The 144,179-nt window shown below is 38.4% G+C and overlaps 6 protein-coding genes across 6 annotated transcripts; 4 read left to right on the plus strand and 2 right to left on the minus strand.

Moving 5' to 3' along the window:
- Window positions 1-8,932: 8,932 nt before the first annotated feature.
- On the minus strand, window positions 8,933-9,871 carry LOC307101495 (olfactory receptor 6C70-like; the record flags this gene model as incomplete). Its single annotated transcript, XM_079774488.1, has 1 exon — window positions 8,933-9,871. One exon carries the CDS (start codon window positions 9,869-9,871, stop codon window positions 8,933-8,935), a length of 939 nt encoding a protein of 312 aa, XP_079630614.1.
- Window positions 9,872-31,025: 21,154 nt separating this feature from the next.
- LOC307101482 (olfactory receptor 6C6-like) lies at window positions 31,026-31,982 on the minus strand (the record flags this gene model as incomplete). Its single annotated transcript, XM_079774472.1, has 1 exon — window positions 31,026-31,982. The coding sequence occupies one exon, from the start codon at window positions 31,980-31,982 to the stop codon at window positions 31,026-31,028; it is 957 nt and encodes a 318-aa protein (XP_079630598.1).
- A 19,681-nt stretch (window positions 31,983-51,663) lies between these two features.
- Window positions 51,664-52,647, plus strand: LOC307101053 (olfactory receptor 6C2-like; the record flags this gene model as incomplete). Its single annotated transcript, XM_079773779.1, has 1 exon — window positions 51,664-52,647. The coding sequence occupies one exon, from the start codon at window positions 51,664-51,666 to the stop codon at window positions 52,645-52,647; it is 984 nt and encodes a 327-aa protein (XP_079629905.1).
- A 13,803-nt stretch (window positions 52,648-66,450) lies between these two features.
- Window positions 66,451-110,885, plus strand: LOC307101054 (olfactory receptor 6C2-like; the record flags this gene model as incomplete). Its single annotated transcript, XM_079773780.1, has 2 exons — window positions 66,451-66,617; window positions 110,072-110,885. The coding sequence occupies 2 exons, from the start codon at window positions 66,451-66,453 to the stop codon at window positions 110,883-110,885; spliced, it is 981 nt and encodes a 326-aa protein (XP_079629906.1).
- Window positions 90,735-91,718, plus strand: LOC307101978 (olfactory receptor 6C2-like; the record flags this gene model as incomplete). Its single annotated transcript, XM_079775471.1, has 1 exon — window positions 90,735-91,718. The coding sequence occupies one exon, from the start codon at window positions 90,735-90,737 to the stop codon at window positions 91,716-91,718; it is 984 nt and encodes a 327-aa protein (XP_079631597.1).
- A 26,371-nt stretch (window positions 110,886-137,256) lies between the features above and the next one.
- On the plus strand, window positions 137,257-138,240 carry LOC307101055 (olfactory receptor 6C2-like; the record flags this gene model as incomplete). The annotated part of the gene is made up of 1 exon (XM_079773781.1): window positions 137,257-138,240. The coding sequence occupies one exon, from the start codon at window positions 137,257-137,259 to the stop codon at window positions 138,238-138,240; it is 984 nt and encodes a 327-aa protein (XP_079629907.1).
- Between the last annotated feature and the right edge of the window lie 5,939 nt (window positions 138,241-144,179).

Genomic DNA, 144,179 nt, shown 5'->3' on the forward strand with positions numbered 1-144,179 from the left:
GAAATCATGTGGGAAGCTTTATCAAATAAAAGTTAACAACTGTATTCTATTTATATACATATATTTTAAATGTTATAAAGGTTTCAACCTCTAAGCTTGGCAGGACAATGGTGCTGAATAGTTAAGCAGAACCGGATTATTCAGCAATGGAATTTTAAGATAAGAATCCTCAGACATCCTGCTCTTTAGCTAGGCTGGAGGGTGGGGCTGCATTTGTACTTCATAGGTCAAATGTATAAGTACACTTACTTCACTTTTTCAATAAAGATGCCTACTTTAATTACTTAATAAATTAGCTTTCTACAACATAACCAAGGTCTCATATAAACTCATTTATATGAGAAGCCAATATTTTATGAGCAAATTGGTTCTAACAAAGTCCAAAGTAAAATTTGAATTCATATGCAAATGAGCACTAGCCAAAAAGAATGCTGTTTAAAAATAAATTTTAAGCTTAATAAAAAGGAGAAAATTTAAAATCTCTTCCACTACTATTTACAAAGTAAACTAAAAGTTATTATTCAAGAATTATATCTCACCATTAATAAGACATCATAAGTAAAAAGAGAGTTACTTTTACTTGATATATATGCATTGCAGTAATGGCCAGCATACCCCTCACCTATTGGTATTTCTAAAAAGCAACCAAATTTGTTGCTCTGTTTGAAAGAAAGAAAAAGGCTCATTAAGAAAACAAAAAGGGGGGGAATAGTGGATGAATCTCCTATAAATAAATTACATCAAGCCTTGATTACTTTAAAATTTTTCACTTTAAATTTTTTTACTTGTATTGCTGATGGCAAGACACCCAATGATTTATACTGGAGGCAGAATAAGCCAAAGAAAAATGGTCTGGTTAAATGGAAAGATCCCGAGTCTGGTATATGGAAGGGTTCATTTATTAACCTTTGGTCAAGGATATGCTTGTGTATTTCCAGAAAACTCCTCCAAGCCCATGTGGAAACTGCAACAATGGATCTGAAAGAGGAACTGCTCACTCTGTACCTGTGGCTGCAGACGATCGACTACTCCAACCACAGATAGCAGTAGCCCCAATCAACTCACTGACAAGACAGAGGAGAAACAGTCCAGAGATGGGGGGTGGTAAAGACACCTTGCCATGCTAGCAGTCATCAGCTGTGCATTGGCACAGGTTGCCCTGGACAAAGTCAAAGAAGGTCGGACCTGCATTGCCATTGCCCACCGTTTGTCCACCATCCAGGACTCGAATATCATTGCTGTCATATCACAGGGGACAGTGATTGGGAAGTGACTCAAAGATCTGATGGCCCAGAAAGGAGCCTACTGCAAACTAGCTCCTTAGATGCCTGGCAGCAATTTAAAATGACAGGAAAGAACTCAATCCTTTTCATTGAATCTAAAAGTCTTAAAAGGACTTACACCCTACAAATGGCATACACCTTTCTAAATTTATTAAGAAAACAAAAAGGGGGAAATGCTGGAGGCTAAGACCAACAAGTAGTTAGCATAATTATGCAAGAAGTCTGCTGGAAGGCTAATGGACTTTGATATTCAGCAAGGGCTGAAAATCAGCATTATATTACCCTGCTGCTGGCTGAATGGCTGAAGGCAATCCCTTAACCTGATAATCCTTTTATTGTTTACCAAACCTTACTATTGATATGCCTGTTTGCTTTGCTAAAGGGCAAAAAAAAAGTGTATTCTAGTAATAAAAAGCTGATGGGCCCGGATATTCAGGGAGCAGCTCCGTTATAGAGTAAAGTCTCCACCTGGCTCCCCAGGCCTTCTAAATTTATATTTCTTGTCTAGTATATCCATTTGTGCATCAGCCCCTTCTCCAGACCTTGAACCCTAGCTGCAAATGGATACAGTGTTCACAGTGTTCAATAGCTTTCAGTCATTTGTAAGTAAACTACTCACAAATGAAGAACTGACTTGGTAATTTTAGTATAGTCCATAGTCCATCATGACTGCATTTATAAGGCAAACATACTAATCATATTATATTTTGAGAATGGTTGATTAAGTGCAATCGTGTTTATGTAACATTTTTTAAAATTTAAACTTAAATGTTCCTAAAATATTAAAAGTACTCCATATGCCCTTTATCTAGAGTCATAATTGCTTATATTTTATGTGATTTATTATATCATTATCTTTTCCTCTCTCTCATACATATGTACATATATATACTTTATATACTATACTAGAGGCCCGGTGCATGAAAACTCATGCACTGGAGGGGGCGGTCCCTCAGCCCAGCCTGCCCCCTCTTACAGTCTGGCAGCCTTCAGGGCCAGGAGGTGACCTGGTGATCAAGGGAAGGCGATAACCCATCACATCTCTGCTGCTGCCACTGCCAGGAGCGCAAGCCTTGGCCAGCCCTTGTTACCTGCGCCTCAAGCACCCCTGGGTGGCTAGGCAGCTGCCATCTGAGACTTGCCTGTACCAAGGGCTGGCCCTGGGCTGCTGGGCAGCCGCTATCTGAGGCTTGCCTATGCCTCAGGCCAGCCCTGGGTGGCTGGGGGGCTGAGGGGACTGGGAGACTCCAGAGGCAGGTGCGCAGAGCAGCCGGGCCTGTCTAGGGGCAGGCCCAGCCTTGCTGTGTGCCTGCCGCCCTGGCGGGGCTGAGGGGACTGGGCGCTGCCATCTTGTGCCTGTGGGTGCTGCCATCTTTAAGGAAGGTGCAGTCAATCAGCATAGACCCTCCTTATTGGCTGTGGGCGCTACCATCTTTGTGATGGCATGAGTTCAATTAACATATTCCCTCTTTATTGGATAGGAATAGTGGCCCGGTGCATGAAATTCATGCACGGGGTGGGTGTCCCTCAGCCCAGCCTGCACCCTCTCCAATCTGGAACCCCTTGGGGGATGTCCAACTGCCCGTTTAGGCCTGATTCCACGGATTGGGCCTAAACGGGCAGTCGGATATCCTTCTTGCTGGCTCCTAACTACTCACCTGACTGCCTGCCTGATTGCCCCTAACCACTTTGCCTGCCGACTTGCTTGCCCCCAACTGCCCCCTCCCATCAGCCTACTCGCCCCCAGCTGCCCCCCTGCTGGCCTGCTCACCCCCAACTGCCCCCCCATTCTGATCACCCCCAACTGACCCCCACTGATGGCCTGCTCCCCCCCAAATGGCCCCCCTGCTGGCCTGCTCACCCCCAACTTCTCCCCCCCCCCCCCCCCTGCTGTCCTGATCACCCATAACTGCATACCATCCTGGCCTGATCACCCATAACTTCCCTCCCCTCTTGGCCCCTAACCATCTCTACCTCGACCCTGCCACCATGGCTTTGCCCAGAAGAATGTCCGGAAGGTCTCCTGGAAGGTCTCCCAGTATAATTAGCATATTACCCTTTTATTAGTATAGATAGAGGCCTGGTGCATGGGTGGGGGCTGGCTGGTTTGCCCTGAAGGGTTTCCCGGATCAGGTGGGGGTTCCCTTGGGGGGCAGGGTGGCCTGGGCGAGGGTCCTATGGTGTTTTGCAGGCCTGCCTTGTCCCCATTGAATGGGGATCCCCAGTGGGGATGGTACCAGCCTGGTGAGGAGCTGGGGCTGTTTGCAGGCCAGCCATGCTCCCATGAGTGAGGGACTGAGGGCTGTTTTCAGGCTGGCCACACCCCCTTCAGGGTGGGGGTCCCCGTTGGGGTGCCTGGCCAGCCTGGGTGAGGGGCTTATGACTGTTTGCAGGTTGGCCACACCCCCCAGCGGGGACCCTCACCCCAATGGTGGCATGGCAAGCCTGGGTAAGGGGCTGAGGGCCATTTGTAGGCCCCTCCCTTGGCAGCCAGCCCAGGCGACCCAAGCCTCCCACTCACTCTGGCCTGCTCCATGGCCACTCCCCACTGGCCCCTCCTTTGGCAGCTGGCCCAGGCGGGTGGGAAGCCTGGCTTCCTCTGTCTCTGGGAGTGACCCAAGCCTCCCATCTGCTCCGGCTAGCTCCATGGCCGCCGCCATCTTTGTCCCACTAGTTTGCATATTCCCTCCTGATTGGCTGTGAGCATTGCAGAGTGGCAGTCAATTACCATATTTCTCTCTTATTAGTATAGCTATACTACATGTATATACTTTTTATACTTTTTATAGTACAGAGTATATACTGTATGTGTATACTTTTTATACTATAAATATACATATATATTTTTTCTAAACCATTTAATAGTAAGCTATATATTGTATCTCTTTATGCCCACCTACTTCACTACCTTAAGGTATATTTTTTCTGAGATCATTGAATTGCAAAAACCAGAATATGATGGTCAAAATCATAAACTCTGGTATGGATATATTTTCTAATCCATAGCCATATTAAAATTTGATAACTTTTCCCAGTAATGTCCTTTGTATCTTTTTATTTTCTTCAGGTCCAGCACAATCTAGCATTTAGTTCTCATTTCTGTTTAGTTCATTTATCTAGAACAGTTTCTCAGCCTATCTTTCATGTTATTGTTTTGAAATTTTTGAAAAGGACATGTTATTTGAGCTCATAAGATTTTTTTTTTCAAGGTTAGTATGAGGTTTTGATTTTTTTGCAAGAATAAAAATAGAAGTGATGTTAGATCCTTGTTAGTCCATATTATCAAGAGCTATATAATGTTGGTTTTTCTACTGGTGATGGTAAACTGGCCATTTGGTTAAGGTGGTCTCTTCCAGATCCTTCTACACGACAAAGTTACTATTTTCTTCATGTAATAATATGTAATTTATTAAGAGATATTTTAAGACTAGGTAAATATCCTGTTTCTCATGAAACTTTCATCCACTAGTTTCAGCATCCATTGATAATTAGCTAACTTAAACATTACTTCTATATCGAATAGTTAGTTATATCTATTCAATATAGATAAAAGCCTAAGCCATTGGCCGACGACCCCACCAGCCAGTAGCTATGATGCACAATGACCACCAGGGCAGATGCTCAATGCACAAGCATGGAAACATGGAACAGCCTGATGAATCTCAGAGGGAAAGGGGGAGGAGGGAGGGCAGGAAGAGATTAACCAAAGATCTTATATGCATACTAGAGGAATGGTGTACAGATTCATGCACTGTTGGAGTCCCTTGGCCTGGCCTGAGAGGATCAGGCTGAAACTGGCTCTCTGACATCCCCTGAGGGATCCTGGATTGTGTGAGGGTGCAGACCAGTCTGAGGGACCCCACTGGTGCATGGGCCTCTAGTTTTACTATAAAGACAATATTTTTCCAGTGTATATTATTTATTTATTGTAAAGCAGAATTGACTAAAAGATTCTTAGTTTACTTAATAAGTTATAATCCATTAATATTAACATTTATGTTGATATAAAAATTATTCAAATATGGTTAAGTCAGCACCTCATTTACTTAGCTTCTGAACTTTGTTTATATGTACTTTTAAGTTTTTGAGTACTTCCTTATAACAAAATAATTTAAGCTCTCTTACTTTTCTTGATCTAGCCCTGAGTAAGACAGCCATTTCTCCAAGAATCTCATATTTCTTTCAGTTAATAATGATATTTAAAAACCAAGATGTGGGTACTAGTTATATTGGTGGGTTGTTGCTTGTAAGCCCTCTCAGAAGACAGTGTGCATATATACTGTATATAGACATTTATGTATTTATTTATATATATATGATGTGTTCATATTGATACCTCTAATTATAATACAACAATATAGAGTGTACTTTTTAAAACTTTCTGTCTGTGCTTGTGATTTCTTACTCTTAGGATGAGAAACTTCAGTGTCATTTTCTTCAATGCCAACTTGCATAAGCCTTGGGTATAACAAAGCATTTACAGAATTGATAATCCATACCACTATAAGAAGCAAATATCTAAAATTCAATTTTTTAACAGTTCTTTCTTAAGTAAAATTTATATCCACTGAATTTCACAAATATTAATTATCCATTTTGGTGAATTTTGACAAATATAAGCTATATTTCTATTAATTAGAAAGATCAATTGATTGTATGTTTCTACTCTGAGATGTGAATTACTTTTGGTATAATTTCTATAGGGAAAAAATTGTCTATTGAAAGCACCTATATGTCAGAGACCACTATTAAAAACTACTTCAATGCTTTATTGCATAAAGCAACCATTTACTATGCTGACAGATTCTGTCGTCAGGAATTTATACAGAGAGTATAGCAGATCTCATTTCTCTTTCCTGATGTCTGAGGGCTCACATCAAAAACTTGGAGGACTGAAAAGTGGAGTCATCTTAAAACACCTCCCTCACATGTCTTACAGCTGAATCTGGTTGTTAGTTTGAGGCCTCAGTTTTTGGTTTTTTAATATGCACTTCTCTATGTGTTCTCTTCTTAGAGGCAGTTTGGGGTTTTTCCACAGCATGGTGGTTGGATTTCAAGGATAACTGTCTCAAAATAAAGAGATCTAGACAGGAAATGTATTCGTTTTATGACCTTGCCTTGGAATCACATGGCATCAGCTCTACTAGCTGGCATCACTAGCTTCTGCCCAAATTCAAGAGAAACAATTTACTCTATCTCTTCTTGGAAGGAGGGTCAAATTCATATAGTAAGAGAATGTTGGATGGAAGATATTGTTGTGTTACTGTCATTTAAGAAAATCTTATCTGCCACAGAGGTGAACGTGGAATACAGAACACAACACATTGCTTTATTTCTTATCTAATGAGGCTGTACAGATAACAAAAACTTATGGGGAGTTTATGCAGCATACCACTCTATGTATTTATATCCTGCAGTTATTCTAGGCATATTGGCAGCAACAATCATTATCTTTATGTTTGAGAAATAGTCTTTTTAACTGCATATATCTTTATAAAGATCCTTTTCATATTATGTTATTGTGAAAATAGAAGTCCACTGATAATCTAGTAATAAACTTTAGTTGACCCATTCATGTTTTCCCATTGTCATGAAAATTAATAAATATTTTCAAAAATATTGACTAGAGAAATGTGTGATAACTGTAAACATAGACAAGAACAAATAGCACTGGCACACATAGAAGATAATCTTGTGCTAATAGCTTAATCACCACTATGGCGTAAACCAACTGTTATAATGGCATCTACATTAGGACAATTATAAAAGAATTGTGGCATCTTAGTGTACCAAGAGCTGACACTTAAAGAAGAAAAATATAATTTCCTACTCAAGTTTTGGAGGAAATAAGACAGCTTTGTCATTTTTTTCTTTTTATTAAATTTTTGGGATGACATTAGTTAATCAAATTATACAGGTTTCCAGTGTACAATTCCATAGCACACCATCTGTATATTGCATTGTGCACACTACCCAAAGTCAAATCTTCCATTACTATATATTGGATCTCCTTTACCTTTACTACCTCCCCACTCACTTCCCTCTGATAACCACCATATTGTTGTCTGTGTCTATGACTTTTTGTTTGTTTTTCCAGTTTTTTCATTTGTTGCTTTAAGTTTTATATCCCACATATGGATGAAATGTGGGATATAAAACTTACTAAAAAAACTTCTAGACGTTTGTAACTAATTTCAATTGGTTTGAGTTACTTGACTTTTTCTGTCTTACCTAATTATGCTTAACATAATATTCTCAAGGTCTATCCATGTTATTGCAAATGGCAGTATTTCATCTTTTTATGACTGAGTAGTATTCCATCGTGTATCCGTGATAGGGGCAGAAATAGAATATTGGGAACCAGCTATAATTGTAAGAAATATTAATCATGTTCTGTTAACTGTGATTGTTTTATTCTGATTAAAGAAGGCACATTCTAACCTGGTTGGCAGTTACCTGTAGGACCTGGGAGCTCACCTGAAAATGCAGCCCATCCTCCTCATCAGGGAGCTGCCTAGTCTCATGGGAAGGTTAACAACCTTGTTGCAGAAACCAGAGCTGCCAGCCCTTTGAAGACCCCCAGGCTTTTGAAAATTCCCAGCCTTTGGTTATCACTAGCCCTTTAAAGACTCATTGACTAAACCCTCATTTATGATTCAATCCTGTCTCTGCTAAATTGGCTCAAGTAGTACGAGGCAGCATGGACCCATTGATTGCCCAGTTACATATGTACCAAATCTTTTTTATCCAATCATCTATCAAAGGACATTTTGGTTATTTCCGTGTCTTGGCAACCATGAATAATGCTTCAATGAACAAAGGGGTGCATATGTCTTTGCAAATAAATGCAGTTTTATTTTTAAAGCAGTCATTTGAATTTTGAGAAACTGACATTTTATATCATTGAGAGCAGGAAACTTAACACAGAATGAAAAACTAATAATTATATAACAGGTCGTAAAATTCATCATCTATTCCTGCTTATTTAACATATTAATTGGCATGTTTAAGAGATTAAACTTGCTTATATGTTCTTGAAAAATTGTGTGAGAAATCAACCACTTGTCTATTAAATCATATTTTATTTTTATTGAAATTTTTAAATCTACCCAAATAATAACCTAGCTAAAATCACACAAATGAAATGTATGATTCATTTTAAAAGGAAATTATGCTTTATTACTATGTTGACAATTAATATTTCAAAAGATCACTTTATAAAATAATTCTTTAAATTATTATTTTAAAGTACAAAATCTCTTGAAGCATCTTAAGCATTTTTTATAATGACAAATTTTATTTTATCTAAACATTTTAAAGAACATGGTTTTTAAATAAAATATGGCATATTTATTTACAGCTCTTAGAGAACTTATAGTCCATAATAAAATCAAAATTCTTCATTCATTTTATTCTAACATACTTTTAAAGAAAATAAATTTTGCAATTCTATATTTCTAACATAGTAAGGTTTCACTTTGAAGAAAAGAACATTAAATGCAGAACGTATACAATAGAGAGAGTTTCTAAGCTTGAGTAAACTAAAATAATCTAAATTATTAGAGATTTATTCTTAAACTAGAAGAGGCAAAATTGGTTTTGTTCCATGTTCCTTTATGTTTTTATGTTAATTCTTTTAATAAATAATATTACTTGTCTAAAGCAGGAAGTACCTTTCTGAACATATCTCTGAAGGCTTGTTTAACTTGCTGGTTCCTCAGAGTATAAATGAATGGGTTCAACAGAGGAGAAACTGAAGTATGGAGCACAGCTACTCCTTTGCTTAAAGTGGTTCTTTCATTTGCTGATGGCCTTATGTAGATGAATATACAACTACCATAAGTGATGGTTATAACAATCATGTGAGAAGAGCAGGTAGAAAAGGCTTTCTTCTTTTGGTGAGCTGAAGGGAATTTTAAGATTGTCTTGATGATGTAAGAGTAAGAAAGGATTACTAGTAACAATGTGACAATAAGGGTCAACACAGCTAAGAAAAAAGTAATCAGTTCCACTACATGTGTGTCTGAGCAAGAAAGTTGCAGGACAGGAGAAATGTCACAAATGAAATCATCAATTATATTTGAAGCACAGAAATCCAAATTAAGAATCAAAATCAATAAAAGGAAACTGACCAGGAATCCAGTTGCCCAAGAACTGAGTATAAGCTGATGACAAACTCTGCTGCTCATGATGGATGTATAATGCAAAGGTTTGCAGATGGCAACATAGCGGTCATAGGACATAGCCGCCAAAAGGAAAAATTCAGTAGCACCCAAGAATATATAAAAAAACAACTGAGATATACAACCATTATAGGAAATGGTCTTTTTTCTGGTTACAATGGTGATTAGGAATCTGGGGATGCAAGCACTTGTGAATGAAATTTCCAGAAAAGAGAAATTTCGGAGGAAGAAATACATTGAGGTCATGAGATGGGAATCCAGTAGACACAGGGCAATGATGGTTAAGTTTCCTATCATGCTCAACATATAATTCAGAAATAGAAAGAAAAAAATTACTATCTGTAACTGGGAATTATCTGTCAGTCCCAGAAGGATAAACTCTATCTGTGTTGTATGATTCTCCATTTCTCTTCTGAGATTTCAAATTCTAGAAATAAAAAGATACAAAAATAAGAAACTACATGAGTAGCTTTATAACCAGGGAATCCTACCTAATAATCCTACCTAATAATAGAGTAATATGCAAATTGACTATACCTTCGCTATGCCCATGATTGGCCAGGAGACGCGGGGGGTTGGGACTCGGGGTGGCCGGGGTGGCCAATTGGGCCGGCGGGATGCTGAGCTCCCGTCGCCAGTGGCAGCGCGAGCTCAGCGTCTGCGCCATGGCTGTGCTGCGGCACAGAAGGGGCCTCTGGGGCAGCGAGCCCACATCCCGCCACCAACCATCAAAAGCGGGGAGCTGGGTGTCCGCTCCGGCACCAGTGGAAGGACACCCAGCTCCCCCGCGATGGAAAGCGAAAGCGGGGGAGCTGGGTGTCTGTCCACTCTGGCACCAGGCCAAAAGCCTCCGCCGGAGGCTTTTGAAAGGCCTGGTGCACCAGCAAACACCCAGCTTCCCCGTGATCGAAAGCGGGGAGCTGTGTGTCTGCTCCGGCACCAGTGGACCCCCTGCCATCAAAAGTGGGGAGCAGGCTGCCAGCAGTGTCCGCGGAGCATGCTATGCTTTGCGGGGCAGTGGATATGGCCTGGATGGCAGGTTAGGCCTAGGGGACCCTACACGTGCATGATTGAATCATGCACTGGGCCTCTTGTAATATATAAAAGGATCCATATTCACAAACAGACTCATTTATAAGGTAATGCTCTGTGATTTTGAAGATATGATCCAGAACTATGCAATAGATACTATTTTAAAAATCACCATTGAAGTCAACTCAGTTTTTGAAATTGACCAGCAAAATCCAAAACAGTTGTGTGAGTTTTATCCTTACTAAAAAAACTTCTAGACGTTTGTAACTAATTTCAAATATTTCCATTTGAGAAATGTTAGATAAAATATTGGTTTGAGTTTCAAAAGTAATCCATTCATTTTTAATTATTAACTCCATCAAAATAAAATTATACCAGTATATAATGAATTAAGATCCATAGTTAAATTCTAAAAAGTTTTGATTTCATGTTTTTTAATATATTTTATTGATTTTTTTTACAGAGAGGAAGGGAGAGGGATGAGAGTGAGAAACATCGATGAGAGAGAAACATCGATCAGCTGCCTCCTGCACACTTCCTACCGGGGATGTGCCCGCAACCAAGGTACAAGCCCTTGACCAGAATCAAACCTGGGACCTTTCAGTCCACAGGCCGACGCTCTATCCACTGAGCCAAACCGGTTAGGGCTTGATTTTATATTTAAGTGACATTTGCTTAGAGCCCCATTGTAACCTCTTGCAACTTCTCTATGAACTATAGATGAATACATAAGAAATTACCCCCCAAAAATGACATAAGACAAAATAAATACTAGCTGGATGTAAGAAAAATTAAAACAATATAAGGCAGATATGGCCACATTTACAAAAAAATAATAATCTATTCAGGATTTCAAAATTTTGCACATGTAACTTACACCATAAAAATAAAAGAGAAAATACAGAAAATGCATTGCATTTCTTCACAATCTCCACACACTTAGAGTATCTAGAATCTAAACCTACTTTCCAGGTGCAGCTCTGTGACAGTGAAAAATCAGTTTTCCTGTCACATTGCCTGTGTCCTCTTGTCCCCAGCAATCACTCATATAATTAATCAGAGGCTATTAATCCAAGGAAGTATTGGCCAAAGGAAAGTGTGTGGTGATTTGAATGGGACTATTTTATGTTTTCAATTAGAGGTTGTTAGAATCTAGGATGGCAAATAATGAAAACAGAGTGAGTAATGGAGCTGAAGCATAGCAATGTTGGGAGTCTGTTAGGAATTAGAAACAATTTAAAACTGTGCTAATTCATACAAAACCCAGCTTTGTATCTGAGAAACAAAAACATTAATGGCTAATGAGACAAAGAAACATTCACTATTAAAGTTAAAAGTTTGGATATGCTTTTTATTGTTAAAAATGAAATTTTAAAGTTAAGTACACACACACAAAATAAAACATAAGAAACAGTGTAAGTGAGATTTATTCTGGGGATGCAACCAATAAACATGATATATCACAGACACAAAATGAAGGACAAAAATCATTTGATCATATCAATAGATGCATAAAACATATTCTACAAAATACAGCACCCATTTTTTGTAAAAACTCTCAGCAAGGTAGGAGTCAGGGGAACATACCTCAATGAAATAAAGGCCATATATGAAAAACCTAAAGCCAACATCATTCTCAATGGGCAAAAACTTAAGTTTTTCACTTAAGATCAAGAACAAGACAAGATTGTCTGCTTTCACCACTCTTGTTCAGCATTGTACTAGAAGTCCAAGCCACAGTGATCAGAAAAGAAGCAAAAAATAAAAGGCATCCAAATTGAAAAGAAAAAGTAAAACTGTCATAATATTGTACATAGAAAATACTAAATACTCCATCAAAAAACTATGAGATTTGATAAATGAGTCTAGCAAAGTAGCAGGATATAAAATCAACACCTAGAAATCTATGGTATTTTTATGCACCGATAATGAATGCTCAGAAGAAGAAACAAAAAGTACAACACATTACCCATTGCACAACAAACAAAAATAAGAAACCTAGGAATAAACTTAATCAAGAAAGTAAAAGACCTGTACTTGGAAAACTAAAGGACACTGAAAAAAATAGAAGAATATGCAAACAAGTGGAAGAATATATGTGTTCATGGATTGGAAGGATTAACATCATTAAAATGTCCATACTATCCAAAGGAATCTATAGATTCAATGTAATCCTCATTAAAATACCACCAGTATATTTTAGAGATCTAGAACAGATATTTCAAAAATTTATATGGAACCAAAAAAGACACTAAATAGCTTCAGCAATCTTGAGAAAGAACAAAGTTGGAGGGATCACAATACCAGATATCAAACTATACTACAAAGCCATTGTAATCAAAATAGCCTGATAATGGCAAAAGAACAGGCATGTAGATCAATGGAACAGAACAGATAACCCAGAAATAACCCACACCATGTTCTATTAATATTTGACAAAGGAGACACGAACATACAATGGAGGGCAGACAGTCTCTTCAATAAATGGTGTTGGGAAAATTCAACAGGTGCAAGCAAATAAAAGGAAGGAAGGAAGGAAGGAAGGAAGGAAGGAAGGAAGGAAGGAAGGAAGGAAGGAAGGAAGGAAGGAAGGAAGGAAGGGGAAAGGGAAGGAAGGAATAGGAAAGGGAAGGAAAGAAAAAAGAAAAGAAAAGAAAAGAAAAGAAAAGAAATTAGACTACAACTTACACCATACACAAGAATAAAATCAAAGTGGATAAAATATGTAAATGTAAGTCAGGAAACCATAAAAACCCTAGAAAAAACATAGGCAATAAAATCTCAGACATCCCACATACCAGAATTTTTGTGGAAACATCTCCTAGGGCAAGAGAAACAATGGAAAAAATAAACAAATGGGACTACATCAAACTAAAAAGCTTCTGCACAGCAAAAGAAACCATTCTCAAAATGCAAAGGAAACTCACTTTATGGAAGAACATATTCATTAATGATACATCTGATAAGGGGTTAGTTTCCAAAATATATATAATTTCCAAAAACATAGTAATTTCCAACTCAAAAAAAGGAAGACATCCCAATTAAAAATGGGCAAAGTACCAAATGAATATGCATTTCTCTAAAAAAGAACATACAGATGACCAGTAGACATATGAAAATGTGCTCAATGTCACTAGTAATCAGAGAGAACCAAATTAAAATGACAATGAGGCATCCTCTCACACCTGCCAGAATGACCACTATCAATAAATCAAAAAACAAGTTCTGACCAGGATGTGGGGAAAAGAGGATCCTATTACACTGTGGGTGGGAATGCAGACTGGTGCTGGCAGCCACTGTGGAAAACAGTATAGAATTTCCTCAAAAAATTAAAAATGAAACTGCTGTTTCACTCAGGGATACCACTTTTGGGAATATATCTTAAGAATCTTGAAACACCAATCAGAAAGGACTATGTGGGTGGACATTAATAATTAACTAAATTCTAGCACCCCTATGTTCATAGCAGCACAATTTACATTAGCTAAGATTTGAAAACAGCCCAAGTGCCCATCAGTAGATGAGTGGATAAAAAAGATGTGGTGCATTAACACAATGGAATACTATCTATAATAATCTATAATAATAAAAGTGTAATATACTAAATAGACCAGATAGCCAAACAACCTTCTGGACATCATTCCAGATGTCCTTCCGGATGAAGCCATGGTGGTGGGGGCCAATGCAGAGGTGATTAGGGGTGATGAGGCAGGCAGGCGAGCCATTAGGGACAATCAGGCAAGAAGGTAGAGTGGTTAGGGGTGATCAGGCAGGCAGGCAAGCAGTTAGAAGCCACCAGTCCCAGCTTTGAGAGGGTGCAGGCTGGGCTAAGGGACACCCCACCTCATGTGCACAAATTTGGTGCACTGGGCCTCTAGTCTATATATACTGGTATAAAAGCCTAATATGCAAAGTGTGCCCTCGGGAGTTTGACTGACCAGGAGTTCAATCACTCGCTATGATGTGCGCTGACCACCAGGGGGTAGAGTGGAATGAAGGAAGGCCCTGGCCCGCAGTCAGCAGCCTGGGAAGGAAGGCCTCAGACAGCAGCCGGCAGCTGCTAAGTACCCTACCCGTGCATGAATTTTGTGCACTGGGTCTCTAGTAAAGCTATAAAAAAGAAGGATGACTTACCCTTTGAGATAGCATACAGGGATCTAAAAGTATTACACTAATCGAAATAATCCAGTCAGAGAATGACAAGTTTCACATGATCTCACTCTTGTGGAATCTAATGAACCAAATAAACTGATGAAAAGATACATACAGAGATATATAACCATGGAACAGACTGAGGAATCCAGAGGAAAGGGGGTCAAGTTGTGTGTGTGTTTGTGGGGGGGGGGGGGGTGATATGAAGAGATTAACCAAAGAATTTATATGCATATATGCATAGCCCATGGACAGAATCAATAGTGTAGTGAAGGACTCAGGTGGGGCGGAAGCACAGGGGGGGAAATGGGAGACAGCTGTAATACATCAATAAAAATAAATATATAAAAATAGAAACAGTGCTAAATGACTAAGTTAAGAGTTTTAGAATCAAAAAGAGATATTTTTGCATATTTTACTTTATCACTTATTACTAGTTATATGGTCTTGAGAAAATTAATTTCCTTGTTTTAAAATTTCACCTACAAAAAATAGATAAAATAGTTTTGACCTAAATTATAAAGATTAAATGAGATGTGCATAGAATACATTAATGATTACTAACTGCTTAATAATCAGTGAAGAGATCAGTACACATAAAAACCATAAATGTGTAGTAATATTTTAGAAGATGTCACTTCATACTTTAACATCCTTAATGAAAGCAATACTAATGTTTCTGAGAATAAAAGTACTATGGAGGTGGGCATTAATAATTAGCTAAATTCTAGCAGATTTTTTTTTTTTTTTTACTGGAATCAGACCTACACAAGGGTGCTGACAAAACCTATTGTTCAATAAAATTCTAAACTCTCTAACCAATTAAACAAGATTAGAAAGAGAAATTATAAATTATAAAATTCAGGTAAGCACTTGATTGGTAAATAAAGTACACTTATTTTCTATTGAACTGATTGGGGCCTTAAAATATCCAATTAATAAATTGAAACTATTATAGCAATAATATAGTTAGTTCAGTAATGTGAACAGACTAAATAAATTTCTAAGGAGGAATAAATGTTTAGAATATAATGGAAAATTTATCTTTCTCAAAAAGCAATTCAACATCCATCTTAGACTTAAGCTATATGTCATGACATACATTCAGAGTAAAAAATAGAAAACAGTCTAAAGTTAAAAATAAGCAATTCTTCAAATAATGTTATTCATTCAGATAATTACATTTTAAAATAAGGACATTGGTGAATATGTACTTTTATTAACTATTCTAGAAATATTTTAGATGTAAAATTACAAAAACATTTATACAAATTGACCCCATTTTATAATGTCTAATATGATACATCCAGATATGATTTCTGCAAATACATAAAAATAGTAATAATACTTTCAGTGGGATATTAAATCATAGTGCATTTGTATTTTTCATAAAAATTCATTTATTATTAATAACATCTTACCAAAAGACATTATCCAATAAAATATGTGTTTTTTTACTTCTCTAATTTATAAAAACTGTTAATGAATTCAGAACACTGATTGCCAAATAATTTATAGCCATACTTTCAACTAAAATAAATCCAGTGACACATTTAATTTTCTTCTAAAACTGAGGAAAATCTTTCTTGCCAATTTGCAAAAAAAAAAAACAAAACAAAACAAAACAAAAAACTATTTCCAAATAAACTTAGAACATAAGCACTGATAGAGGTAAAAAATAAACATCATATAGCATAAAATGTTTTCATTTAAATAAAAAATATTTAAATTACATTCCTTCTTACCAATTAAATTTTGCCAATCAATACCTTTGCCTGTTTTGAAGTTTTTCTTCCTTTTATTATTAAGAACATATTATTTTTCCTTCTACATGATTTAGCCCATCACTTCAAACATGAATTCACAAACCCACATTATTTAGATTAACCATTTTATTTTTCTTCTCTTATTTTAATTTTCCAGTGTATTACCTCTGGGCTGTGGATGGAAATGGTAGACCTTAGAGAATCATAGAATCAAAAGCTCTCTTCCTGGATCTCATCTTCTTTTGGCCCTGCTCATTTTTAATATGTCCTTGCTCTAACTTCCACTCTTTCTGCTAAACACATTGAGCATTCCTGAAGATGCAATGTTGGTATCAAAGTAATTTCAAACCACAAAGCAGATATTTGTTCTGCAACCAGTGCAGATTTGGCAATCGATAATTATCAGTGATAAGTTGTCATTGCTCAGATAGTTGATTAAAATTTGCACATCCCGGCCTGGCCAGGTAGCTAGCTCTCTCTCTCTCTCTCTCTCTCTCTCTCTCTCTCTCTCTCTTTCTCTCTCTCTTTCTCACCCTACCCCTCAACACACACCTGTTTTTCTCTGTCTCTGAAATCAATAAAAAATATTTTTTAATTTTAATTAGTACTTCCAAAAAATGTATATTTTCTATTTTTAAAAATGTAGCAAAATATGAAGGCAATTCTCCAGGAAAAAGTATCCTCCAACCTTATCATTTTCTATTGACTTCTAGAGTCGTTCAGGCTTTTTTGATATAGAGAGCAATAAAACAATCACCATTCTCTCCACCATCCTACAGTGCATTGTCTGGTTTAAACACTGATGTATTAGAAATGCAGGTGCAAGAGCATAAATCAAAAACACATGTTCTTGAATTGTGATTTATAAAATAGCACATAAAAATAATTAATGTTTTATTCAAAAAGGAATAATAAAGTATCATCTTCAAATCACTGGTATTTATTTTTATGTAACTTACATGGTATTTGTAATTATTCTTAAATTTTTGAAAGAAAAGTAGCAGCACTATTTTACTTACTGTTTGCAGTATATGTTGGTTATCTTTTTCTTTTTCTCTAGATTATGTGAGCAAGGATCAACTATAGTGAAAGGCAAACATACATATTGGAAAATAATATTTAACTTTGTAGGTAGGAAAATTAATGTAAAATAATTTCTCAAGTTAATTCAAATCACAGACCTAAAGTGTGACTATTTTAATAATGCAATTATTCTTCACTATCATATATATCTGAACATTTGGAAATATCTATGCCTTGAATAATAAAAATTTCTGATAAAATCCTCTTTTTTGATACCCAAATAATTTATAAGATGTGTGTCCAACTAATCCCACTTTGCAAACATTCATAAAAATTGTCGTAGCTGAGATGATTAGCTTGAAACTTGGGAAATATTTGCTGGTTTCAAATTATTTAAAAGGAGTGAATGCTGCTCTATACTAGTAAGAAATCTAAGGGGATAGTGTCTCTAAGGAGAAATAGGAAAGGTGAAAAAATACTCAGTAGAGCCTATACCAGTTGGCCTCTGTTTTTATCATTAATTGTTAAAAGCTTATTGTTTTAAGAATGATGACATAAAATACCATTAGGGTTGTGACATTTAAAAATATTCATTTTAAGACAATCATGTAGCTACTTCAAACTAGCAGACTATTTTGAAACATAAGAAATACATATGCACCAAGATACCAACATAATTAATTCCTTTTGAGGATTTTGCGGAGGGGGGGGGGGTCCCCAATATGTAAATCTCTCACTAAGAGACCAGCATGTGAGTACTAATACAAATACTACTTCTACCTATTTTTTAAAAGAAACTGTATTCAATATTAAGGAAAAATAGAACTCTGCATACTACTATGACTTAAGAAAGAATATTTTCTTCAGCAATTTGAGAATATGCACCTAAGCTCAACAACCATCTTGAAATATTAATAATTATATAACACCTATCATGTATTGAATATTTACTATGCATGAAGTAGTATGCTAATTGTTGTACATACATTATTCAATTTATCATCCTACTAGGCAAAACACACAATTATGAACCCTTTTGCTATTGAAAAAACTGAGAATTGGGAAAGTTACTTCACTTGCTCACACTCATGATAAAATATATAAATTATGAAGATAAAATTGCAATCAGATCTTTAAGAAGTGTAGTTTGTTAATCATTATATTGTACATTCATTTAAGTAAATAGGTGGTTAGATGACAGGTTAATGATTGATATATAGACAGATAGATAAATAGGATAAGATAATGGCAATAGATAGGTACAAATAGATTTTCAGCAATTTTCAACCTTTTTCATCTCATGGCACACATAAACTAATTACTAAAATTCTGTGGTACACCAAGAGGTATAATTTTTACCTGTCAGACAAAAAAACTTCACATAGTGTGTGCATCATTCATAGTACTGATGGAATCATTCTGGTTTGATTTTGTGTAAATTTTAATATTGGGCAAATTGATAAATATATTAATAATGAGAACTAGGAATCTCATTGTAGAAATAAATGGAGGAATCAAATATGAATGGGAGAAGAATTCAGTGTTAGATTAGAATTAGAGGCAGCAATGTAAACTAACTTTTATTTTATTTTAAGAGCTACCATTTATTATGCCAATACTATGTTAAATTAATTTTTTTCTGATTTTTATTTAATGTATTGGAGTGACATCTATAATAATAAAAGCATAATATACTAATTAGACCGAACACCCGAACTACCTTCCAGACGTCATTCCAGATGTCCTCTGGATGAAGCTGCAGTGGCGGGGGCCAAGGCAGGGACAGTTAGGGGCAATCAGGCAGGCAGGCAGAGTGGTTAGTGGCGATCAGGCAGGCAGGTGAGTGGTTAGGGGCAATCAGACAGGCAGGTGAGCAGTTAGGGGTGATCAGGCAGGCAGGTGAGTGGTTAGGGGTGATCAGGCAGGCAGGCAGGCAAGCAGTTAGGAGCCAGCAGTCCTGGATTGTGAGAGGGTGCAGGCCAGGCTGAGGGGACTCCCCTCCCTGCACAAATTTCATACACCGGGCCTCTAGTTGGTTAATAAAATTATATAGGTTTCAGGTGTACAGTTTTATAAATGCACCTTGGCCCCCGCCACTGCAGCTTCATCCAGAGGACATCTGGAATGATGTCTGGAAGGTCGTTCGGGTGTCCAGTTTAATTAGTATATTATGCTTTTATTATTATAGACTAGAGGCCCAGTGCATGATTGAATCATGCATGTTTAGGGTCCCCTACACGCTTTCGCTTTCGATCACGGGGGAGCTGGGTGCCTGTCTGATGGTGCACCAGGCCTTTCGGAAGCCTCCGGCTCGGCGGAGGCTTCCGAAAGGCCTGGTGCCGGATCAGACAGGCACCCAGCTCCCACGCTTTGATGGCCCGCGGCGGGAGGTGAGCTTGCTGCCCCAGAGGCCCCTTCTGTTCTGCAGCACAGCCATGGTGCAGACGCTGAGCTCGTGCTGCCACTGGCGACGTGAGCTCAGCGTCCTGCCGGCCCAATCGGCTACCCCAGCCACCCCGAGTCCCGCCCCCTGCGCCTCTCTCTGGCCCAATTGTGGGCGTAGTGGAGTGATGGTAATTTACATATTACCATTTTATTAGGTAGGATGTCACTCCAATACATTAAATAAAAATCAGAAAAAAAATAATTTAACATAGTATTGGCATAATAAATGGTAGCTCTTAAAATAAAATAAAAATTAGTTTACATTTATAAAACTGTACATTTATAAAACTGCATCTACGTCTGTGGGCCATCTATGTTTTTCTCCCATCTCATCTTCCTGTTTATTCCCAGTTCCCACCTTTAGGTGTTTTAATGCATGGATCTCTTAGGCATGACTCTGTATTGAGCAGGAATTTCTTTGTTGAATTATAGTTGGTTAACTTGTTGAAATTTCAGGGGGAGAGGCCAAGGGGTTGTCTCATATTGCCATTCCTCTGATATCACTCTGTTTTCTTTTTTGTGCATTTATTGCTTTCAATAATATAATCCACATATAAGTAAAATCAGATGGTTCTTGTGTTGGAAGCTATCCATTGTCTTCACTATCAGAGAAGTGTAAACAAGGAGCCTGGAATGCTGGTGAACCTTGAGCCCTGGCAAGGGCCAGAGCTATGCACTGACTGTTTAGTCGAGACAATGGTAGCTCAAGCAATTTCCTGACCAAATAGTCTCAGAGTAAATCTTTGCTAATATTTACTGACCTTTAAGATAGTCTGTTTGTTACTGGAATTGCCTGACTAAGGGCTTTATGTGTATCCAAAATTGAATAAAAGGTTGGCAAGGCCTGGGTACCAGTGAAGTCCTTTCTCTTGCATTGGACTTTCCACCTGGCCCCCATTATTTCCAAATTATTATTTCTTGCCTTGTCTCTGTCATTTGTGAGTGGCCCTTCTCCAGATTTCAACCCTGAACCACGCGGGACATGGCTCACACATTCTTGGCCTTTTCTGTCTGACTTATTTGGCTTAGCATAATATTCTCAATATCCATCCATCTTGTTACAAATGGCAACATGGATATCACATCTTCAATATCCAGTCATCTATCAAAGGACACTTTGGTTGTTTCCAGGTCTTGGCCACCTTGAATATACATTTGCTTTTTTTAAAAAAAAGAACAAAGGTTGACAATCTAGAGATTAGATTTCAGCTTTTGTCCTTGAACACAGTACACTTAGTTTATTATAGTAGCTAGCCAGATAATTCCTACTTCTGGAGACACTATTTGTTTCTGTATTTATGGGGTGTTTTTTCTCGATTGTTTCATGTCTGATTTTTTTTTTTTTTTTTGCTGGACACTGTGTTTGAAGTTATTCTTACAGAAAAAAAGCTGGAGACTATAATATGATTTTATCTATTCCAGAGATAATTTTTTTTCTCTTTTCTTTTTCCACTGGAGCAGAGAACATTGACAGCCTTTTATTTGCCTGAAACCCTTTCTGCACTTTATTTTCTTAATGCCCTTCTCACCTGGTGATTGTCCCTCCTACCTCACTATGTGCTCTGTCTACATATTTTCTGCTGATCCCTCCTTATTTTTCTGACTTCTGTATGTTGAATTGGCCCAAGGTTCAGTCTCTGGGTCTGTTTTCTTTCTATGCCTATTATCAAGGTGCTCTTATTTGGTCTCATGTTTGAAAACTCCATCTATATTGGAACCTAACCACCTCTCACCATTTCCATTGCCACTTTTCTGGTAAAAACCACATTTATGCATTATTTATTTATTTGTTTGAAATTTTACTATTTTAGTATGCAAAGATGTTGAGATTGAACTCAAATTATGAGAAACTAGTGTTGATATACTGTATTATTTTTAATTTTCAACTTTAGTTAACATATTGATAAACGTTAGCATTTTGTATAACAGTGCAAATTATCACCACAGGCTTTTCTGCTCAGATTTTATCTTTCTCAACCTTAAAAAGAATCAGACTACAGTATGTGGTAGATTTGAAGAGAGGGTGGTGGAAAGACAATACAAGATGCCAATAGTCAATGAGTAATATTTTGGGGGGAAATAAGGGTCATGGGAGAAAAGAAAAACAAAATGAAACTATCAGAGAAACATGATATGTGTGTGACGGGGGGTGGGGGGGTGGAGGGGTGGGAAGGGCGGTTAGGTAAGAGTAAATTTAAGAAAGAGATTGTATGAAGTGTGGCAGTGCATTATGCATTAATATTTTCAATGTTTTACTCAAGACATTTAATTAAACTTAATTTTAGCTCTTTCTTCTGGCTTTGAGACTTTCTGTATTAGACTTTGGTATCAGTATGAAACTAGACCACATCCAATTTCACTATAGTCCAGTTACATCTAAATGAAATATAAGTAGGTATTTTCCTTTTTCATAATTTAAAATGATGCTTTCATTTACTTTAATATTCTACCTGTTGTGAACATTTAAAATGCTATCATTTTATCTGACATAAGTTGGACATCAAGACCTTCTCTAATGATATGAAATGGTGGGTTGGAAGGTACATAGGAGTTTTTCTTTTTTTTTTTTACTGTAAATAATTTTTATTTTTTAATTACAGTTAACCTTTTGCACTCGGATGTCGAGTGTGACTCAACACAGTTAGCATCGAGATTAAAATTACTCTTTGAATGTATCAATAATTTGAAAAATAAAAAAATCCAAATAAATAAGTTTGAATGAAAAGAAACTCCAGTTTTTATTGTACTGCTGCGCTTTGTAAAATCTAGGGTATTTAAAAAATTAAATCCCGAGTAGAATAAAGGAATCGAGAAAAAAGCAAGCGAGTGCAAAGGGTTAATATACAATATCATATTAGTTTCAGGTCTACAACCCAATGATTAGACATTACATAACTTATTAAGTGATCACCCTGATAAATCTAGTAGCCAACAGTTATTACAATATTATTGACTACTAGTATATTCCCCATGCTATACTTTACATCTTTGTGACTATTCTATAACTACCAATTGGTACTCCTAACTACCAATTGATACATAGGAGTTTTGATATCCCTTCTTGATAGAATAATGATTTAGAATTTCTAATAAATTACTTGCATCTATTATTAATGTTTTTAGAAATTCCAAGTCTAGGGCCATGTAATTTCTACTTGTTAGCTCTATACTTTATTTGCTCCCCTTCTCATTGAACAACAACAAAACCCCACATTACAATTATTTAATTACTAGAGGCTTGGGTCACAAAATTCGTGCATGGGGTGTGTGTCCCTCAGCCCAGCTTTACCCTCTCCAATCTGGGACCCCTCAAGGGGCATCCCTCTCAAAATCCAGGACTGCTGGCTCCCAACCACTTGCCTGCCTGCCTGCCTGCCTGATTGCCCCTAACCGCTTCTGCCTGCCAATTGGATCACCCCCTAACCACTCTGCTGCCAGCCTGATCGACACCTAACTGCTCCCCTGCCAGCCAAATTTCCCCTAACTGCCCTCCCCTGCCAGCCTGGTCACCCCTAACTGCCCTCCCCTGCAGGCATGGTCCCCCCCCCAACTGCTCTCCCCTGAAGGCCTGGTCCCTCCCAACTGCCCTCCCCAGCAGGCATGGGTCCCCGCCAACTGTCCTCCACTGCAGGCCTGGTCCCCCCCAATTCCCCCCTTCTGCCGGCCCAGTCACCCATAACTGCCCTCCCTGCTGGCCTGATCGCCTACAACTGCCCTCCCCTGCATGCCTGGTCACCCCCAACTGCCCTCCCCTGCTGACCTGGTCACCCCTAACTGCTCTCTCTGCTGGCCCGATCACCCACAACTGCCCTCCCCTGCAGGCCTGGTCTCCCCAACTGCCCTCTTCTGCTGGCCTGGTCCCCCCCCCCCAACTGCCCTCCCTTGCATGCCTGGTGCCCCCAACTGTTTTCCCCTGCAGGACTTTTCCCTCCCAACTGTCCACACCTGCAGGCCTGGTCCCCCCACAACTGCCCTCCCTTGCAGGCCTGGTCCCCCCCAAGTGTCTTCCCCTGCAGGCCTGGTCCCTCCCAACTGCCCTCCCCTGCTGACCTGATCACCCACAACTGCCCTCCCCTGCCGGCCATCTTGTGGTGGCCATCTTGTGTCCACTGGGGGCAGCCATTTTTGACCACACAGGGGCAGCCATCTTGTGTGTTGGAGTGATGATCAATTTGCATATTACTCTTTTATTAGATAGGATATCTTGCTTGAATCATGACCCTGCACTCCCTTTTATTGTCTCACCATGCTTCCTTTACACCAATCTTTCTCCATGAAGTGATCAATTTAAACTTACAAAGAATATCTTTTGATTCTTTTTTGTTGTTGTTGGTAATCCTCACCAGAGGATATTTTCCCATTGATTTTTAGAGAGCAGAATAGGAGGGAGAGACAGGGAGATAGGAACATCAATGTGAGAGAGACATATCAATTGGTTGCCTCCTACACGCCTCCCGACCAGAGTCAGGGATTGAGCCTGCAACCGAGGTATGTGTCTTTGACCAGAATTGAATCCAGGACCCTTCAGTTTATGGGCCAGCACTCTATCTCTGAGCCAAGCCAGCTAGGACCATCTTTTTGTTCTTGACCCTAATAGGATAATCAAGTATTGAATATCAAGTATCCTTTCTCTTTTCCCTTGGTTCCCATCCAGAAATGATAAAAATAAGATGATATAAATGTGTAGTGAAACTGAGATGAGGATACACAAGGAAATTATGGTCTTTCTCTATTTTAGAAACTATTTAAAATCTGTGGGCTGATTATGGTTCCCTTTCTTTCTTTACAAATAAATAATTTTAAAATAAATTCTAAAAGAAAATTCAAAGATGAAACTGACAAAGAAATATAATGGTTTCCCAGCTGGTGTGGCTCAATGGTTGTGCAGAGATAGAAGGGGGCTAGGTCGAGACAGTAATATAAGGCTTGTAGTGCCACGGCCATGGAAGCCTTAAATAAACTTACCTTTATCTTTATCACCCTCTTCATCTACTTCATCATTGTCATCGTATTTCTAAAACATTCAAGTTTATGAATAAAACAGATTTAAATTTCTTGTTGACATATGAAATCACTATATCTGCTTATTTATTTTCTGACAATCTATTTTTGAAAAAGGAAAATATTCTTGTTTACAACAGTACTGTATTGTCTTAAATGATGTTCAATTTCTTTAACACTCAGTTTTTATACTCTACTAATAGCAAATTATAGTGTATTTTGTAATAATATATTAAACATATAGATGATAACTGACAAACACATTTTTATGATTCTGTATCAAGCATGGGATCAATATACAAATTAAAATTTTCCAGAGACTAGAGGATGGGAAAATGGGGAGATGTTGTTCAAAGGTACAAAATTCTAGTCATAGGATAAGTGAATAAGTATGGGGATCTAATATACAACATAATGACTATAGTTACAATATGGTCTTATATACTTAAAAGTGATGAAGAGAGTTGATCTTAAATGTTTTCACCACAGAAAATTTTTTAAATCTTTATTGTTGAGATTATTACAGATGTCCCTCTTTTTTCCTCCCATAGCTCCCCTCCACCTGGTTCCCACCCCACCCCAGGCCCTTGCCACCCTATTGTCTGTGTCCATAGGTAATGCATATGTGCATATAAGTTCTTGTCTAATCTCTTCCCACACCCCCCTCCTACCCCCTTCCCTACTACAGTAGAGTATCAACAGTCTGTTCTATTTCCATGCCCCTGATTCTATTATATTCACCAGTTTATTCTGTTCATCAGATTTTTTTATTCATTTGATTTTTAGATTCACTTGTTGATAGATATGTATTTTTTGTCACTTTGTTGCTCATATTTTTTATCTTTACCTTTTTCTTCTTCTTCCTCTTCTTAAAAAAATACTTCAGCATTTCATATAATACTGGTTGGGTGGTAATGAATTCCTTTAGCTTTTTCTTGTCTATGAAGCTCTTTATCTGACCTTCAATTCTAAATGATAGCTTTCCTGGGTAGAGTAATCTTGGTTGAAAGGATAGACCATTCATATTCATCACTTTGTATATTTCTTGCCACTCCCTTCTGGCCTGCATAGTTTCTGTTGAGAAATCAGCTGACAGTCATATGGGCACTCCCTTGTAGGTAACTAATTGTTTTTTTCTTGCTGCTTTTTAAGATTCTCTCTTTGTCTTTTGCCCTTGGCATTATAATTGTGATGGGTCTTGCTGTGGTCCTCTTTGGATTATTCTTGTTTGGGGATCTATGCGCTTCCTGGACTTGTAAGTCTATTTCTTTCACCAGGTAGGGGAAGTTTTCTGTCACTATTTCTTCAAATAGGTTTTCAATATCTTGCTCTCTCTCTCTTCTTCTGGCACTCCCATAATTCGGATGTTGGTATGCTTGAAGTTGTCCCAGAGGCTCCTTACACTATCTTCATGTTTTTGAATTCTTTTTTCTTTTTGCTCTTCTGGTTGGGTGTTTTTTGCTTCCTCATATTTCAAATCATTGACTTAATTCTCATGATTCTCTAGTCTACTGTTGAATTTGTATATATTATTCTTTATTTCAGTCAGTGTATGCTTAATTTCTGACTGGTCCTTTTCCATATTTTTGGCATTCTCACTAAGATCTTTGAAGGTCTCACTAAGTTCCTCGGCGGTTTCTAGAGTGACCTTATAATTGTGATTTTGAACTCTATATCCAGTAGTTTGCTTTATTCAATTTCTTTCATTTGTGACATGTTTCTTTGTCTCCACATTTTGGCTTGTTCCCTGTGTTTTCTTCTATGTGTTGGGTAGCTGCTAATTGAGTTGATAGAGGGGCCTTGTGTAGTAGGTGTACTATAGGGCCCCGTGGCTCGGCCTCCCCAATCACCTGAGGTGGACACTGTGGTGCACCCCTTTGTAGGCTGTGTTCACAGTCTTGTTGTAATTGAGCCTTGATTGCTGTTGGTGTCACTGTGGGGAATTGATCTCCAGGCCAATTGGCTGTGGGGACCAGCTGTGACTTCAGTGGGAGAGCTGCTGTGCAGGAGACACCCTTATGGATTAGGACTTGCTTCAGTGGGGCTTTGGTGCTCACTGAGTCTGCCGGTTGAGTGTGTCACTTATGGATATGTAAAGTTGTAATCTGGTATGGTCTCACACTGACCACTGGGTACACTGGCTCTTGGGTCTCCAGGGAGATGCAAAGTCAGCCACTGCCTGGGCCACCCAGCAGGAGCTACAGAGAGATATGCAGATTCCTCTCCTTTGTATCAGGTTTGGAAGTGTCCATGCAAGGCCCAGCTGTGAAGCAAGGCAGGCTGGTGCTTGAGCCAGCGTTGCAGCTTCTATTGATAGGTTTGGGGCTCCCTGACCCAGCTGCAGCTTTTTTGACAGGTTTTAGGCTGAGAAAGGATAGACCATTCATATACAAAAGCCGCTGCGCACAGCTTGGGTGGGGTTGTAAACTGGGTGGGGCGGGGTCTCAGGGAATCACCAGGGTGGAGCACACAGCAATGGCTGCCAGTCAGCCCTTCATGGGGGAGGTCCCAGCAGGAGAACAATGACTGCTGCAAGCACATCCATCTGGAAGAAAGCTGCCCCTGAGTTCCTGCCCTGATGCGAAACAGCTCAGTTTCTCCCCGTATGTATCTAGGTCCCCGAGAGCCTTGCTCGGCACTGAAGGTCAGAGCAAGCAGGAGCTTGTAAATTCAGTTCACTGTGCTGGCCTTTTAAGAGGAGCAGCTGGGTCTCCAGCAGCCTGTGTGTCACTCAGCCCCAATCTGCACTGGTTTTTACAGTCCATAGTTCTTATGGCTCGTAGGGACTTCTTTCCCCAGCTCTGGGACCATGGGCTGGGGCTCTGGTGTGGACCTGGGACTCCTTGCTCCTCCGGGTGGCCTCCGTAGAGGCAATCTCCCTCCTGATTTAAAAAGCGGCACACCCGGTTTTGGACCAACCCATTCCGTGCCTCTACACCTCCTACCAGTCTCATTGTGCTTTCTTCTTTACCTTTCTAGATGTAGTACTTCCACTCAGCCTCCTTTCCCGTGGTTCTGGATGATAGTTGTTCTTTATTTTAGTTGTAATTTTGACATGGTTGTGGGAGGCAGCAAGTACAGGCCTTTACCTATGCCGCCATCTTGGTTCTCTCCTCACCACAGAAATTTGTAATTATGTGTACTAGACTTGTGCTAGCCTCCTGGTAATATAATTACTTTAATCCTATATAATAAAAGGGTAATATGCAAACTGACTGAATGGCAGAACTACCAATCACTGTGATGCACACTGACCACCAGGGAGCAGACGTTCAACGGAGGAGCTGCCCCCTGGTGGTCAGTGCGCTCTCACAGGGGGAACGCTACTCAGCCAGAAGCCGGGCTCAGGGCTGGCTAGCACAGCGGCAGTGGAGGGACCCTCTCCCACCTCCATGGCAGCCCTAAGGATGTCCAACTGATGCCTTAGGCCCACTCCCAACGGGCCTATTTTGATATGGTTGTGGGAGGCAGCAAGTACAGGCATTTACCAATGGGGAGCGGGCCTAAGCCATCAGTTGGACATCCCCTGAGGGCTCCTGGACTGCAAGAAGGCACAGGCCGGGCTGAGGAACGCCCCCCCCCCCCCCCCGAGTGCACGAATTTCGTGCACCAGGCCTCTAGTAGTAATATGTTATTTTCTTACTTTTATATCTCTTTTTTCCTCATTCTTTCCTCCATATAAAGCCCATATACTGTGCCCTGTAGAAACATAGTTTTCAACAGGGTGCCAAAAGTGTCTGAAGTAATATGAATGTATTACATGGATTGAAGCATTCATAATGTAAAACCTTCAAGTACTATTGTATTTAATGGGATAAACTGAACAAGAGGTACAAAACAAATCTTATCTCTTTAACTTGCCCCTAACACTGACATCATTCTTTGGCACAGTCAGAGATAGAAGTAATGATTTGCAATTTCTAAGCCCATGTTTTTGGTTATTTTCAAAGTATCTGCATTGAATTGTCTGTTGCCAACTGATCACATATGACTTTCTTAGTTGTTCTCTGAGTGCGGGGGAAACAGGATACCATTTTCCAGCATCCTCTTCCCTGTGTGGTTCAAATGTAGTTTATCAATGAGAGGACTTTGTGCAAAATTTGTAAAATGGAAAAACAGCAGAGGCTGGCTTTTTACATTTATTTTTATTGTTGACACTATTATTGATGTCCTCATCTGCCCCCCTTTTGCCCACCTCCACCCAGCCCCTGTCACCTCATCCCTCTCACCATGACTACACTGTTGTCTGTGGGTTATGCATATATGTTCTTTGGCTAATCCTTTTATCTTCTTTCATCCATTCCTTCCATTCACTCCCCTTCTGATAGCTGTCAGGCTGTTTCATGTATCCATGCCTCAATTTCTATTGTGTTCATCAATTTATTTTGTTCATTAGGATTCCACATATAAATGAGATCATATGGTATTTTTCTTTATCTGATTTACATATTTCACTTAGCATAATAATCTCCAGAGCTGTTTTGTAGTCAGACTGGTGAGCAGACAGGAGATCCATAGTGGTTTTATAGCATGTGAGAACTACCTACCTTACTGCTGAGAATATTGATAGATGCTTTCTCAGAAATTACTGCCTTTCCCACCATCTTTCCTGAACCAGTCTCCAAAGGACTCCAACCTGAGATATATGCTATTAGTTTCCTCAATATTCTATCTGGTGTTCAAACATGATTTCCCTAGCTCTTCAAAAGCAAGTTGAGTTTTGAGGTCTGTTGCAATGGACACAAACAATAGTGTGCTGTAGGCCTGGGGAGGGGGTGGGAACAGAGAGGAAAGGGTCAGTTGGGAGAAAGGGAGGGACATCTGTAACACTTCCAACAACAACAAAAAAATTTAAATTTTTTTCAAAAAAAATCATAGGAGTTAATTTGGAACACAGATGGGGTTCTAAAATGAGCAACAACATGCCATGGTATTCCTCCACATGTATCCTTCTTCTTCTCCTCTAGAGGCATTCCCAATCGTCCAACTTCCTTAGAGAATGGAAAGTGAAGAGTAGAGTTACCAAGACATGGAGAAGCATTCCCTTTGATCTCTTTCTCTTTGGCAGACAGCTTATTTCAAAGGACATTGTGGGATGATAACATCGGTCAGCGATTGGCATTTCAGAATATGGTACATCCTGATTTTCACACTGGTCAGTCTCAGGGAGAGATTCCTCAGAGAATAAGGATGTCAAGGTGGAGGACTAGGGGTGAGAAAGCAAGCTATGACTCAAGGACACCAGAGATTTTACTAAATCACATCAGCAAAAAGGAATGAACTAAGGATGCATGCAATAGTATGGGTACACCTCAAAAACATTATGCTTCTTAAATTTGATTACACTGATAGATCCAAAATGGGTCAGGCATTCTTAATTTGAAAATAGTTTAAAATATATAGAAAGATCCCCAGCCCCATATGTAAATAAATTATACCTAAATTTCTTTCATGGGTTACTATCATTTGTAGGCCTAATACTGCAATGCAATACAAGTAATTTTAATCAAAGCCTGGAGTTCAATTATTTCTACACCAAACAATACCTAATAATGTTACAAATACCATATGCTCAATCACTGTAACTCTCCTTTTCACATTTTATATCTCTGATTATAGAACCCTTGGAATCTTTTATTTCCTTATTCAACTTTCAAGTTTCAGCATAAATAACTTTTTGAAAAGCTACCATGATCCTTAAAATTATTTAATTTCACTCTTTTTCATCACAATAGCAATTATTGCATGTTATAATTATCAGATTTTGAGTTTTATCTCACATTTTAGCTGAGAAAATACTTAAGATCACATGCAATGATTAGCAATTAGCACACACATGTTGAAATAATTAACCACATATATCTTGCAAGGTTTAGTTTTTGAAAGGATTCAGTACATGAAAGTATTTATGGGAAGAGATATTTCTAGTCAAAGATAGAATTTAATATTTTGAATTGGAGAAGGCAGTTTACCACTAAAGAGTAAAAAGATCTATTCAGAAAGAACAGAGAGAAGTACAGAGATCAGGAAGACTTAGTAAGCCTAATATGATATAAATCATTGAGGGGAAAAATGGCATAGCTATGAACGAATGAACTGAAAATTGTTTTCAATTTTCCCCATTCATGTTTGACAACATATTACTTACACCCCAATTTTGTCTCATTGTTTTCAAAATAACAAAACCTTTGAAGCATATCTTTGAGAGCTTCTTTCACCTGCTGGTTCCTTAGAGTGTAAATGAAGGGGTTTAGTAAGGGAGCAACAGAGGTATTGAGCAGAGCTACGCCTTTAGTTAAAGACACCCGTTCTCTTGCTGAAGGTTTCATATACATAAAGATGCAACTCCCATAAGTAATAGAGACAACAACCATGTGTGAGGAACAGGTGGAAAAGGCCTTTGTTCGCTGTTGAACAGAAGGGAATTTTAGAATGGTTTTGATGATGTACACGTAGGAGAGGACCACTAACAACAAAGTGATGACAAGTGTCACCACAGCTAAGACAAAGGCCAGCAGTTCTATGAAATGTGTGTCTGTACAAGAGATCTGCAATAAAGGAGAAGTGTCACAGAGGAAGTGATCAATAGTTTTGGAAGCACAGAAATCCAGCCTGAGTCCCAAGACCAAAGGGGGAAATATGATTAGGAATCCAGATATCCAAGAGCTGAGTACAAGCTGACAGCACACTTTGCTGTTCATAATGATGGGGTAATGCAGCGGTTTGCAGATGGCAACATAGCGGTCGTAGGACATGGCAGCCAGAAGGTAAAATTCTGTAACTCCTAATAAAATAAAAAAGAACAATTGAGTTACACAACCACTGTAGGAAATTGTTTTGTCTCCAGTCAGAATGCTTATTAAGAATCGCGGAATGCAGATGGTTGTGAATGAAATCTCTAAGAAGGAGAAATTTCGGAGGAAGAAATACATTGGAGACTTGAGACGGGGATCCAGCATGGTGAGGAGAATGATAATTAAGTTCCCTGTCAGGCTCAGGATGTAGTTGAAAAATAGAAACAGGAAAATCACAATTTGCAACAGAGGGTCATCTGTCAGTCCAAGCAAAATGAACTCTATTTCTGTTGACTTGTTCATTTCTTTTTTGTTTTCCTATCAAAGCTAGAAAAAACAATTAAAGCACAAGTGAGAAAATAGGTTTCTTTATTCTCAGCCATAGAATGTTTCACATTCAGAAACTTATCAATGTGTAAATATTTTCACAAATCTACTTTGAGTTCATCAAAATGAACATGTCCTCTAAAGTCAGTCATCTTTATAAAAATGCTGAGTATTTTCCTTTGACAAGATTGAAATAAGTCTTACTGTGGTTTATCAGTCATTCAAACTTTACCTCCACAATTTAACATTGATTTTATATCATCTTTCAAAGACTTAACCCTAATAGACTATTTAAATAGTTCAGATATTCTATTTTCTGAAATTAGCAAATATTTTGAGTAATTTTATTCATCACTAAGTTCATTTTATATGTCCTTTCCTTTATTTTTTTGTAGCATTTCCTTTACCTTTTTCAACTCCATCTGCTTGCCTATTCATACATTTTACCAGTGGCCTTTAGATTCAACACTTAGAAAATTCCCAGTTAAATCAGTAACAATTATTCAAATCTGGATGACTTAGGAAATAAACAAACAAAAAAACTGAAATAAGTCTTCCTATATTTTAATCTATTTTTACTTTATTCAATTATAGTGGTTTTATATAACCTTCTTTATGGTTGTGCAGATTACATTAAGAAGCTGTAGCTTTCTGTTTGCATATAAAATGATCTTAAGCACAGTCACAGTTCTCCTCACTGACTACTGTTATAACAATATTCCATAGTTACTAATTACAATTTGTTTTCTGTTGATTATATTATTTGTAATAGAGCATGACTCTTTGTCTTAGCCAATTTTCAGAATTGCCAGATGATATTCAAAAGTCTTTCTTCTTCCCCCATGTTTTAAAAATATAAACTATAATAGAAAAAATATCAAATGTTACATAAATACTTTTATTTCTTATCAACTAAGTTTATTCAAATATATTCCTCTACTTTTCTAGATAACCTGATATTATTTTATTCATACATATTCTTTTTATAGTTACTAAATCCCTAGAATCTTTGTGTTAAACATATCTGAATGCTTGCCACCAGTTTTAAGCTGTTTATTGTCTATGAATAATGTTAGTCCTTGCATTTCCACATAAATATTTCTATTTGATTGTTCCTTAAGTTTTTCCATTAATCACTTTTTTTCATTAAAATATAAATCTACATTTCTTATTCATTACCTGTGGAATTTTATGACATGGTAGGCTAACTATAACTAGTAAAGACATTATTTCATCATTTTCTAGTTTTAATAATCTTCTGAGTTTTGTTAAACACACCAATTGTGTTTAAATTTGAACTGGGTGTAAATGTTTTGTTAGATTTCCTTAAGAAGTGAAAAATAGCTCCTTCTAATTTATCTAATGCAGTTAAAGTTCATAGAGTTAGATAAAGAAAATGAATTAGTCATTTATCTATGAAAATACCTGTTATATTTATATATGTTCATAGCAAAACTTTATAGAAGTTTTTATTTCTCCATCAAAAAGAATGGATCAATAAGACAATTTAAAGACAAGTTCAGTTATCTTGTACTTCCAAAATATTTTCTTAATTTCTGATTTTTGAAAAAGACATGTTAAAATTAAAATTTGACTTACCTTGCACAGGGCATATTGGGATTTTCTTTTTTGTTATGGCATATAGTAGAATATATGAACTAATTAAATTAAGAGTGATGATAATCAGATAATCATTTCAAGACTTCATTCAATTATTAAAAGGATGTTTTACAAAAATCAATGTTTTTTTTTCAGAAGGATTCAAATAAAAAGTGAAATGTTTTTTATTTCTTTTTAAAAATATTTTCCATTTTTCACTTAAGTTCACACTCACAACATATCTCACTATTCAAATACTAAAGAACATTGATGTATCTCTACCATCCCTTCCAGTTTGGTTAAATTTTTACTAAGTTTTTCTTAGTCTTTAACTGGAAGTGTTATATCACAGGTGATTAAAATCTAAGAAGAAATATGTTTAAGTACAGAAATTTAACATATCCCATGATTCAAACTAAATTTTATCTTTTAGCTCAATAAGGACCCAAGGGACCCTATTGAAATCAGCAAACAATATTCCCCTAAAGACGTATTCAGAAAGTACAATTTATGTGCCAATAAAAAAAAATTCCACTCAGTTGTGTGTGTTTTTTTAATCTGGGAAATATGAAACAAAAATATGAATTGTTTCATAGTCTAAAGACAATATAGGAAAACCTTCTGGTCTTTAGTAAAAAACTTTCTTTCGCTGTTACTAAAATAATAATAGTAATAATAATAATAGGCCCATATCAGATTTTAATGTTGCAAATAAATTCAATTTAAATAAGAGTTTTAACTGTATATTACTAAAATATTTCTGAGGTTTCTCTTTTAATTTTAAGAGAGTGGAGTGTTTTTGTTATAGTTGTTGTTTAGAAATATGGGGAAAACAAACGTATGATGTCACATTACTTTTATGGCATGAGGACCTATTCAGGAGAATTCAAATATATGAAACTTTTTTTTAAATTTCTTTATTGATTAAGGTATTGAACTGTATTGATATAAAAGATTCTGCTCAAGTTAAGCAAAGTGGATTGGTTACATATATTAGACATGCAAATTATTATGAAACAAATTCCCTGATGATTTTGTCATGATCCAAATAAAAGTTGTCAAAAGGAAGTTTTAAAAGACTTGCTATTGGTATTTAAATATGAAGAAAATTTCTTTTTTTAAATATTTTTTAATTTTAAATTTTTAAAAATTTAAGTAGAGTTAATATACAATATTATATTAGCTATATTAGTTTTAGGTATACAATATAGTGATTTGATATGTCTATACTTTACAATGTGATTGCCCCACTAATTCTAGTTATCATCTGTCAGTGTGCAAACTTACATCAATTTTAAGAAAATTTCTTAAGAAAGCTTCAAGTCAACTATCAGAATTCACAGATTTGAATGGCAGCCCAAACATTGCTCTTATACAACAAACACAACATCAGATCAATGTCTATAGAAACTTATAGTTTTTCAACTGATTTGAATTCTTGTTTAAAAATCAGTTACTCCTAGAAGTAGGATCACTGGGTTAAATGGGAGTTCAGAAACACCAGTCAGAAAGAATATATGCACCCCTATGTTCCTAGGAGCACAATTACAATAGCTAAGATTTGGTAACATCCCATCAGCAGATGACTGCATAAAAAAAGTTGTAATACATTTACACAATGGAATGCTATGCAACAGCATGGAGGGACCTGGAGAGTACTGTGCTAAGCAAAATAAGCCAGTCAGAGAAAGAGAAGTATCACATAATCTCACTCATATGTTAAATCCAATGAACAAAATAAACTGATGAACAAAATAGATCCAGAGACTAAAAAGCATGAAACAGACTGATGAATCTCAGAGAAAAGGTGAAGGTAGGGGTGTTGGGAGAGCGATTAACCAAAGAAGCTGTAATACATATACACAATGGAATGCTATGCAGCTGTAAAAAAGAAAGAACTCTTACCATTTGCAACAGCTTGCCTGCCTGCCTGCCTGCCTGCCTGCCTGATCACACCCTAACTGCTTGCCTGCCTGCCTGCCTGCCTGCCTGCCTGATCACCCCTAACTGCTTGCCTGCCTGCCTGCCTGATTGCCCCTAACCACTCTGCTTGCCTGCCTGATCTCCCCAACCACTCACCTGCCTGCCTGATCACCCCTAACCACTATGCCTGCCTGCCTGATCGCCCCTAACCACTTTTCCTGCCTGCCTGATCACCCCTAACTGCCTCTGCCTGTCTACCTGATAACCCATAACTGCTTGCCTGCCTGCTTGATTGCCCCTAACCCCTCGGCCTGCCTGCCTGATTGCCCCTAACTGCTCTCCTGCCTGCCTGATAACCCCTAACTGCCCGCCTGCCTGCCTGCCTGATCACCCCTAACTGCCCGCCTGCCTTCCTGATTGCCCCTAACCAATCTATTTTCTGCCTGATCATCCCTAACTGCTTGCCTGCCTGCCTGATCACTCCTAACCACCTCTGCCTCGGCCCCTGCCACCAAGGCTTCATCCGGAAGAATGTCCGGAATGATGTCCAGAAGGTCGTTCGGCTGTCCAGTCTAATTAGCATATTATACTTTTATTATTATAGATGCATAATTCATGGACAGAGACAATAGTTTGGTAAAGGCCAGAGCGGGGAGGAATAGGGGTGAGGAGGGCCAGGTGGACAGGGTCAATGGGATAAAAATGGGGACATATTTAATACTTTCAACAATAAAGATAAATTTAAATATTGAATGGGGAAATATATTTTGGTATCTATACTAATAAAAGGGTAATATGCTAATTAGACCGGATGTCTTCTGAACATCCATATGGACATCCTTCCAGACAAAGCCATATTGGTGGAGGCCAAGGCATAGGTGGTTAGGGGCAATCAGGCCAGCAGGCACAGGCAGTTAGGGGTGATCAGGCCAGTTGGCAGAGGCAGTTAGGGGCAATCAGGCCAGCAGGGGAGGGCGGTTACGGGCCACCAGGCTGGCAGGGGAGGGTGGTTAGGGGTGACCAGGCTGGCAGGGGAGGGTGGTTAGGGGCAATCAGGCCAGCAGGCAGAGGTGGTTAGGGGCTATCAGGCAGGCAGGGGAGGGTGGTTAGGGGTGACCAGGCTGGCATGGGAGGGTGGTTAGGGGCGAGCAGGCTGGCAGAGAAGGGAGGTTAGGGGCGACCAGGCTGGCAGGGGAGGACGGTTAGGGGTGATCAGGCTGGCAGGAAGAGATATTAGGGGAGATCAGGTAGGCAGGCCGAGGCAGTTAGAGGCAATCAGGCAGGCAGGGGATCAGTTAGGAGCATCAGGCAGGCAGGCAGGTGAGCAGTTAGGAGCCAGCGGTCCTGGATTGCAAGAGGGATGTCCGACTGCCAGCTTAAGCCCGATCCCTAAACTTGCAGTTGGACATTCCCTGAGGGGTCCCGGATTGGAGAGGTTGCAGGCTGGGCTGAGGGACACCCCCGCCCCCTGTACACAAATTTCATGCACCAGGTCTCTAGTCCTATATAATAAAAGGGTAATATGCAAATAGACTGAATGGCAGAACAACCAATCAAAGCGTAGTATGCTAAGGCTGTTCAATTGCTCGCTATGACGTGCACTGACCACCAGGGGGCAGATGCTCTGACCAGTAGGTTAGCTTGCTGCCAGGGTCCAGCTGATCGGGACTGAGCGAGATGGGCCAGACATGCCCTGGAGCCCTCCCGATCATGCATCAATGGGGTCACTCAGCCTGGCCTGTGCCTTCTTGCAATCCAGGACCCCTCGGGGTATGTTGGAGAGCGAGTTTCAGCCCAATCCCACAGGCCACTCCCCTTGGGAGGGTGCCAGACGCAGGGCTCATGGCTGGCGAGCACTACTGTGGCAGCACGAGCCTCTCCCAATTGGGACTGATTGGGCACGAGCCCGTGTCAGGCACAGTGGGGCTGGGATGAGCGGGAGCAGCAGGTAGGAGCTGCAGGCAGCATTGGACTGCAGGTTTCAGCCTGATCCCTGCAGGCCACGCAGAGGGATTCCACCCATGCACGAATTTGTGCACCAGGCCTCTAGTCCTATATAATAAATAGGTAATATGCAAATTGACCACCACACCCTCACAAGATGGCTGCCTACGACCAGGCTGGCAGGGGGGTTAGTGAGGGACGACCAAACGACTGAACAAGCAGGCCACATGGGGTGACCAGGCCAGTGGGGGGACTGTGAGGGGCAACCAGGCCAGCAGAAGGGCAGTAAGTGGTGACCAGGCCAGTGGGGAGGGGGCAGTTAGGGGCAACCAGGCTGGCAGGGAGGCAGTAAGAGGTGACCAGGTCAGCGGAGGGGACAGTTAGGGGCGACCAGGCCGGCATGGGGGGTAGTTGGGGGCAATTAAGGTGGCTAGGGGGCATTGAAGGGCGACTAGGCTGGCAAGGGGGGGAAGTTGGGGGCAACCAGACCAGCGGGGGGGGGCAGTTAAGGGCGACCAGGACAGCAGGGGGGGCAGTTAGGGGCGATCAGGCCGGTACGCAGAGACAGTGAGAGGCGATCAGGCCGGAGGGGGGCGGGCAGTTAGGGGCAACCAGGCAGGCAGGTAGGTGAGCAATTAGGAGCCAGCGGTCCAGGATTGTGAGAGGGATGTCAGACAACCCCCAAGGGGTCCCAGATTGGAGAGGGTACAGGCTGGGCTGAGGGGAACCCTCCCATGCATGAATTTCGTGCACTGGGCCTCTAGTATTCATATAATAAAAAACTACTAGCTACATACAAAAAGGAATAAACTGTTAGAAAAAATAAAATAAAAAATTTCAAAAACATTATGCTGAGTGAAATATTTCAGACACAAAATAGTACATGCTGCATTCCATACATTTATAATTCTACAACAGGAAAAACAAATTTATAGTGACGGAAAGCAGGTCAGTAATTGAAGGAGATCAGAGAGAGAATGTTTTGAGGTAACAAAGATATTATACACCTAGTGGGGGGTTGATTACTGGGATGGATATTTTCAAACTTTCTCAAACTTTACTCTTAAAATGGATGCATTTTATTATGTATAAATTATATCCCAATAATTTTTATTTAAAAAGCAAAGAGAATAAGCAAAATAACTTCAGGTACTTCACATAATGGAATACATTCACAAACAATTAAAATTTTAGGTATAGATCCTAGCCAGGTAGCTCAGTTGGTTGGAGTGTCATTATGATATGCCAAAGTTGTGGTTCAATCCCCGGTTAGGGTACGTACAAGAATCAACCAATGAATGCATAAATAAGGGCAAAAACAAATTGATGCTTTCTCTCTCTCTCTCTCTCTCTCTCTCTCTCTCTCTCTCTCTCTCTCTCATAAATAAAGTGGGGTTTTTTTAATTTAGGTATGTTATCACCAGCAATGTCTGCATATGTAAACAAAAATCATGAATAAGATAGTCTTATCTGTACTATTGAAAATAAGCAGGAGCTGGCAACTTTAATGTACATTAAGAGTAATACAATACAAATAGCCCTAACCAGTTTGGCTTAGTGGATAGAGTGAAAGCCTGTGGACTGAAAGGTCCCGTGTTCGATTCCGGTCAAGGGCACATACTTGTGTTGCGGGCTCGATCCCCTGTAGGGAGCGTGCAGGAGGCTGCCAATCAATGATTCTCATCATTGACGTTTCTATCTCTCTCTCCCTCTCCCATCCTCTCTGAAATTAATAAAAATATTTTTTTACAAAAAGAGTAATACAAATAAATTGGCATATTTCTAAATTGAGATGTTGTACAATATTGAAAATAAAAAAAAAACTGCTGCTATATGTCATAAGTTTTGGGTGTCACAAAGAAAAATATTGTACAAAAGAAGATTGATACAAATACATAGTGTATTAATTTCTTCATATGAAGTTTAGACACAAGCCAGAGTCTTGTATCTACACTAATAAAAGAGAAAGATGCAAATTGACAGTACCTTCACGACGCCCACCAGCCAATCAAGAGTGAATATGCAAAATAACCCAACAAAGATGGTGGGTTAATTTGCATACTCAGGCACCTAGCAACTGGGGGCGGAGAAGGATGCTTGCGTCATCACCATGGCGACAACGCAGGTGTTCTGCACCACCCCAGCGGCTCAGGGCCTCTGGGCAGCGTGGGAAGGTGGGGCCGGAGCAGAAAGAGGCCGCTCTGTGCCTGAGCAGAAAGGCAGGCCCACAGCCAGGGAAAGGAAGTTTCATTCTAGCATGAATCTTTGTGCATCAGGCTTCTAGTATAATAATAAAAGCTAGAACAGTGGCTATTTTTGGTTGAATCTTGATTGACAGAGGTAAGTTGTCTTAATTGCTGGTAATATTCTATACCTTGTTCTGTGTAGTGGTTATATAGTTGTATATATTAGTAAAGGTTAATTAATCAGTAAAATTTAATTTGTGCCATATTGTAAATGTGTTATACAGCAATATATTATTAAAAGTGAAACAGAAATTTCCAAAACACAAAATTTAAGTGAATTCATCATCACTATACCTACAAAAGAAGAAATAATAAAGTGTTCTTTATAACTAAGAAAAATAATGACATGTATTCTTGTTTTTCAGCTACAGTTGGCATTTTATTTTAGTTTCAAATGTACAGCATAGTGGTTAGACATTTATATAATGTATGAATAGACCCTCCCGATAAGTCTAGTATCCACCTGGCACCATACATAGTTATTACAATATTATTGACTATTTTCCCTGTGCTGTACTTTCCATCCCCGTGACTACTTTGTAACTACCAATTGTACTTCTTATTCGACTTCCTTCACCTTTTTCACCCAACTCCCAACCCCTCTTCCCTCTGGCAACCATCAGTTCTCTGTATTTATGATTCTGTTTCTGTTTGTTTATTTTGTTCTTTATGTTCCATATATAAGTGAAGTATTGCTATTTGTGTTTCTCTGTCTGACTTATTTTACTTAAAATAATAGCCTATAAGTCCATCCAGGTTGTCACAAATGGTAAAATTTCATTTTTTTTATAGCTAAGCAAAATTCCATTATACATATACATTTTTTATCCGATTTTCTTGGTGGGCACTTAGGCTGTTTTCATGTAATGGCTCTTGTAAATAACAAATGCATATATCTTTCCAAATTAGTGTTTTGGATAAATACCCAGAAATGCCATTGCTGGGTCATAAAGTAGTTATATTTTTAATTTTTTAAGGAACATCCACACTGTTTTCCAAAGTGGCTGCACCAGTTTGCAAACCTACCAACAATGCACTAGAGTTCTCTTTTCACATTTTCATCAACACTTCTTTGTTGATTTATTGATGATAGTCATTCTGACAAATGTGAGGTAATATCTCATTGTGGTTTGTTTGCATTTCTCTGATGATTAGTGATGTTGAAGGAATTTTCATATGTCTATTGGCCATCTGTTTGTCCTCTTCAGAGAAACTTAATGACATATTCTTGCAGAAAAGCAAATAAGAGAATAAATTGGAAAGTTAAATATACATTTTCTCTATAAAATAGTAATAAAAATGCCTTATAGGTTTTAAAATAGAGATAATTTTAAAAACAATAAATATTTCTGAAAAAATAGTATTTCCTGAGATAACTGCTACAAAGATTGTGAGGTTTTAGTAAATTTCCCATATGCTATAAAAAAAAACAATAAAAAAGTGATATAATAAATTCATTGGTTTCAGTATTACCTCAGAATCTTTAAAAGTGGACAAATTAGACTCTCACATCTTTTAAGTCCTTCAAGGAAGTAATCCAATTTAAAAGATGTCAATTTAGGCTTTAGCTTTTGCAAAAAATCCAAATTCTATCTAAACATCAAGTACTTTCTACTTAAAAATAAAGGTGATGGATATGTTCATTACCTTGGTTGTAGTGATGGTTTTCACAGATGAATGTATAGGTATAAACTCATCAAATTGTATACATTAAATATGTGCATGGTTTAAAATGTCAGTTATAGAAGCTTTTTATTTTGATGTAGTCCCATTTGTTTATTTTCTAAAAGCTTCTGCAGAGCAAAATAAACCATCAACAAAATCACAAGAAAGCCCACTGCATGAGAGAACATATTTGCCAATGATACATCCGATAAGGGGTTAACTTCCAAAATTTACAGGGAACTCATACAACTAACAAAAGGAAGACAAACACCCCAATTAAAAAATGGGCAAAGGACTTAAATAGACAATTCTCCAAAATGGACATACAAAAGGCCAAGAGACATATGAAAAAATGCTCAAAGTCACTAATCATCCAAGAGATGTAAATCAAAATGATAATGAGATACCACCTCACACCTGTCAGAATGGCTATCATCAACAAATTAACAAACAACAAATGTTGGCAAGGGTGTGGAGAAAAAGGAACCCTCATACACTACTGGTGGGAATGAAGACTGGTGCAGCTTCTGTGGAAAACAGTTTGGCGTTTCCTCTAAAAATTAAAAATGGAACTCCCATTTGACCCAGTGATTCCACTTCTAGAAATATACCCCAAGAAATCAGAAATACCAATCAGAAAGAATATATGCACCCCTATGTTCTTAGCAGCACAATTTACAATAGCTACGATTTGGAAACAGCCTAAGTGCAGATCAGCAGATGAATGGATTAAAAAGCTGTGGTACATCTATATAATGGAATATTACGCATCTGTGAAAAAGAAAGAACTCTTGCCATTTGCAACAGCATGGATGGAACTAGAGAGCATTATGCTAAGTGAAGTAATCCAGTCAGAGAAAGATAAATATCACATGATCTCACTCATATGTGTAATCTAATGAACAACATAAACTAATGAACAAAAATAGGCCCAAATACATGGAGATATCAATCAGACTATCAAACCTCAGAGGGAATGCAGGGGAGGGTGGGGACAGGGGAGAGAACAACTAATGAACTCATGTGCATATGTGCATAACCCATGTACACAGATGGTAGGGTGGTGAGGAATTGGGGGAGAAAGAGGGTTGGCGAGGGCAATGGGGAAAAAAAGGACATATGTAATACTTTCAACAATAAAGATTTATTAAAAATAATAAAATAAAAGATTCAGATGTTATCAAAAAATAAATAAAATATCAGTTATATCTCAATAAGCTGTTTTTAAAAGAATGAACATCCTCTTCAGCACTTGTCATTTGTTGATTTGTTGATGATAGCCATTCTGACAGGTGTGAGATGGTACCTCATTGTCATTTTGATTTGCATCTCTCAGATGATTAGTTGCCACAACCTTTTGCAGCAAGGATTCAGGATCTGGAGAAGGGGCTGTACTTAAATGGATACACTAGACAAGAAATATAAATTTAGAAGGCATGGGAGGAACTAGGCGGAGACCTTACTCTCTAGTGAAGATGTCCCCCGAATCTCCAGACCCATAGCTTTTTATTAACTAGAATATACATTTGCTCTTTAGCAAAGCAAACATGCATATCAAAGTTAAGGTTTGGTAAACAGTAAAAGATTATCAGGTTAGGGGATTGCCTTGAACCACCATTGTCTCGACAGAACAATCGGTGAATAGCTTTTAGCCCTTGCTAAAGCCCAAAGTCCATCAGCCTTCTGTGTTCCCTACTGCACTTTCATGATAGTGTAGACAATGGATAGCTTCCAGCAATTAGTGACTTTGAGCATGTTTTTATGTCTCATCGCCTTCTGTATGTCTTCTTTCAAAAGGTGTCTATTTAGGTACTTTGCCCATTTTTTTTATTGGATTGTTTATCTTCTTTTTGTTAAGTTGTCTGAGTTCCCTATAAATTTTGGAGATTAAACCCTTATCAGACATAACATTGGCAAATATGTTCTCCCATGTAGTGGGATTTTTGTTGATTTGTTGATAGTTTCTTTCACTGTGCAGAAGCTCTTTATTTTTATGTAGTCCAATTGTTTATTCATTTGTTTATTTTCTCCTGAGTTTCCATTGCTCTAGGACCGTGGTCGGCAAACTGCGGCTCGCGAGCCACATGCGGCTCTTTGGCCCCTTGAGTGTGGCTCTTCCACAAAATACCACGGCCTGGGTTAGTCTATTTTGAAGAAGTGGCGTTAGAAGAAGTTTAAGTTTTAAAAATTTGGCTCTCAAAAGAAATTTCAATTGTTGTTCTGTTGATATTTGGCTCTGTTGACTAATGAGTTTGCCTATCACTGCCCTAGGAAATGTATTTGTAAATATATTGCTATGACAAATGTCTGATATTTTGCTACCTATGCCATCTTCTAGGATTTTTATGGTTTCCTATCATATGTTTAAGTCCTTTATACATTTTGAGTTTATTTTTGTGTATGGTGTAAGTTGGTGGTCTAGTTTCATTTTTTTGCATGTATCTATCCAATTTTTCCAACACCATTTATTGAAGAGACTGTCTTGACTCCATTATATGCTCTTGCCTCCTTTGTCAAATATTGAGCATAATGGCTTGGGTCAATCTCCGAGTTCTCTGTTCTGTTCCATTGGTCTATATGTCTATTCTTGTGCCAGTACCAGGCAGATAAAACTGGTATTTTAATCTCCATTTACTTGCCTACTTTTTGCTCTCTTGTTGACTCAAAGCTCAAGCAAGGAATAAGGGTGGGATTCCTTCAGATCCCACAATGCCAATAGTGGCACAGAGAGACCCAAACAGGGTGTGTATATCATGCGGAATTATACATTGGAAGCTAAATGTGGCAATACACTTCAAAATTCTAATATGTAAGTGGGCTTTGCATCAGAAATTGCTCTTCTGATCATTTAAATGGAAAAAAATCAATGATGTTTATAAAAAACTAGCATATTCCCTCTTCATTATATAGGATGACATTTTTAATATATAAGTTTTAATAGTGAAACACTGGAAGCTTTATTTGATAATGGCTTACACATAAAGAGTACAATACAGAAAATTATGATACAAACATATATTTTTACCATGGGAAAGTAGTATGTACATTTGTTGGATTAGAACAGTGTTTATACTACTTTCAAGGTTTGTTTGTTCGTTTTTTTCATAGAAAAGGCAGACAAAGCAATTTTGTTGTCCTTTGATAATACTTTGTTATCTTTTCATCAGACAATTATTGTTCTGCACTTGGAATGTGTCTCTTAAAATTGTTGCATCTTATTGTCTCTAAGGACACTATTCCCACTGCTCCTTCTAGGTATTTTGCCAAAATTCAGTGCATATTAAAATCATTAGTCATGTTTGACCTTGGTCACGAAGGGCCCTTTACTTAACCACACAGACGGCCCCTGTACATCTGTAAGAGTCTGTAAAAATCTTTCCCAGAGAAATCAGAAATCATCTTTCAAAATCTTCTTAAAAAACAACCTTATATTTTTCAGACATTTAAAATAAAGGACTTTTTATTTCAGCTTTCAGATATAAGAAATTGTTCCCTAGGTTTAAAGTGAAATAGAATCTTTAGTGAGAGTCTTTTGGCACTTTCTACTAGAAAACAATTATCCGTGAATGTGTATGTCTTTATGAGAGGAGCATTTGGGCACATTAACTGACCCCACTTATACTTTCAGTTTCACCTTCGGGACAACCAGGATTACACAGTCAACTGAAGCCATGATTACCTTCCATAAAAGTAAGTATGTTCTTGTTTGGCAATTCAGTTTCTTTCTTCATTCAAAATTTTAGTTCCTTAGTCTCTGGAAAATATAAGACTAAATCTATTTACAAATCAGAGATGGCAATACTAGGTGTCTCTGAAAAATAAAATAGTTATTTCTAATGTTAGTTTGTATTATAAAAAAGAAATCTGAATGGATTATACTCATGTGAAATATTTATTACATGTGTCACTAGAGAGGGGTCAGTACCTATTCACTCTTTTTATCCTTAATATCTATAGCACTACCTATCATATCATAGGTTTTCAATAAATACGTTCTGAAGGCATTCATGAGTATTCATAGCAAGAGGCTCTATGTATATATAACTATATCTTCCATTATTATCAGAAATGTTATTATTAGTGATCAATGAGCTCATTATAATTGCAAATATTCTTTTAAATATACTAAGTAGAAAATTCACCTGAATGAAAGTCGTCTACCAGAACATTCACTTAAATTTTGGTATCACATGAGGTAAGTATTGATGATTGGAAAGGGAGGAGAGTTTAGAAATGTGGAACAATGCCCTGAGTTAAAATGCCACAGTGAAGGATTGAGAGCTTAAGAATTTTCTCAGTTTGGTTCAAAAGGTCAATTCCTATATGACCCTATCTAAAAGGTACCTGATTAACAGCTAATTATTTCTCCCCCTCAGCCTCGATTAGTGCTCCTTTTCTGCAGAGATGCCTGCATATCATAGGTAATTCTGTCTTCAGCACTCTAATGCTGTTATTTGTTACTGCCTTGATAGTAACAAATAACAGCATTCTATTCACCTGACCTCTATTCACCAGACCTTAGGAAAACACCACTGTGGCTTCTTGTGGGGCAGAAATTGCTAGAAATAAGTGAAGCCTTTAATATGCCAAACTAATTAAATTTTTCATGGGAAGTTCTTTTCTTACTTGGAATGTAGAGAAAACAAAAGACTTGGAGTCTTTATGTACAAAAGGAAATAGCTGCCCATGTGATTAAGTGTCAATGGGGGTTGAGAAAGAAATGTGAAGTACCTATTGCCTCATGTCCAAAATTGCAGTCTCTAAGCTCTGCCCTTAGTGTTTCTCCACAGAACAATGAAAAGGTAATCAGAGGCACCAAAATTCATAAGCTTTATAAAGAATGCAGGAAATGCCTTGGTCAGTGTTGCTCAGTGGTTAGAGCGTCAGCCCACACACTGGAGGGTTTTGGATTTGAATCCTGGTGAAGGGCATGTACCTAGATTGCGGGTTCACCCAGGGCCACAGATGTGGCACATGCCAGAGGCAAACAATTGATGTGTCCCTCTCTCGTTAATGTCTCTCTCACTCCCACTCTGTCCAAAAATCAATGGAAAAAAATATGATCTGGTGAGAATTAACAACAACAAAAAAGAATGCAGAAAAAAACACAATAGCTGTAGTGGTTACTGATTAGTGCCCTCACACAGTATCATATATACTAGAGCAGGTTATAGAGAAAAAAGGGGAGGAGGCGAAAGAAGGAGAGAAAGTAGAGGTAATGGCGTTTACTTATCATCTAACCAGGCACTTTGCGTGGACTATCACAATCAACAATCACAATAATTTCATGAACTACATATTATGGAGGAAACTGAACCCAAAAAGAAAAAGAGAAATGAGAACTTCCCAGTCATATTCCAGGGACTGTGTAAGAAAGACAGGAAGTATATTTTCTCTTACTAGGCACCAGTCCACATGAAAACAGTAGTCAGTCATACCTACATAACACTAAAGGCAGTCTTTAAAAATCAGTTCATTTTTACCAATCAGCTTAAGTAAAAACTAAAACAAATATTTAAAGTCATTTTAAAGACCTGCTAAATCATTTTAAAGAAAATACCTTTAAAACAACTTTTAAAGAAAATAAGGCAAATATGATAGTCCTTTATTTCCACAAACTTTTAAGGAACATCTACTATGCCCCGTGGAGGTATGCTTGCTGCTTGGAACACAATAATGTCAAAATAAAATTTGTTTATACAGTTTGACAATTTAGTCATAAGAGCAATAATAAAAAATAATCATAGGCTACAATGGGACTAGTAAAGGAAAAGCTACCTCTATCTTAAAAAGTTACAGATAGATTCCTGGTGGAATTAGTACCTAAACCAAAATTTAAAAGAAGGCTAGGAAGGTTAGAGACTACCATTGGAGAGATCATTAAAGACAAAAAGAGCAGCATCTGAGAATCTCCACAGGTAATTTTAAGCATCGCCTTTAATGGAAACCGCTAGTAGATAAATTTAGGGAAGCAAATTGAATCAGGAGAGATGACACCAGCAGCCTGACTCCATAGGCCCGTGGTCGGCAAACTGCAGCTCGCGAACCACATGCGGCTCTTTGGCCCCTTGAGTGTGGCTCTTCCACAAAATACCACGGCCTGGGCAAGTCTATTTTGAAGAAATGGCGTTAGAAGAAGTTTAAGTTTAAAAAATTTGGCTCTCAAAAGAAATTTCAATCATTGTACTGTTGATATTTGGCTCTGTTGACTAATGAGTTTGCCGACCACTGCCATCGGTCATGCTCTTGATCACTATGGTATCCTATCTCTCACTGGCAGCCAGTGCAAGTATCTTAGTAGGACAGAACAAGAAATGAGGGAAATTGTGTGAACTGATACTGAAAATATTAGAAAGATCTCCATATGCTAACTAAGAAGCTTAAGTTTTATAATGAATGCAAAAAGGAATGATTGAAAGAATTAAAATTAATGTTTCAGTTACAAAACTCCACTTACACTCTGAAAAGAAATTTTTTTTTTATTAACTTAATATCAGTCCTCTCTACCTAACTCCACCAACTCGCTCTAGTGAATCATCTACATATATCTGTGCTGCTTCCCTCAGTCCCATAGTAATTCTGGGACACCTACGTTGTTCCACTGTGTTAAGAAGTAAAGATGTCAGTATCCATCATCTCTTCTGGTCCTCAAACATCTGTTCATGTGCATCACTGTCCTGGATCATTTGTTTCCCTTTCCCGTGTTACTCTTAAGTTCTGGTCATTCTCTGTATACGTTATAAGACCCATTTAATATTCCTGAGGCAAATTGCAGTGCAGGAAAATTTATCAAGCATCTAATTTTTTCATGTCATGCTAGACATGTCACGCTAGACATGAGAACACCCTTCTAATGTGACTTTCTAAGGTTTTTTTAGCCTATGTTCAATGAGCAACTTAATTATTGTTGTTGTTCCCCTTAGATCTTTACAAGGAGAAGAAACTGTAGAAATCTCTCTGATTTTTCTTTCCTTCTGCTACTCTGGCTCCATATTAGTGGGAGATAACAAAGGTACCCAAATATTGAGATCTTATTCAGAACCACTTAATTAATCCTTTAGCCTATCCCCCAACTCTCTTATCCCCTGATAAAGAAAGTTTACAAACTCTCTAAGGATGAGAAACTTTGTCCTTAATCATTACTCTGAATGAAATGTGTATTGCCTGAAGTATTTCATTAATCTAAATGTTTAATGCATTTGAAACTGAAAACTCATGAATGCATTCATTTTTCTCCTTTTCTCAATTCTTATCTAAAGTCAAAATGAATTATATCCCATTTAACTGAGAGATAGAACAAGAGTTTCTAGGAAATACATAGCATGGGATGAATGTCAGTTCAAAAATATTTTCCACAATACATAGGAGAGAGATAACCACATCTGGGCTTTAGAACAAAATGGTTCTGATTGCATTGATTTTAAAATAATGAATGGGAAAAGCAAATATATATGTTAGTCATATGTTAACATGTTTTTACAACATTTCAGATGTAAGGTAAAGACACCAAGACTAAATGTAGAGTTGTGAATGAGAGAATAAAAGGAATAAATCAGCGCAGCCAGGGTGGCTCAGTGGTTGAGCATCAACCTACGAACCAGGAGGTCACAATTTTGGTTTGGTACGGACTCAGTCCCCAGTAGAGGATGTGCAGGGAGCAGCAGATCAATGATTCTCTCTCATCATTGATGTTTCTATCTCTATTTTCCTCTCCCTTACTCTCTGAAATTAATAAAAATATGTTAAAGAAAAAAGGAACAAATTAAAAAGATAACAGAAATGGCAAGACATGGTGATAAACTGAAAGTGGGAGTAAAGAAAAAAGAATGGTAAATAATGTTTTTAATTGAGACTTAGGGTCGACAGGGAAGGAAAAATAGTCATGAGTGCCACATTAAAAATCATGAAATGTGCACATTTGGAGGACTCTCGATAGGAAATCATAAGATAACAAAATAAGCATGCCCAATACTGTGAATAGTAATAAATGTCCACCTCATTTCAGATGTGGCTATTACATATTTTATCTATATTATCTAAATTTTTCATTATAACCCTAAGATGTACATATTATTTTATCTGAAGTTTGCATGCATACACATACAAATAAAAAAAGAAACACAAGATAAAGAAATTAATCAAATTACTCATGGACTCTCAGATAGGAAAAAGGAAATACATATTTACACTAATTCAAATTCTCTAAGTCTGATCTAGATGTCCAAGAATAAGTTAAATGTTGAAGTCAGAATTCTGCAGATATAAATTTAGGAATCATCAGCCTATTTGAAGTCACCTTATTTATTAGGACCTCCTAGAGAGAGAGCAGAATGAAAGAGAATATTGCCTAGAAAAAAAGATTCCAGGTGTACCAACAACCCTAGAAATTAGAAAAGAAAAAGCTGCTAGGAGGAGAATGGAAAAATATACATAAAGTGAGAGGAAGAAATTCAGGATAATGTGAGATGGTAGATGTAAAGACTTTCATAAATTCACAGTTTATATGCAGAAGAGAACTTGAGTTAAATCAAGTCTGAAGTTTGTTTAATGATTGAAACAAAAGGGAAGCTAGTGATGACCTTGGCTGAAGCAGTTTAAATGATGCAAAGACCACATGAATTGATGTATAAGTGGTTAATAAGACAGAGAAGACAATTATCAAGTAGGTGAAATTTAAGAGAGAATGAAGTATGTTTGAAAAATTGCTAAGCCTTGTTAAACCTGATATTGCTAAATGTCATTTATAATGGGTGGTAGAGTGTATTTCAAGTTAAAATAGGTTGACCAAAAACATTTAAAAATCAGGATATTTCTCTTTAAACATACGCTAAATGTCCCCTTATTTGTCTGTCATAAATTTTGAATTTAATTCATGCAATACATTCAAGGAGTGAAAATATGTCATTGACAAATGTGATTACAAGGAAATAATGGAAAAACATAAATAAGAAAACATTTAATATAAAAAATCTGGTCTTAACTAGAAGCCTTTGGTAGGAAAAAAAACTTTTAAGATCCAAAGAATATGAAACTATAGCAGAGAGTTAAAGGGCATTAGGGTTTTCACTGTCAGAGGAATTTAAAAAGAAATTAATTAACCGGAGAATACAGTTTCAGATTTCTGCTTGTATGCTGGGGGGGAAAAAAATTATTTGTAGCACTAGAATATTTTGAAAAGCATAAAAATGTATATAACATTGATATTCTAACAGTAGAAGTAAAATATAGCCGAGAATAACATTAATAATCTAAAATACATGCAATTGAAATAAATTTTCTGTGAGGAAAACCTCAAAAAGTTTGGACTGTAACATTTAAATGAATGTTTAAGATCATGTATCCAGCCCTAGCCAGTTTGGCTCAGGGGTCCTCAAACTTTTTAAACAGGGGGCCAGTTCACTGTCCCTCAACCGTTGGAGGGCCGGACTATAGTTTAAAAAAAATATGAAAAAATTCCTATGCACACTGCACATATCTTATTTTGAAGTAAAAAAACAAAACAGCAAAAACACCTGCATGTGGCCCGCAGGCCGTAGTTTGAGGACACCTGGCAGAGAGTCAGCCTGGGGACCAAAGGGTCACGGGTTTGATTCGGGTCAAGGGGACCTCAGTTGCGTGCATGCAGGAGGCAACCAATCCATGTGTTTCTCTCACATGGATGTTTTTCTCTGTCTTTCCTTCTCTCTTCCACTCTCTTTAAAATCAATGGAAAAATATCCTAGGGTGAGGATTTTTAAAAGTAATAACTAAATAAATAAAAACAATAACTTCTTAAAAAAATAAAAAAGAACATGAATCCAGTATAAATGTTTTAAACACACCTCAGAGGAACTGCAGTAGAGAGGATAAAACAGAATAAACGATGTGATAAGCATTCGTTGTCAGTTAAATTGCTAATACAATGTAAACTTTAATGCAAGGATTTTCTTAACAAAGACCATTATTCGGTTTTGTGGGGGACCATGCTAGAAACATGTCTGAAGTTAGGAAGTAGGAGGAAGAAAGAACAGTAGAACCAAAAGTAACTTTTAGGACTTGTTTTTCAATAATGTTTATAAGATAATATGTTGAACTGACAATAATAATGGCTAAATTGCAGCAGTGCGAATAAGTGATTTAAATATGAACAGTTTGTTTGACACAAAGAGGCATGTATTAGGAGCTGAGTCCCAACTGGCAAATTGTTTGGGGATCACTGTCAGATTTACTTCTCTTGAGGTAGAGGATAACCAGTTAACCTTATTGTTTCAAGCAGAATGGGCAAAAGACAATAATCAAGGATGAAAAACAAAACCACACTAACAACCTTCATCTTGCTGGGACTGACTGATGACACTCCACTGAAAACATTGCTATCTATCTTTCTGTTTCTTTCCTACATGTTGAGTATATCTGGAAACCTAACCATCATCACCCTCACTCTGATTGATCCCCACCTAAAAACACCTATGTATCTGTTCCTTCAAAATTTCTCCTTCTTGGAAATTTCTTTCACAACTGCCTGTGTTCCCAGATTCCTATATAGCATATTATCTGGGGACAAGTCCATCACCTATAATGCCTGTGCCAGTCAACTCTTGTTTACAGACCTCTTTGGAGTAACGGAATTTTTTCTTCTGGCTGCCATGTCCTATGATCGCTACGTGGCCATCTGCAAACCCCTGCATTACACCACCATCATGAACAGCAGAGTCTGCAAGAACATCATTTTCTCCTGTTGGGTAGCAGCACTGATCATCATTCTCCCACCAATCAGTCTGGGTTTGGGCCTGGAATTCTGCAATTCAAACGTCATTGATCATTTTTGCTGTGATGCATCTCCTCTCCTGAAGATCTCTTGCTCAGACACCTGGTTGATAGAACAGATGGTTATCGTGTGTGCTGTGTTGACATTCATCATGACCCTCTTATGTGTGGTTCTTTCCTACATTTATATCATCAGGACTATTCTAAGGTTTCCCTCTGCCCAGCAAAGGAAAAAGGCCTTTTCCACGTGTTCTTCCCACATGATTGTGGTTTCCATTACTTATGGAAGCTGCATCTTCATTTATGTCAAACCTTCAGCCAAGGACGAGGTAGCTATAAATAAAGGGATTTCACTCCTTATTAGTTCCATTTCACCCATGTTGAACCCCTTTATTTACACACTGAGAAACAAGCAAGTAAAACAAGCTTTCCATGACTCAATTAAAAAAATTGCATTCCTCTTAAAGATGCAGAGGGAAAAGGAGTCAGTGAATCCAATTAAAAGGAGAGATAAATAGGCTGGAAACCAGAACCTTCTAATATTATTTGTCTCTGCACGACTTATTCTCTAGTCATATCGACATTCTCGTTCTGTTGTTAGACTTGCTTACTGTAAACCTTGACTATTTAATTTTTTACTCCCCATTAAATCTAAATTCTAAGATGTTTACACTTACTATCTGGCAGAAATTTCTCTTTTTGCCAAACATTTTGGTTGCTATCCCTGGAAACACTGTAGGCCATATTTTTCTGCCATATTTCTACCCTGTTAGATGTGACCATGTAGCCTATGTTGTAGCAAACAGAATGAGTGTGGAAGTGATGTGCACCATTTCCAGACCTGCTCTAGCAAATATTCAATAGGTGATCCACCAGCCCTTTTCTCCACCTACTGGCCAGATATGCATGCTTCAATGACTTTGTAAACTTCATGTTGATAATAAATGACCTTGAACTTCCAACTCAGGTATAGTCTTCACCCAAAGGACAGGCAATCACAGCTAGTTTGATAAAGCTTCTCCTCTGCTCCACCTCCAGTCAGCTGTCATCTGATTTGAGAGGTAAAGTATCACAGAGCTATCCCTGCCACTTACTAAGGGAGCAATATTGAGAGTCAGCTCCAATTTGGCTACATGGGTGCAAGTATGACCACCCTCAACTTAGAAATACATCCTGTTAAATTTAATGGTATAGACATTATGTCTTGACTATTGGCATACTCCTACTCAGCCAGCCATAAAGTCAAACCTGGCCCAGGACAATCATATGAGGAAAAATAGTATTAAAAGTAATATACACGAAGTTGTAATACCACCCACCCTTCTTCAAATCTCCTGTCTTATAAACCTTTCCAGTGAAGTTCCTCTGTTACTTCCTCTTATATTCGCTGTGAGGTAGAAATTAGCTAAATAAAATTTTAGGTATTTAATATTTTTCAAACACTTGTTTAAAATAAACCAATGTTTACATTACCCTTTTCACTCTTTAATGAGTCTATCGCATTGAGAACATTGTGGAAAAAAACATGGCTCTGTAATATTTAGTTTTTCTTGACTCTATGTACATTGGTAGCAGTAAAGTATGTAATTTTATCAGAAGTATATTTAAGATACCACAAAGGTTTGTGCAGAAAATGTTGAGCCCTCAGTCAATCTCCTTCAGATCCCATAAGCTTAAATGAGGGAGTAAATTTAGCTCCATGTACAAAAATTTTCTATTTTCTATTGCAATACCCAATACATCTGAATTCTTACAGGCTAGGATAAATGGAATAAATCTGAAATGTGTATGTGGAGCTAAGGTAGTTTTCTCACACCCAACAATTGATATTTAACTATTAATTCTTTGGTGACATATTTATAAATAATCTGTTTTCATATTATTCTGAAAATGTATGTGATTCTAGAGGTCAGGTACATAACTTCAAATAACTACCTTGCAGCCATTTTAATAAAGAGTTTTTAAATATGCAAAAACATAGATTGTTTTAAAAAGTAATAGGACATTCATAAATTAAGAACTATATACAGGAATTTTTATGTTAAAGCTTTTGTGGCTTATTGAAGTGACATTTAGTTCCCTATGTTTGTAAATCTAAAATATAGAACTTCATGTTTTACTTTTATAAATTGCTCCTATATTTTAAATATACTTAATAAATATCCACATGGATATGAAAATGTATGAATGTACATATTCAAAGTATCTATCTCTCTACCATGTGTGATTTTACATGTATTTTCTTTTTATCAGATTTATTTTTATAATTAAAATTAAGTATTCATAAAAATTAGTAAGTAAGAAAAATTGTTTCCTATTAATTTTTAAAGACCTATGGTGATGTATTTTGCACATTCCCTGTTTCTGATGCTCATGTCTACTTCTGTCCCCAAGAACACAGTCCCCACTGCTGCCTGTAGGAGCGTTTCTTATGCCAAAAGTTACTTACACACTAGAATTCTTAGTCACTTTTGAATCAGAGGCACCAAGGACATGAGTGTTTATTTATTTACTTACAGAGTTCATTTTTTTAAATGTGCTAGTGTGCCCAAGGCATCATATCTTCAAGTTCTCTAAAAACCAAAAAGAGGTCCTACACACTCCAGCTTTTTTTTTTCCTTTTTCTTTTCATTTTTTAATTAAATTTATTGGGGTGACAGTGATTAATAAGATTGTATAGGCTTCACGTGTACCTTACTTTTCTATAAAACCTGATCTGTATATTGCATTGTGTGCCCACCACCCAAAGCCAAATCATCTTTTGTCACCAGATATTGTCCCTTTACTACCCCACCACCTCCATTCCCCTGGTAACCACCATCTATGAGCTTTTATTTGTCTGGTTTGTTCACATGTTGCTCTCAGTTTTATATCCCACATATGAGTGAAATCTTATGGTACTTGACTCTGTCTGACTTATTTTCCTTAGCATGATATTCTCAAAGTCCATGTAGTCACAAATGGCAGTATTTCATCTTTCCCTATGCCTGAGTAGTAATCCATTGTGTATACGTACCACATCATCTTTATCCAATCATTCATTGAGAGATACTTTGCTTGTTTCCATGTCTTGGCCACCATAAATAATGCTGCAATGAACATAGGGGTGTATACATCTTTGCAAATAAGTGATTTCAAGTTTTGGGGGTAGATACCCAGAAGAGGAAATTCTAGATCATATATAAACTCTATTCTTAATTTTTTGAGAAGATGCCATACTATTTTTTCATAGTGGCTGTACCAGTCGACTAATGCCAGTGGTCTTAATCCAACATCTAGAAGAGTTCAGGAATCTGGAGAAGGCGCTGTGTGTAAATTGATTAAAGAGTCCAGAGACGAAACATAAGTTTGAAAGGCATTTTGGGGAGTCAGAGAAGACTTAACTAAAGGAACTAAGTTCTCCCTTGTCTCAGGACCCCTTGCTTTTTCTTAACACAAATTGTCCTAAGGCAAGGTAGATAGACACTTCAAAGGCCAGGGTTTAGTACACAGAATCCATTGTCATATTGGAATTACCTCCGGCTATTCAGGTGTTTGGCCAGGAAGAGGCAATAACATGTAGATTAAGATGCCCTCAACTGTCTGGCAGTAAGCAATCATTCATACATCCCTTTCAGGTTTGGGGAAATGCCCTCAGCCACTTCCAGATGAGTCAGCCCTGCCGATATGCTGGAATTGGCTTCCAGCATCTCACCCTTTTTTATTTTATAAATTTAACAAGAATGTATGTTTTAAGATTTTTAAATTCAATGGAAAGGATAGAGTTCTATCAAGTCCCTTTACATTGCTGCTAGGCATTAAAGGAATCAGTCTGTAGTCAGTGTCTTTGTGGGCCAACAGTTCTTTGAGTCCCAATTTCAATGTCCAACAGTTTTTTATGTGTATATGCCAGCAATGATATTTTAGTTCTGGATGGTGGACAAATGGTGGCAATGCAGGTCCGACCTTCTCTGGTTTGGTCCTGGGCAACCTGCAGCGATGTATAGCTGCTGACTGCTAGTATGGCAAGGCATCTTCACCATCTCCATCACTGGGCTGTTTCTCCTCTTGTCTTGGGGGCCACTGCTATTTTGTGGTTGGAGCAATCTGGTCAGATCCTCTCTAGAATCTGTTGTTGCAGGAGTCCAAATGGGCTTGGAGGAGTTTTCTGGAAATATATAAACATATTCTTGACCAAAGTTTAATAAAGGAATCTTTTCTATAAATTAGACTTGGGATCCTTTCATATTTTTGCCCAAACAATTTTCCTTTGGCTTATTTTGACACCATGTGTGTTTTCATGCGTGTCTTGCTATCAGCATTACAAATGAAGAATACTTTTCAAAGTAAAAAATTTAAAGCAATTAAGGCTTGATGTAATTTTCTTATAGGATATTTTCCCACTACCCCCCTTTTTTTTATTTAAATATTAGGAGGCTTTTGAAAATTTTACAATGCAGTCTTGATAATTTTTAAATTTTCTGTTCAGAAATATGACTGCTTTGCATTCATTGCATGTTAAGAAGTTTTTACCATGAGATGAAGTATCAGTAAAAAAATTAGTTAATGCTTCAGGAACAGTTTCCTTCCTAGTACAATTAAATTTTCTTGAATATTCACTCATTTTAATTAGCCAATTTAATCAATCTGAAATAAGGTTTATTTTTTAACTTTACTTGTCCTTGGCCATGGACAATAAATGACAATTAATTAAATTTCTGCTATTAGTCTTTAAGTAATTATACATTAGTTTTGTTTTGGGGGGCCAAAACACAAATTATTTACTTTAGTTTATGAGGCCTAATATATTGACTTTTAATTACAGTTCTTCAGATCTTTGAAGGAAACCTCTCTTTATTTCCTTCCAGAATAATTTTTAGGCTATATTTAGAGAGTTTCTTTTAAGAGTTTTCATCTTTTTTTTTTACAACAAGCAGCCTACAGGGCCTTTGCTTGGATACTGGGTCATGCCGCCAAATAGCTATATTTCAATGACTCTCTTTACATTATGTTGACTACTATTTATGATCAGATTTCACACTTGAATAACAATTTTCAGTTAACCCTGTAATATTAGTGGAAGAGATTTCAAAATTTTTAAATTTCTCCTTTTAATTAAGCTTAGAATATATTTCTAAAGAATACTCCCTTTGGCTTATTTGCATATACAGAGAGATTATGGGAAGTCTTAGTAATTTTCTTAGAAGACTTTAGTAGGATTCAATTGCTTACAAAAATATTGGCTTCTCATATAACTTAATTTATATGAAACCTTGATTACATTTTAAAAAGCTAACTTATTAAGTAATTTAAGTAGGCATTTTTATTAAAAAAGCAAAATAAGCAAACTTAATAAACTTATACATCTGATTCACCAGGCACAAATGCTGCCCCACCTCCAGCCTATTTAAAATGCAGGTGGCTAGAGGCTTTTTGTCTTTTAAATTTCCGTTGCTAAAAAATTTGGCTGTATTTAAGAAATATATTGTTACTTTATTTTGCCCTTCGTTGAGGCCAAAACTTTAATAACATTTAAAGTATATGTATATAAGTAAAATATAGTTATTAACTTTTATTTGATAAAGTTTTCCATGTGATTTCAAGTACATTGGATCGGTTAAGTTTCAAGAATTTTTCTTTTAAGAAGAGAGAACAATTTCTTTGAAAACATTTCAGGGCCCATAAATTGCTCCAAAGTTATCCCTTAGTTAATGTCTGGAAATTTAACTTGGAAAGACTATATATATATATTTAAAGATTATATACTTTTTATAATTATCTTAAAAGATATCAATTAAATTTAAACTGGTTTTTGTAATAAAAATTTGGTTGAAATCACAGAATTAATCCTCTTTTTTAATTAGACCAATAAGCAATATATTTTGAATTCCTAATTATTTCAGAGAAAATACAAAAATTATTTTCTCAAAAATAAATTTCTATACTTTAGGGATTTAGTTACCACAACTATATAATTTCTCCCAATTTAATTTGAACCTTAAACTTTTAGAGCTGGCAAGTCACATATTTGGATTATTTATTTAATTTAGCAAATTCCCAAAGTTTTAAGTTGCCAAAGGAGTTTGGAGAAAGTCTGTAGCTATTCAAATGCAAAATCATCACATTCCTTCCTTAGATATTTCCCTGGGAAGCCAGCCTTCTTAATTAACAAAGGGCATAGCCAGTCTTCATCTGGACTACTTATATTTTTATAAAATATATTATTTATTTATGTTTAAACAATTTTTGAGATTCTAGAGCCAATTATAATTTTCCAAGTCATTTTCTTTGGCAAATTTTTGTGACAGAGACAATTTATTGATTTTCTTGGCAGCTTTAATGTTAACTTTTGAACACGGTCCATTATTACTTAAATAAATTACTCTTTATTATGGAAATACCAATCTTGTTGCTAGAACCTAGCTTGTATTTTTCCCAGGGTCAAATCAGCCATCTTTCTGACGAAAAAACAGTCTTTGGGATTTTATTCTGTAGCATTCGCAAAGAGAGTCAAGTTTAGCTCAAAACTCTAAAATCTGAAATCAGACTATGTGCGCATTTGTTTTTAAGCTAACTTCTCTCTTTACACATGCACAGAAATCCCAGACACATTTCTAAATTTTGTAAAATTTTTCATGGCGAGAATGAGACTTTTTAAAATAGCATACACGGGGAGTGTGCATCCATACAGGATCACCACGTGTCTCCCTTCCCCCACATTCTGCTTGCTTTGGGGGAAATTTCAACAACTGATTCTGCCACATTTCTTTTCCCAATTAAAGGCATGCTTAATAGAACAAGACAGATTTTAAATTTTTTCCTATTTTGCTTTCCAAAGTAATGACTAGCCTTAGGGTTATTTTTGCCAACATTTGCTTATCCCAACACGTTCTTCCGTAATTTTTAAACAAAGCATTAGAGAATCTCTTTGCCGGAGAGCTGATTGCTCCGCCCTCTCCAGCCACTTTTGAGATCAGAAGCGGAGGATCCCATGGCTTTTTAGAAATTACAGATTTTCAATCCTCAAAACAAATTATGTATTTTATGATTTGTATAAGAAACCACATTTTTAAATATGACAACAGCACTTTTTCCTGAGCCTAATTTTAAAAAGTAGCTTTTAATATTCCAATTTAATTTTGCCTTTTAATCAAATTCTTCCCCATTATAATCTGACTTAAAACAAAAGACTCTTCTTGCCCACTCTGGATCATGACTTCCAAAGCTTGCTACAAGGTTTACACACAGTTCAATCTTACCACCATACCGGTGTTGTTTCTGCTCAGGCAAATTCTTCATCTCCAGATGTCCATACTTCGGGCACCAATTAATGCCAGTGGTCTTTTTTTTTTTTTTTAATATATATTTTTTATTGATTTTTTTAAAGAGAGGAAGGGAGAGGGATAGAGAGTTAGAAACATCAATGAGAGAGAAACATCGATCAGCCTGCACACCCCCTACTGGGTATGTGCCCACAACCAAGGTACATGCCCTTGACTGGAATTGAACCGGGGACCCTTCAGTCCACAGGCTGATGATCTATCCACTGAGCCAAACCAGCTAGGGCAGTGGTCTTAATCCAGTATCTAGAAGGGTTCAGGAATCTGGAGAAGGTGCTGTGTGTAAATTGATTAAAGAGTCCAGAGACGAAATATAATTTTGAAAGGCATTTTGGGAGTCAGAGAAGACTTAACTAAAGGAACTAAGTTCTCCCTTGTCTCAGGACCCCTTGCTTTTTCTTAACACAAAATTTCCTAAGGCAAGGTAGATATACACTTCAAAGGCCAGGGTTTAGTACACAGAATCCATTGTCAGATTGGAAGAATTACTTCCAGCTGTTCAGGTGTTTGGCCAGAAGGAGGCAATAACATGTAGATTAAGATGCCCTCAGCTTTCTGGCAGTAAGCAATCATTCATACATCCCTTTCAGGTTTGGAAAAATGCCCTCAGCCAACTCCAGATGATTCAGCCCTGCTGACATGCTGGAATTGGCTTCTGGCGGTTGACATTACCAAGAGCAGTGAATATAGTTTACTTTTTCTCCACAACTTATCCAACAAATGTTATTACTTGCCTTGTTGATAATAGCCATTTTAACAGATGGCTATTATGTGAGGTCTCATTATAGTTTTGATTTGAATTTCCTTGATAGCTAGTGAAGTTGAGCATCTTTTCATTTATCTGTTGACCATTTGTATGTCTTCTTAGAAGAAATGTCTCTCAGGTCCTCTGCCCATTTTGTAATTGGCTTGCTTATTTGTTTAGCATTTTACTTAAAGGGAGTACAAGAAAATATTGATTTGATTTAAAGTGAGATCAAAATCATGTTGATAAAAATCTCCAAAATATTTTAAAGATGGAACACTCAGAGAAATCCTGCCTTTGAGTGTGAGTAAGGGTTCAGAAAAAAATGAGTGATTGGCAGTGCAACTACCTATCTCTGCTGACACATGTCTGGTCAGCTTTTGTCACTCTGAGGAATTTGGGGATTAAGTGACCATCTGAGGTTATGATTGTCAGAAGAGTATTTTATCTTTGTCATTTATCATCTACATACAATGATGTTTGCTTTTGAAAACTAAGATGATGTGATATTTTCTTTAAAAATTCCTTAGTAAATTAAGGCAAGTAATTTTTTATTATTTTTCTTCTTTTCTTTTTTAATCCTCACCTGAGGGCTTTTATTGTTGTTGTTGTTTTCCACTGTTTTTCGGAGAGAGTGGAAGGGAGGAAGGGAGAGAGGGGAAGGGAGAGAGAGAGAGGCATCAATGTGAGAGGGACAGATCAACTGGTTGCCTTCCACATGTGCCCCAACCGGGGTCAGGGAATGAGCCCTTAAACCAATTATGTGCCCTTGACCAGGAATCAAACCCACCACCTTACAGTGCCCATATAGACGCTCTAACTACTGAGCCATGCTGGCCAGGGCAAGGCAAGTAATTTTTAGGTAATGAAATATATGTTTAAATTAATAGATGCCTGATTATGCATTTGTTAAATTAAAGATATCTCAATGTAACCAGAAACAGTCTTGTCAACGTGTTATTCGTACCTGAAAATATATATCTAAAGAGAGAAACACATATAGATGTGTGTACATATGCATGTGTGTGTACACAAACATAGAGATACACTTTTCTCAATAAAATGACATATTTATTAGTGTTCCAACAGTTTCTTCCCCTACTCACTTGTAAATTTAATAGGAGTCATTTCTGCAAGATAGACATCCAACCCTTACACTTTACTATCAATTTATTTGTCAAAATTGTGGTCTCTATATCGAGGCAAAATAATGTGCATACATATGTAGAATAAAAATGACTCGAACACAAAATATTTTTGCAACAAGGAACACAGTTCTGCAAATAGTGTGCCCACAGAGGAAAGGTAAGTGTGAGTTAAGAAAGGGATGAACTGAGAAGAGGTTACCAGGCTTCAGATACATTTCATTTCTGTAACTCAGTATGAGCTGCTGTGGTTGGTTTCCCTGTGGTCTTAAAATACTCTCTCTTGGGAATTAACTTAGTTCTGTTTCCTTAACATGGTGTTTTAAACAGTAGAGATTAAACAGTGGAAGCTGAACACCAGGGGGGCTGATTGAGGCCTTTACTTTAGTAGGATAAAAGAAACTAAGTGAAACTATTTATAGAGCCTCCACTGAATGCTTTTTTATAAGCAATTTAGGAAAATTACAACCCTTGAGATACCAAGTGCAGAGACAAAACATTTGAGTATTCAAGGGTGAGTGATTAGTTATATGTTAGCATCAAATAGGAAACAGCTAGTAATGAAAACAGGATTGCAAATCCTTGGCTTCTGCTTTAATATCTCAATGAGGTGTTTTGAGAAGATATGTGGCATCTTAAAAAAGAGAAACTAAAAAATTAGAAAGAGGAAAGGAGCTAGCTCTTTGTTCATTAGAAGGAGCTCTCAGCATCAATATAATTGCTCAAGGTTTAGTGATAACTCCTCCACCAAAGCAAAACTATATCAATAGCTGCCATGTTCAGTCAAGGACATGGAAAACTTTTGTTAAAGATATTTTAAAAGGGAGTACCAATTGAATTGACCGAGAAACCTAGAAGTGTATTGAAGTCAGTAGGTTACACAATCAAATCACATATTATAGGGTAACATTTTTTTTTTTTGAGAATTTGATTGTAAGTCTGGAATTCTGCTAATAGGATTATATAATTTGAATAAATCATAGTCCCAAATCTCAACAAAGTACTTCTTCCTGCTGAATGCTAACAGAGTAATAAACAATGTTCCAAGATGGTGCAAAAGAGAGGCACTTAACCCAGACAAATGGCTGAAGATAATTTTTCAAAGGAAGTGATCCCTAAATCAATGAAGTATATTATCAGTGTTAGCAGCTGGCAACAGTGGTTGAACATTAGATATTATTATTACTACTAGAGACCCAGTGCATGAAATTAGTGCACGGGGGTGGGGGGGGGTGGGGAGTGGTGTCCTTCAGCCCCACCTGTACCCTCTCCAATCTGGGAACTCTCAAGGAATGTCTGACTGCCCATTTAGGCCCAATCCCACCGTGTGATCGGGACTAAATGGGCAGTCGGACATCCCTCTCACAAACCAGGACTGCTGGCTCGCCTGCCTGGCTGCCTGATTGCCCCTAACCACTTCTGCCTGTCAGCCTGATCACCCCCTAACCACTCCCTTGCCAGCCTGATCAATGCCTAACTGCTCCCCTGCTGGCCTGATTGCCCCTAACTGCCCTCCCCTGCAGGCCTGGTCCCTCCCAACTGCCCTCCCCTGCTGGCCTGATTCCCTACAACTGCCCTCCCCTGCTGGCCATCTTGTTTCCACATGGGAGTGGCCATCTTTGACCACATGGGATGACCATCTTGTGTGTTGGAGTGATGGTCAATTTGCATATTACCTCTTTATTATATAGGATTCCCTAAATTGGATAATCCTGTGCCAGAGTAGTCTCCCATCTAACTCAGAACTGGGTTAACTTAGACCATGTTTCCCTTTCAGGGAATCTCATCTTTAAAGATGATTTTTTTCCCTGTCTTCTTGCATTTATTCTGATGATGAATCTGTGATCAGTCTTATGTTTGTCCCAGTAGTTGCTTTTTGAGTTTTTCTTTATCATTTGTTCTTGGGTATTTTATTTTTATGTTCCTTGGTGTGATTTCTTTTGTGTTTCTTCTTCTTGATGATTACCAAACTTTTATTATCATCAAATTTGTATCGTTTCATGCATTTTTTATTCCTTTGAATATTTTTATGACCCCCACCCCAGGCCCTGCAGTCTTTCTTTGTTCTCAAATCCAATTACACATGCATTAGATCAGTTAACATTGGCCTACAAGCTTTAAATCTATTTATATTTTCAGTATTTTACCTTCTCTGTTTCAGTGCATCAGACTTTAATTAGTATACATATGATTTTTAACATATTGCTGGATTCAGTTTCCAATATTGTGTTGAAGATTTTAGCATCTATTTTCATCAAGAATATTCACCTATAATTTTCTTTCTGTGTAGTGTCTTTATCTAGTTTTGGAATTAGGATAATGATGACCTTGGAAGTGTTCCTTCCTCTTGAATTATTTGGAATAGTCTGAGGTGGATAGATTTTAATTCTTTTTGAATGTTTGGTAAAACTTGCCTGAGAAGCCTGACAGTCCAGGCTTTCGCTTGCTGGGACTTTTTTTTTTTATTACTGCTTCAACTTTAGTAGCTGTTAGTGGTCTATTCAGATTTTCTGAATTGAATTTTGGAAGATTATATGTTTCAAGGAATTTATCCATTTCACCCAGGTTTCCCAATTTGTTGGCATATATTTTTATAGTATTTTCTTACAAGCCTTTGTATTTCTGTGAAGTCAGTTGTTACTTTACCTCTTTCATTTCAGATTTTATTTATTTGGGTCCTCTCTCTTTGTTTCTTAATGAGTCTGGCTAAAGGTTCATCAATCTTGTTTATCTTTTCAAAGGACCAGCTCTTGGTTTCATTGATCTTTTGTGTTGTTGTTTTAGTCTCTATGTCACATTGGCAACATGATCACTTCAAGATAGTCATGTCAATTTGCTTGGCATTTGTAGCCAGTGTTGAAAGTTCATTCAAGTGTCTGAATTTTTCATGCAAATGGGGAAGGAAGTAGGATACATAATGAGAAACCACACAATAACAACATTAATTCTGTTCTGACCCAAAAATGATCTTTATTCCAATACATCTTTGATTTATAGTCATCTTTACAAATTATTCAGCCAATTATACCAGTTATTATTATTCACCTATTTTTAATTGATGCATATAACATTTAAACAAGTTTGTTGATTTATAACCTGAAAGGATATTTACCAACGGGATAACATTATTACTGCATTGTATCATATATATATTTTATCTGATCAATTTTAAAAATAATTTTATTTGTTAATAAAGTAATAGGTAAATACAAGAAAAAATCAGGGGTTCTTGATCTTCAACGTGATTTGGATGATTTAAATCAAAATTATGTAGAATAGTGCATTATCTCATTCTTGTTGCCTATTTTCCAGTCTCTAAGCTGTTTCATCTTCTTTCCTCTGAGAATATTCTTCTCCTCAGAGTTGCATGCATTTGGCTTTTTGCCAAGATTATGACACAAAGGATTTAATGCTAAATAAACACCAACCTTATTAATGCACAAACCTTTGCTCAGGGAAGTCAGAATAGCATGATCTTTAAAACCAGAGAGAGTTATTGATAATTCTCAACTCTTAGAACAGCTTTATATTTCCAGGTATAGGCAGCATGAGGAAATACTACTTTGGTTTATAGTGAATAGAATTCTTTGTGATAAAAATTTTCATAATTTTTGTTGATATCAGAAAGATCTATGCATTTCCAAACAGCACATAAACATACAGTAAAATAATGAACAATAGAGAACAGATATGCAAAAATAAATTTTAGTCTTATGAACTAATGTTGCTAAACAACAACCTGAAGTTATGATTGACTGACAAAAAAAAGTAAGTACAATGAAATTTTTCTTTAGTGCTCCCTTTGTAAAATGTCATAAATTTCTGTGTAAAAATGCATTGTATCTGTCTTTATCAAACAAAAGCTGTTAGTAATTTTGATATTTTGTAATGGGACCAAATATTATTTATTATGTCATCTTTAAATTTTATTTTACTAGAATAGATAAAAATCATGGCAGGTTGATATTTATGCAATAGTTAATTTAGGATACTTTGAGACATATCAAGACAATAAACTCCTCCTTTCTGCTCAATCATAACAACAAAGAACATATACATACACATTCACTCACTCGCAGATAATATGATCATACTCCCATGTAAAATATAGTGATAATAGTCATAATTTATCTTCTCATTTGACACCTCTCCCTTCATTACAAATGCTGATTCATTAGTATGTTAAATAAATAGAAGTGGATCAATCACATTCGAGGGTCAATTACTTTCTAAATTCCTGATTTGTAGCTTCTAGGATAAACCGAGTTTCATGGATAAACTGCACTGATTGAAAAAGAAACCATGTTTGTTTTAGAACACTGAAACCTGACTGGAATGTGAAAGCCTGAGTTCAGTATCACAGTGATACTGCGCCTATATGCCCATGACTTTAGGGGAAGAGGAAGTAAAATAGCTGTAGAAGTGTTCTTAGCAGCCTACCAAATTCATCTACTGTGGTTGTACTGGGAGTAGCCCTTAATTTAGGGGAAGCTTTCAGCCCTCAAGCAAAGATTAAAACCAAAGCAATTTCCTTCTCTCTGATAGTGTCTATAAACCTTAAGGTTTAACTGAAGACACTATAAATATTTTGTGAAAGTTGATCCTGGTCCCACATTAGTAGGAAGAGTATATTTTAAATAAAGACTGTAAAAGTAAAATCACATAAAATAATTCAGGTCTGCAGTGGAAGGTCTTAATTGTTCATTGACATAGGGGTTCCAGGCCCTGGAGACACTGACTACAGATTGAAAACAATTAAATTTCCTTGTAATTAATTAATGAAAGATTTTTTTTAAATAACTTTGGAAAATTTCTCAATATTACAAAGTATTTGAGCACTAGCTTCCATTACTCGTGGGTAGTATGCTAAGCTAAAACTATTGGTAACAAGATGAAACTATAAGATGGAAGATAAGGTGAGGATGAAAATACAGTTACTGCTCATATCCACAATAAAAATATTACACATAGACAAGATGATCACTTCAACATAGTCAAGTCAATTTGCTTGGCATTTATAGCCAGTATTGAAAGCTCATTTTGGTTTCACTACACTCTATTGAAGTGTCTCTGAATTTTTCATGCAGACTGGGCAGAAAGCAGGAATCCATGATGAGAAACCACACAATAACAACATTCATCCTGCTGGGACTGACTGATGACCCACAACTGAAAGTTCTGATTTTCATCTTTCTTTTATTTACCTACATGTTGAGTGTAGCTGGGAACCTGACCATTATCTTCCTCACCGTCATAGATTGCCATCTTAGAACAGCCATGTACTTTTTTCTCCAAAATTTCTCTTTTCTAGAAATCTCATTCACAACTGCTTGTATTCCCAGATTTTTGTACAACATATCAACTGGTGACAAAATCATTACCTATGAGGCTTGTGCTGTTCAAATATTCTTTACTTATCTTTTTGGTATAACAGAATTTTTTCTTCTAGCCAGTATGTCCTTTGACCGCTATGTGGCCATCTGCAAACCCTTGCATTATATGACCATCATGAATAACAGAGTCTGCAACAGACTTATCATCAGCTGTTGGATGGTTAGTTTGTTAATCATAATCCCACCACTTAGCCTGGGCCTCGATCTGGAATTCTGTGACTCTAACGTCATTGATCACTTTTTTTGTGATGCCACTCCTCTGCTAAAGATTTCATGCTCAGACACCTGGTTCATAGAGCGAATGATTTTAGTGTGCGCTGTGTTGACTTTTATCATGACCCTTTTATGTGTTGTTCTGTCCTACATTTATATCATCATGACAATTCTAAGACTCTCTTCTGCTCAACAAAAGACAAAGGCCTTTTCTACCTGTTCTTCCCACATGATTGTGGTTTCCATCACCTATGGCAGCTGCATCTTCATTTATATCAAACCTTCAGCAAAGGAAGAGGTGGCTCTTAACAAAGGAGTTTCCCTGCTCATTTCTTCTATTTCACCTATGTTGAACCCATTCATTTATACCCTAAGAAACAAGCAGGTGAAGAAAGCCTTGAATGACTCAATCAAAAGGATTGCATTCTTCTTAAAGAAAAGGAAAAAGTAGTTGATTAATTAAAATAAAGGATGAATATTCCCTCAACTTTTGGGGTAAAATTTTAATCATATTTTGTCTTAATAACTTCTCTTTCAGTTTTATTAACATTTTACAATTTCTCTTACTATACTGATGGGGTAGTCTTACAAATTAATTCCTCTATTTCAAGTCTATTTAACAATTTCATTCACATGGATATAATTCTTTAATAAAATTTGGGTTAAAAGTTATAAATAATGTGTAATGCAGAAATACAAAGCACAAGCTTTTTTGCAAATATAATACCAGAATGAGAAAAATATGGTAGACTAAAAAATGGAAAAGTACTACCAATGCAAACACCTGGAAAATTGTCAATACAATTTAACAACTATTATTTTCAATGTTACCTTATCTTATAGCAAATAGGTGGCAGATATAAAGAGGATACTGAAAACAGACAGCCAAAGCCCATATATAAACTGTCATATATAAACTAGCATAGATTACAGAAAAGTAAATAAAGATATGTCAGAATATATCAAGCTGAATGAATTTAAATATGGATTAATATAAAGATGGAATATGATATTTCAACAGCCACATGATGAAAAAAATTTTAAAACTAGCACAACAACATGAAACTAAAATTACCATCTTGATGTACATCTAATGAAAGGGAAATTTTTTAAAACCATCTGCCTACCTACATATTCACAGCTAAGTTTAAACATTTTTGGCTATCAGCTTAAAAAATGAAAAGAGCAGAAAAGGTTCCCTAATGTAACTAAAAACCCTGATTGGAGACTCACACAAAGAAAGTTTTTAAAATCTATAAATCATATGTAAAATTAAAAAATTAGAAATAAGTTTCCAAAGTCACAGATTTAAGTATAAAAATGTTGAATCACTATATTATACACCTGAAACTAATATAACCAATATAAGATTATCAACTATACTTAATAAAGTAATAATAAAACTGTCTTGCTGAGCTTATAACGCATAAAGACATAATTTGTATAACAATAATAGTACCAAGGTAGGAGGAGGCAGCAGAGCTGTATTTGATCAGTTTTGCACACTATTAAAATTAATTTTGTTTATTCAGAACTAGATTGTTAAAAGTTAAGATGTTCTTTGTAATACCCAGGAAAACAGCTAAGAAAATAATTCAAAAACATACAGTTTAAGAAACAAGAGAATTAAAATGGAATACTAGAAAAATATTTGATTTAATGCAAAAAAAAAAGAAGTAATGAAAGAATAAAGGAACAAAAAAGATAGCAGACACACAGAAATATAATAGCAAAATGTTAGACTTACAACCTATCTTATCAGTAATTATATTAAATATGAATGAAATAAAATCTCTAATAAAAAAGCAGAGATTGAAAGAAGGCATTTTATTTATTTATTTATTTATTTATTTTTTGTTAATCCTCACCTGAGGATATTTTTTCCATTGATTTCTAGAAAGAGTAGAAGGGATGGAGGGGGAGAGGGAGATAGAAAGAAAAAGAGAAACCTCAATGTGAAAGAGACACATGGATTGGTTGCCTCCCACACTCACACCTACAACCCATGCACATGCCCTTGACCAGAAATCAAACCTGCAACCCTTCAGTGCAGGAGCACAACACTCTAACCACTGAGACATACTGGCCAGAGCAACAGAATGCATTTTTAAGTGCTCTATTCTACACTGTCTACTCTTTACCAACTTTAAATTCAAAACCCAAGTAGGTTTTAAATAAGAGGATAAAAAAAAATACCACCCCAAAGAGACCTGAAGTAGCTATCTTAATATCAGACCAAAAGGATTATATGACAAAAAAAGTGTTACTAGAAGCAAAGAGAGATCTTTTATAATAATTTTAAAAAGTATAAAAAACACATAATAATTATAGACATACTAGAGGCCTGATGCATGAAATTCGTGCATGGGTAGGGTCCCTAGACCTGGCCAGTGGTCAGGGCCCATCTGTGGGGTGACCAGCAAGGCAATCGGGAGGCTGGCCGGACCCACCCTCTGCCATTGTACCTGCTTACCGGCCACCTCACACACCCCTCTACCCCCTCCAATGGTCACCTCCCTCTGGGGGGTGACCAGGATGATTGAGGGCCCCATGCTGGCACCTGCCTTGGCTGTCATGGGTCCTGGGGTCTGGGGGCAGTTTATGCATTGAGCGTTTGTCCCCTGGTGGTCAGTGCATGACATAGCGACCGGTCATTTCAGCTGTTGTTCGATTTGCATATTAGGCTTTTATTATATAGGATATTCAACTGGGAATAGAGCACCAAAATCCATAAATCAAAATCTGAAAAAAATGAAGTATGAAATAGACAATTCAAAAATAATAGTGGGAAATTTCAATGCTTCACTTTCAATAATGAACAATGATGCAGAAGATTACTAGGTAAATAAAAAATATGACCAATACTATAAACCAAGTAGAGCTAACAGACATCTATTTAACATTCCACCAAACAACATCAAGATACACATTCTTCTCAAAGACACATGTAAAGTTTCTAGGACAGATCATATCCTAGGCCACATAACAATCATTATCTTAAAAGTTATTTAAATCACACAAATTATGCCCTCCAAACACAATGTAAGAAAAATATAAATAAACAAAATTTGGGAAATTTACAATTATATGAAAAGTAAACAAGGCACTTCTAGATTTCCAATGGATTCAAGAATAAATCACATGAAAAATGAGAAAATACTTTGAGATGAGTGAAAGCAGAAACACAACATATCAAAACTTGCATAATGCAGCTCAAGGAGTGCTTAAAGAGAAATTTGTAGCACTAAACACCTATATTAAAAAGTAAAATCCCAAATCATGAACCTCACCTTCAAGATTAAGAATCCTGCAAAAGAAAAGTAATCCAAAGCCAAAGCAAGCAAATGGAAGAAAATAACAATAGGGCAGAAATTAATATAGCCACTCCAGCTTTTTTATTATTGTTAATACTAGAGGTCTGGTGCATGAAACTCATGCATGGGGCTGTGTCCCTCAGCCCAGACTGCACCCTCTCCAATCTGGGACATCCCTCTCACAATCCAGGACTGCTGGCTCCCAACCACTCACCTTCCTGCCTGCCTGATTGCCCTAACCACTTCTGCCTGTCAGCCTGATCACCCCCTAATCATGCCCCTGCCAGCCAGATTGACGCGTAACTGCTCCTCTGTCGGCCTGATTGCCCCTAACTTCCCTCCCCTGCTAGCCTGGTCTCCCCCAACTGCCCTCCCCTGCCAGCCTTGTCACACCCAACTGCCCTCTCCTTCAGGCCTGGTCGCCACCAACTGCCCTTCACTGCAGGCCTGGTCGCCCCAAACTACCCTCCCCTGCAGGCCTGGTTGCTCCCACTTCCCTCTCCTGCCGGCCTGGTTGCCCCTAACAGCCCTCCATGCAGTCCTGGTCCCCACCAACTGTCCTCTCCTGCAGGCCTGGTCCCCCCCAACTGCCCTCCCCTGCAGGCCTGGTCCCCGCCCCAACTGCACTCCCCTGCAGGCCTTGTCCCTCCCAACTGCTCTCCCCTACATGCCTGGTCCCTCCCAACTGCCCTCCCCTGCAAGCCTGGTTGCTCCTAACTTCCCTCTCCTGCCGACCTGGTTGCCCCTAACTGCCCTTCATGCAGGCCTGGTCCCCCCCCCCCCCCCAGCTGCCCTCCTTGCAGGCCTGGTCCCCCCCAACTGCCCTCCCCTGCAGGCCTGGTCACACCTAATTGCCCTCCCCTGCAAACCTGGTCCCCCCAACTGCCCTCCCCTGCAGGCCTGATACCCCCCAACTGCTCTCCTGCAGGCCTGGTTCCTCCCAACTGCCCTCCCCTGCTGGCCATCTTGTGGTGGCCATCTTGTGTCCACATCGTGGCGGCTATCTTTGACCAGATGGGGGCAGCCATCTTGTGTGTTTGAGTGACAGTCAATTTGCATATACTCTTTTATTAGATAGGATGATATATCTTTCTTCGACCCTTTACTTTTATCTACCCAAGTCAATTTATAAAGTTGATTTCTTATAGACAACATCTATACTAATAATAGACAAATATGTAAAATGACCATACCTCCACGATGCCCACAGCCAATCAGGAGTGAGTATGCAAATTAACCCAACAAAGATGGCGAGCCTGTAGGCAGCGTGCCCTCGCACAGTCGCCGAGTGGCTGGAGGTGGGGCAGGACACCCACCCTCCCTCCATGTTGCCAGGGCGATGCGATGGGCGTCCCTGGGACCCCGCCTGCTTCAAGCCTGTGGCAACGCATGCACACACAGGTGCCGAGCAGCCTTGGTCCCAGGAATGCCACTGGAGTGTCCGGTCCTGTCAGCCAGGCCTGGTGGTGGCTGGAATTCACAGTCCTTTTGGTTTGTGCAGCCCCTGTACTGGAAGCAGAAACCAAGAGTGCGGGGAGCACTAGGAATTCTGGGAATCATAGTTCTGGTGGCAGACGCCTTGCGGGATCTCCTAGACACTAGAGCAAAGTGAGCCTGGAGCAAGTTACTGTTGCGGGTGGGAGATGGAGAAAAAGCAAAGGTGAGAGACATAAGTAAAGTCAGAGTGTTGAGGAAAAATTAAAGGGAAGATATCCTGCAACTTCTAGGAAATCTCCACCAATGGAGCAAAGAAAAAAAAAAGACCTCTATTGTTCTGTGAGCACCAAACCAAACTGGGTTGGGGTCTCAGACAATTCACTCATATGATTGCAAAGACAGACAGAAACTCCCGGATTGGAGAGGGTTCCCCTGACGGCTCCCAGATTGGAGAGGGTGCAGATCAGGCTGAGGGACCCATCCCCCATGTACAAATCTTTGTGCACCAGGCCCCTAGTATAGGAATAAAAAGAGAAGAGAGAAGAAAAGAAAGAAAGGAACAGAAGAAATGTTTAACATTTCTCACAGGGCTTTTGCTTTTTAATTCACTGTGGCAATCTCTGTCTTTTAATTTATGTATTAGGCCATTAACATTTAAAGTGATTTTCTTAGATCATTTTAAGCTTTGAAAGGCCCACAGGGCAAAGAAAAGAGACTCTTAAAGATCAGGTGTTTGGCAAATGTTTTTCTTTCTGACTAACCCTTAATTTTTTAGTAAAGAACATTCTATGGTCTGTTCTCCCCTACTGGGAATCCTGACCCTTGTTTGTTTTCACTTTTCATACAATAATGTAAAATTATATAAAGTTAAAACAAAGCCAAGGATTTAGAAGCAAGCAAGAAATGATTGTCTTCTAAGCAGTATAAATAAAATAGTGACTATAAATATCTTAAATGTCCCCCAGGCACATCCTGCAGGAGTCCTCACCATGGGATCTTTCCTGTGTACTCTTGTACTAAACCTTTCAGTGACCCTGCTAGTTAGTTGCTCTGCCCATAATTTATCTTTACGCATAATTTTATTTTTCCAAAACACTGTTTAATAACAAAACGTATTTCCACATAAAAAACTGTCTGCCCTAAAAGAAAAAAGGGGAGAATTCTTCTATACCTCTTTCAGAATCTGGTGGCCCCTAGAACTCTTTGACTTGCAGCTGCATCTAATTTTAGCCGCCATCTTCCATGGCTTTCTTTCTTATGTCTTTTTGTACACTCTTCCCTTCTTACAAGGTCACCAGTCATTGGAGTTAGGGCCTCCTACATTTCCAAAAAGGTCACAATTGCAAATTCTGCAGGTTAAAACTTGGACATATCTTTTTGAGGAACCACTAAAATGGTCAACTGGTATATAACAAAGGTGCCAAGACAATTCACTAGGAAAAGAATAGTCTTTTCAACAAATGGTGTGAGAAAACTGGATAACCATATGCAAAAGAATTTAGTCATCTTCATCATGCCATACAAAAATAAACTCAAAATAAATCATAGAACTAAGGATAAAAGCTAAAACTCAAAAATAAACTGTTAAAAGAAAACGTAAGAATAAGTCTTTGTGACCTGGGGTTAGACAATGGTTTCTTAGATATGACACTGAAAGCACAAGTGGTAAAAGATAAGCAAAAGTCGATTTGACTTCATCTGAAAAAATTGTAGTTCAAAATACACCATTCAGAAACTGTGAAACCCACACAATAGGAAAAAATAGTCAAAATTATTCTCTGATAAAAGACTTGTACCCAGATAGATAAAGAATTCTCACAGCTCAACAAAAGGAAAACAGTCAAATTAAGAAATAAGCAACTAACTGCTTTTTGTTATTGCTTTTAAGATTCTCTCTCTGACATTAACCTTTGGCATTTTAATTATGATGTGTTTTGGTGTGGGCCTCTTTAGGTTCATCTCGCTTGGGACTCTGCTTTCTACTTCTAGTAGTTGCCACATAAATCCCTCCAACTTCAAAACCAGAAATAGAAAAATGTCTTCATGTTAAATCTCACATGCTTCAAATCTCTTTCAAGAGCTTCCATTCTTTTGAAGGGCTCATTTGATTTGACAAGGGCCACCAAGGATAATTTCCTTATCTTAAAGTCAGCTATTTTGGACCTTATTATGTATGCAAAATCCCTTTACAATAACACCTATATTCTTGTATGGTTGAATAACTGTCAGAAATTGTGTACATCACAGGAGTCTTGGGGCCTGAGATGATTAATTTTATGTGTCCACATTACCTCCGATGGGCACAGTTCAGTGGGGAAGGAGGAACAGCTTAGAGAAGGACAGTCCAATAGTAATAATCTCAAGGACTATTGTTTGGGACAAAGTGGCAGGCAACGTGCTCACGGGAATCTGTTTTGAGCCCAAGCCAGCTGCAACTGCTCACACAGAAAAGGCAATAGGCTGTATCCAATCTGAATCTTCATCAAGCCATTTTAGAGGGAACTAGAGTTGAAAGATATGGAAGGGACTGAGGAGTCAGCTTTGAACCAGAGATTAATTTCCCCTCATTGAGTGCCTGGTGGTGAAATCTCTAAACTACACTAGCCAGCATCTGCCCTAAAGACTCTCTTCAGAAGACACCGATAACCACAGAGGGGAGGTGGAATAACTGACAAGAGGAGGCAGTCCACAGAGAATCACAGACAGGCCAGCTATAAAAAGACACTGAGAGCCAAATATAAACAGCTCCTGAGATTGGCTGACACAAAAGTACTACCAAGAGGCATGAAATTAGCATACAAAACAGTGAGCCTCAGACATCATAAACTGCCCAGGTGAACGTCACTTGGTTGGATCCTTTATTTATTTATTTTTTTGTCTATATTGTTGTTGATGTTTTGTTTTATGTCTTTTTAATTTTTTCTCTTTTTGTTTTGTTTTGTTTTGCTTGTTTTTTATTGTTTTTTCAGCATTTTCTTCATATTCTCTGCTTTATTGTTTTTCTCTCTAATTTCTTCTATATCTCTTATTGGCCTCCTTCTTTACTTTTTTCTCTTTTACTCCCATTTTTCTTTCTCATGCTTTCTTTTCTTTACCTTTCTCCCTCTTCTTGATACCATTGCACAATTTTTTCTTTCTTTCTCAGACTTCTTGTCTTTTTTTAACATTTTCCTAGTCCTACCTTCTCCTCTTAACTTTTGCTATTTCAGCTTTCTTTTCAGAATCTTTTGTCTGCCCCTTTTACCTCCCAGTAGCTTCTTTATTATTATTTTATTATTATTATTATTTTACTATTAGCAATAATATCCTTTTCTCTCTTAAATTTTTGCCTTAGTATTTGTGTTCTCTCTTCTCTTTCATAATTCTCTTTTTTCTTGGGTTATTTTCGTTGTGGTCTTCAGTATATTTTGATGTTCCAGTTTGTTTCCTGCCAGTTATGTTTTGTTTTGTTTTACCCTGTCAGCACCTATACAACAGCTCACACAACGTGGTAGCAGCCAAGCCTCACAGTTAGCCAACTTGAAAGGAGAGTCCTCCCATGATTGGGACAACAAAAATCCAGACAGAAGTGTCTAAATAACCCACAAAAGGGACATAACTAGAGCATACAGTTCAAAAATACAAGAAAAATACACCTCTAGGTCCCACAGGACATAGACCACCCCACAAGACTGGGATTCATAGCAAATATATCTACTACATAGAAACAAACACAAAGAAACAACTAAAATGGTGAGACAAAGGAGGAATCACCAAAGACCTAGGAGATATGGAGGGAAAGCAAGTTATCAGACATAGATTTCAGAGTAATGGTTATAAAGATGCTCCAATTAAGTTTCAACTTAATTGGAACCTCCAGGAACTTAGTGAGAATTAAAGGAACTTAGTGAAAGGTACATCAGCATGAAAGAAGATATAGATATTATGAATAAGAACCAGTCAGAAATGAAGAATACTATATCTGACATCAAGAATATGCTGGAAGGAATTAAAAGCAGGCTTGGTGAAGTGGAGGATGAATAAGTCAATAAGAAGTTAAGGTAAGAAAAAAAAAATCAGAGCAGAAAAAAGAAAATATTTAAAAAGCATGAGGACAGTTTAAGGGAATTTTGGAACAACATGAAATGAAACAACATTCACCTCATAGGGGTGACAGAGAGAGAAAAAAAAAGTGAACAAGGTATAGAGAACCTGTTGGAAGAAATAATGACAAAAACTTCCTTAAGCTGGTGAAGAAAAGAGCCACACAATATCAGGAAGCCGGAGGGTACCAATCAAGAGGAACCCAAAGAGATCCACTCCAAGGCACATCATAATTAAAATGGCAAATGTTAAGAACAAAGAGAGAATCTTAAGGACCACAAGAGATATATGGTCAGTGATCTACAAGGGAGCTCCCATAAGACTATCAAATGATTTCTCAACAGAAACACTACATGCCAGAAGGGAAAGGAATGAAGCATTCCAAATAATAAAAAGCAAGGATCTGAAACCAAGACTACTCTATCCAGCTACGCTACCATTCAAAATAGGTGGGGAATTAAAAGTTTCCCAGACAAAAAAAAAAAAAAAAAGAAAGGTTAAAGGAGATTATTACCACCAACCCAGCACTGTAAGAAATGTTAGAGGGACTGCTATAATAAGAATAAGAAATGTATAGAGAAAGAAAGAGAAACATAGGGGGAAAAAATGAAAATGACAATGAATAAATATGTAGCAAAAATAACCTTAAATGTAAATGGATTAAATGTTCCAATCAAAATACATAGGGTAGCTGAATAGATAATAAAGCATGACCCACATATATGCAGTCTACAAGAGACCCACCTCAGAACAAAAACCTGACAAAAGATGAGAGGGAAGGTATGAAAAAAAAAATTTATCCATGCAATGGAAACAAAAACAAAAACAAAGCAGGAATAGCAATACTTATATATGACAAAATAGACTTCAAAGCAAAGGCCATAATAAGAGACAAAAAAAAAAAGACTATTACATAATACTAAAGGGATCAATCCAACAAGAAGATATAACCCTGGTAAACACTTATGCAACCAATATAGGAGCACCTAAATGTATAAAATAGCTCTTGGAAGACATTAAGGTAGAGATTGAAAGCAATACAGCCCTAGTGGGGGACTTTAGTTCCTCCACTGACACCACTGGATAAATTTTCAGACAAAAACTCAACAAGGAAATACAGACCTTAAATGGTACACTAGATAAGATGGATTTAACTGGCAGTTACAAAACATTCCACTCCAAAGCTGAAGAATATACATTCTTTTTAAGTGCACATGGGACATTCCCAAAAATAGACCATGTGTTAGGACACAAAGTAAGTCTCTACAAGTTCAAGAGTATTGAAATCATATCAAACATCGTCTCAGACAACAATGGCATGAAACTAGAAATCAACCAGAATAAAAACATTCAAACACATGGAGGCTAAATAGTATGTTACTAAACAATGAATGGGTTACCAATAAAATAAAAAATAAATCAAAAACTTTCTGGAAACAAATGAACACAAAACAACCCAAAATCTATGGGACACAGCAAAATCAGTTTCAAAAGGGAAGTTCATAGCATTACAGGCCTACCTCAAGAAACAAGAAAAAAGCTCTAAAAAACTATCTAACACTACAATGAAAAGAAATAGAAAGAGAACAACAAGAAAAGCCCAGAGTAAGTAGAAGGAAGGAACTAATAAAGTTCAGAGTGGAAATAAATCTCATAAAGACTAAAAAAATAACTTTAAAAAATACAAAAGATCAATGAAGCTAAGAGCTGGTTCCTTAAAAAGAAGAACAAGATTGATGAACCATTAGCTATACTAATCAAGAAACAAAGAGAGAGGACCCAAATAATAAGATAAGAAAAGAAAGAGGTGAAGTAACAACTGACACCACAGAAATACAAGGGATCATAAGAAAATACTATGAACAACTATATACCAAATTGGACAACCTGGACAAAATGGACAAATCCCTAGGAAAAGACAATCTTCCCAAACTGAAACAGAAAGAATCAGAAAACTAAGTAGGCCAATAACAACTGATGAAATTGAATCAGTAATCAAAACACACCCAGCAAACAAAACCTCTGGTTTGGATGGCTTCACAGGAGGCTTTAACAAAACATTCAAAAGAACTAAGACCTATACTCCTCAAATTACTCCAAAATTTCCAAGAGGAAGGACCACTTCCAAGCTCTTTTTATAAGGCCAGCATTATGCTAATTCCAAAAGCAAATAAGGACACTACAAAAAAAGAGAATCATGCATTAGCAGATTTGGCTCAGTGGATAGAGCTTCGGCCTGAGGACAGAAGGATACCTGGTTAGATTTCATTCGTTAAGTACCTCAGTTGCAGGCTCCTCCCCAGCCTCAGGCCCTGGTCAGAGCCCTTGCAGGGGGGCAATCATTTGATGTGTTTCTCTCACATCGATATTTCTCTCTGTCTTTCCCTCTCTATTCCACTCTTTCTAAAAATCAATGGAAAAATATACTCAAGTGAGGATTTTGAAAAGAAAGAAAGGAAGAGAATTATAGGCCAGAATCCCTGATGAACATAGATGCTAAAATCCTCAACAAAATATTAGCCAATCAGATCCACCAATATACTTAAAAGATCATATATGAAACTTGTTCCAAGGATGCAGGTCAGTACAATATTCACAAATCAATAAACATGATACATAACATAAACAAGTTGCATTATCATACCAATAGATGCAGAAAAATGATTCGACAAAATCCAATACCCTTTACAGATTAAAAAAAATCTCAGCAAAATGGGAATAGAGAGATCATATCTCAACATGATAAAGGCTATATATGGCAAACTGACAGCCAACAGCACACTCAATGAGGAAAAACTAAAAGCATTCCCCCTAAAAACAGGAACAAGACAGGGATGTCCACTTTCACCACTATTATTCAAATTAGTACTGGAAGTCTTAGCTACCGAGATTAGATAAGAAAAACATATAAAAGGCATGCAACTTGTAAAGAAGGAAGAAAAACTGTCTTGATTGTAGATGACATGCTATTGTACACAGAAAACCCTAAAGACTCCATCAAACACTATTAAATTTAAAAAAGGAATTTGGCAATGTAGCAGGATAAAAGCGTAACACCTAGAAATTGGTGGCATTTTAATACATCAATTATGATCTCTCAGAAGAGAAACTAAAAAAAAAAATACCATTTACTGTTGCAAAAAGAAATAATAAGATACCTAGGAATAAACGATTAGTACTCAGAAAACTACAGGATGTTGAAAATAGAAATAGAGGAAAACATAAAAAAATGAAAAAATATACAGTATTCATGGATTGGTAGAATCACCATCATTAAAATGTCCATACTACCCAAAACAATCTATAGATTCAATGCAATCCCCATTAAAATACCAATGGCATATTTCAAAGGCCTAGAACAAACTCTCCAAAAATTCATGCAGAATAAAAAAAGACCCCTAATAGCCACAGCAATCCTGAGAAAGAAGAACAAAGTTGGAGGGAGCACAATACCAGATATAATTTATATTACAAAGCCACTGTTCTCAAAACTGCCTGATACTGGCACAAGAACAGACATATAGACCAATGGAACAAAACAGAGAACCCAGAAATTGACCCAAGCCATTATGCTCAATTAATATTTGACAAAGGAGGCAAAAGCATACAATGGAGTTAATGCTCTTCAATAAATGTTGTTGGGAAAATTGGTCAAATACAATAAAAAAATGAAACTAGACCACCAACTTACATCATATACAAAAATAAACTCAAAATGTATAAAGGACTTAAACATAAGATAGGAAACCATAAAAATTGTAGAAGAATCCATAGGCAAAAATAGCAGATATATGTTGTAGCAATATATTTACCAATACAGCTCCTAGGGCAATGGAAACTAAAGAGAAAATAAACAAATGGGACTACATCAAAATAAAAAGCTTCTGCACAGCAAAAGAAACCATTAACAAAACAAGAAAGTCCCAAGCATGGGAAAACATATTTGCCCATGTTATCTCTGAGAAGGGTTTAGACTCCAAAATTTACAGAGAACTCATACAACTAAACAAAAGAAAGATAAAAAATCCAATCAAAAAATAGGCAGAGAACCTAAATAGACACTTTTCGAACGTGGACATACAGAAGACCAAGAGACCTATGAAAATATGCTCAAAGATACTAACCATCTGAGATATGCAAATCAAAACAACAAAGCAGTACCATCTCACACCTGTCAGAATGGCTATCATCAACAAATCAACAAAGGACAAGTGCTGGAGAGGATGGGGGGAAAAAGGAACCCTCATGCACTGCTGGTGGGAATGCAGACTGGTGCAGCCACTGTGGAGAACAATATGGCATTTACTCAAAAAATTAAAAATGTAAATCCCATTTGACCCAGTGATCCCACTTCTAGAAATATATACCAAGAAACTAGAAACACCAATCAGAAAGGATATATGCACCCCTATGTTCATATCGGCCCAATTTACCATAGCTAAGACTTGGAAGCTGCCTAAGTGCCCATCAGCAGATGAGTGAACTAAAAAACTGTGGTACATATACACAGTGGAATACTACACTGCTATAAAAAAGAAGGAATTCTTACCATTTGCAACAGCATTGATGGAACTGGGGAACATTATGCTAAGCAAAGTAAGCCAGTCAGAGAAAGATAAATACCACATGATCTCACTCATTTATGGAATATAATGAACAACATAAACTGATGAACAAAAACAGATCCAGAAACAGAGAAGCAGATTTCAGACCATCAAACCTCAGAGGGAAGGTAGGGAAGGGTGGCAGTAAGAAGGAGAGATCAACCAAAGGACTTGTATGCATGCATATAATAAGCCTAACCAATGGACACAGAAACTGGGGGGTGAGGGCATGAGTGGGTGGGTTGGGGGCAATAGGGAGATAAGGACACATATGTAATACATTAATCAATAAAAATTTATAGGTTTTTTTAAAAAGAAGACATATGTAATAATTTAAACAATTAAATAAATCAATCAATCAAATGGCCATAATACCCAAATCAATCTATACATTCAGTGCAATCCCCATTAAAATATCAATGGTATATTTTACAAATCTGGAACAAATACTCCAAAACTGTAATGGATCCAAAAAAGACCCCAAATAGCTGCAGCCTTATTAAGAGAGAAGAACAAAGTTAGGGGGATCACAATACCAAATATCATGTTATACCACAAAGATATGATACTCAAAATAGCCTGGTACTGGCACAAGAACTGGCATATAGATCAATGGAACAGAGCAGAGAACCCAGAAGTCAACACAAGCCATTATGCTCAATTAATATTTATCAAAGGAAGCAAGAGCATACAATGGAGTAAAGACAATCTCTTCAATAAATGGTGTTAGAAAAATTGGACAGGTACATGCAACTTACACCATAAATAGGAATAAACTCAAAATGGATAAAAGACTTAAATAAAATACATGAAACCATAAAAATCCTGGAAGAAACCATAGGCAGCAAAATCTCAGACATCTCTCTTAGCAATAGGTTTACAGATATATCTCCAAGGCAAGAGAAACAGAGGAAAAAATAAACAGGACTACATCAAAATAAAAAGTTCCCACACAGCAATAGAAACCACAATAAATGAAAAGAGAGCCCACTGCATGGGAGAACATATTTGCCAATGATATATCTGGTAAGGGGTTAATTTCCAAAATATATAAGGAACTAATACAACTTAACATCAGGAAGACAAACATTCCAATTTAAAAATGGACAAAGGACATAAATAGACACTTCCCCAAAGTAGACATACAGATGGCAAGGAAACATGAAAAAATGCTCAGTCACTAATCATCAGATAAATGCAAATCAAAACAACAATGAGGTATCACCTCACACATGTCAGAATGGCTACCATCAGCAAGACAACAAATAACAAGTGCTGCCAAGGTTATGGGGAAAAGCAAACCCTAGTACACTGCTGGTGGGAATGCAGACTGGTGCAGCCATTATGGAAAACAGTATGGAGTTTCCTCAAAAAATTAAAAATGCAATTGCCATTTGAGCCAGTGAACCCACTTCTAGGAAGATATCCTAAGAAACGCAAAACACCAATCAGAAAGAATATATGCACCCCTATGTTCATAGCAGTACAACCTACAATAGCTAAAATCTAGAAACAGCCCATGTGCCCATCAGTAGATAAGTGGATTAAAAATGGTGTACATTTACACCATGGAATATTATGCAGCTGTAAAAAAAATCTCTTACACTTTGAGACAGCATGAAGGGACCTAGAGACTATTACACTAAGTGAAATAAGCCAGTCAGAGAAAGACAAGTGTCACATGATCTCACTCATATGTGGACTCTAATGAACACAATAAACTGATGAACCATATAGATCCAGAGACATGGAAACATGGAACAGAGTGATGATTCTCAGAGAGAAGGTAAGGGACGTTAGGAGAAGGGTAGGAGTGATAAACCAAAGAACTTATATGCATATATGCATAACCTATGGACACAGACAATAGTGTGATGAAGGCCTGGAGGGTGAGCAGGGCTAGGTAGAGGCGGTCAATTAGGAAAAAGAGGGGGACATCGATAATACTTTCAATAATAAAGATAATTTTTTTAAAAAAGAAGAGTACTGTTCAGTATCTGATAGATATTGAACTGGCTAATATCCAATAGTGCCCTAAAACTATGATCTTTAGGCTATGTTTTCTACTGAACATAAATCTATAGTTAATGTATCACTTTCACAGTGTCTGGAGTTTCTGGAAAAGTACATAGCCAAGTCAAATGCCTGTGCATTTTCCTGCATAATTAAATAATTATTGAAAGGCCCTGTTAAATCATGACATGGTAAAGACAGACAGTCATTCTTCTGATTTATTTCTAAAATTTGGAGGATTTTTATCAATAAACCTCCACTCTCCTATTATCCCTAACCTGGGGTTGAACACAGACTTACCTGAGAAGTAATATTCCCTCTACTGTTTTATATAGTTTTTTCTACAGATAGATATCAGACTGTTCAAATTCATGAAACAAAAGGGCCTGCCCCAAGTGGTGGGATAGAGTTGGGTTTCTAGAACTGTCTATCTGAGAGATATGGCTAACTCAGGAGGTTCTTATCAGGATGTTCAAAGGGACATTTTAAATATTTCTATTTTAATAAAATTGGTATTTTAATCTCCATTTACTTGCCTACTTTTTGCTCCTTTGTTGACTCAAAACTCAAGCAAGGAATGAGGGTAGGATTCCTTCAGATCCCACAGTGCCTATAGTGACACAGAGAGACCCAAACATGGTGTGTATATCATGCAGATGTATACATTAGAAGCAAAATGTGGCAATACACTTCAAAATTCTAATATGTAAGTAGGTTTTATATCAGAAATTCCTCTTGTGATAATTTAAACAGAAAAAAAACAATGATGTTTATTAAAAATGAGATTTTTAATATATAAATTTTAGTAATGAAATTTTTTATATAATGGCTTACACATAAAAAGAGTACAATACAGAAAACTTGTGATACAAACATATATTTTTACCCTGGGAAAGTATGTACAGTTGTCAGATTAAAAATTGTGTCTATATTACCTTTAAGATTTTTTTTTATAGAAAAAGCAGACAAAGCAATTTTGTTGTCTTTTGTTAACACTTTGTGATCTATGGGTTGAAGAGAAGCCAGAAATCTTTTCATCATACAATTATTGTTCTGCACTTGGAATGTGTCTCTTAAAATTGTTGCATCTTATTGTCTCCAAGGACACTATTCCCACTGCTCCCTCTAGGTATTTTGCCAAAATTCAATGCATATTGAAATCATTAGTCATGTTTGACCTTGGTCACAGAGGGCCCTTTACTTATCCACACAGAGGGCCCCTGTACATCTATAAGAGACTGAGATTATAAAAGTCATCTTAATCTTTCTTCACTGTGTAAAAATCTTTCCCAGAGAAATCAGAAATCATCTCTGTCAAAATCTTCTTTAAAAATTACCTTATATTTCTCAGACATTTAAAATACATGACTTTTTGTTTCAGCTTTCCAGTATAAGAAATTGTTCTCTAGGTTTAAAATGAAATAGAATCTTCTTTAGTGGCACTTTCTACTAGAAAACAATTATCCATGAATGTGTATGTCTTCAAGAGAGGAGAATTTAGGCACCTTAACTGACCCCACTTATACTTTCAGTTTCATCTTTGGGACTACCAGGATTACACAGTCAACTGAAGCCAGGATTACCTTCCATAAGAGTAAGTATATTCTTGTTTGGCAATTTCAGTTTCTTTGGTCATTCAAAGTTCTAGTTCCTTAGTCCTAGAAAATATGACTAATCTGTTTAAAAATCAGAGGTGGCAATATTGGGTATCGCTAAAAAATAAAATAGTTATTTCTATTGTTAGTTTGTATTATAAAAAATAAATCTGAAGGAATTATACACATTTGAAATATTTATTACATGCACCCATAGCGAGTGGTCAGTACCTGCTCACTCTTTATGTTTAATATCTGTAGCACTACGTGTCATATCATAGATCCTCAATAAATACCTTCTGAATGAATGCATGAGTATTCATAGCAACATTATACACATTATCAGAAATGTTCTTATTAAAGATCAATGATTTCATCATATTTGAAAATATTCCTTTAAGTATAATAAATAGAACATTCACATGAATGAAAGTGGTCTACCAGAACATTCACTTAAATTTTGGTATCACATGAGGTAAGTATTGGTGATTGGAAAGGGACAAGAGTTTAGGAATGTGGACAATGCTCTGAGTTAAAATGCCACATTGAAGAATTGAGAGCTTAAAAATTTTCTCAGGTTCAAAAGGTCAATTCCTATATGACCCTGATTAACAGCTAATTATTTCTCCCCCTCAGCCTAGATTAGTGCTCTTTTTCTGCAGAGATGCCTGCAAACCATAAGTAATTCTCTGTTTCCCGCACTCTAATGCTGTTATTTGTTACTGTCTTGATTGAAACAACAAGCCTCAATTCACCTGACCTTAGGAAAACAAACCTGTAGCTTTCATGTGGGGTAGAGATTGCTAGAAATAAGTGAAGCCATTAATATGCCAAGCTAATTGTTTCCCATGGAAAATTCTTTTCTCTTTGAAATGCAGAGAAAACCAAAGACATAGACTATTTACAGCTATTTACAAACAGAAATAGCTGCCCATGTGATTTTAATGGAGGTTGACACTTAAAAGTACCCATTGCCTCATGTTCAAAATTGCAGTCTCTAAACTCTGCCCTTAGTGTTTCTTCACAGGACATTGAATAGGTTATAAGAGGCACCAAATTTCACAAGCTTTATAAAGAATGCAGGAACTGTCCTAGTCATTGTTGCTCAGCGGTTAGAGTGAAGGGTCTGGGGTTTAATTCCTTGTGAAGGGGTGGTATCTGGGTTGTAACTTCATCCCAGGCCTGAGACAGGGCACATGCCAGAGGCAACCAATGCATGTGTCTCTCTCACTCACTTCGCACCGCTCCCTCACTTCCACACTCTCTAAAAATCAATGGAAAAAATAGTCTATGGTGAGGATTAACAAACAAACAAAAGGATGCAGAAAAAACAATAGTGTGGTGGTCACTGATTAGTGCCCTCACACATTAGCATAAGTATTACAGCAGGTTTTGGGGGGAAGAGGGGGAGGAGGAGGAAGTGAAAGGAGAGAGAGCTTTAACTTACTGTCAGGGACTTTGCCAGGATTATAGCAATCACAATCACAAGGATTCCATGAACTAAATATTATGGAGGAAAATGAACCCGAAGAGGAAAAGGGAAATGAGAACTCCACAGTCTTATTCCAAAGAAAAAATACCTTTAAAACACGTTATAAAAAAAAATAAGGCAAATATGATAGTCATTCTTTCTTTATTTCCACAAACTTTTAAGGAACTCTTACTTTGCCCCTGGAGATAAGCTGGCTGCTTGGGACAACACAATGACAAAATAACATTTGTTTATAGAGTTAGAGAATTTAGTCATCAGAGAATAATCATAGGTTACAATGGGAAGAGTAAGAAGAAAAGATACATCTATCTTGAAAATTTATAGAAAGATTTCTGGTGGAATTAATGTCTAAACCAAAACTTAAAATAGGGATAGAGCACTTAGAGACTACAAGTGTAGAGATCTTTAAAAACAAAAGGACCGGCATTTGGGAGTTTCCAAAGGTAATTTCAAGCATCACCTTTAATGGAAACCACTAGTAGATAAGTCTAGGGAAGCAAATTGAATCAGGAGAGATGACACCAGCAGCCCGACTCTATAGGTCATACTCTTAATCACTATGATATAGTGTCTCTTGCAGGTATATGGTATGAGCCAATGCAAATACCCTAGTAGGAAAAACAAGAAATGAGGGAAATTTTTGTGGACTGATAGCAGAAATATTAGAAAGCTCTACATATGCTAACCAAGAAGCTTAAGTTTTATAATGAGAGGAAAAAAGAGTGATTGAAAGAATTAAAATTAATGTTTCAGTTACAAAACTCCATTTCACTCTAAAAAAATAAATATTTTTATTAACATAATATCAGTCTTCCCTTCCTACCAGACTACACCACCTCACTCTAGGGAATCATCTTCATGCCTCCCTCAACCCAGGTTCAGCTTGGTTCTGGAGCAATTACATCATTTCAATGTGATAAGAAGTAAAGGTGCCAGTATCCATCCTCTGTTCTGGTCCTCAGACATCTATTCATGTGCATCACAGCCTGGGACCTTTTGTTTCCCTTGCCCATATTACTCTTAAGACCTAGTAGTTCTCTGTATAAGTTATCAGACACCGATAGTATTACTGTGGCATATTGCAGAGCAGGAAATTTGTCAAGTATCTAAGGTTTGTCTATAGTTTCACATCCCACTAGACAGGAGAATACCCTTTTGCTAATTCTATACCAATCTGTAGAATGGGAAGACTGTGTGACTTTCTAAGGCTTTTTTGCCTGAGTTCAAGCAGCAACTTAATTATTGTTCCCCTTAGATCTCTATAAGGAGAAGAAATTGTAGAAATCTATCTCATTTTTCTCTTTCTGCTACTCCCGCTCCATTTTAGTGGAAGACAGTAAAGGTCCCGAAACATAGAGATCCTATTCAGAACCACTAAATCGTCTAACCTATTCCTCAACTCTCTTATACCCTGATACAGAATTTTTATAAATTCTCTAAGGATGAGAAATTTTGTTCTTACTTTTTACTCTGAATGGAATATTTATTGCCTGGAATATTTCATTAACCTAAATGGTTGATGCATTTGAAACTCAAACCCATTAATGCATTCCTCTTTCTCCTCTTCTCAACTCTTACCTAAAGCCAAATTAATTAATTTCCACTTAACTGAGAGGTAGATCAACATTTTCAAAGAAATACATAGTATAGGGTAAATGTCAGTTCAAAAATATCATCCACAACACATAGGGGAGAGTTAATCACATCTGGGCTTCAGAAAAATGATTCTGATTGCATTGACTTTAAAATACTGAATGGGAAAAGCAAAGATATATGTTAATCATATGTTAACATGTTTCTGCAATATTTCAGCTATCCGATAAAGACACTGAGAGGAAAAGTAGTATTGTGAGTGAGAGAATAAAAGGAACAAATTAAAAAGCAAACAGAAATGGCAAGACATGCAGACAACTGAAAATGGGAGTAAAAAAAAAAAAGAACAATAAACAATGTATTTAAATGAGATTTATTGTTGACAGAGAAGGGAACACAGTCATGAGTGTCACATTAAAAATCTTGAAATATGCACATATAAAGGACTTTCAATAGGAAATCATAAGATAAAATAAGAATGACCAATACTGAATAATAATGAATGGTCACCTAATTCCAGATGCAATTGTACATATTTTATCTATATTATCTAAACTTTTCTTTATAACCCTAAGATGTACATATTATTTTATCTCAAGTTTGCATACATACACATACAAATAAAAGACACAAGATAAAGGAATTAATCAAATTGCTCAAGGACTCTCAGATAGAAAAACGGAAAAGTGTAAGATCAAACCATATAAGTCTGATCTAGATATCTAAGAATAAGTTGAAGTCAGAATACTGTAACATTTCCCTGCAGATGTAAATGCAGGCATCATCAGCCTACTTGAAATCACTGTATTTATTAGACCTTCCTAGAGAGAAGGCAGAGTAAAAGAGATATTGCCTAGAAAAAAATAGTTCAGGTGCACCAATGAATTAGAAAAGGAAAAGGAGCTATGAAGGAGAATGGGGGAAAAATAGACAAAATGATAGGAAGAAATTCAGGATAATGTGAGATGGTAGAAATTAAGCTGTAGACTTTCATAAGTTCATTTTTCATATGCAGAAGAGAACATCAGTTAAATCAAGTCTAAAGATTGTTTAATGATTGAAACAAGAGGGAGGCTAGTGATGATGTTGGCTAGAATAGTTTAAATGATGCAAAGACCTCACGACTTGATATATAAGTGGTTAATAAGACAGAGAAAACAATTATCAAGTAGGTAAAATTTAAGAGAGAAAGTTGAAGTATGTTTGAGAAATTGCTAAATCTTGTTAAACCTGATATAGCTAAATGATATTTAAAATGGGTGGTAGCGTGTATTTCCAGCTGAAATAGGCTGATCCAAAACATTAAAAAATCAAGATATTGCTCTTTAGCTCTATAAATATACTTCAAATGTTCCCTTATTTGTCTGTCACAAATTTTGAAGTAAATATATACAATGAGGAATGAAAATATGTCATTGTCAAATGTGTTCAGAAAAAAAAAATGGAAAAACATAAATAAGAAAAAATTCAATATCAAAGCTCTGGTCTTAATTATAATGCTTTGATGGGGAAAAGGCTCTCAAAATCTACAGAAAAATGAAACTATAGATGTACCACAGTTTTTTAATCCTCTCATCTGCTGATGGGCAGGTAGGCTGTTGCCAAATCTTAGCTATTATAAGTCGTGCTGCTATGAACATAGGGGTGCATATATTCTTTCTTATTGGTGCTTCTGATTTCTTGGGATATATTCCTAGAAGTGGGATTACTGGGTCAAATGGGAGTTCCATATTCAATTTTTTGAGGAAACAAAGCAGATATTTAAAGGGCATTAGGATTTTAACTGTCAAAGGAATTTAAAAGGAAATTAATTAACCAGAGTATACAGTTCCAGATTTCTGCTTGTAAGCTGGGGGAAATTTCTTTGTAGCACTAGGATATCCCAAAAAGCATTAAAATGTATAACATAGGTATTCTAACAACAGAAGGAAAATATGGCCATGGGTAATATGAATGATATAAAATACATATATTTGAAATAAATTTCCTCTGTGGAAAAGCTCAAAAACATTGGATTGTAACACATTTTAATGAATCTTTGAGAGCATGCATCCAATAAAAATATTTTAAACACACCTCAGAGAAACTCCACTGGATAAGTTGAAACAGAATAAACTATGTGATAAGCATTCATTGTTAGTTTAGTTGCTAATACACATGTAAATTTTAATGCAAGGATTTTCTTAGCAAAGGCCATTGTTAGTTTTTTTAGGGACTTTTCTGCTAGAAGCATTTCTGGAGTTCAGAAGTAGAGGAAAGTCAGAATTGTAGACCCAAAGCAACTTCTAGGAAGTAGGGGGAAGTAAGAATCGTAGATCCAAAAGCCATTTTTAGGACTTGCTTTCATTGATGTTTATAATATAACTAGAGGCCCAGTGCTTGAAAATTCATGCACTGGAGGGGGGTCCCTCAGCCCGACCTGCCCCCTCTCACAGTCCAGGAGCCCTCAGGGGCTGGTGGCGAACTGGCGATCAGGAGAAGGCGATGCCCCCATCACACCTCTGCTTCTGCCACTGCCAGCTGTGCAAGCCTGGGCCGGACCTGGTTACCTGAGCCTCGGGCGGCCCTGGGTGGCTGGGTAGCCCACATCCAAGGCTTGCCTGCATTCGGACCGGCCCTAGGTGACTGGGCAGCTGACATCCGAGGCTTGCCTGCACCTCAGGGTGGTTCTAGGTGGCTAGGCAGCCGCCATCAATGACTTGCCTCCGCCTCTGGCTAGCCCTGGGCGGCTGGGGCACTGAGGGTAGGTCTGGCAGCAACTTGCACCTGCAACGCCCCTGGCTGGGCTGAAAGGACTATGGAACTCCTGCAGGGCTGAGGGGACTGGACACCGCCATCTTTTGGCTATGGATGCCTCCATCGGTGTGGTGGTCAAATTGCATATTCCCTCTTTATTAGATACTAGAGCTCCAGTGCATGATTTTATGCACAAGTGGGATCCCTTGGCCTGGCCAGCAATCAAGGTCTATGTGAGAGGGGGGGGCCGGTGGGGAGGGGGGCGGCCAGCAGGAGGGAGGAACCCCGGGGGATTGGCAGGCCACAGGAAGGGGCCATGGAGGATAGCTGGCCACCCTCCCCCAATCGGGGCTGATGCGGTAGTCGGCCAGTTGGGCAAGGGGCTGTTGATGAGGGAGTCAGCTGGGAGGAAGGGCCATGGGGCGGGGGGGCGGCCGTCCAGGGCGGGGTTGGGGCCAGGGGAGGCTGCCTAGCCAGATGCCACTATCGGGGCCAACCAGGGGGAGGAGCAGGGGGAGTGCACTGACCATCAGAGGACAGCTCCTACACTGGGCATCTGTCCCCTGATGTTCAGTGCATGTCATAGAGACTGGTTGACTGGTTGCACCAATTGTTCTGGTCATCGGTGATAAAGGTCGCTTATGCTTTTATATATATATAGATTAGATAGGATATGACAAAGTGACAACAATTACAATTAAATTATAATTACAAGAAGCAGTGCGAATATGTGATTTAATTATGAATAGTTTATGTGACACAAAGACATAATCAAACATTGGTATGTATGATATGCTTACTTCCCCACTGATCTAGGAATCACTCACTGATTTACTTCCCTTGAGGTTAGAAGATGACCAGGACTCTGCAGTTCCTCATATAAAGTCTTATTATTTGAAGCAGAATGCGCAAAATAATCAAAGATGAAAAACCAAACTACACTAACAACCTTCATCTTGCTGGGACTGACTGATGACACTCCACTGAAAATATTGCTTTCTATCTTTCTATTTCTTTCCTACATGTTGAGTATATCTGGAAACCTAACCATCATCACCCTCACTCTGATTGATTCCCACCTAAAAACACCTATGTATCTGTTCCTTCAAAATTTCTCCTTCTTGGAAATTTCTTTCACAACTGCCTGTGTTCCCAGATTCCTATATAGCATATTATCTGGGGACAAGTCCATTACCTATAATGCTTGTGCCAGTCAACTCTTGTTTATAGACCTCTTTGCAGTAATGGAATTTTTTCTTCTGGCTGCCATGTCCTATGATCGCTATGTGGCCATCTGCAAACCCCTGCATTACACCACCATCATGAACAGCAGAGTCTGCAAGAACATCATTTTCTCCTGTTGGGTAGCAGCACTGATCATCATTCTCCCACCAATAAGTCTGGGTTTCGGACTGGAATTCTGCGATTCGAACGTCATTGATCATTTTCTGTGTGATGCATCTCCTCTCCTGAAGATCTCTTGCTCAGACACCTGGTTGATAGAACAGATGGCTGTCGTGTGTGCTGTGTTGACATTCATCATGACCCTCATATGTGTGGTTCTTTCCTACATTTATATCATCAGGACTATTCTAAGGTTTCCCTCTGCCCAGCAAAGGAAAAAGGCCTTTTCCACGTGTTCTTCCCACATGATTGTGGTTTCCATTACTTATGGAAGCTGCATCTTCATTTATGTCAAACCTTCAGCCAAGGATGAGGTAGCTATAAATAAAGGTGTTTCACTCCTTATTACTTCCATTTCACCCATGTTGAACCCCTTTATTTACACACTGAGAAACAAGCAAGTAAAACAAGCTTTCCATGACTCAATTAAAAAGATGGCATTCCTCTTAAAGATGCAGAGGAAAAAGGAGTCAGTGAATCCAATTAAAAGAAAGGATAAATAGGCAGAAACCCCCAAGCTTCTAATATTATTGTCTCTGCATGACTTATTCTCTAGTCATATTAGCATTCTCACGTTGTTGTTAGACTTGTTTACTGTGAATCCTGACTATTCAATATTTGCCTCCCCATTAAAACTAAATTTTAGGGTATTTATGCTTACTACCTGGCAGAAATTTCACTTTTTGCCAAACATTTTGGTTGCTATCCCTGGAACACAGTAGAACACATTTTTCTGCCATATTTGTACATTGTAAGATGTGACTATGTAGCCTATATTATAGCTAACAGGATGGGTGTGGAAGTTATGTGCACTGTTTCTAGACCTGCATTATGCCAATATTCAATAGGTGATCCACCACCCCTTTTCCCACCTACTGGCCATTGTAAGCTTCATATTGATAGTGAAAGAGCTTGATCATCTGTCTCTGGTATAGTCTTCACCCAAAGGACAGGCTATCACAGCAAGTTTGACAAAGCTTCTCCTCTACTTCAACTCCAGTCAGTTGTCATCTGATTTGACAGGTAAAGTATCATAGAGCTATCCTTACCACTTACTAAGGGAGCAATACTCAGAATTAGTTCTAGTACAATTATGACCCATCCTCAAGTATTGTTAGAAATACATTCTGTTAACATTTTTTAATATGTTTTTATTTTTATTTTATAATTATATTGATTTCAGAGATAGGAAAGGAGATGCAGAGAGAGAAATGTCAATGATGAGAGAGAATCATTGACCAGGTGCCTCTTGCACACCTCCCACTAGGGATGGAGCCCATAACCCTGGCATGTGCCCTGACCAAGAATGAACTGTGACCTCCTAGCTCATGGGTCAATGCTCAACCACTTAGCCACACTGCCAAGGCCATACTGTTAAATTTTATGGTATAGACATTATGTCTTGACTACTGGCATACTCCTACTCAGTCAGTAATAAATTCAAACCTGGCCCAGGACAATCATATAAGGTAAAATTGTATTAAAAATAATATACACAAGTTTGTAATACCACCCACCCTTCTTCAAATATCCTGTCTTATAAACCTTTCCAGTGAAGATCCTCTGTTACTTCCTCTCATATTCACTGAGGTAGAAATTAGCTAAATAATATTTTAGCTATTTAATATTTCTTAAATATATTTTTTATTTATTTTAGTCAGGAAGGGAGAGGGGGAGAGAGATAGAAACATCAATGATGAGAAGGAATCATTGATAGGCTGCCTCCTACACTCCCCCTCCTGGGGAATGAGCCCACAACCAGGCATGTGCCCTTGAGCAGAATCAAACCCGGGATCCTTCCATCAGCAGGCCAATGCTCTATCCACTGAGCCAAACAAGCTAGGGCTAGCTATTTAATATTTTTCAATCACTGTTTAAAATAACCAGTGTTTACATTACCCTTTTCACTTTCTGATGAGTCTATCACTTTGAGAACATTGTGGGGGGATAAATGGCTATACATATTACAATATATTACAATATTTTGTTTTTCTTGACCTTTTATGTACATTGGTAGAAGTAAAGTATGTAATTTTATCAGAAGAAGTATATTCAAGATACCTCACAAAGGTTTGCGCATAAAATATTATTCCCTCTGTCAATCTCTTTCAGATTCCAAGAGCTTAACTCGGGAAGTAAATTTTGCTCCCATGTACAAAAATTTGCTATTTTATATTGCAATATCCAATACATCTGAATTCTTACAGGCTAGGATAAATGGAATAAATCTGAAAATGTGTATGTGGAGCAAAAGTAGCTTTCTCACACCCAACAATTGCTATTTCACTATTAATTCTTTGGTGACATTCTAATAAATAATCTATTTTCATATTATTCTGAACAAGTGTGTTTCTGTGAAGACCTTTCAAATACAAAACTTCAAATAAATACCTTGCAGCCATTTTAATGAAGAGTTTTTTATCTATGTAAAAACATAAATTATTTTAAAAAGTAATGTAGCATTCATAAATTAAGAACTATATCCAGGAATTTTTATGCTAAAGCTTATGTTTAGTTCCCTGTTTTTATAAAGCTAAAATATAGAATTTTATGTTTTACTTTTATAAATTGCTCCTAGATTTTAAATATGCTTAATAAATATGCTCATGGATATACAATATGTGTGGATGTACATATTCAAAATACTAGCAAGAGCTATCTCTATACTATGTATGATTTTACATGTATTTTCTTTTTTATTATCAGATTTATTTTTTACAACTACAATTATATATTTATAAATATTGATAAATAAGGAAAATCACTTCTAATTAATTTTAAAAGACTTATGGTGATATTGTTTGCATATCTTCTGTTTCTGATGCTCATGTCTACATCTGTCCCCAAGAACACAGTCCCCACTGCTGCCTTTAGGACATTTCTTACCTCTACAGTTATTTATAAACATGATTTATTGGTCACTTTTAAATCAAAGTCATCAAGGATATGAGTATTTATTTACTTATTTACAGACTGAGTAAATTTTTTTTTAAAGTTCTAGTGTGCCAAAGGCATCATAGCTTCAAGTTCTCTAAAAACCAAGAAGAGGTCCTACACACTCTAGCTTTTTTACACGCTTTTCTTTTCATTTTTTAGTTAAATTTATTGGGGTGACATCCTATCTAATAAAAGAGTAATATGCAAATTGACCATCACTACAACACACAAGATGGCTGCCCCCATGTGGTCAAAGATAGCTGCCCCCATGTGGACACAAGATGGCCGTATAAGATGGCCAGTAGGGGAGGGCAGTTGAAAGGGACAAGGCCTACAAGGGTGGACAGTTGGGGGCAATTAAGCCTGGAGGAGAGGGCAGTTAGGGGTGACCAGGCCAGCAGAGGAGGGCAGTTGGAGATCACCGGGCCTGCAGGGAAGGGCAGTTGGGTGGGGACGAGACCTTCAGGGAACAGCAGTTGGAGAGACCAGGCCTACAGGGGAGGGCTGTTGACAGGGACCAGGCCTGCAGGGTAGGGCAGTTAGGGGTGACCATGCCTTCAGGGGAGTGCAGTTAGAGGCGACCAGGCTTGCAGGGGAGGGCAGTTAGGGGTAATCAGGCTGGCAGGGGAGCAGTTAGGCATCAATCAGGCTGGCAGGGGAGTGGTTAGGGGGTAATCAGGCTGGCAGGCAGAAGTGGTTAGGGGCAATCAGGAAGGCAGGCAGGCAAGCAGTTGTTAGCCAGTAGTCCTGGATTGTGAGAGGGATGTCTGACTGCCCATTTAGGCCCTATCTTCCTGGGATAGGCCTAAACTGGCAGTTGGACATCCCTAGAGGGGTTCTAGATTGGAGAGGGTGCAGGCTGGGCTCAGGGACAAACACACACCCCCATGCATGGATTTGGTGCACTGGGCCTCTAGTTGGTTAATAAGATTGTATAGGTTTCAAGTGTACATTTCTATAAAACATGATCTGTATGTTGTATTGTGTGCCCACCACCCAAAACCAAATCATCTCCCATCACCATATATTTGTCCCTTTATTACCCCACCCCCACCTCCTTTCCCCCTGGTAACCACCTTACTGTTGTCTGTGTCTATGAGATTTTGTTTGTTTATCTGGTTTGTTCACTTGTTGCTTTCAGTTTTATATCCCACATATGAGTGAAATCTTTTGGTACTTGACTCTGTCTGACTTATTTTGCTTAGCATGATTTTCTCAAGATCCATTCATATTGTCACAAATGGCAGTATTTTATCTTTCCCTATGCTTGAGTAGTAATACATTGTGTATATGTACCACATCATCTTTATCCAATCATCTGTCAAGAAATACTTTGGTTGTTTCCCTGTCTTGGCCATCGTGAATAATGCTGCAATGAACATTGGGGTGCATATGTCTTTGCAAACAAATGCTTTCAAGTTTTTGGGGTAGATACCCAGAAGAAGAAATTCTGGATCATATGGTAACTCTTCCCTTAATTTTATTAGAAAATGCACTGTTTTTCCATTGTGGCTATACCAGTTTACATTCAGCAATGAGCAAAGTTTCCTTTTTCTCCACAACCTCACCTACACTTGTTATTACTTGCCTTGTTGAGAATGACCATTCTAACAGATGGCTATTATATGAGGTATCTCATTATAGTTTTGATTTGCAGTCCCTTGATAGCTAGTGAAGTAGAGCATCTTTTCATATATCTGTTGGCCATTTGTATGTCTTCTTAGGAGAAGTGTCTGTCAGGTCCTCTGCCCCTTTTATAATTGGATTATTTGTTTGCTTTTTTGTTTAGCATTTTACTTAAAGGGAGTACAAGAAAATATTGCTTAGATTGAAAGTGAGATCAAGATCTTGTTGAGAAAGTCTCTAAAACATTTTAGAGATAGAGTAATCCTGCCTGTGAGGTTCAGTAAGGCTTCAAAAAAATATGTGAGTGGCCCTGCACCTACCTATCTACGCTGACACATTTCAGGTCAGCTTTTGTCCACCCTGAGGAATTTGGGGATTAAGTGATTATCTGAGACTATGATTGTCAGAAGAGTAACTATTTTCTTTGTTATTATCTACATAAATTATGCAATGATGTTTTGCTTCTGAAATATAAGGTGATATGATATTTAGTTTAAAATTCCTTAATAAAATAAGACAAATGATTGTTGTTAATATTGTTGTTAATTGCTTCCTGTGGACATTGCTTTTCAAAGAGATTAGGAGGACATACAGAAGGCCAAGAAACATATGAAAATATGCTCAAAGTCACTTATCATCTGAGAGATGCAAATCAAAACAACAATGAGGTACCATCTCACACCTGTCAGAATGGCTATCATCAACAAATCAACAAATGACAAGCGCTGGCAAGGATTCTAAGAAAAAGAAACCAGCAGGCATTGCTTGTGGGGATGGAGACTGGTGCAGCCACTGTGGAGAACAGTATGGAGTTTCCTCAAAAAACTGAAAATGGAACTCCCATTTGACCCAGTCATCCCACTTCTAGGAATATATCTCAAGAAATGAGAAACACCAATCAGAAAGGATATATGTACCCCTATGTTCATAGCAGCACAATTTACAATAGCTAAGATTTGGAAACAGCCTAAGTGCCCATCAGCAGATGAGTGGATTAGAAAACTGTGGTACATCTACACCATGGAATACTACACATCTATAAAAAGGAAGGAACTTCTGCCATTTGCAACAGCATGGATGGGCCTGGAGAGCATTATGCTAAGCAAAATAAGTCAGTTTGAGAATGTTAATATCACATGATCTCACTCATTTGTGGAATATAATGAACAACATAAACTGATGAACAAAAACAGATCCAGAGACAAAGAAGCATCTTTCCGACCATCAAACCTCAGAAGGAAGGCATGGCAGGGTGGCAGTAAGGGGGAGAGATTAACCAAAGGACTTGTATGCATGCATATAAGCCTAACCAATGGACACAGACAACGGGGGGGTGAGGGCATGAGTGGGTGGGTTGGGGGGCAATGGGGAGATAAGGACACATATGTAATACCTTAATCAATAAAATAAAATAAAAAGTTATAGATTTTTTTAAAAAGAAGACATATGTACTATTTTAAACAAACAAACAAATAAATAAATAAATAAATAAATAAATAAATAAAATGACCATAATACCCAATTTAAACTATACATTCAGTGCAATCCCCATTAAAATACCAATGGCATATTTCACAGATCTGGAACAAATACTCCAAAAATGAATATGGAACCAAAAAAGACCCCAAATAGCTGCAGCCACCTAGAGAAGGAAGAACAAAGTTAGGGGGATCACAATACCAAATATCATGTTATACCACAAAGATATGATACTCAAAATAGCCTGGTACTGGCACAAGAACTGGCATAAGGGTCAATGGAACGGAGCAGAGAACCCAGAAGTCGACAGAAGCCATTATGCTCAATTAATATCTGACAAAGGAGGCAAGAGCATACAATAAAGACAATCTCTTCAATAAATGGTGTTGGAAAAATTGGACGGGTACATGCGACTTACACCATAAACAAGAATAAACTCAAAATGCACAAAAGACTTAAATGAAAATCTGAAACCATAAAAATCCTGGAAGAAACCTTAGCCAGAATAATCTCAGACATCTCTCCTAGCAATAGGTTTACAGATATATCTCCAAGGCAAAAGAAACAGGAAAAAATAAATGGGACTACATCAAATCAAAAAGCTCCCACATAGCAATAGAAACCACAACAAAATGAAAAGGGAGTCCACTGCATGGGAGAACATATTTGCCAATGATATATCTGATAAGGGGTTAATTTCCAAAATATATACGGAACTCATACAACTTAACATCAGGAAGACAAACATTCCAATTTAAAAATGGGCAGAAGGCCCTAACTGGTTTGTCTCAGTGGATGGAGCGTCGGCCTGCGGACTGAAGGGTCCCAGGTTCGATTCCGGTCAAGGGCATGTACCTTGGTTGCGGGCACATCCCCGGTGGGGGGTGTGCAGGAGGCAGCTGATCGATGTTTCTCTCTCGTCGATGTTTCTAACTCTCTGTCCCTCTCCTTTCCTCTCTGTAAAAAATCAATAAAATATGTATTAAAAAAATAAAATAAAATAAAATAAAAATGGGCAAAGGACATAAATAGACACTTCCCCAAAGTAGACATACAGATGGCAAGGAAACATATAAAAAATGCCCAAATCACTAATCATCAGATAGATGCAAATTAAAATAACAATGAGGTATCACACGTGTCAGAATGGCTATCATCAACAAGACAACAAATAACAAGTGCTAGCAAGGTCTTGGGGAAAGCAAACCCTAGTACACTGCTGGTGGGAATGCAGACTGGTGCAGCCATTATGGAAAACAGTATGGAGTTTCCTCAAAAAATTAAAAATGCAATTGCCATTTGAGCCAGTGAACCCACTTCTAGGAATATATCCTAAGAACCCCAAAACACCAATCAGAAAGAATATATGCACCCCTATGTTCATAGCAGTGCAACTTACAATGGCTAAAATCTAGAAACAGCCCATGTGCCCATCAGTAGATAAGTGGATTAAAAATGGTGTACATTTACACCATGGAATATTATGCAGCTGGAAAAAAAGGATCTCTTACACTTTGAGACAGCATGAAGAGACCTGGAGATTATTGTGCTAAGTGAAATAAGCCAGTCAGAGAAAGACAAGTGTCACATGATCTCACTCATATGTGGAATCTAATGAACACAATAAACTGATGAACCATATAGATCCAGAGACATAGAAGCATGGAACAGAGTGATTATTCTCAGAGAGAAGGTAGGGGATATTTGGGGGAGGGAAGGAGGGATAAACCAAAGAACTTATATGCATATATGCATAACCCATGGACACAGACAATAGTGTGATGAAGGCTGGAGGTTGGGCAGGGCTGGATAGAGGGGGTCAATGGGGAAAAAGATGGGGACTTCAATAATAAAGATAATTTTTTTAAAAATAGAAGACTGGAGGAGATCCAAGATGGTGGTATAGATAAATATCTGGGCTGCTGCCACCCAAAACAATTTCCAAAACTACAACTAAAAGACAGAACGTCTATCACCCAGAACCACAGGAAAGCTGGTTGAGCAGAACCTCTACAACTAGACCGAAAGAGACAGGCGCAATCAGGGCGCAAACGCTGAAAAACTGAGGTACAGGGGATTGCACGAGCAATATGAGCTGGCGGCGGAGCCCAGCTGGAGGCGGGCGTTGCTTTCTTCAATCTGAAGAGAGAGAAGCCCCCAATCTCTCTGAAATCCAGTTTCTGGGGAGAGACGGGGCTGTCTGCCATTGGGTCGGAGAGTGAGGGTGGCTTACTAGCAGAGCTGCGTGGAGGTAGAATTGTTGGCTGTGCCAGTGCGGGAGACGGCGGGGACACAATTGCGGGACGCGGTTGGAGGCAGCTCACTGCCAGCCATTGCTGTTTGACACGCCCTAGCCTAGTGACGCCCTGAGACTCCGCCCCGCACAATCTACAAACACACCCAAGCTCCTAGAGGCGGCTTTTGCATATGAATGGCCTTCTCTATTGCAGTTTAAACTAGTAAACTTGCAACCCGGTACAGACAGCTCCAAGGCCTCCAAGCTCCAAGCAGAGAGGAGAGGATGGCAGTTCTCACTATAGCTCTTGCAGGGTAGCCTCAGACAGCAGCTGAACTGCACCCCATTGGAGATCCAGAAGCCAATGCACCTAGTGGTCAGTGTGAGGCACCAGATTTCAACTCCTCACATCCATAAGTGACACATTCGGGAGGCGGACTCAGTGAGCACCAAAGCTCCACTCAAACAAGCCCTGTACCACAAGTGTGTCTCCAGCACAGCAGTGCTTCCATTATAGACACAGCAGGTCCTCACAGCCAATTGGCCTGGAGGTCAATTCCTCCCAGTGTACCAACAGCAATCAAGGCTTTTAACTACACCAAGACTTTCCACTCTGCCCACAAAGGGGTGTACCAAGAGCGACCACCTAGGATGATTGGGGAAGCTGAGTTACCGGCCCCTATAGGTCACTGACCACACAAAGCCACTCCATCAACACAGGGAGGCAGCCAAAATGCAGAGACACCGAAGTATGTCACGAATAGAAGAGATGGAGGAAAGTAAACTACTGGATGACACAGTGTTCAGAACCACATTTATAAGGTTACTCAAGCATCTACTAAAAACCGCTGAGAAACTTGAAGAGACCTTCAAGGACCTTAATGAGAATACCAAAAAATGGAAAAGGACCAGTCAGAAATTATGCATACACTGTCTGAAATAAAGAATATACAGAAACTCAACTGTAGATCACCGTACCCGAAGAGTCAAACCAAAGATCTGGAATATGAGGAAACAAAAAACACCCAACCAGAGAGGCGGAAAGAAAGAAGAATCCAAAAGTGTGAAGATAGCGTAAGGAGCCTCTGGGACAGCTTCAAGCGTACCAACATCCGAATTTTTGGGGTGCCAGAAAAAGAGAGAGAGCAAGATACTGAAAACCTATTTGAAGAAATAATGACAGAAAACTTCCCCCACCTGGTGAAAGAAATAGACTTACAAGTTCAGGAAGCACACAGAACCCCAAACAAGAGGAATCCAAAGAGGACCACACAAAGACACGTCATAATTAAAATGCCAAGGGCAAAAGACAAAGAGAGAATCTTGAAAACAGCAAGAGAAAAACAGTTAGTTACCTACAAGGGAGTACCCATACGACTGTCAGCTGATTTCTCAACAGAAACTATGCAGGCCAGAAGGGAGTGGCAAGAAATATTCAAAGTGATGAACAGCAAGAACCTACAACCAAGATTAAACTACCCAGCAAAGCTATCATTCAGAATTGAAGGTCAGATAAAGAGCTTCACAGACAAGGAAAAGCTAAAGGAGTTCATCACCACCAAACCAGGATTATATGAAATGCTGAAGGGTATTCTTTAAGAAGAGAAAGAAGAAAAAAAAGGTATAGGTAAAAATTATGAACAACAAAAAGACATCAAATACATACCTATCAACAAGTGAATCTAAAAATCAAGTGAATAAAAAATCTGAAGAATAGAATGGACTGGTGAATATAATAGAATCAGGGACATAGAAAGGGAGGGGATGGACAATTATCAGGGGGAAGTGGGTCTGAGGGGTGCAGGAAGAGATTGGACAAAAATCTTACACCTATGGATGAAGACAGTGACGGGGGGTAAGGGAATGGGGTGGGATGGGGAATCAGGTGGAGGGGAGCTATGGGGGGGGAGGGAGAGGAACACCTGTGATAATCTGAACAATAAAGATTTATTTTAAAAAAAGATAAAAATAAAATAATAAATAAATAAATAAATAAAAATAGAAGACTGCTGTTCAGTATCTGATAGATATTGAACTGGCTAATATCCAATAGTGCCCTAAAACTATGATCTTTAGGGTATGTTTTCTACTAAACACAAACCTACAACTATAGTTTCACTTCACAGTGTCTGGAGTTTAGGCAAAAGTACACAGCCACGTCAAATGCCTGTGCATTTTCCTGCATAATTAAATACTTTATTTACAGCTATTTACTCCAGCTATTATACTCATTAAGTCACTCTTCTGATTTATTTCTAAAATTTGGAAGACTTTTATCAATAATTTATTTGTGTAACCTCCTGGCCACTCTCTTACTATCTTTCCCGGGGGGTTGAAAACAGACTTACCCGAAAGGTGGATTGTGAATACAATATTCCCTCTCCTGTATTATATTGGGGTTTTTTCTAAAGATAGATAGATGTCTAACTGTTCAAATTCATGAAACAAGAGTCTGCCCCAAGTGGTGGGGTAGAGTTGGGTTTCTAGAACTCTCTGTCTGAGAGATATGGCTAACTCGGGAGGTTCTTATCTGGATGTTCAAAGCCATGTTTTAAATATTTCTATCTATAATAAAACTGGTATTTTAACCTTTATTTACTTGCCTACTTTTTGCTCTCTTGTTGACTCAAAACTCAAGCAAGGAATAAGTGTGAAATTCCTTCAGATCCCACAGTGCCAATAGTGACACAGAGAGTCCCAAACATGGTGTGTATATCATACAGAATTATACATTGGAAGCAAAAGGTGGCAATACACTTCAAAATTCTAATATGTAAGTGGGTTTTACATCAGAAATTCCTTTTGTGATCATTTAAACAGAAAAAAATGATGTTTATTAAGAATGATATTTTTAATATGTAAATTTTAATAATAAAATTTGGGAAGATTTATTAGATAATGGCTTACACATAAAAAGAGTACAATACAGAAAAATATGATACAAACATATATTTTTACCCTGGGAAAGTATGTACAGTTGTCAGATTAGAAATTGTATCTATATTATTTTCAAGATTTTTTTTTAATAGAAAAAGCAGACAAAGCAATTTTGTTGTCTTTTGTTAACACTTTGTGATCTATGGGTTGAAGAAGAGAAGCCAGAAATCTTTTCATCATACAATTATTGTTCTGCACTTGGAATGTGTCTCTTAAAATTGTTGCATCTTATTGTCTCCAAGGACACTATTCCCACTGCTGCCTCTAGGTATTTTGCCAAAATTCAGTGCATATTGAAATCATTAGTCATGTTTGAACTTGGTCACAGAGGGCCCTTTACTTATCCACACAGAGGGCCCCTGTACATCTGTAAGAGTCTGAGATTATAAAAGTCATCACAATCTTTATTCACTGTGTAAAAATCTTTCCCAAAGAAATCAGAAATCATCTCTGTCAAAATCTTCTTTAAAAATTACCTTATATTTCTCAGACATTTAAAATACATGATTTTTGTTTCAGCTTTCCTATATAAGAAATTGTTCTCTAGGTTTAAAATGAAATAGAATCTTTAGCGAGAGTCTTTTGGCACTTTCTACTAGAAAACAATTATTGGTGATTGTGTATTTCTTCATGAGAGGAGCATTTGGGCACTTTAACTGACCCCACTTATACTTTCAGTTTCACCTTTAGGACAACCAGGATTACACAGTCAACTGAAGCCAGGATTACCTTCCATAAGAGTAAGTACGTTCTTGTTTGGCAATTTCAGTTTCTTTTGACATTCAAAGTTCTAGTTCCTTAGTCCTAGAAAATATGACTAATCTGCATAAAAATCAGAGATGGCAATATTGGGTATCTCTGAAAAATAAAATAGTTATTTCTAATGTTAATTTGTATTATAAAAAAGAAATCTGAAGGGATTATACTCATTTGAAATATTAATTACATGCACCCATAGCGAGTGGTCAGTACCTGCTCACTCTTTATGTTTAATATCTGTAGCACTACCTTTCATATCATAGATTCTCAATAAATACCTTCTGAATGAATCCATGAGTATTCATAGCAACATTTTACACATTATCAGAAATGTTCTTATTAGAGATCAATGATTCCATCATATTTGAAAATATTCCTTTAAATATAATAAATAGAAAATTCACCTGAATGAAAGTCGTCTACTAGAACATTCACTTAAATATTGGTATCACATGAGGCAAGTATTGGTGATTGGAAAGGGAGGAGAGTTTAGGAATGTGGACAATGCTCTGAGTTAAAATGCCACAGTGAAGTATTGAGAGATTAAGAATTTTCTCAGTTTGATTCAAAAGGTCAATTCCTATATGACCCTATCTAAAAAGGTACCTGATTAGCAGCTATTTATGTCTCCCCCTCAGCCTAGATTAGTGCTCCTTTTCTGCAGAGATGCCTGTAAACCCTAGGTAATTCTCTGTCTCCAGCACTCTAATGCTATTATTTGTTACTGCCTGGATTGAAACAACTTGCCTCAATTCACCTGACCTTACGAAACCACACCTGTAAGTTTCATGTGAGATAGAGATTGCTAGAAAGAAGTGAAGCCATTAATATACCAAACTAATTAAATTTCTAATGGAAAATTCTTTTATCTTTGAAATTCAGAGAAACCAAGACATAGACTCTTTACAGCTATTTACAAACAGAAATAGCTGCCCATGTGATTAAATGTCAATGGGGGTTGAGAAAGAAATGTGAAGTACCCATTGCCTCATGTTCAAAATTGCAGTCTCTAAGCTCTGCCCATAGTGTTTCTTCAAAGGACATTGAACAGGTTCTAAGAGGCACCAAGATTCACAAGCTTTATAAAGAACGCAGGAACTGTCCTAGTCATTGTTGCTCAGCGGTTAGAGTGAAGGGTCTGGGGTTTGATTCCTGGTGAAGGGGTGGTATCTGGGTTGCAGGTTCTTCCCAGGCTTGAGACAGGGCACATGCCAGAGGCAACCAATGCATGTGTCTCCCACTCACTTCCCACCCCTCCCTCACTTCCACACTCTCTACAAATCAATGGAAAAAATAGTCTATGGTTAGAATTAACAAATATGCAAAAGAGTTCAGAAAAAACAATAGTGTAGTGGTCATTGATTAGTGTCCTCACACATTAGCATAAGTATTACAGCAGGTTATTGGGGCAGGAGGGGATGAGGAGGAAGTGAAAGGAGAAGAGCTTTAACTTACTATCTGCCAGGGACTTTGCCTGGACATACAGAAATCAACAATCACAAGGGTTCCATGAACTAAATATTGTGGAGGAAACAGAACTCGAGGAGGCAAAGGGAAATGAGAACTTCACAGTCTTATTCCAGAGACTAAAATACCATTAAAACACATTTTAAAAATATTAAGGCAAATATGATAGTCATTCTTTCCTTGTTTTCACAAACTTTTAAGGATCTCTTAATTTGCCCCTGGAGATAAGCTGGCTGCTTGGGACAAAACAATGTCAAAATAACATTTGTTTATAGAGTTTGACAATTTAGTCATCAGAGAATAATAAATAATAATCATAGGCTACAGTGGGAGGAGTAAGAAGAAAAGATACATCTATCTTAAAAAGTTATAGATTCCTGGTGGAATTAATGCCTAAACCAAAACTTAAAATAGGGATAGAGCAGTTAGAGACTACAAGTGTAGAGATCTTTAAAAACACATGGACCAGCCTCTGAGAATCTCCACAGGTAATTTCAAGCATCACCTTTAATGGAAACCACTAGTAGATAAGTCTAGGGAAGCAAATTGAATCAGGAGAGATGATACCAGCAGCCTGACTCTATATTTCATACTCTTAATCACTATGATATAGTGTCTCTTGCTGGTATATGGTATGAGCCCATGCAAATACCCTAGTAGGAAAAACAAGAAATGAGGGAAATTTTTGTGGACTGATAGCAGAAATATTAGAAAGCTCTACATATGCTAACTAAGAAGCTTAAGTTTTATAGTGAGGGCAAAAAACATTGATTGAAAGAATTAAAATTAATGTTTCAGTTACAAAACTCCATTTCACTCTCAAAAAATAAATATTTTTATTAACATAATATCAGTATTCCCCTCCTACCAAACTCAACCACCTCACTCTAGGGAATCATCTTCATGCCTTCCTCAGCCCAGGTTCAGCTTGGTTCTGGAGCAATTACATCATTTCAATGTGATAAGAAGTAAAGGTGCCAGTATCCATCCTCTGTTCTGGTCCTCAAACATCTATTCATGTGCATCACAGCCTGGGACCTTTTGTTTCCCTTGCCCATATTACTCTTAAGACCTAGTAGTTCTCTGTTTAAGTTATAAGACACCGATAGTATTACTGTGGCAAATTGCAGTGCAGGAAATTTGTCAAGTATTTAAGATTTGTCTTTAGTTTCACGTCACACTAGACAGGACCACACCCTTTTGCTAATTCCATACCAATCTTTGGAATGGGAAGACTGTGTGACGTTCTGAGGCTTTTTTTGCCTGAGTTCAAGGAGCAACTTAATTATTGTTCCCCTTAGATCTCTACAAGGAGAAGAAATTGTAGAAATCTATCTCATTTTTCTCTTTCTGCTAATCCCACTCCATGTTAGTAGAAGACAGTAAAGGTCCCCAAACATACAGATCCTACTCAGAACCACTAAATCCTCTAACCTATTCCTCAACTCTTATACCTTGATATAGAATTTTTATAAATTCTCTAAGGATGAGAAATTTTGTTCTTACTCATTACTCTGCATAAAATATTTATTGCCTGGAATATTTCATTAACCTAAATGCTTGATGCATTTGAAACTCAAACCCATTAATGCATCCCTCTTTCTCCTCTTCTCAACTCTTACCTAAAGCCAAAATTAATTAACTTCCATTTAACTGAGAGGTAGATCAAGAGTTTCAGAGAAATACATAGTATAGGGTAAATGTCAGTTCAAAAATATCATCCACAACACATAGGGGAGAGTTAATCACATCTGGGATTTAGAAAAATGATTCTGATTGCATTGATTTTAAAATACTGAATGGGGAAAGTAAACATATATGTTAACCATATATTAACATGTTTCTGCAATATTTCAGCTATGAGATAAAGACACCAAGAGTAAAAGTAGTGTTGTGAGTGAGAGAATAAAAGGAACAAATTAAAAAGAAAACAGAAATGGCAAGACATGCCGACAACTGATAATGGGAGTCAAGGAAAAAAGAATAATAAACAATGTTTTTAAATGAGACGTATTGTTGACAGGGAAGGGAACACAGACATAAGTGCCACATTAAAAGTCTTGAAATATGCACATCTAGAGGACTCTCAATAGGAAGTCATAAGATAAAATAAGAATGACCAATACTGAATAGTAATGAATGGTCGCCTAATTCCAGATGCAGTTGTACATATTTTATCTATATTATCTATATTTTTCATTATAACCATAAGATGTACATATTATTTTATCTGAAGTTTGCACACATACACACACAAATAAAAGACACATGATAAAGAAATTAATCAAATTGCTCAAGGACTCTCAGATACAAAAAAGGAAAAGTGTAAGTTCAAACCATCTAAGTGATCTAGATGTCTAAGAATAAATTGAAGTCAGAATACTGTAACATTTTCCTGCAGATGTAAATGTAAGTATCATCAGCCTACTTTAAATCACCCTATTTATTAGAACTCCCTAGAGAGCGGGAAGAGTAAAAGAGATATTGCCTAGAAAAAATAGTTCAGGTGCACCAACGAATTAGAAAAGGAAAAGGAGCTATGAAGGAGAAAGGAAAAAAAAAATAGAGAAAATGATAGGAAGAAATTCAGGATAATGTGAGATGGTAGCAATTAAGCTGTAGACTTTCATAAGTTCATGGTTTTTATGCAGAAGAGAACTTGAGTTAAATCAAGTCTAAAGATTGATTAATGATTGAAACAAGAGGGAGGCTTGTGGTGATGTGGGCTAGAGTAGTTTAAATGGTGCAAAGACCTCATGACTTGATGTATAAGTGGTTAATAGGACAGAGAAGACAATTATCAAGTAGGTAAAATTTAAGAGAGAAAGTTGAAGTATGTTTCAGAAGTTGCTAAACCTTGTTAAAACTGATATTGCTAAATGATATTTAAAATGGGTGGTAGTGTTTATTTCCAGCTGAAATAGGCTGACCCAAAACATTAAAAAATCAAGATATTGCTCTTCAGCTCTATAAACATACTTCAAATGTTCCCTTATTTGTCTGTCACAAATTTTTAAGTAAACATATACAATGAGGAATGAAAATATGTCATTGTCAAATGAGTTTAGAAAGAAATAATGGAAAAACATAAGTAAGAAAAAAATCAATTTCAAAACTATGGTCTTATCTCTAATGCTTTGATGGGAAAAGGGCTCTCAAAATATAGAGAAATATGAAACTATAGATGTACCACAGTTTTTTAATCCTCTCATCTGCTGATGGGCAGGTAGGCTGTTGCCAAATCTTAGCTATTGTAAGTCGTGCTGCTATGAACATAGGGGTGCATATATTCTTTCTTATTGGTGTTTCTGTTTTCTTGGGATATATTCCTAGAAGTGGGATTACTGGGTCAAATGTGAGTTCGATATTTAATTTTTTGAGGAAACAAACCGGATAGTTAAAGGGCATTCGGATTTTCACTATCAAAGGAATTTAAAAAGAAATTAATTAACCTGAGTATACAGTTCCAGATTTCTGCTTATAAGCTGGAGGAAATTTCTTTGTAGCACTATGATATCCTAAAAAGCATTAAAATGTATAACACAGGTATTCTAACAGTAGAAGTAAAATATAGCCACGGGTAATATTAATGATATAAAATACATATATTTGAAATAAATTTCCTGTGAGGAAAACCCCAAAAGTTTGGATTGTAATATACTTAATGAATCTTTGAGAGCATGTATCTAATAAAAATATTTTAAACACACCTCAGAGAAACTCCACTGGATAAGTTGAAACAGAATAAACTATGTGATAAGCATTCATTGTGAGTTTAATTGCTAATACACATGTAAATTTTAATGCAAGGATTTTCTTAGCAAAGACCATTGTTAGTTTTTTTAAGGGACTTTTCTGCTAGAAGCATTTCTGGAGTTCAGAAGTAGAGGAAAGTCAGAATAGAAGATCCAACGCAAATTCTAGGATGTAGGGGGAAGTAAGAATAGTAGATCCAAAAGCCATTTTTAGGACTTGCTTTCATTGATGTTTATAATACAACTAGAGGCCCGGTGCATGAAAATTCATGCATTGTCGGGGGGTGGAGGGGGTCCCTCAGCTCGGCCTGCCCCCTCTCACAATCCTGGAGCCCTCAGGGCCGGGAGGTGACCTGGTGATCAGGGGAAGGGGATGCCCCCATCACACCTCTGGCTTCTACCACTGCCAGCTGCACAAGCCTTGGCTGGCCCTGGTTACCTGAGTCTCAGGTGGCCCTGGGATCCTGGGCGGCCACCATCCAACACTTGCCTGCACCTCAGACCCGCCCTGGGCAGCTGAACAGCCAACATCTGAGGCTTGCCTGCATTCGGGCCGGCCCTAAGTGACTGGGCAGCCGCCATCTGAGGCTTGCCTGGGCCTCCTGCCAGCCCTATGCAGCTAGCGGGCTTAGGGCAGGTCTGGCCACACCTTGCGCCTGCCACCCCCTGACTAGACTGAAAGGACTGTGGAACTCAGGCGGAGCTGAGGGGACTGGGAGCTGCCATCTTGTGTCTATGGGCACTCCCATCAGTGTGATGATCAATTTGCATATTCCTTCTTTATTAGATACTAGAGGCCCAGTGCACAAATTCGTGAACAAGTGGGATCCCTTGGACTGGGACAGTGATCAAGGCCTATGAGGGGGTGGGGGAGCGGCCAGCAGGAGAAAGGAACCCCGGGGGATTGGCAGGCCATTGGAAGGGGCCGGGGAGGGTGGCTGACCAGTAGGGGAAGGGAGCCAGCTGGGTGGAAGGGCCACAGGAGGGGGCTGCGGGAGAGATTGGCCAGCTTGAGGGTGGGGCCCTGGGAAGCTGGCCAGCCGGCCCCACCTATTGAGGCCAACCAGGGGGAGAAACAGGGGGAGTGCACTGACCATCAGAGGCCAGCTCCTACATTGAGCATCTGTCCCTGATGTTCAGTGAGAGTCATAGCGACTGGTTGACTGGTTGCGCTGGTTTTCCAGTCACCAGTCATAACAGTTGCTTAGGCTTTTATATATATAGATGAGATAGGATATCTCAAACCAACACCAATTACAGTTAAATTGTAATTACAAGCCACAGTGTAAATATGTGATTTAAATATGAACAGTCAGTTTATGTGAGACAAAGAGATAATCAAACATTGGAATGTATGATATGCTTATTTCCCCACTGATCTAGGAATCACTCACTGATTTACTTCTCTTGAGGTTAGAAGATGACCAGGACTCTGCAGTTCCTCATATAAAGTCTTTCTATTTGAAGCAGAATGGGCAAAATAATCAAGGATGAAAAACCATACTACACTAACAACATTCATCTTGCTGGGACTGACCGATGACACTCCACTGAAAATATTGCTTTCTATCTTTCTATTTCTTTCCTACATGTTGAGTATATCTGGAAACCTAACCATCATCACCCTCACTCTGATTGATTCCCACCTAAACACACCTATGTATCTCTTCCTTCAAAATTTCTCCTTCTTGGAAATTTCTTTCACAACTGCCTGTGTTCCCAGATTCCTATATAGCATATTATCTGGGGACAAGTCCATTACCTATAATGCTTGTGCCAGTCAACTCTTGTTTACAGACCTCTTTGGAGTAACGGAATTTTTTCTTCTGGCTGCCATGTCCTATGATCGCTACGTGGCCATCTGCAAACCCCTGCATTATACCACCACCATGAACAGCAGAGTCTGCAAGAACATCATTTTCTCCTGTTGGGTAGCAGCACTGATCATCATTCTCCCACCACTCAGTCTGGGTTTGGGCCTGGAATTCTGCGATTCGAATGTCATTGATCATTTTCTCTGTGATGCATCTCCTCTCCTGAAGATCTCTTGCTCAGACACCTGGTTGATAGAACAGATGGTTATCGTGTGTGCTGTGTTGACATTCATCATCACCCTCATATGTGTGGTTCTTTCCTACATTTATATCATCAGGACTATTCTAAGGTTTCCCTCTGCCCAGCAAAGGAAAAAGGCCTTTTCCACGTGTTCTTCCCACATGATTGTGGTTTCCATTACTTATGGAAGCTGCATCTTCATTTATGTCAAACCTTCAGCCAAGGACGAGGTAGCTATAAATAAAGGGATTTTACTCCTTATTACTTCCATTTCACCCATGTTGAACCCCTTTATTTACACACTGAGAAACAAGCAAGTAAAACAAGCTTTCCATGACTCAATTAAAAAGATGGCATTCCTCTTAAAGATGCAGAGGAAAAAGGAGTCAGTGAATCCAATTAAAAGGAGAGATAAATAGGCAGAAAATCTAAAGCTTCTAATATTATTTGTCTCTGCATGACATTCTCTAGTCATATTAGCATTCTCACTTTGTTGTTAGACTTGTTTACTGTGAATCCTGACTATTCAATATTTGCCTCCCCATTAAAACTAAATTCTAGGGTATTTATGCTTATTATCTGGCAGAAATTTCACTTTTTGCTAAACATTTTTGTTGCTATCCCTGGAAACACAGTAGAACACATTTTTCTGCCATATCTGTACATTGTAAGATGTGACTATGTAGCCTATATTATAGCTAACAGGATGGGTGTGGAAGTGATGTGCACTGTTACTAGACCTGCACTATACCAATATTCAATAGGTGATCCACCACCCATTTCCCCACCTACTGGCATTGTAAGCTTCATGTTGATAGTGAAAGAGCTTGATCTTCTATCTCTGGTATAGTCTTCACCCGAAGGACAGGCTATCACAGCAAGTTTGTTAAAGCTTCTCCTCTACTTCAACTCCAGTCAGTTGTCATCTGAATTGATAGGTAAAGTATCACAGAGCTATCCCTGCCACTTACTAAGGGAGCAATACTCAGAGTTAGTTCTCATTTGGCTACATGAGTACAATTATGACCCATCCTCAAATAATGTTAGAAATACATTTTGTTAACATTTTTAATATGCTTTTATTTTTGTTTTTTAATATTATTGATTTCAGCGATCTGAAAGGAGATGCAGAGAGAGAAATGTCAATGATATGAGAGAATCATTGATCAGGTGCCTCTTGTGCTCCCCCAACTAGGATGGAGCCCATAACCCTGTCATGTGACCTGACCAGGAATGAAACTGTGACCTCCTGGTTCATGGGTCAATGATCAACCACTTAGCCACACTGCCCAGGCCATACTGTTAAATTTTATGGCATAGATATTATGTCTTGACTATTGGCATACTCCTACCCAGAGAGCCATAAATTCAAACCTTGCCCAGGACAATCATATAAGGAAAAATAGTATTAAAAATAATATACAGAAGTTTGTAATACCACCCACCCTTCTTCAAATCCCCTGTCTTATAAACCTTTCCAGTGAAGTTCCTCTGTTACTTCCTCTCATATTCACTGAGGTAAAAATTAGCTAAATAAAATTTTAGCTATTTAATATTTCTTAAATATATTTTTATTGATTTCAGAGAGGAAGAGAGAGGGAGAGAGAGATAGAAACATCAATAATTAGAAAGAATCATTGATTGGCTGCCTCCTGCACTCCCCCTACTGGGAATCGAGCCCAAACCGAGCAAGTGCCCTTGAGCTGAATCGAACCTGGGATCCTTCTGTCAACAGGTCAATGCTCTATCCACTGAGCCAAACCAGCTAGGGCTAGCTATTTAATATTTTTCAATTACTGTTTAAAGTAACCGGTGTTGGAAGATGGAGACCGGAAGGAAGGTAGGGAGGGAGAGAGTATGAGACAATGAGGAAGCAATAGCAGAGTCTGTGGACGTGTGTGGTGTGTGTGTGTGAATAAGCTAGGGACAGTTAGATTCTGCAGGTCTTCCAACGGGCTTCCAAACAGGGCAGTCTTAGATGGCCTAGCCCCGCGCGCAACAAGGACACTTCTGGGTGGCCAGTGCGGGCACAGAGACCACACCATCTTGAGAAACAGAGCTGCTTAAGACTAGGATCCTGGCCTTAGCACCACCCAGTCTGGTCTCAGACGCAAACCAGGACCCTGCAGCCACTGGGAACAGAGACCTGTGACCACAGCTACAGACCAACAGAAAATAAGAATCCAGACATCCCAGCTGCAGATTTCTGTGAGTCAAGGAGCCTATCCCCCTCTCCACAGGCTCACAGGCAGCACCATAGTAACTGATAGGCCCGCCCCTCGCACAGGCCACAGGGTAGCTACAGGAATTTGAGCCTGGGAGCGTGGACACTGAAAATCTGTTCCCTGCAAGGCAATCCAGCGACCAAACCCAAAGCCCACGCAGGGAGGCAGACTTCGATTCTGGGCAAGCGCACACAGAAGTCTGTTTTCCGCAGCACAGGAGCAGACCTCCTGCCAACACAATGCTACTGTGCAACCCAGTCCTCCAAGCTGACCGGGACCCGGTTCTCCAGGTGGGAGGCAGCACTAAGCACCACTGACTTGACTCTGTTTCTTATCGCATGCGCCTGGGATCCCTGGCTCCCAGTTCATTCACACTAAGAGCCAGTGACTCCAATTATTTGTGCATGCGCACACAGGGAACTTGATTCTCAGCAAGAGGCTGCACGACACAACAGAGACTCTGATACTCGATTCTTGGTGCAGACACTGGGGAACTCTGAATCCTGCATGCACTAGGGGACTCTGATTTCAGCACACGCCAACAGGGTCTCTGTTTCAGCGCGGTGCAGGCGGGGTCCCTGATTCTAGGTGCGCACATGAGACCACGCTGAGCGCTGGTAACACTGACTCTGGGCGAGCCTGGTTCCCACCAACCCAAGGCAGCCACATGTCTTAGTGTCGGAACACTTCAGTGACACCTAGGTGGTGCGAAGCTTCAACTGCACACAGCCCAGGTCCACGCAACTCGATGTTTGAACCTTCTGGTGATAGTCAGAATGGGGAGATGACACAATCTCCAGAGGAAAGAAAATGAGGAGTCACCAAGAAAGGGAATTAATGAAATTGAAGCATGCAACATGACCGAAAAAGAATTCAGAGTAATGGTCGTGCAATTCATACATTGGATGGATGAGAAAATCAACAACCTATCCAAGAATCAGGAAGAAATGAAATGTGATATAGCTACAATCAAAAACACCATGGAATGTTTCAACAGTAGACTAGAAGAAGCAGAGGACCAAATTAGTGAGTTAGAAGATAAGGTAGAGAAAAAAGCTCAATCTGAACAGCAACTGGAGAAAAAAAATTAAAAAGCAGGAGGAAAGCCTAAGGGAACTTTGGGACGACATGAAACAAAGTAACATACATATAATAGGGCTGCCAGAAGGACAAGAAAAGCAGTAAGGATTAGAAAATCTATTTGAAGAAATAATGACAGAAAACTTCCTGGATATCGGGAAGAAAAAAGTTACACAAGTACAGAGAGTCCCGAGCAAGATCAATCCCAAAAGACCCACACCAAGGCACGTCATAATTTCAATGGCAAATATTAACGATAAAGAGAGAATCTTGAAGGCTGCAAGAGAGAGACAGAGAGTTACCTACAAAGGATCCCCCATCAGATTATCAAATGATTTTTCAACAGAAACACATCAAGCTAGAAGGGAATGAAAGGAGGTATACAAAGTGTTGCAAAGCAAAGGACTGAATCCAGGAATACTCTATCCTGCAAGACTATCAATCAAAACTGAAGTGGAAATCAGGAGCTTCGTAGACAAAAAAAAAAAAAAAAGGCTAAGGGAGTTTAGCACCACCAAACCAGCAATGCAAGAAATGCTAAAGGGAAGGCTGTACAAAGAAGAAATAAAAAGGTAAGAAGGAACACAGGCACAAAAATAGAAATGACTACAAACAAGTACCTTTCAGTAATAACTTTAAATGTAAATGGACTAAATGCTCCAATCCAAAGACATCGAGTAGCTGAATGGATAAAAAAACACGACCCATATATATGCTGTCTACAAGAGACCCACCTCAGAACAAGGGACTTACACAGACTGAAAGTGAAGGAATTGAAAAATATCTTTCAGGCAAATGGAAATGAAAAAAAATCTGGGGTAGCAATACTTATATCTGACAAAATAGACCCCAAAGTGAAGGCCATAACAAGAGATAATGAAGGCCACTTCATAATACTAAAGGGATCAATACAACAACAGGATATAACCCTGATAAGCATATATGCACCCAATGCAGTAGCACCCAAATACATTAAAAAAAACTCCTGGAAAATATCAAGGGAGAGATCAACAACAATACAATCATAGTAGGGGACTTTAATACACCACTGACATCACTGGATAAATCCTCTAGACAAAAAATCAGCAAAGATACAGCAATCCTAAATGACTCACTAGATCAGATGGACTTAACTGACATCTTCAGAACATTTCACCCAAAGCCTCAGAATATACGTTCTTCTCAAGTGCACATGGGACATTTTCAAAAATAGACCACATATTGGGTCACAAACAAAGTCTCCCCAAATTCAAGAAGATTTAAATCATACCGAGCATCTTAAACCACAACGGCATAATATTAGAAATAAACTACAATAAAAACAACCCAAAAAATTCAAACACTTGGAAGCTGAATAGCATGCTATGAAATAATGATTGGGTTACAAATGAGATCAAAGAAGAAATTAAAAACATCCTGGAAACTAATGACAATAAAAACACAACAATCCAAAATCTATGGGACACAGTGAAAGCAGTCCTGAGAGGGAAGTTTATAGCTCTACAGGTCTACCTCAAAAAAACAAGAAAAAAATGGTAGTAAATCATCTAACTCTACAACTCAAAGAATTACAAAGAGAACAACAAGAAAAGCCCAGAGTGAGCAGAAGGAATGAGATAATAAAGATCAGAGCAGAAATAAATGACATAGAGACCAAAAAAATAATACAAAAGATCAATGAAACCAAGAGCTGGTTCTTTGAAAGGATAAACAAGATTGATGAACCTCTAGCCAGGCTCACCAATAAGCAAAGAGAGAGGACCCAAATAAACAAAATCAGAAATGAGAGAGGCGAAATAACAGACCACACAGAAATCAAAGGATTGTTAAAAAATACTATGAACAACTCAACTTCAACAAACTGGACAACCTGGAGGAAATGGGCATATTCTTAGAAAAATATAACCTTCCAAAACTCAATCAGGAAGATTCTAAAAATCTCAATAGGCCAATAACTATGGAAGAAATTGAAGCAGTCATCAAAGAGCTCCCAGCAAACAAAAGCCCAGGGCCAGACGGCTTCACAGGGGAGTTATACCAAACACTCAAGGAAGAACTAAAACCTATCATCCTCAGACTATTCCAAAAAATTCAAGAGGAAGGAACAATTCCAAGCTCATTCTATGAAGTCAGCTTTACCCTTATACCAAAACCAGATAAAGACAACACAATGAAAGAGAATTACAGGCCAATATCTCTCATGAACATAGATGCCAAAATCCTCAACAAAATTCTAGCAAATTGGATGCAGCAATACATCAGAAAGATCATAGATCATGACCAAGTAGGATTTATGCTGAATTATGCAAGGATGGTACAATATCTGCAAATCAATAAACGTGATACATCACATAAACAAATTGAGAAATAAAAATCACAGTCATATCAATTGACACAGAAAAAGCATTTGACAAAATCCAACACCCCTTCTTGATAAAAACTCTCAACAAGATGGGAACAGAAGGATCATACCTCAACATAATAAAAGCAATATATGACAAACCCACAGCCAACATCATACTCAATGGACAAAAACCAAAACCATTTCCCCTAAGAACAGCAACAAGACAGGGATGCCCAGTGCTGAGTGTGGAGGCCACGGGGGCATAGGGTACCAAGGAGACAGAACTGAACCTCACATCACTCTGCTTGGCCCTGGAGGATGGCTGGTTAACCAGAGACGGGTAAAATTCCTCAGGGAAGGAACAACCTAAGACAGGCACAGTCGCAGACGGGCCATCAGGAGAGAACTAGGGGATCAACAGAGGTGGGGCACAGACCCTCACCCCCCTAACTTTGCAGGGGCCTGAACCCTCACCCCTTCTGAAGGAAGTCTCCTGCCCCCCATGGTTGCTTAACTTCCCATGCCCAGCTCAAATCGGGACCCGGGTAACAGACAGAGACTTGGCCGACAGCAGCTGCCCTCTCACTGGAACAAGAATTGTTTGAGTTGTCTTGAACCCATGGTGTGGGGAAGAGGGTTTTTGATATCTAAATCCAGCCTACCACCAGGAATGCTCAGGGCCTACTCAAGAAGGCAAATAATCCTTTCCACTAATATTTACAGGGTAAAATAAGATTGTTGTTAGAGTAATAAATTGGACAGTAAAATAGTAGTCAAGTTTTCAGGCTAATTTAAATTGGCTAATTGAAACAAGCAAATATTCTAGAAAAATTAATAGTACTGGACAAAAAGCAGTTCCTAAAGTGTTAACTAAAATTTTTATTGGTAATTCATCTCGTGATAAAATTGCGTAACATGTAATGAACCTAAAGCAGTCATATTATAGTGCAAAAAATTAAAAGCTATCAAGTCTACATTATAAAATTTTCAAAAGCCTCCTAATATTTAAATCAAAAAGAGGGGGATAGTAGAAGAATATCATGTAAGGAAAAATATCCTGTAAGTAAATTATATCTAGAAAATTTGTAATTCAGAAAATTAATTGTAATGCTAACAGCAAGACACCCATGAAAAACACACATGGTGTCAAAACAAGCCAGAGGAAAATCATTTGGGCAAAAAATGAAAAAGGATCCCAAGTCAAATTTATAGAAAATATTCCTTTATTAACTTTTGGTCGAGAATATGTTTGTATATTTTCAGAAAACAATTCCTAGACCATGTGGGTTCCTGCAACAGAGAGGAATTGACAGTACTACTCCAGCCATGAAGACAGAAGAGAAGCAGTCCAGAGATGGAAGACGCTGACGTTGCCTTGCCATACTAGCAGTCAGCAGCTGTGCGTCACTGGAGGTTGCCCAGGACCAAACCAGAGAGGGTCGGACCTGCATTACCACCATTTGTCCACCATCCAGAACTGAAATATCATTGCTGACATGTACACATAAGGAACTGGTGGACATTGAAATTGGGTCTCAAAAGAACTGTTGGCCCAGAAAGAAACTCACTACAGACATCATGATTCATTTGCCTTTCAGCATAACCATTATTGCTTGTCTCATTTTCAGTTCTTTTCTAGTAGCACATGATCTCACTCATCTAGGGGAAATGATGAACAACATAGACTGATGGACAAGAACAGACCCAGAAACAAGGAGGCATGGATCAGACTGTCGGGCCTCAGAGGGAGGGTAGGGGAGGGTGAGGATATAAGGGAGAGATCAACCAAAGGACTTGTGTGCATGCATATGAGCCTAACCAGTGGTTAAGGACAACAGGGGGGTGGGGGAATGCATGGGGAGTGGTGTGGGATGGGAAAGGGGGATGAGGACAAATATGTGATACCTTAATCAATAAAGAAATTTTTAAAAAAATAAAGCAAAAAAAATAATAAAAAAGTTTCAATGGAAGAGGACAAATGAGTTTAGGAAAAGCATATTTAATATGCCTATTTTAAAATACAAATAATAGAATGTAAAGTTCAAAATCATCATTGTGGTAGAAAGGTTACACAGAAAAGGGTGAAAAAATACTTTGTTTCTGGTAATGTCTCCAGACGTTGTCCATTAAAATTAATAAATAATAGCTTATGAGAATTAGCTGTCACCTTGGGAAGCAGAGTGGGGCCTTAAGGAAAAAGCCCCTGTAAGTTCTGATGTACAAGGCGTGGGTTGGAATGGGTCCATACTTAAGGGAATCCAGGCTGGGAGCTATTGTGGGCAGCCATTGGCAGTTTCATGGCAATTACAGTGGACTGCACCAACGTGGGCTTAGAGGAGAGGAACTGAGATAAATAAAAAAAAAGAAACTTGGAAGAAAACCAAATAAAAAAACTTTATTTAGTTCGAAAAAAAAAAAAAAAAGACAGGGATGCCCACTCTCACCACTCCTGTTTAACATAGTAGTGGAAGTACTAGCCATTTGCAATCAGACAAGAAGAAGAAATAAAAGGCATCCAAATTGGAAAAGAAGTAAAACTGTCCTTATTTACAGATGACATGATACTGTACATAGAAAACCCTAAAGACTCCATCAAAAAATTATGAGACTTAATAAATGAATTTGGCAATGTAGCAGGATACAAAATTAATGCCAAGAAATCTATGGCATTTATTTACACCAATAGTGAAGTTACAGAAAGAGAGACTTAAAAAGCAATCCCATTTACCATCACACCAAAAAAAATTAAGATACCTAGGAATAAAGTTAACTAAGGAAGTAAAAGACCTATATGCGAAAAACTACAGAACACTGAAAAAAGAGATAGAGGAAGACATAAACAGATGGAAGAATATACCGTGTTCATGGATTGGTAGAATCAATATCATCAAAATATCCATACTATCCTAAGCAATCTATAGATTCAATGCAATCCCCATTAAAATGCCAACGGCATATTTCACAGACCTAGAACAAACTTTCCAAAAATTCATCTGAAATTAAAAAAAAGACCCCAAATAGCCACAGCAATCCTGAGAAAGAAGAACATAGTAGGTGGGATCTCAATACCTGCTACCAAGCTGTATTACAAAGCCACTGTTCTCAAAACAGCCTGGTCCTGGCACAAGTACAGAAATATAGACCAATGGAATAGAATAGAGAACCCAGAAATTGACCCAAACCACTATGCTCAATTAATATTTGACAAAGAAGGCATGAACATAAAATGAAATCAAGACAGTCTCTTCAACAAATGGTGTTGGGAAAATTGGACAGATACATGCCAAAAAAAATGAAACTAGACCACCAACTTACACCATACATAAAAACAAACTCAAAATGGATAAAGGACTTAAACATGAGCCGGGAAACCATAAAAATACTAGAGGAATCCACAGGCAGCAAAATCTCAGACATACACTGAAGCAATTTCTTCACTGATACTGCTCCTAGGGCAATGGAAACTAAATAGAAAATAAACAAATAGGACTAAATAAAAATAAAAAGCTTTTTCACAGCAAAGGAAACCATCAACAAAACAACAAGAAAGCCCACTGCATGGGAGAACATATTTGCCAATGTTATCACCAATAAGGGTTTAATCTCCAACATTTACAGGGAACTCATACAACTTAACAAAAGAAATATAAACAATCCAATCAAAAAATGGGCAATGGACCCAAATAGATACTTTTTAAAAGAAGACAGAATGAAGGCCAAGAGACATATGAAAACATGCTCAAAGTCACTAATTATCCAAGAGATACAAATCAAAATGACAATGTGGTATCATCTCACACCTGTTAGAATGGCTATCATAAACAAATCACCAAAGACAAGTGTTGATGAGGATGCGGAGAAAAAGGAACCTTCATGCACTGCTGGTGGGAATGCAGACTAGTGCACCACTGTGGAGAATATTTTGGAGCTTCCTCAAAAAACTAAAAAGGGAACTACCATTTGACCCTCTTATCCCACTTCTAGAAATATACCCCAAGAAGCTAAAAACACCAATCAGAAAGGATATATGCACCCCTATGTTCATAGCAGCACAATTCACGATAGCTAAGATTTGGCAACAGCCTAAATGCCCATCAGCAGATGAGTGGATTAAAAAACTGTTACATCTACACAATGGAATACTAAAAAATAATGCGGTAAAAAGGAATGAAATCTTACCATTTGCAACAGCGTGGATGGAACTGGAGAACATTATGCTAAACGAAATAAGCCAGTCAGAGAAAGATAAGTATCACATGATCTCACGCATCTAGTGGAAATAATGAACAACATAAACTGATGAACAGGGACAGATCCAGAAACAGAGAAGAATCGATCAGACTGTCAAACCTCAGAGGGAAGGTAGTGGAGGGTGGGGGTAAGAGGGAGAGATCAACCAAAGGACTTGTATGCATGCATATAAGGCTAACCACTGGACACGGACACCAGGGGGGTGAGGGCATGAGTGGGGAGGGGTGTTAATGGAGGGATGACGACACATATGTAATACCTTAATCAATAAAGAAATTAAAAAAACAAAAACAAAAGAAACAAAAACAAAAAATTTAAAACTCATTAAAAATTTTAATTAAAAAAATACTAAATAAGTAAATAAAATAACGGGTGTTTACATTACCCTTTCCACTTTCTGATGAGTCTATCACTTTGAGAACATTATAGGGGGAAAATGGCTATGTAATATTTTGTTTTTCTTGACATTTTATGTACATTGGTAGAAGTAAAGTATATAATTTTATCAGAAGAAATATATTCAAGATACCTCACAAAGGTTTGTGCATAAAATATTGTTCCCTCTGTCATACTCTTTCAAATTCCATGAGCTTAACTGAGGAAGTAAATTTAGCTCCCATGTACAAAAATTTGCTATTTTATATTGCAATACCCAATACATCTGAATGCTTATAGACTAGGATAAATGCAATAAATCTGAAAATGTGTAGGTGAAGATAAAGTAGCTTTCTCACACCCAACAATTGATATTTCACTATTAATTCTTTGGTGACATCCTAATAAATAATCTATTTTCATATTATTCTGAACAAGTGTGTTTCTGTGGAGGTCTTTCAAATACAAAAGTTCAAATAAATACCTTGCAGCCATTTTAATGAAGAGTTTTTAAACTATGTAAAAACATAAATTATTTTAAAAAGTAATGAAGCATTTATAAATTAAGAACTATACCCAGGAATTTTTATGCTGAGCTTATGTTTAGTTCCCTGTGTTTATAAAGCTAAAATATAGAATTTTATGTTTTACTTTTATAAATTGCTCCTAGATTTTAAATATGCTTAATAAATATTCTCATGGATATACAAAATGTGTGGATGTACATATTTAAAATACTAGCAAGAGCTATCTCTATACTATGTATGATTTTACATGTATTTTCTTTTTTATTATCAGATTTATTTTTTACAACTAAAACTATGTATTTATAAAAATTGATAAATAAGGAAAATCACTCCCTATTAATTTTAAAAGACCTATGGTGATGTGGTTTGCATACCTTCTGTTTCTGATGCTCAAGTTTACATCTGTCCCAAGAACACAGTCCCCACTGCTGCTTTTAGGACATTTCTTACGCCCACACTTATTTACAAACTAGATTTATTGGTGAGTTTTGAATCAGAGTCACCAAGGATATGAGTATTTATGTACTTATTTACATACTGAGTACATTTTTTTAAATGTGCTAGTGTGCCAAGGGCATCATATCTTCAAGTTCTCTATAAACCAAAAAGAGGTCCTACACACTCTAGCTTTTTTTCTTTTCATTTTTTATTTAAATTTATAGGGGTGACAGTGGTTAATAAGATTGTATACGTAAAAGTGTACATTTCTATAAAACGTGATCTGTATGCTGCATTGTGTGCCCACCACCCAAAATCAAATCATCTTCCATCACCATATATTTGTCTCTTTATTACCCCTGCCACCACCTCCTTCCCCGAGTAACCAACATACTATTGTTGTGTCCATGAGTTCTTGTTTGTTTGTCTGGTTTGTTCACTTGTTGCTTTCAGTTTTATAACCCACATATGAGTGAAATCTTATGGTACTTGACTCTGTCTGACTTATTTTGCTTAGCATTATATGCTCAAGATCCATTCATGGAGGAGGACCAAGATGGCGGCATAGGGCGGGCGCCTGATTGTTGCCTACCACAACAATTTTGAAACTACAACTGGAAAACAGAGCAGACACCATCCAGAACCACCAGAGGGCTGGCTGAGCAGATGCTCTACAACTAGAATAAAAGAGAGGGGAACATGGGATGATGCTGATGCCGGTGAGCCAAAGATCACACTTAAAGAACTACGGCTCTGGAGAAACAATGGTGGCCTGGAACGTGCTTGGCGCAGTTCCCCCGGCGGTCTCTGGCTGAGGGGACAGCTCCGCTCGCTGCCGAGCACGGACAGACGAGCCCCTGGGGGACATGGGGTGGGAGACTCTGTGCTTGCTAACCTCCGAGTCCTTCGAGAATCTCTGCACCCTGGAAGCGGCCAGGTGCGCATGCCCAGCGACCAGCCACCGCTGCAGACCCGAGTGCCGTCGCAGCGACCTCGGACCAGCCCGCCACCGTGCACCGGGAGCACTGGAACCTTGCCGAGCCTGCTGCTTAGCGAGTTCTGCGGCAGCCGCCCCGGAACTTTGAGAAAATGGCCGGAGGAATTGCTGAGAAGGAATTGGGTGATGGGAGTTGGGATCGGGAAGACGAGGCCCCGCTGGGTCCCAGATCCAGGTGCGCTCGCCCCGCGACTGGTCGCCACTGTAGATGCGAGTGCCGCCTCAGCGACCTCGGACCAGCGCGCCGCCACGCACCGGGCTCACCAGAGCGTCGCCGAGCCCACCGCCCAGCGAGTTCCGCAGCAGCTGCCCCGGAGCTTTGATAAAATGGCCGAAGGAATTGCGGAGAGGGAATTGACCAACAGGAATTGGGATCAAGAAGACGAAGCCCCGCTGGGTCCTGGGTCTGGGTGAGGCCGCGCGCCCCTGGGTCCGGGCGAGGCCACGTGCCCCTGGATCCGGGTGAGGCCGCACACCCCTGGGTCCGGGTGAGGCTGGGTCCCAGGTCCTGGCAAGGCCACATGCCCCTGGGTCCGGGTGAGGCCACGTGCCCCTGGGTCCGGGTGAGGCTGGGTCCCGGGTCCAGGTGAGGCCTCACGCCCCCGGGTCCGGGAGAGGCTGCACGCCCCTGGGTCCAGGTGAGGCTGGGTCCTGGGTCCGGGTGAGGCCACACGCCCCTGGGTCCGGGTGAGGCCACGCACTCCTGGGTCTGGGTGAGGCCGCGTGCCCCTGGGTCCGGGTGAGGCTGGGTCCTGGGCCCAGGTGAGGCCGCACGCCCCTGGGTCCGGGTGAGGCCACGTGCCCCTGGATCCAGGTGAGGCCGCACGCCCCTGGGACCGGGTGAGGCTGCACACCCCCGGGTCTGGGTGAGGCTGCACGCCCCCGGGTCCGGGTGAGGCCGCGTGCCCCTGGGACCGGGTGAGGCCGCATGCCCCCGGGTCCGGGTGAGGCCACACGCCCCTGGGTCTGGGTGAGGCTGGATCCTGTGTCCAGGTGAGGCCGCGCGCCCCTGGGTCCAGGTGAGGCTGCACGCCCCTGGGTCCAGGTGAGGCTGGGTCCTGGGTCCGGGTGAGGCCACACGCCCCTGGGTCCGGGTGAGGCCACGCACTCCTGGGTCTGGGTGAGGCCGCGTGCCCCTGGGTCCGGGTGAGGCTGGGTCCTGGGCCCAGGTGAGGCCGCACGCCCCTGGGTCCGGGTGAGGCCACGTGCCCCTGGATCCAGGTGAGGCCGCACGCCCCTGGGACCGGGTGAGGCTGCACACCCCTGGGTCTGGGTGAGGCTGCACGCCCCCGGGTCCGGGTGAGGCCGCGTGCCCCTGGGACCGGGTGAGGCCGCATGCCCCCGGGTCCGGGTGAGGCCACACGCCCCTGGGTCTGGGTGAGGCTGGATCCTGTGTCCAGGTGAGGCCGCGCGCCCCTGGGTCCAGGTGAGGCTGGATCCCGGGTCCAGGTGAGGCCGCACGCACCTGGGTCCAGGTGAGGCCACGGGCCCCGGGGCCCGGGTGATGCTGGGTCCCGGGTCCGGGTGAGTCCGCGCGCCCCTGGGTCTGGGGGATACCAAACCAGAGGGAGTCGGACCTGCATTACCACCATTTGTCCACCATCCAGAACTGAAAAGTCAGTGCTGACATGTACACATAAGGAACCGGTGGACATTGAAATTGGGTCTCAAAAGAACTGTTGGTCCAGAAAGAAACTTACTACAGATGGATTCATTTGCCTGTCAGCATAACTATTATTGCTCGTCTCACATTCAGTTCTTATAAGTATATTTCTAGTAACACATGATCTCACTCATCTAGGGGAAATGATGAACAACATAGACTGATGAACAAGAACAGACCCAGAAACAAGGAGGCATCGATCGGACTGTTGGGCTTCAGAGGGAGGGTAGGGGAGGGTAGGGGTAGGGGGGAGAGATCAACCAAAGGATTTGTGTGCATGCATATGAGCCTAACCAATGGTTAAGGACAACAGGGGGGTTGGGGCATCCATGGGGATGGGTGTGGGATAGGAATGGGGGGATGAGGACAAATATGTGACATCTTAATCAATAAAGAAATTTAAAAAAAAAAAAGAAAAAGAAAAAAAATAATAGATTTCCAGATCTCTAAAAAAAAAAAAGATCCATTCAGGTTATCACAAATGGCAGTATTTTACCTTTCCCTATGCCTGAGTAGTAATCCATTGTGTATATGTACCACATCATCTTTATCCAATCATCTGTCAAAAAATACTTTGGTTGTTTCCATGTTTTGGCCTTCGTGAATAATGCTGCAATGAACATGGGGGTGCATATGTCTTTGCAAACAAATGCTTTCAAGTTTTTGGAGTAGATATCCAGAAGAAGAAATTCTGGATCATGTGGTGACTCTACCCTTAATTTTTTGAGAAAATGCACTGTTTTTCCATTGTGGCTATACCAGTTTACATTCAGCAATGAGCAAAGGTTCCTTTGTCTCCACAACCTCACCAACACTTGTTATTACTTGCCTTGTTGATAATAACCATTCTAACAGATGGCTATTATGTGAGCTGGTATCTCATTGTAGTTTTGATTTGCATTTCTCTGATAACTAGTGAAGTTGAGCATCTTTTCATATATCTGTTGGCCCTGTATGTCTTCTTAGGAGAAGTGTCTGTCAGGTCCTCTGCCCATTTTATAATTGGACTATTTGTTTGCTTGTTTGTTTTGCATTTTACTTAAAGGGAGTACAAGAAAATATTGCTTAGATTTAAAGTGAGATCAAGATCTTGTTGATAAAGTCTCTAAAAGATTTTAGTGATAGAGAAATCCTGCCTGTGAGGTTGAGTAAGGCTCCAAAAAAAAAAAAAAAATGTGACTGGCAGTGTACCTACCTATCTCCGCTGACACATTCTGGTCAGTTTTTGTCACACTGAGGAATTTGGGGATTAAGTGATTATCTGAGACTATGATTGTCAGTAGAGTAACTATTTTCTTTGTTGTTTATTATCTACATAAATTATACAATGATGTTTTGCTTCTGAAATCTAAGGTGATGTGATATTTTGTTTAAAATTTCTTAATAAATAGAGATAAGTAATTGTTGTTGTTATTTTTCTTAAGTCCCTCCTGTGGACATTACTTTTCAAAGAGATTAGGAGGACATACAGAAGGCCAAGAAATATACGAAAACATGCTGAAAGTCACTAATCATCCAAGAGATGCAAATCAAAATGACAATGAAGTACCATCTCACACCTGTCAGAATGGCTATCATCAACCAATCAACAAATGACAAGTGCTGGGGAGGATGTGGAGAAAAAGGAACCCTCCTGCACTGCTGGAGGGAATGCAGACTGGTGCAGCCACTGAGGAGTACAGTATGGAGTTTCCTCAAAAAACTAAAAAAGGAACTCCCATTTGACCCAGTGCTCCCACTTCTGGAAATATATCCCAAAAAATCAGAAATACCAATTAGTAAGGATATATGCACCCCTATGTTCATAGCAGCACAATTTACAATAGCTAAGATTTGGAAACAGCCCTAGTGCCCATCAGCAGATGAGGGGATTAGAAAACAGTGGTACATCTACACTGTGGAATACCACGATGCTATAAAAAGGAAGGAACTGCTATTTGCAACAGCATGGATGTGCCTGGAGAGCATTATGCTAAGTAAAATAAGTCAGTTCGAGAAAGATAAACATCACATGATCTCACTCATTTGTGGAATATAATGAACAACATAAACTGATGAACAAAAACAGATCCAGAGACAGAGAAGCATTTTTCAGACCATCAAACTTCAGAGGGAAGGCAGGGGAGGGTGGGAGGAATGGGGAGAGATCAACCAAAAGACTTGTTTGCATGCATATAACCCTAACCAATGGACACAGACAATCGGTGGGTGAGGGCTTGAGTGGGTGGTTTGGGGGGCAATGGGGAGATAAGGACACATATGTAAAACCTTAATCAATAAAATAAAAATTTATAGATTTAAAAAATAAGACATATGTAATATTTTAAATAAATAAATAAACAAAATGGCCATACTATCCAAATCAATCTATAGATTCAGTGTAATCCCCATTAAAATACCAATGGCATATTTCACAAATTAGAACAAATACTCCAAAAATGTTTATGGAACCAAAAAGACCCCAAATAGCCGCAGCCATCTTGAGAAAGAAGAACAAATATGTGATCACAATACCAAATATCATGTTATACCACAAAGATATGATACTCAAAATAGCCTGGTACTGGCACAAGAACTGGCATATAGATCAATGGAACAGAGCAGAGAACCCAGAAGTTGACACAAGCCATTATGCTCAATTAATATCTGACAAAGGAGGCAAGAGCATACAATAGAGTAAAGACAATCTCTTTAATAAATGGTGTTGGTAAAATTGGACAGGTACATGCAACTTACAACATAAACAACAATAAACTCAAATTAGACAAAAGACTTAAATGAAAATAAGAAACTATTAAAATCATGGAAGAAACCATAGGCAGCAAAATCTCAGACATCTCTCCTAGCAATAGGTTTCCATATACATCTCCAAGGCAAGAGGAACAGAGGAAAACATAAACAGGACTACATCAAAATAAAAAGCTCCCACACAGCAATAAAAACCACAACAAAATGAAAAAAGGAGCCCACTACATGGGAGAACATATTTGCCAATGATATATCTGATAAGGGGTTAATTTGAAAAATACATAAGGAACTCATACAACTAAACAACAGGAAGACAAACATTCCAATTTAAAAATGGGCAAAGGACATAAATAGACACTTCCCCAAAGTAGACATACAGATGGCAAGGAAACATGAAAAAATGCTCAAATCACTAATCATCAGATAGATGCAAATCAAAACAACAATGAGGTATCACCTCACACGTATCAGAATGGCTACCATCAACAAGACAACAAATAACAAGTGCTGCCAAGGTTATGGGGAAAAGCAAACCCTAGTACACTGCTGCTGGGAATGCAGACTGGTGTAGCCATTATGGAAAACAGTGTGGAGTTTCCTCAAAAAATTAAAAATGCAATTGCCATTTGAGCCATTGAACCCATTTCTAGGAATATATCTTAAGAAACCCAAAACACCAATCAGAAAGAATATATGCACACCTATGTTCATAGCAGTGCAATTTACAATAGCTAAGATCTAGAAATAGCCCAAGTGCCCATCAATAGATTAGTGGATTAAAAAATGGTGTACATTTACAACATGGAATATATTGCAGCTGTTAAAAAAAAAAAAAAAAAAAAAAAAGGATCTCTTACACTTTGAGACAGCATGAAGAGACCTGGAGACTATTATAGTAAGTGAAATAAGCCAGTCACAGAAACACAAATGTCACATGACCTCACTCATATGTGGAATCTAATGAACACAATAAACTGATGAACCATATAGATCAGTGATGGGCAACCTTTTGAGCTTGGTGTGTCAAACTTCGCCAAAAAACTGAGCATAACTTGGGTAGTGTGTCACTTTGAGGAAAAAACATTATTTCGCGATATTTATAGTTTAAATAACATAAATGTATAATTGTTATATATAATTGTATTTAATAAACCAAAAACTAAATATTTAGTGCTGACACGCGTGTCAGAGGTTCGCCATCACTGATATAGATCCAGAGACATAGAAACACAGAACAGAGTGATGATTCTCAGAGAGAAGGTAGGGGATGTTGAGGAGAGGGGAGGAGTGATAAACCAAAGAACTTATATGCATATATGCATAACCCATGGACACAATCAATAGTGTGATGAAGGCCTAGAGGCTGGGAAGGGCTGGGTAGAGGGGGTCAATTAGGAAAAAGAGGGGGACATCGATAACCCTTTCAATAATAAACATAAATTTTTTAAAATAGAAGACTGCTGTTCAGTATCTGATAGATATTGAACTGGCTAATATCCAATAGTGCCCTAAAACTATGATCTTTAGGGTATGTTTTCTACTGAACACAAACCTACAGCTACAGTTTCACTTCACAGTGTCTGGAGTTTAGGCAAAAGTACACAGCCAAGTCAAATGCCTGTGCGTTTTCCTGCATAATTAAATAATTTATTTACAGCTATTTACTACAGCTATTATACTCATTATGTCATTCTTCTGATTTATTTCTAAAATTTGGAAGACTTTTATCAATAATTTATTTGTGTAACCTCCTGGCCCCTCTCCTACTATACTTGCCCTGGGGTTGAAAACCGACTTACCTAACAGGTGGATTGTGAACTACAATATTCCCTCTCCTGTTTTATATTGTGGTTTTTTTTCTACAGATAGATGTCAGAATGTTCAAATTCATGAAACAAAAGGGTCTGCCCCAAGTGGTGGGGTAGAGTTGGTTTTCTAGAACTTTCTATCTGAGAGATATGGCTAACTCGGGAGGTCCTTATCAGTATATTCAAAGCCACTTTTTAAATATTTCTATCAACACTGATAAAAGAGAAACATGCAAATTGACCATACCTCCGTAACGCCCACAAGCCACGCCCACAAGCCAATCAGGAGCGAGTATGCAAATTAACCCAACCAAGATGGCTGTGGCCACGAAGTGAGCAGGAGGCTTGGGTTTCCCTGGCAATGGATGAAGCCAAGCTTCCTGGCCGGCCCTGGCCTCCGCTCAAGGCTACAAAGTTTCAATTATAGAAGATAAATAAATCCCAACAAAAATGGCGGCAGCCACAGAGCTGAAGCAAGCAGGAGGCTTGGGTTACCCCCAGTGACAGAGGAAGCCAACATTCCTGGCTGGCCCAGGCCTCCACTCAAGGCTACAAAGTTTCAATTATAGAAGATAAATAAATCCCAGATACCAGGCTCCACTTGGGTTGTCGGGGGGCATGGCCAGCCTGCAAACCACCACAGGCCCATCACCCAGGCCGCCCCAAGGGAACCCTTACTCTGATCTGGGACACCCTTCAGGGCAAATCAGCCATCCCCCACCCGTACACCAGGCTTCTATCCTATCTAATAAAAGATTAATATGCAAATTGACCATCACTCCAACACACAAGATGGCTGCCCCCATGTGGTCAAAGATGGCTGCCCCCATGTGGACACAAGATGGCACCCACAAGATGGCCAGCAGGGGAGGGCAGTTGGGAGGGACCAGGCATGCAAGGGAGGGCAGTTGTGGGCAATGAAGCCTATAGGAGAGGGCAGTTAGGGGTGACCAGGCCAGCAAACGAGGAAGTTGGGGGAGACTGGGCCAGCAGGGAAGGGCAGTTGGGGGAACCCAGGCAGACAGAAGAGAGCAGTTGGGGGGGACCAGGCCTGCAGGGAGGGCATTGGGGGGACAAGGCCTTCAGGGGAGGGCAGTTAGGGTTAATCAGGCTGGCAAGGGAGCAGATAGGCATCTATCAGGCTGGCAGGGGAGTGGTTAGGTGGTGATCAGGCTGGCAGGCAGAAGCGCTTAGAGGCAATCAGGAAGGCAGGCAGGCAAGAAGTTGGGAGCCAGCAGTCCTGGATTGTGAGAGGGATGTCCCAGATTGGAGAGGGTGCAAGCTGTGCTGAGGGACATCCCCATAGTGCACGAATTTTGTGCACCGTGCCTCTAGTCTATAATAAAATTGGTATTTTAATCTCCATTTACTTGCCTACTTTTTACTCTCTTGTTGACTCAAAACTCAAGCAAGGAATAATTGTGAAATTCCTTCAGATCCCACAGTGCCAATAGTGACACGGAGATACCCAAACATGGTGTGTATATCATGTGGAATTATACATTGGAAGCAAAATGTGGCAATACACTTCAAAATTCTACTATGTAAGTGGGCTTTGCATCAGAAATTCCTCTTGCGATCATTTAAACAGAAAAAAAATCAATGATGTTTATAAAAAATGAGATTTTCAATATATAAATTTTAATAATGAAATTTGGGAAGCTTTATTAGATAATGGCTTACACACAAAAAGAGTACAATACACAAAAATTATGATACAAACATATATTTTTAGCCTGGGAAAGTATGTACAGTTGTCAGATTAGAAACTGTGTTTATACTACTTTCAAGATTTTTTTTTTTAATAGAAAAAGTCGACAAAGCAATTTTGTTGTCTTTTGTTAACACTTTGTTATCTATGGGTTGAAGAGTTGACAGAAATCTTTTCATCATACAATTATTGTTCTGCACTTGGAATGTGTCTCTTAAAATTGTTGCTTCTTATTGTCTCCAAGGACACTATTCCCACTGCTCCCTCTAGGTATTTTGCCAAAATTCAGTGCATATTGAAATCATTAGTCGTTTGAACTTGGTCACTAAGGGCCCTTTACTTATCCACACAGAGGGCCCCTGTACATCCGTAAGAGTCTGAGATTATAAAAGTCATCACAATCTTTCTTCACTGTGTAAAAATCTTTCCCAGAGAAATCAGAAATCATCTCTTTCAAAATCTTCTTTAAAAATTACCTTATATTTCTCAGACATTTAAAATACATGATTTTTGTTTCAGCTTTCCAATATAAGAAATTGTTCTCTAGGTTTAAAATGAAATAGAATCTTCTTTAGTGAGAGTCTTTTGGCACTTTCTACTAGGAAACAATTATCCCTGAATGTGTATGTCTTCATTAGAGGATCCTTTGGGCACGTTAACTGACCCCACTTATACTTTCAGTTTCACCTTCAGGACAACCAGGATTACACAGTCAACTGAAGCCAGGATTGCCTTCCATAAGAGTAAGTATGTTCTTGTTTGGCAATTTCAGTTTCTTTGGTCATTCAAAGCTCTAGTTCCTTAGTCCTAGAAAATATGACTAATCTGCTTAAAAATCAGAGATGGCAATATTGGGTATCTCTGAAAAATAAAATAGTTATTTCTAATGTTAGTTTGTATTATAAAAAAGAAATCTGAAGGGATTATACTCATTTGAAATATTTATTACATGTGTCACTAGAGAAGGGTCAGTACCTGCTCACTCTTTACCTTTAATATCTGTATCATTACCTGTCATATCATAGATTCTCAATAAATACCTTCTGAATGAATGCATGAGTATTCATAGCAACATTATACACATTATTATCAGAAATGTTGTTATTAGAGATCAATGATTTCATCATATTTGAAAATATTCATTTAAATATAATAAATAGAAAATTCACCTGAATGAAAGTCATCTAATAGAACATTCACTTAAATATTGGTATCACATGAGGAAAGTATTGGTGATTGGAAAGGGAGAAGAGTTTAGGAATGTGGAACAATGCTCTGAGTTAAAATGCCACAATGAAGTATTGAGAGTTTAAGAATTTTCTCAGTTTGGTTCAAAAGGTCAATTTCTATATAACCATATCTGAAAAGTACCTGATTAACAGCTAATCATTTCTCCCCCTCAGCCTCGATTAGTGCTCCTTTTCTGCAGAGATGCCTGTAAACTCTAGGTAATTCTCTGTCTCCAGCACTCTAATGCTATTATTTGTTACTGCCTGGATTGAAACAACTTGCCTCAATTCACCAGACCTCAGGAAAACACACCTGTAGCTTTCTTATGGGGTAGAGATTGCTAGAAATAAGTGAAGCCATTAATATACCAAACTAATTGAATTTCTCAAGGAAAATTCTATTCTCTTTGAAATGCAGAGAAAACAATAGAAATAGACTCTTTACAGCTATTTACAAAAAGAAATAGCTGCCCATGTGATTAATTGTTAATGGGGGTTGAGAAAGAAATGTGAAGTACCTATTGCCTCATGTTGAAAATTGCAGTCTCTAAACTCTGCCCTTAGTATTTCTTCAAAAGGTATCGTATAGGTTATAAGAGGCACCAAAATTCACTAGCTTTATAAAGAATGCAGGAACTCTCCTAGTCATTGTTGCTCAGCTGTTAGAGTGAAGTGTCTGGGATTTGATTCCTGGGGAAGGGGTGGTATCTGGGTTGTAAGTTCATCCCAGGCCTGAGACAGGGCACATGCCAGAGACAACCAATGCATTTGTCTCTCACTCACTTCGCACCACTCCCTCACTTCCACACTCTCTACAAATCAATGGAAAAAATAGTCTATGGTGAGGATTAACAAACAAACAAAAGGATGCAGAAAAAACAATAGCTTAGTGGTCACTGATTAGTGCCTTCACACATTAGCATAAGTATTACAGCAGGTTATGGGGGCAGGAGGGGAGGAGGAGGAAGTGAAAGGAGAGAGAGCTTTAACTTACTATCTACCAGGGACTTTGCCTGGACTACAGCAATCAACAATCACAAGGGTTCCATGAACTAAATATTATGGAGGAAAATGAACCCGAAGAGGAAAAGGGAAATGTCTTATTCCAGAGACTAAAATATCTTTAAAACACATTTTTTTTAAAAAAGGCAAATATGATAGTCATTCTTTCTTTATTTCCAAAAACTTTTAAGGAACTCTTTCTTTGCCCCTGCAGATAAGCTGGCAGCTTGGGACAAAACAATGTCAAAATAAAATTTGTTTATACAATTGACAATTTAGTCATCAGAGAATAATAAATAATAATCATAGGCTACAATGAGAAGAGTAAGAAGAAAAAATTCATATATCTTGAAAATTTATAGATAGATTCCTGGTGGAATTAATGCCTAAACCAAAACTTAAAATAGGGATAGAGCAGTTAGAGACTACAAGTGTAGAGGTCTTAAAAACACAAGGACTAGCATCTGAGAATCTCCACAGGTAATTTTAAGCATCACCTTTAATGGAAACCACTAGTAGATACGTCTAGGGAAGCAAATTGAATCAGGAGCGATGACACCAGCAGCCCAACTCTATGGGTCATACTCTTTTTTTTTTTAAATATATTTTATTGATTTTTTACAGAGAGGAAGAGAGAGGGATAGAGAGTTAGAAACATCGATGAGAGAGAAACATCGATCAGCTGCCTCCTGCACACCCCCCACTGGGGATGTGCCCGCAACCAAGGTACATGCCCTTGACCAGAATCGAACCTGGGACCCTTCAGTCTGCAGGCCGACGCTCTATCCACTGAGCCAAACCGGTTTCAGCTAGGTCATACTCTTAATCACTATGATATAGTGTCTCTTGCTGGTATATGGTATGAGCCAATGCAAATACCCTAGTAGGAAAAAAACAAGAAATGAGAGAAATTTTGTGGACTGATAGCAGAAATATTAGAAAGCTCTCCATATGCTAACTAAGAAACTTAATTTTTATAATGAGGACAAAAAAAAGTGATTGAAAGAATTGAAATTAATGTTTCAGTTACAAAACTCCATTTCACTCTAAAAAAGTAAATATTTTTATTAACATAATATCAGTCTTCCCTTCTTACCAAACTACACCACCTAACTCTAGGGAATCATCTTCATGCCTCCCTCAACCCACGTTCAGCTTGGTTCTGGAGCAATTACATCATTTCAATGTGATAAGAAGCAAAGGTGTCAGTATCCATCCTCTGTTCTGGTCCTCAAACATCTATTCATGTGCATCACAGCCTGGGACCTTTTGTTTCCCTTGCCCATATTACTCTTAAGACCTAGTAGTTCTCTGTATAAGATATCAGGCACCGATAGTATTACTGTGGCAAATTGCAGAGCAGGAAATTTGTCAAGTATCTAAGGTTTGTCTTTAGTTTCAGGTCACACTAGACAGGACAACACCCTTTTGCTAATTCCATACCAATCTTTGGAATGGGAAGACTGTGTGACGTTCTGAGGCTTTTTTTGCCTAAGTTCAAGGAGCAACTTAATTATTGTTCCCCTTAGATCTCTACAAGGAGAAGAAATTGCAGAAATCTATCTCATTTTTCTCTTTCTGCTATTCCCGTTCCATGCTAGTGGAGACAGTAAGGTCTGCAAACATAGAGATCTTATTCAGAACCACTAAATCGTCTAACCAATTCCTCAACTCTCCTATCCCTCATACAAAAATTTTATAAATTCTCTTAGGATGAGAAATTTTGTTCTTACTCGTTACTCTGCATAAAATATTTATTGCCTGTAATATTTCATTAACCTAAATGCTTGATGCATTTTAAACTCAAACCCATTAATGCATTCCTCTTTCTCCTCTTCTCAACTCTTACCTAAAGCCAAATTAATTAACTTCCATTTAACTGAGAGGTAGATCTAGAGTTTCAGAGAAATACATAGTATGTTATAAATGACAGTTCAAAAATATTGTCCACAAAACATAGAGGAGAGTTAATCACATCTGGGCTTTAGAAAAATGATTCTGATTGCATTGATTTTAAAATACTGAATGGGAAAAGCAAAGATATATGTTAATCATATGTTAACATTTTCTGCAATATTTCAGCTATGAGATAAAGACACCGAGAGTAAAAGTAGTGTTGTGAGTGAGAGAAAAAAAGGAACAAATTAAAAAGATAACAGAAATGGCAAGACATGCTGACAACTGAAAATCGGAGTAAAAAAAGAACAATAAACAATGTTTTTAAATCAGACTTATTGTTGACAGGGAAGGAAACACAGTCATGAGTGCCACATTCAAAATCTTGAAATATGCACATCTAGAGGACTCTCTATAAGAAATAATAAGTTAACAAAATAAGAATGACCAATACTGAATAGTAATGAATGGTCACCTAATACCAGATGCAGTTGTACATATTTTATCTATATTATCTAAATTTTTCATTATAACCCTAAGATGTACATATTATTTTATCCGAAGTTTACACACATACAGACACAAATAAAAGACACATTATAAAGAAATTAATCAAATTGCTCAAGGACTCTCAGATAGAAAAAAGGAAAAGTGTAAGACAAAACCATCTAAGTCTGATCTAGATGTCTAAGAATAAGTTGAAGTGAGAATACTGTAACATTTTCCTGCAGATGTAAATGTACTTGACAAATTTCCTGCTCTGCAATTTGCCACAGTAATACTATCGGTGTCTGATATCTTATACAGAGAACTACTAGGTCTTAAGAGTAATATGGGCAAGGGAAACAAAAGGTCCCAGGCTGTGATGCACATGAATAGATGTTTGAGGACCAGAACAGAGGATGGATACTGACACCTTTGCTTCTTATCACATTGAAATGACGTAATTGCTCTTCAGCTCTATAAATTTACTTCAAATGTTCCCTTATTTGTCACAAATTTTGAAGTACATATATACAATGAGAAGTGATAATATGTCATTGTCAAATGTGTTTAGAAAGAAATAATGGAAAAACATAAATAAGAAAAAATTCAATATCAAAGTTCTGGTCTTAATTATAATGCTTTGATGGGAAAAGGACTCTCAAAATCTAGTGAATAATTAAACTATAGATGTACCACAGTTTTTAATCCTCTCATCTGCTGATGGGCACGTAGGCTGTTTCTAAAACTTAGCTATTGTAAACCGTGCTGCTATGAACATAGGGGTGCATATATTCTTTCTCATGAATGTTTCTGGTTTCTTGGGATATATTCCTAGAAGTGTGATTACTGGGTCAAATGGGAGTTCCATATTTAGTTTTTTTGAGGAAGCAAAGCAGATAGTTAAAGGGCATTCGGGTTTTCACTTTCAAAGGAATTTAAACGGAAGTTAATTAACCGGAGTATACAGTTCTAGATTTCTGCTTGTAAGCTGGGGGAAATTTCTTTGTAGCACTAGGATATCCTAAAAGGCATTAAAATGTATAACATAGGTATTCTAACAGCAGAAGTAAAATATCGCCATATGAATGATATAAAATACATATATTTGAAATAAATTTCCTGTGAGGAAAACCTCAAAAAGATTGGATTGTAATACATTTAATGAATCTTTAAGAGCATGTATCCGATAAAAATATTTTAAACACACCTCAGGGAAACTCCACTGGATAAGTTGAAACAGAATAAACTATGTGATAATCATTCTTTGTTAGTTTAGTTGCTAATACACATGTAAATTTTAATGCAAGGATTTTCTTAGCAAAGGCCATTGTTAGTTTTTTTAGGGATTTTTCTGCTAGAAGCATTTCTGGAGTTCAGAAGTAGAGGAAAGTCAGAATTGTAGACCCAAAGCAACTTCTAGGAAGCAGGGGGAAGTAAGAATAGTAGATCCAAAAGCCATTTTTAGGACTTGGGGAAGGGGCTGCAGGAGAGGGAGCCAGCTGGGGGGAAGAGCCATGGGCAGGGTGGGATGGCTGGCCTGGGGGAAGCCATGGGAGGCTGCCTAGCCCACTTCCCCTATTGGGGCCAACCAGGGGGAGGAGCAGGGGGAGTGCACTGACCATCAGAGGCCAGCTCCTACATTGAGCAACTGCCCCCTGATGTTCAATGCGTGTCTTAGCGACTGGTTGCACTGGTTGTTCTGGTCATCAGATCATAATGGTCGCTTAGGCTTTCATATATATAGATTAGATAGAATATGTCAAACCGGCACCAATTACAGTTAAATTGTAATTACAAGCAGCAGTGCAAATAGGTGATTTAATTATGAACAGTCAGTTTATGTGACACAAAGAGTTAATCAAACACTGGCATGTATGATATGCTTACTTCCCCAATGATATAGGAATCACTCACTGATTTACTTCTCTTGAGGTTAGAAGATGACGAGGACTCTGCAGTTCCTCATATAAAGTCTTATTATTTGAAGCAGAATGGGCAAAATATTCAAGGATGAAAAACCAAACTACACTAACAACCTTCATCTTGCTGGGACTGACCGATGACACTCCACTGAAAATATTGCTTTTTATCTTTCTATTTCTTTCCTACATGTTGAGTATATCTGGAAACCTTACCATCATGATCCTCACTCTGATTGATTCCCACCTAAAAACACCTATGTATCTGTTCCTTCAAAATTTCTCCTTCTTAGAAATTTCTTTCACTACTGCCTGTGTTCCCAGATTCCTATATAGCATATTATCTGAGGACAAGTCCATTACCTATAATGCTTGTGCCAGTCAACTCTTGTTTACAGACATCTTTGCAGTAACGGAATTTTTTCTTCTGGCTGCCATGTCCTTTGATCGCTACGTGGCCATCTGCAAACCCCTGCATTACACCACCATCATGAACAGCAGAGTCTGCAAGAACATCATTTTCTCCTGTTGGGTAGCAGCACTGATGATCGTTCTCCCACCACTCAGTCTGGGTTTGGGCCTGGAATTCTGCGATTCAAACGTCATTGATCATTTTCTCTGTGATGCATCTCCTCTCCTGAAGATCTCTTGCTCAGACACCTGGTTGATAGAACAGATGGTTATCGTGTGTGCTGTGTTGACATTCATCATAACCCTCTTATGTGTGGTTCTTTCCTACATTTATATCATCAGGACTATTCTAAGGTTTCCCTCTGCCCAGCAAAGGAAAAAGGCCTTTTCCACGTGTTCTTCCCACATGATTGTGGTTTCCATTACTTATGGAAGCTGCATCTTCATTTATGTCAAACCGTCAGCCAAGGACGAGGTAGCTATAAATAAAGGTATTTCACTCCTTATTACTTCCATTTCACCCATGTTGAACCCCTTTATTTACACACTGAGAAACAAGCAAGTAAAACAAGCTTTCCATGACTCAATTAAAAAGATGGCATTCCTCTTAAATATGCAGAGGAAAAAGGAGTCATTGAATTCAATTAAAAAGAAGGATAAATAGGCAGAAAAACCGAAGCTTCTAATATTATTTGTCTCTGCATGACTCATTCTCTAGTCATATCGGCATTCTCACTTTGTTGTTAGACTTCTTTACTATGAATCCTGACTATTCGAAATTTTACTCCCCATTAAAACTAAATTCTAAGGTATTTATGCTTACTATCTGGCAGAAATTTCACTTTTTGCCAAACATTTGGTTGCTATCCCTGGGAACACATTAGAACACATTTTTCTGCCATATTTGTACATTGTAAGATGCGACTATGTAGTCTATATTTTAGCTAACAGGATGGGTGTGGAAGCGATGTGCACTGTTACTAGACCTGCACTATGCCAATATTCAATAGGTGATCCACCACCACTTTTCCCCACCTACTGCCCAGATGTTCATATTTAAATACCATTGTAAGCTTCATGTTGATAATGAATGAGCATGATCTTCTATCTCTGGTATAGTTTTCACCCAAAGGACAAGCTATCACAGCAAGTTTGATAAAGCTTCTCCTCTACTTCAACTCTAGTCACCTGTCATCTGAATTTATAGGTAAAGTATCACAGATCTATCCTTGCCACTTACTAAGGGAGCAATACTCAGAATTAGTTCTCATTTGGCTATATTAGTACAATTATGACCAATCCTCAAAAAACGTGAGAAATACATTCTGTTAACATTTTTTAATATGCTTTTATTTTTATTTTTTAACTAGAGGCCCGGTGCACGAAATTCGTGCACGGGGGTCCCTCAGTCCAACCTGCACCTTCTACAATCCAGGAGCTCTCAGAGGATATCCTACTGATGGCTTAGGCCCACTCCCCATGGTTCTCTGCTCTCTGCGGGGTCTGGAGGTTTCCCTGCAGCCATGGAGATGAAGCCCCCATGCCCTGCTGTAGCTCTCTGCCTGCTGCCACCATGTGCCATGTGAAGGAAGCCCCAATGCCCTGCAGTGTGCTCTGTCTGCCAGGCCTGGGGGCTTCCCAGACACGAACACACTAAGGAAGCCCCCATGCCCTGTTGTCCAGGCTCTGTCTGCCCGGCCTGGGGGTGTTTCCACCGCCACTGCCCACTAAGGAAGCCCCCAAGCCCTGCTGTCTGGGCTCTGTCTGCCATGTCTGGGGACTTCCCTGCCACTGTCCCACTAAGGAAGCCGCTATGCCCGGCTTTGCAGGGCCTGGCGGCTTCCGGGCTGCCGAGATCAGGAAGCCACCATGCCCTGCTCTGGTGGCACTGGAGTCTTCCAGATAGCCTCTGCGACCAAAGGGAAGGCGCCGGGCCCCGCTCCTCCGCCGGCTCCATGTGCGCGGGCCCCGGCGATCCGCCACGGAGACCAACGGGAAGGTGCCGGGCCCCGCTCCTCGACCGGCTCCGTGTGCGCGGGGCGGGCCGCTTCCCGATCGCCGCGGAGACCAACAGCAGGGCTGAGGGGACTGGGCGCCGCCATCTTGTGGGTATGGGGGCCGCCATTTTTGTCGCGGAGTGACGCCTAATTTGCATATTACTCTATTATTATATAGGATATACTGATTTCAGAGATCTGAAAGGAGATGCAGAGAGGGAAACCTCAATGATGAGAGAGAAACATTGACCTGGTGCCTCCTGTGTGCCCCCCACTAGGGATGGAGCCCATAATCCTGGCATGTGACCTGACCAGAAATGAAACTGTGATCTCCTGGCTCATGGGTCAGTGCTCAACCACTTAGCAATTCTGCCAAGGACATACTGTTAAATTTTATGGTATAGACATTATGTCTTGACTATTGGCATACTGCTACTCAGACAGCCATGAATTCAAACCTGGTCCAGGACAATCATATAAGGAAAAATTGTATTAAAAATAATATACAAAAGTTTGTAATACCACCCACCATTCTTCAAATCTCCTGTCTCATAAACCTTTCCAGTGAATTTCCTCTGTTACTTCCTCTCATATTCATTGAGGTAGAATTAGCTAAATAAAATGTTAGCTATTTAATATTTCTTAAATATATTTTCATTGATTTCTGAGAGGAAGGAGAGGGAGATAGAAATATCAATGACGAGAAAGAATCATTGATTGGCTGCCTCCTGCACTCCCCTTACTGGGAATCTAGCCCAAACCGGGCAAGTGCCCTCAAGCAGAATCAAACCCGGGATCCTTCCATCAGCAGGCCAATGCTCTATCCACTGAGCCAAACCAGCTAGGGCTAGCTATTTAATATTTTTCTATCACTGTTTAAAATAACCAGTGTTTACTTTACCCTATTCACTTTCTGATGAGTCTACCACTTTGAGAACATTTTGGGGGCGGGGGTAAGTGGCTATGTAATATTTTGTTTTTCTTGACCTTTTATGTACATTGCTAGTAAAGTATGTAACTTTATCAGAAGCAGTATATTCAAGATACCTCACAAAGGTTTGTGCATAAAATATTGTTCCCTCTGTTAATCTCTTTCAGATTCCATGAGTTTAACGCAGGGAGTAAATTTAGCCCCCATGTACAAATATTTGCTATTTTATATCGCAATACCCAATACATCTGAATGCTTATAGACTAGGATAAATGGAATAAATCTGAAAATGTGTATGTGGAGCAAAAGTAGCTTTCTCACGCCCAACAATTGCTATTTCACTATTAATTCTTTGGTGACATCCTAATAAATAATCTATTTTCATATTATTCTGAACAAGTGTGTTTCTGTGGCGGTCTTTCAAATACAAAACTTCAAATAAATATCTCACAGCCATTTTAATAAAGAGTTTTTAAAATATGCAAAAACATAAATTATTTTTAAAAGTAATGAAGCATTCATAAATTAAGAACTATATTCAGGAATTTTTATGCTAAAGCTTATGTTTAGTTCCCTGGTTTATAAAGCTATAATATAGAATTTTATGTTTTACTTTTTTAAATTGCTCCTAGATTTTAAATATGCTTATAAATATGCTCATGGATATACAAAATGTGTGAATGTACATATTCAAAATACTAGCAAGAGAAGAGATAAACCAAGATGGCAGCATAGGTAAACACCTGAACTTGCTGCCTTGCACAACCACTTCAAAACTACAACTAAAAGACAAAACGGACATCATCCAGAACCATACGAAGGCTGGCTGAGTGGAAATTCTGCAACCAGAAGGAAAGAAAAGCACACTGACAATCAGAGGAGCTGCAGAAGTAAAGTACAGAGGCATGCGCACGCCGAAAGGGCTGACAACTGAGTACATGATTGTCTTTCTCAATCCGGAGGGAGACACAAGCTCCCAACTGCTCTGATCTCCAGTTCTGGGCAAGACTCTGGGGACCCAGACTTATACGGGGAGAAACTGGACTGTCTGACTTCGGGTGGAACTTGAGAGCGGCTATCTCTCAGAGGTGCTTGCAGCGATTTATTAGGGACACTGAGACCCGGGGCCCTCTTAGGGCAGGGATGAGGATAAGCCATAGCTGTTTTCTCTGCCCTGTTGATTCCCTGAGACCCCACGCCACCCAAGCTGTGCACAGAGGCTTTTGCATATGAATGGCCTAGCCCTTCGCAATCTAAAATTACCTAACTAACTGCAGCTGGGTCAGAGAGCGCCAGACCTTCCAAAACAAGGCCCAAGGCCCCACAGCACCTTGCATTTCTTCACAGCTGAGCCTCATCTGGGCATCTCCAAACCCCAAACAAAGAAGAGGAATCTGCAGATCACTCCATTGCTCCTGGTGGGTTGCCTCAGGCAGAGGCTAAATTTGCACCTTCTTGGAGATCCAAGAGCCAGTGTACCCAGTGGTCAGAGTGAGACCATCCAGATTACAACTCCTCAGATCCATAGGGACACAATCAAGGGGCAGACTCAGTGAGCACTTAAGCCCCACTGAAGCAAGTCTTGCCCCATAAAGGTGTCTCCAGCACAGAAGTTCTCCCATTGTAGACACAGCTGATCCTCACAGCAAATTGGCCTGGAGGTCAATTCCTCCCAGTGATACCAACAGCAATCAAGGTTTAACTACAACAAGACTGTGCACACAGCCCACAAAGGGGTGCACCAAGAGTGTTCACCACAGGTAATTGGGGAGGCTGACCCACTGGGCCCTATAGGACACCTAGCACACAAAGCTACTGTATCAACACAGGGAAGCAGCCAAAATGCAGAGACAAAGAAACAGATCACAAATGACAGAAATGGAAGAAAGTAAACTACTGGATATAGAGTTCAAAACCACGGTTATAAGGGTTTTCAAGAATCTTCTAGAAACCGCTGATAAATTTAGTGAGACCCTCGGAGGATATGAAAAAGGACCAACTATAAATTATGCATACACTGACTAAAATAAAGAATAATATACAGAGATCCAACAACAGACTAGAGGATCGCAAGAATCAAGTCAAAGATTTGAAATACAAAGAAGCAAAAAATACCCAACCACAAAAACAAAAAGAAAAAAGAATCCAAAAATATGAAGATAGTATAAGGAGCCTCTGGGACAATTTCAAGTGTACCAACATCTGAATTATGAGGGTGCCAGAAGAAGAGAGAGAGCAAGATATTGAAAAGTTATTTGAAGAAATAGTGACAGAAAACTTCCCCTACCTGGTGAAAGAAATAGATTTACAAGTCCAGGAAGCGCAGAGAACCCCAAACAAGAGGAATCTAAAGAAAACCACACCAAGACACATCATAATTAAAATGCCAAGGGCAAAAGTTAAAGAGAGAATATTAAAAGCAGCAAGAGAAAAACAGTTAGTTACCTACAAGGGAGTACCCATACGACTGTCAGCTGATTTCTCAACAGAAACTATGCAGGCCAGAAGTGAGTGGCAAGAAATATTCAAAGTGATGAATAGCAAGAACCTACAACCAAGATTACTCTACCCAGAAAAGCTATCATTTAGAATTGAAGGTCAGATAAAGAGCTTCACAGATAAGAACAAACTAAAGGAATTCATTACTGCCAAACCAGTAGTATATGAAATGCTGAAGGGTATTCTTTAAGAGGAGGAAGAAGAAGAAAAAGGTAAAGATAATAATTATGAACAACAAAGTGACAACAAATACATATCTACCAACAAGTGAATCAAAAAATCAAGTGAATAAAAAATCTGATGAACAGAATAAACTGGTGAATATAATAGAATCAGGGGCATAGAAAGAAAGTGGACTGACAATTCTCAGGGGGAAAAGGATGTGGTGGTGCTGGAAGAGACTGGACAAAAATCGAACACATATGGATAAGGACAGTGGGGGGTGGGGATGAGGACAGAGGTTGGGGTGGGAATCGGGTGGAGGGGATCTATGGGGGGGAAAAGGAGGAACAACTGTAATAATTTGAACAATAAAAATTTACTTTTAAAAAATACTAGCAAGAGCTATCTCTCTACTATGTATGATTTTACATGTATTTTCTTTTTTATTATCAGATTTACTTTTTTACAACTATGTATTTATAAAAATTGATAAAAAAGGAAAATCACTCCCTATTAATTTTAAAAGACCTATGGTGATGTGGTTTGCATACCTTCTGTTTCTGATGCTCAAGTTTACATCTGTCCCAAGAACACAGTCCCCACTGCTGCCTTTAGGACATTTCTTACGCCCACAGTTATTTAGAAACTAAATTTATTGGTGACTTTTGAATCAGAGTCACCAAGGATATGAGTATTTATTTACTTATTTACAAACTGAGTACATTTTTTTAAATGTGCTAGTGTGCCAGAGACATCATATCTTCAAGTTCTCTAAAAACCAAAAAGAGGTCTTACACACACTAGCTTTTTTCCCCTCTTTTTTCTTTTCATTTTTTATTTAAATTTATTGGGGTGACAATGATTAATAAGATTGTATACGTTTCAAGTGTACATTTCTATAAAACATGATTATGCTGCATTGTGTGCCCACCACCCAAAATCAAATCATCTTCCATCACCATATATTTGTCCCTTAACTACCCCACCACCACCTCCTTCCCCGAGTCACCAACA

The sequence above is a fragment of the Cnephaeus nilssonii genome (assembly GCF_951640355.1).
Source record: "Cnephaeus nilssonii genome assembly, chromosome: 6".
Classification (NCBI taxonomy): Eukaryota; Metazoa; Chordata; class Mammalia; order Chiroptera; family Vespertilionidae; genus Cnephaeus; species Cnephaeus nilssonii.